Source organism: Rhea americana, unplaced genomic scaffold (genome assembly GCF_003343005.1).
Source record: "Rhea americana isolate MKP2758 unplaced genomic scaffold, rheAme1 scaffold_2, whole genome shotgun sequence".
NCBI classification, from domain to species: domain Eukaryota; kingdom Metazoa; phylum Chordata; class Aves; order Rheiformes; family Rheidae; genus Rhea; species Rhea americana.
In genome coordinates, this window is record NW_028186149.1 from 10,541,863 (window position 1) to 10,681,666 (window position 139,804).

At 37.7% G+C, this 139,804-nt stretch overlaps 1 long non-coding RNA gene across 2 annotated transcripts; it reads left to right on the plus strand.

The window, feature by feature from the left end:
- Positions 1 to 42,401: 42,401 nt before the first annotated feature.
- LOC146596726 (uncharacterized) lies at positions 42,402 to 100,896 on the plus strand. 2 transcript variants are annotated; one of them, XR_014895695.1, is made up of 6 exons: positions 42,402 to 42,523; positions 96,942 to 97,095; positions 99,308 to 99,574; positions 99,864 to 99,912; positions 100,594 to 100,662; positions 100,771 to 100,896. It is a non-coding gene; the product is annotated as an uncharacterized LOC146596726 (long non-coding RNA). The 2 variants fall into 2 exon arrangements; XR_014895696.1 differs by lacking the exon at positions 42,402 to 42,523 and adding an exon at positions 85,528 to 85,644.
- The last annotated feature ends 38,908 nt before the right edge of the window (positions 100,897 to 139,804 follow it).

Sequence of the window (139,804 nt, forward strand, 5' to 3'; positions counted from 1 at the left end):
ACATCTCCATGTGTTATTGTTAGTGCTTAGTAGCAAGCAAGAACTATCTCCATCTAGTAGGTGTAACATGGCATCTGTCGAGTCCACTGCCCTCAAAGAGAAGCTAGCATGGGGAGTCTCATAGCCAGAAAATTTGTAATTAAGTAAGGCAGGGCACTAATTTTCTCCTAAATCTATGCACATGCTTTTTGTGGAAATGAACAAAATGTGTGGAGAGACAGGTTTTCTCAATTACCAGGGTTAATATTCATGTGCAAATACAGACTTAGCTAAACCCCACACATATGTCGTAATGTCTACATTCGTCATCCTTTCTTCAACGGGGTATACAATATTCCTCAAAAATACCCATAAAAGATTGACTGCAAAAATCACATTTTATAGCCTGCCCCAGGAATGTTTGCATTAAATTGCTTTAGACTAAGAAAGTCTCATTGTGATCAGGACCCAAGAGATATAAAAGGACCATAAAGTACGGGTCATAGTGCGAGTTTATAAGCTAGGCTTCTACTTAATTTAAATTACATTGCTAGTGTAAGAAGTTGTGGTTTACCAATAGTACTGTTATGCCTCGTGTTAAATGCCTTCTTTTCATTTGCAGCTTCAAGTACCTGCATCTCATGGAAGAGTTAAATGCCTTATGTGTATGTGTCCTGTAATTCATCATTTGAGAAAAATTAAACTTCATTATCAGGCCTAAGAACAAGTGCTGCTGACATCTCATCTGAAGAAGCWGTGCGTGCATTTCAGTAGCAGCTCCACTTCAAGTTCTTCTTTGTTCCTGGATCAGCGTCAGTGCTCAAATCTCTGCCTGAAGCTGGCACATGCTGTTTCTAAAAGGAGCAAGAGTTTAATGTCTCTATTGAAAATTAAAGTGTGGCTTGTGATTGGATCAGATTGGCTAAGTATACTGCTATGATTTATAATTTCTTTAGTTTGACATCACAAATCACAATTAAAAATACCATACTGAGATGTATCTGCTCAACTTTTGAAGCATAAGGATATCTTAACAAAAGAGGATAGACTATATCAGATAAACTAGGCTCCATAATCTTTTGCCATATCTGTTTGGTGGTGTTTTTAAAAGATTAAAATGACAGAAAAAGCCTTGATCAAATCCAGTAAGCTCTAGAGTTTAACCCAGATGTCTAATACCACAGTACACTACCCTGGCAGGAATATCAAGGGAAAAAACAAAGCAAAAGCATTTTATTTTCCCATTTGTATGTCAAACTCAAGTAGTAGATTTTACTGATGCTTACAATATTTGCTTTCTTGTGTTTTCTTTAGCTTTGAGTATTGATTTACACGGTGTCTCAATCTACATTTCTCTCTCAGTCGATTAGACATTTTCAAATAAAGCAGCTATCAAAGAAGTATGTTGAATTTGGCAGGGGATAATTTTGAAAAAGAAGAAAAAGGTGAAGTACATTCTAATAAAGCTGAAATTTTCTGACTGGGACTTTCTAGAAAGAATATTTTTATTTTCTAATTTCAGCCTGTTGTGTCAGGAAATAAAAAAGTCAAAGCCTGAACGAAAAGTTTTGAATTAATTAAATCAAATCACTTTTTCATAGGATATTTTGATTTTCCTTTTTATTGTATTTTGCAATGCAAAATTCTTGAATAGTCTGTGAAAGAGAAAATTCAGTTCCAGTCTATTTTGAATTCCTGTAAAAGCTAAAATAATTTTACAAACAATGTTACTTTCTAGTATGATGTGCTACATTTTTCTAGCTAAAAACTCTCTTCTGTTCAAATGCACAAGTTAGGTGGCAGTCTCAGCTGATCAAAATGCATACAGAAGCTAAGTGTGACAGTTAATTTACTCAAATTATAGCTCTGTATTGCCCTCTGTAGAGGCTGCAAACATGAACCATATAGGATGGAGGAACCAGGACTGACGCCATGTCTCTGTATTATTGATTTAGAGCTGGACCATGGTTCTGTTAGAGTTTTTGCAGTAGGATACATTTAAACTATTGTTGTGCAAATGAACTGCAGATATGCCACTTATTCTATACCATACATCAGTATTTAAATCTAAACATTACGCAGATCAGCTTTTCATAATAGATTAACTGTCCTTAAGTATTTTCTCCAGAGCCTTTTCATAAAAGACTTTTTATAAAGTCTTTACATTTAGGTAATACCTCTATAATTGTCTTTTCCTCCACACTGCTTTTTCATTTGTGGAAATCAGCTGAATTTAGAGTGATAATCTTTATTTGTGTCACAGTTAAACATCTCTTAACTTTTTCAACACTAATTGCTCAGAATCAGGCTGATGTGATAGGRTATGTTCAACCTCCTCTTGCTGATAACATCGTTCCTTTCCTTCTCTTTCCCTCTTGCCCTCCTCCTTGAAAAAAAGTTGCAGGGGAAGGCGATCCTCGCATAATAGGTTTTACAGATTTAGGAATATTTTTAAAAGCTGCTGCCCATTTACAGAGGTAAAGTAGAAGGTGAAGATTCTTGCATTATAGCTTGTCCTACACTAGCATTAACGTGTGCTTTCTGAAACACATATTGCAGCATTCCGACATTCTTGGCATTGTACATAATTTGACACTGCACTTTTGTACTTCATGGAAGAGAGAAGTTATAGAAAATAAAGACATGTCACAAACCAAACGCACAGCTCACTGTTTCTCGAATGAGTGAATTTTGTAGTTGTTCCCCAGCTGTAGCAGGTTTTCCTGTCTGTGAGATCACATTAGAGATAAACCTGGAAATGAAATTTCATGCCTAACTGCCTAGACACATTGAAGATAAAGGCTCTACATTTGTCCCCAGTCAATCTAGGTACAGTCACACTGAATACTTCATCAGGATTGTTATTCTGCCCTATCCTTTGCAGGTGCTCAATAAAATATTTCTAGCATTGTCCTCACTTGACGGCACCATCAACACACAATGATCTCACCACATCTTGCTAAAGAGAGTGTTGCCTGACTTTTTCTTATTATCCTCTGTGTTTGTAGCAAAAGGAGACTGACTTCATCAAGAGGCCTGGCTTCTGAGCTATGGCCTTTACCCATAATTTCCCCAGGGTCTCTAAACCAATACTTGGAAGCCCAGAAATGGCACAAAGAAACTGCTTGTGTTTTAGACCCAGCCTACCTGAATGCCTGAACAGAACAAGACAGTCCCTTCTCCTCTAAGTTTAAGGCATATTTGTGTAGTTTGTGGGCTCCATCCAGGTGATTGCTGTCTCAATAGCACTTTTCCCAGCAGAGGCCTACAAACCTGGCCATGATTCAGAGCTCACGTGTGCCTGACAGCTCAATCCATGCCACCTAAGAATGTGGGAAAACCTTTCATGGGTTTGCATACAAGTTGATGTGAGAAGGGAAGTGATTTTTAAACACAAAGGCATCTATGATCATTTCTGGAGACAAGTTTCATGGCATTAAGTGACACACAATTGTTGCTGGTTGGTATTTTCAAGCTGCCCTGCAGCAGCGCCGTCCCAGAACAATCCTCACCTCTTTGAAGTGGGCTTTTGAGACACTCATAGACCAGGCTATTTAGCACCTGACATGGGAAAAACACCATGCCTCTCTTCTGCACGCTGGCCTTGTAATTTTAAGCTAGACAGCTGGGAGTAGGAAGTAATACAGGTGAAACAGGATGAAGAGGGAAGGAGCGAGGAGGATCCAAGTAGCTCTGAGGTTTGCATTCACTTTAAGATCCATTTCCCTATTTGGGTGGGTTTTTGCATATTACTTGTGGGCAATATGGTTATCTTCTCAAACCAGTACAGCTGGCTGTGATGGCTGGTGGTAGAGGGAAGGAAAGGCAAGCCAAGGCAGCTGCATAGCATTGTGTAATAGCTGCTAGGAGGCTAGGTATAAGAGCAGTCTTAGATAACCTAGAACCTCTCAGWATCATCTCTCTGAGATGAGAAGTATCAGACACCTAACTGCTGAGCAAAGTACTCCGCACTCAGCTTTCCAACATAAAGACACTTGAAGCCACACCAAGGGGCTACATGGAACAGTGTTCCCTTTGCGCACATCCCTACGATCAAAGGGAAAGTCTTTCAAAAAATAAGATGCAGTGAATAACGGAGAAAAGGAAACCCCTTTGACTATAAAGTGTTCAGGCTTCAGGGATCACTATAATCTTCAGAAATTGGGTATCTTTATGTATTAAGGAATTATTTTTCCAATTCACGCCACTGCTGTGTTAGCTATTAYTATTATTTTTTTAAGTCTTCAACATACGATGATGCAATCACCTTGATGTAGAAAGATTTATTAAAAGCATTTCTGAAGTCAGAGCTATGACATTTTTAAACATATGAAATGACTAATATAGAGGTTGGTTCTCAGAGTCTGATGTATTTTTAGAATTCTAAAAATTTGAGGTTCAGAAATTGCTTCTTCCAACACCCTGCTGTGTCATGGCCTTTTCTCTGTAACTGCAAATCTTGAAAAACATTTTTTTTTCTCTGATTTATTCTTCCTGATATTTCTGTTGAAAAAATAGTGGAGAGAGGAAGCAGATAAAAACAAAATATGTTCACATATTCATAAATACACAAAAAAATGCATATATGKTTTTCACCAGGGATTCACTTGAATAAAACTTCTTTCTGAATTTCTGCTAACACTTCTAATTGAAACTATGACTTTCTGTGACCTGCAATGCTACTAAAGCTGCAGATCACTTCAAGCTATGATCTGCATTTAAATTCAGTAATATTTATATTTATATATGATTGTTGTGTAGTTGAAATTTCCAAATGAAAATTGTTACATGAATTTGTGTTGTATATAAACTCAGAACACACTTCTTGTCCTAACACAATTTAAATATTTCAATTTTAAAATAGCTGTATCTCCTATATATAGCAAGCATCAAAAAAACACAAATTCTTAGAATTTTAGAGATTAATGTATTTTTAAAGTTTTAGAATATTATTTGCAGTAAGAATTTTCAGGTAATTTGCATTCACTTTTAATAGCAAGCTAGAAGAGGGACTCTAAACGAGCCTTTATTAAGCATGTTTTTGTTTGTAGGATGATTTCTTTTGTTTTAATATTGCAACTGAAATTGCTTGACACTCTTCAGTGTCTATGAATGAACACAATTTTGAAGACAGGCTTTCATATCTGTGTTAAAAGAAAGGAGGGACACCAGTGAGAGTCAGGGGCGGTGTTCTGGAGAGTGCAGAGGAAAGAAGGAAATGGGGAGGGAGCTGAGGGGAGGTTTTATCTTCAGAATTTATTTTCAGTGTTGGAGGCATGGTTAGTTTGATTTTTCGTCTTGTGTTCCAAACCACAGGTGTTTCCCATTAAGACAAMTGAACTGACTTGAACGGCATCCTGCAGAGCTGTGGGCACAGAATGCCTTCTGTGAACTGCCAATAATTATTTGTCCTGGCTTTGTTTCTGGAGATTCTACTTAAATTGGTTCAAAAGCTGGTAATCTGTTTCATCCCTGAAGATTAACCCCCTTGAAAAAAGAAAAGAAAAAAAGGTTAGTGTGCTTCCACATAATTGAACAGAATAAAAGAGCTCTCGTAGTATCGTTGTTAAATTAGGGAATGATTTTTAAAGTGTGCTAAAAAGAGACTTTGGAAGAGCACTCAATATGTAGCACCACTAATAAAATAGCTCTACCAATTCCCCCAACAGTCTATGCAGCAGACAATGGAATTGGTAATAAATCCAAACCTGATAGGACCTAAAACATTTATTATTTGCAAATGCTTTTATTATAAAACATGCTGACTGCAATATCATCTCCAAGTAGCTACTTAAACTATGATTAGATTTACAAACTTGAAGCAGCCTCCCAGCTCTCAGGCAAGGCCATGTGCACAGATGTCTGTTGATTTCAGGGGTCTTTGGATTATACCTTTTATGAACTCCAAAAGCCAACGGATGAAAATCTTTGCAGTTGTTTTTTGCAGTTGCAAATTTTTGTATCCAGGGTAAAAAAATGAAAAATCTTTCTTATTTGCACCACTATCCAACCACAGTCCTAATAGTCTAAAATTTCTTCTAAAAGATTCATAGAAGAACCTTTTCAGAATGCTCCAGGATAATTGTCAGAAGACCAGAAACTGATTGCCTTTATAAAATGCACATTTATGTCTCTATAAATACCTAAATCTTTTAATTTAACTGCATTTAATATTTGTCTATGATGTCTCAAATCACTATACAACTGAGCTTGAAAGATGAAGCCACATTTATGAGCTAACCATTTAAAAATCCTATTTATAATGTTCTCAGTTATACCTTCACTTTGAGTTTGGCATGATCTCGCACAGATAATGCATCTAACCAGTACCCAACAATCATTCAGTCTTCTGCTRTAACCCATGCTACGGTGCATGGACATGCAAATTCCATTGTCGTGARTATGATTTGCAATGAACAGACTAAAGAGGCAAATTCAGCCAAATCCTGATCCCATTGACATTGCATTCAATAGGAAAATGGGCTAGAGAAAAATGCTATTAGCTGATATCTATTGATATGTAAAAACTAATTCCATCCATCCCTGCTTTGATGTTTTTGCTAATAACCTTGAGTGCACTTTCTATGGGCAGTTAAAAAATAGAGTATATTTTGTCTCAGAATTAACTGTTACACAGTCACTTAGTGCATGTATTTTACACTTACATTTGAGACTTTTAAGAAGTTCCACAATAGAATAACTTCAGACAGCACAACAGAAGCTACAAGTGGTATTACCTTGTCAGTCTCCAGATAACATTTTAAATGAGTAGTTGACAAGCACTTTGAGTTTTAAAAAGCAAAACTAGTAATGACACATCTTTTGATAATAATGGGTTGAAAATATAAAATGATATAAGAAGTGTGGCTGATCTCCTTTTTTCCACAGTCAGAGACCCAGGTTACAGACACTGCAGTCAGTTCTGAAGAACTGACCATGGGCTTCAACCACGGGCTCAGGCATGGTGACAAGTCTCACATGCCCAAGCACAAGGCTGTCTTCATGCTGTCATCATGGCAAATACACTGAGGTAAGACGCAGACAGAAGGCAGATTGCATCATGCTCGTGGCCATTCAGAACAGTATAGACACAGCCCAGGTGGGGACAGACCACGYTGGAGTGCCTCAGCTATCTTTAACCAAACTAATTAAGACATTGCTAGTAACACAGGTGCTAGTTTTGCTAGTACTACCAGCCACAGCAGTGTCAAGCTTATTATGAACCCTCAAACTCACTGACGCAGCTGGATAAATGCTCAATTTGCCCAGAATACCTGTGTCATCACTCTTCTCCAAATCAGCATCTTAAAAGATACTCAAAATACATTTACATAATCCCCAGCCACTCCTATGGGTTGTATTTAATCATACTAATACATTCTGCAGCTAAGATCCTCTTCCTAGAGGTGGTAGTCATACTTGAAGAACATACTGTGTGCAGTACCTGCTTCACAGAAAAGGAAAGATTTTTAAACTAATTATCAGACCTTTCTTACAAGGACCTGAAACACAAATTAGCGAAGCTATAACGACATGACTATATATTATGTTCAGTTATTAAATCCTCTCTCTGCCAGGTTGAGTGCGCTTTCAGTGAATAGTTTCACTCATTCATCCATTTCAATCTATCTGTCCATAATTTCATCATATCTGAAGTAGATTACAGTTAACACATTTTTAAATGTTACAGCAAAGACAACTAGCATTTCTGTAAAGTAACAGAAAAAGATTATGTCAAGCCACAAACATACTGAAATGAGTACCTTTAGCAAATAATCTTTATGTGTAGGACTAAGTTCCTTTAAAAGTAAATTCAGCTTCCACTTATTTCAGTGTGAATGCTGCAATTCTAAGAAGAATGGGTCAAGTCCCTGATGGGATCAACCATCTTTTTGAATAGTGTTTTATTAAATCATGATGATAAAACAAAGTTAAGGGGAAGATAAGGGCAGATGAACCAAATAATGACCAAGATTTTAGAGGTAGCCTACGCTGGCTTTTTAGTTTGGCTCATGCAAGAGCTTATGAAGCATACTTTCCCATCAGGAACGCAGCAAATGTGATCCAAGTGCTAACAGGCATTGAGTTCACAGGATCAGACTAGACCTAGTTCAAAACAAAGCTTCCTGAAATGTGTTCAGTGTGGACATTGTTTACTCAGCACTGGCCATCTTGTTCTGCCAATCCACTCCTGTTGGGCTGCACTACAGGTTACCACTGTTGACATAGCCTTATGCACCTCTCTAACACCTCCTGTGAAGAAGTCAGTAAATTGCTCTGTAAGTTTCCTGATTTTCCTGGTCATGAATACAAGCCCATTCAGTCCAACAAAAAGTGTTTCTGAAACCAAAGAAGATAAAATATAATAATACACCAATGGGTTAGTTGGCAGAAAGCAATGGGGTACCTACAGCAAGCTGGGTCTTCTGCTGCTGTAAATTAGCTTCCCTTGGTTGACTTTAGTGGAGTTATACCGATTTACAGTATCTGAGGATATAATGCAGCATATTCCAGTAATTCAGATGCTGATTTTAGCTAGAAGTATGCATATCATAAACACATGTTGGGGCCCTGAGGGTACTTCTGGTAACATTATTGATTCTTTCAGAAAAGCATACTGGGGTCACTACAGTTTGCACACACGTGCATTTGCATTATTGGAATTTAAGATAGTTCATCTGGAGCTGAATGCCTTTTTATATACTGACAAGTGTCAATCAAAGGTAACATACTTCCAAGTAGTATTTAGCAGCTTAGAATAACAACTTAAAAACACACATAAATATAAATACACAGAAATTAAGTTCAAATCTTTACTACTATGCATACTATTTTTTATTACAGCAGGAACATATCAAGCACCTACTATCATATTTTGTTTCTGATTCTATATTCATGTATAACCCAAACACAGTTTTCACCAATTCTTCTGCCAAGTATTTATATAGGTATCACAGTATTAGAGCTTCAACTTCTCTACAATAATCCACGGAAGTCACTAAGCTTTCAACTTCTCTGGGCTTTGAATGAATCCTCCATTAGTCTACCACTTTTAAAACACAGCTGAAGACTGATCAGGAGACCTCATCTTACTAGTATAAGTATTCTGATATAGTATTTTTTTTAATAATAGACATATGCCAAAAAAAAAGGATATCAGTGCAGTTATAGTGTGTGAAAGATTATGCCAATATAATTATTTATCTTCTCATATAAAGTAGGATGGTATTAAATATCTTTATGTGGCTATGATTATTCCTGCAATGATGGTAAGCCATACTGCTCCCTGTTCTTCCCTGTCCCTTACTGCCAGCACCCTGGGGACACGGCCATGACATGGCCCTGACCACTGGGTGCTGTGCAGTACCATGCCACTACTCAGAGATGCCCTGGGAATGAAGAACACATGCCAAAGGGATTTTTTTAAGATGAAGGCTGAATAGGGTAAGAATGAATACTTCATCTGAGTCCATAGATTAAAGCAATATATTTGAAGGATTTTTGGAGATTTGGTTACTGTGGTAGAAGAGCTATTTAACACAACTTTTTCACTACTCCCTTATCAAAAGACCATGGGTGTGATGAAATAAGTTGGTATGATTTAAACCCTGACTAGGAAATCTGATATAAAATGAACAGAAATAACCATTACAACTTTGCTAGCATGCAAAGTTTCTGTCACTTAAGTGACAGATTTCCCAGGGCTTTCTGCTCTTAAATTTAGTAGAGACACTATAGTTTCATTCATTTAACTGTCCATCAGCAGTTGGCAGATTTCAAAGTGACACTTATTTTGGCTCCTATTGATCACATTCTTTTCACAGCTGTTACTTGAATTTCCTTTACAGATTTTATTAAATTTATATGAACACTGAATCTGTGTCAAATGTGACCTGGGAATGACCCTAAACATAATGAAAATCAAAACCATTTTCCTGTTTTCATTACTAGATTTTAACCAATTATTTCAAAATGAGCTCCCTCCCAACATGTTTTTTTTCAGAGGAAAAAAAAAATTCTGTGTCATAAATGATGAAATGGACATATAGTGGAAATGAAAAGGGCACACAGTGCCAATAGTAAACAGAAAGCAGCCAGCATATTAATTTTGTCCCCAATATTATTTTTCAAGTACTTTCTTATCGATTTTTTATCTTAAAGGGCAAATTCTTACTTGTTATATATGAAGATCATTATATACACTAAGTATGTGGCTTGTAGATTTTAAGTATGCTAGCGGGGAGGACGGGCAAGGAAAAAACAGGGGAGAGGGAAAGGGAGACCTGCAGAAACACGTTTTTCTAGAGTTAAACATTTTAAGGAGTGATTTTTATAGTTCAGCTGGGACAATATGGGTCTGTACACTTCCTTTTTTTTTTTTTTTTATCTTCAAGATTTACATTCTTAAACAAAATATTTATAAATGGAGTCCCACTTGCCTGGTTTGAAAAAGAAATGTGCTAAGAGCTCAGTTACCCGAGAACAGTGGAATGAGTTCAGAAAGCATATGCTTGAAATTTACTTTAGGTTTGCAAATTTTACAGATATTTTTATACTATGAGAGTAATGCAAGTACTCTCATAATAACCCACTGCATTAAAAGGAGAAAAAGGTTGCAGATTTAAACTGTACAATCCAATAAAAAACTATGCTCTTATGGAGGCATCTCATAAGATGTCTTGGAATCATGAACACAGTCGTAGACATCAAAACAATTGATTAACATTAAAAGCTTTTAACTCCAACACAAAATATGCTTTTTTAAATCATCCACAATTCCAGTTTTCTACTCAGATGATGTTCACAATAAAATTTCCATAAAATGGAACAAGACCAGCAAAAACAGTTACTCTTCTATCTCTGGCTCTTTAAGTGGGATTATCATGTATAATCATTGACCAGCACAGATGATTGAGAGTAGAAGAAGGGTACAATGTATTCAACATCTTGTATGTTTAGAGTAGCGTAAGGTGGTCACCTATTATAATAGGTGTATTATAATAGCACAGACAAGTAAATTAATCTGTGTTACTTGTTTTAGCTTTCCTGGTAGAGCCCTCAACCTGGTCACTCTAACCCAGAGCAAAACCACATGTATCCTATACAGTTGCTTTCAGAATGGCCACGTGGAGAAATGTACTCACCCAATTATAGTGGTAGAATTATTTTGTCATGTCTTTGCTAGCTAATTTCCCTATGTAGAACAGTAAACAAGGGTGACAGTAACAAAAATGAGGAAACTCCTGTAATAAGAACTTGTGTAATTTTTCCAAGGTTATACAGGAATCAGATGGCAGTCTCCAAGTCTGCAGCTAAAACCTTTACAAGACAGATACCCTATTTTCTTTCCCAATTTAGCAAAGCATCCTAAGCTTCCACTTAAGCACAGAAGGCGCAAAAGCACTCGCTCAAGGGCCTGTCCAGACCACCACACTTCCTCCAAGCAGAGGCCATGAAGGCATATTGTAGCTGGCTTTAAACCAGCTGGATCAACTGCCCAGCAGTCAGTTACCATCAGTGCAGAGCTCAGACTATGATACAGCCTCTCCTCCTGTCCTGCCAAGAGTGGAAAGCACCATCACATGATAAGCCCATGCTCAGCTCAGCTGCAAATACTCCACTGGCATCTCCCAAGATAACTAATTTAAAGCGTGTTCAGATATAATGCACAACTAGCAGCCTCTACCATTGCTGCACTATGCAAATATTCAATAAAACTTCATTTTGCTTACGTATATGCTTACAAGTAAATGTATGTACAGTAATTGTAATGAATTCAGGTTCAAAGATCTTAGTTTGTATCCCTCGCTCAGTAACAGCAATGATGTGGTGTTTGCCTTTTGCTTTAGGGTAGGAGGAAGCTCCTAGAARGACAGCAATTAGAAACAATTAAAAAGCTTCTACAATTGTAATTATGATGATTGATCAATCTACTTTTACATGTTCCAAAGAATGCTGAGTGGATTTCAAGTCCAAAGATTGGGCATTATCATCAAAAGGTTTGCAATCTATTTTATATCTTTGATGAGTTGCAAATGGAAAGCCTGGAAGAGTCAAACATAAGAAAATATCTACAAGAGTACAACTAGTCTGAGGATAAAATGGAATATTCCCAATGCAGGGTCAGCTATCTATTTGGGGAGTAGACCTCAGGCATATGCTAGTAAAAATTTGTTTGCAAATTATGGACTTTGAAAAAAACAGAGCAGATTAAATGCACAAGTGATAATTTCTAGTGTGACTCTCTGTGTGAAAAAAAAGGCAGAATTTTGCACAACTAGTAGGTGTTGTATTTGCCCATGGGGAGACCAGCAGTTGAGAGAGAATTACAGTATTCTAGCTTGAAAAGAATTCCAACTGAGCTGTTTGCTGCTTTTGGCATTTTATGTTCATTGGAAATGTTTCATACATCATCACCAGTAATGACAGCAAAGAAAACAAGTTCATATTATAAGCCTTGCTAATGACTTTGTTGTTTTTGAAAAATAAGGGAAAACTTATTTTCATAAACTGGTACAGACAAAGCTGGACAGAGCAAAAGAAAAATTGACAAACGAATAAATTAAAAAATGCTAAGAGTTTATAGCGCTGCATATATTCTATTTTCAATTCATGTTAAGCAAACAATATATTCAGAAAGTGTCTGAATATTAGAAAACGAGATCCTAAGGTCAACTGTCAATGTTTCTCCAATCATCCTTGTAAGCATATCTGTCCCTTTAAGGCTTTGGCTGAAATGAAATACCCCTGAAGCCTTCTGACAAACATTTTGCCAATCAGCTGGATATGTGTTAATCAGCCRCGGTGAAAGCATGGCTTCACTCTCTCACACAGCCTCTTTTCTCTGATGTTTGTTAGCTAACCTGTTGTTTAATTAAGGACTTGTCGTAGTTATAAGCTCAGACACTGACTTCCCATTAATCACTAGCTAACATAATACAAATCTCTAATCATCCAGTCTTGATTCTTTGTCATCAAAGGATCTAGCTCTGTTATGATAATGAGTTTTTAAATAACCTGGAACTCTTAACACCAAGGCTAGGCTGAAGACCACCCGAATGGTCTCACAGCTGTCAAACGATAGGTCTCGTCAGTAATTGCCATTAATGTTTTTATTTGTATTTTTAGTTTTGTCCATTCAGAATAGTACATTTTTTTCAACAGAGCAACCAACATTTTAAGCCGGCTACAAAATAGTAATTTACTGTATTTCCAGATGAGAGACTTGGGCTTCATTTCCAAGCCTGGGCTGAAATCAGCTATATGGGTCCAGGATTTCAGCTCAGATATTTTGCTTCTGATTCTCCTGAGGTGCCTGATTTTCCAAAAATTAGTGTTTCCTAAATAACTAGGAGAATCCCTACCTTAAGGACTGTCCTCTAAAGGCAATCTATTTGAAATAATACAAACATGCTCCACCTCTTTCATATACAGACTTGTAAAACACAGAGGCTTTTAATGTTCTTTCACAATATTTCTGGTATTTTGATTTCAGTAATTCACTTATTTCAAACCTTAAAGTGAATTCAGCAGATTAAGCATTTACTGAGGCCAAAAAGAATAATTAAAAAAAGCAGAGAAATAAGAGTAAGAATAAGATAAAGAGTTGTCTAGTAGAGCAAAAATCAAGCCTGCATTACTACATAGTAAAACTTAAGAATTATTCTGCTGGTGTTAGCCATACGCTATTAAATCTAGAAGGCGACTATTAATATCACAGGGGCTGTTACATAATATAGACCAAAAAGAGACTGCATTACAAGATAATGTGAAAACGTATCATTTGGAAGGCTAGCACTGTAGTTATGGACTACACCTGGTATGGTCCTGCAGCACCAACAGATTGCTGAGAACGAGCACTCTTTTTTGACACTGTGATCATTCAGATCAAGGCATATTTAATCCTTACCATTATCTCTAAATTTCTCTTTAAATAAAGGAGCTATTTTTGTGGCCTGGTGCATGTGACTAGATTTGAAAATGCTGTTGAAGAAATTCTCCACACTTTCGGGGTTGGGTCAGAACAGAAGCTTTATTTACTWTAGCGCTACAGGAGAGAGGACGTGGCAGCAGAGGCGACGAAAAGCCTCACCAGTACGGTCGCCACGTACCTACAGGAACAAGGTAATTGCTGATGTAKTTCCTTACTCATTCTAGAAGCTTCTTACACAGTCACAGGTCGCAGCCTAAACCCGCCTCGGGGCCGGCTGGATCCGGTYTGAACCGGCCACTCTGCTGAGAGCCTCTCCATGAAGGAAAGTGCTGGAACACGGAAGGAACTTTCCAATACAGGCCTCAGTCRAAGTTCTTCTCCCTAAATAAAGCTTAAAATACATTACATAGCCTGTATATTTACACAAACTACTGCCATGTGAAATTATATTATTTTGCTRGTTTGATTCGTACAAGTAAGGTTAGATGTCAAGGAGAGGCCTCTGCGGGATGTAGGACAATGCCAGCTCTAGCCTATACCTAGGGTGTTAGGAAATGATACATTTTCATGTTATCTTGTGAGACAATACAGATAAATGATGAATATTACATGTTTCTTAGCACTACAGATTTGTAAGGTCAGAAGTGAAGGTCAATTCCTCTTTCTGTTATAAAACTCATAATTCCAGAATTTATAATAGCTACATTTTAATTTGTCTGGAACTGCAATTTTGCATCAGCCTCTCTGAGAGGTTGCAGTATTTGGGAGTTTTGTAAATCTTCATGCTATTTTTTGTAAAAATGAAACAATTAGAACCCGAGGCTGATCATTTGGAAGCACTTTTCTGAAGTACTTCAGTATCACAGTTAAAGCCCATGAAATATAACTATGCAAGCATGGGATTAGCTGGCTCTGTTTCCAGTTTGAGGGGGGGGGAGGCAAAAACCTCAATATGAAGGAAGCAGAATAACGTCTAAATGAAGCACCTGCCTCTGTCCAACAGATGCTTTTCCCTACAAGTTAATCTAACAGATGAATGGGAAGAGTGCATCACACAGAGTAATGATTGCGTTCAGTGAACAGAGGTAGATGTCCATAACCATTTGAATCAGGAAAGAAAAACTGGAAATATTGACTGCAGAATGTCGTATTATTTCTTTCACAGTAAAGATGGATAGCAGTGARCAAATCCCTTTTCTTGGCAGAGCCTTGAAGCGACTGTGGGATCCCCTCCGGGAGGCAGCTGCTGGGGGGCCACAGCAGGCAGGGTATGTGGTCTGGGCACATAGGCACTGCCAAGGGGAGGCTGTTTCTGTGGAGCAGAACTTGGGGCTTGAAGTCCATAGGCGCTTTTCCTCCAAATGACTGCAAAATTTGATCTTTAGCTATTGAAATGAAGGTAATGTGTAGTACAGGGTAACAATTAACTCACATTCAACAATGTCCTTTGGTGAGAGTAAAAATGGAGCTAAACATTGAATCCTGCTTGTACTAAAAAGGTTTGAGTGCCTTTAACATCACTTACAAACGAAGCATCGTTTTTAAGCCTTCAAACAGCTCTGTAGACAGACAGACCATACATACATCTCTTAATGTTAAAATTTTTCAAATGTTGATATATTCTACTGGATTAGGTGCCCTATTCCTATGTGAACACAAAGGCTGCATGTACCTTTAATGAATGACTTTATTCACTCTGATAGCCATTGCCATCTTCTCTTCCTGTAGKAAAAATAGAATAGAAATGGAAAAAGGGGCTTGAACTGAAAAATAAAWTGCACTTTTTGCATAAGATGTTTTGTTGGCTTCGGTTTTATCTCTGTATACTCTGATGTTTGTGAAATTTGATTCATATTATTGCAAAGAGTATTTGTTCCCCTTCATTTGAGTTCAGATAGAGTTTGTATATTCTCTTAAGTATAATAAATGTCATGATACTCTTGGGTGGTTTTCCATTGTATGTGGTCCTGTCCACCTCTTGCCAAGTTTTGACTGTAGACTCAAGATTTTTGGACAGGGTTACTGGGAGGAGACTGACTGGATCACTTTCTTTTGCTGTGTGTTTCAGGAAATCAGTTTTAACTTGCTCAGTTTAGTAAAGACAGCAGAAGAGTAATCTCTGTAGTACATTTTGTAGCTGGAAAACATAGTATCAGATTGCAAAGTGTAATTTACTTTGCACTCTACAGTTCTAGTTCTTTCACCTACCTCAAAAAATCTCAATAAAAAACTGCATGTCATGGTTCAAGATCGACCTATTTCATTATTAGCAAGAAGATTGTATTAGAAATGTGCAATATATGTATTATTTGTGACTACTACTGAGAGTAGACTGAAAATGAGTTTGGTTGTCTATCTATATTCTGTACTTATACAAATTGATGTCAATTTTTTATACAAAGCAATATTGTTCATTCTGGAGCATAACAATACTTTTCTCTCTTAACTTGTATATGAGAAGTGGCTATTCTCCTTATCAATGTATGAGTATACATGGACCTACTGACTTCATACTCTCATCATAAACAACATAAATAACTGATTTATCTTCACTTCAGAATTTAGTCTGTAGTAAAAGATATGGTTATGTGTGGTTCTGATCACACACAATATTAATTATGTCTAAATACCCACGCTTGAGATTTTAATGAAAAAGTTTTCTTAATCTGTTCGAAGATTGTGCTAAGATATTTCCCTAATGATTGTAGTATATGCAGCATACTGTATAGATACACATGTATCCAATCGCTTAATCATAACTGATGTAAATAGATGGTAGTATTTATAAAATGTGATGCAGGAAATTTATTTACTCCAGACTAAACAGAAGCAAAGAATCCTAGCTTACTCTTGTACATACAAATATGCACATATGCAGAGTATTTTGAGAGAGAGTACATGCTAAAGAAAGGGCCTTTGCTATGACGTTTTACATATGGTATTAGGACTGAGCTATAAAACTATGTATTAATGGTCTATGCCTCATGAAATTAAATTCACACTTAAATTCAGTGTTCACTATATCCATCAAAAAGCACACAGAACATGGGAGCATACATTTAAAATACAAAAACACAATGCAAAAAAATAAAAACACACAAAAATACTGAAAATACTTAGAACACTAGCAAGCAGGGAAATATGTCACCCCTGCCTCAACATATTTAATGGAGACTTTTTGCTTAGTATTTGAAGATCCATACAGATCTGTTTGCAGCATTCTGTGCAGAATCTACTGCTGAAATGTTCAGGAAAAGTTTTGAGTAGGTGTATCTTTACACCTGTATGAAAAACATCAGAGCCTCATTACATTATACCACATGAAATTAGGCTATAATTATGTACTGTAGGTTTTCACAATAAGATACATCTCTAGAATGATCATATCTCTCTTTGGAAAAAATCTCTCCATTCAGAAAGTCCAGATAAAAGGAAATCCCATATAGGTGATAGTTTAGTTAAGTTCTGATGTCCCAGGTGAGTTTCTTTTGTTTCCTAACTTCCCTGTCCCATTTTATCCTGCTATCCTTTCCCTAAATTCATTTGGCTTTCAGTATTCTGCCTCCAAGCTCTGCCCTCAGACCATTGCTTAGATTCCCACTGCTTCCTTTGTGCTCTCTCTCTGGTCTATGTGCATTCTTCAAGAACAGTAAAATCAAATAGCTTTTAGCTCGGTAGACTCAGAAAACAGTGAGTAGCCAAAGGCTTTTCTTGTAGTGAATGTTGCTGAAAAGGTCTGTACATTTTTACCTTTTATGTATTTTGACTAAGATTTTCTAAGCCACCACGTGGCTACACAATACTAGCAATGAGAGGAAGGATTTATTAGGTTCTAGCCATGATCTCAGTTTCAGGTAATCAGAAAACAGTGCAGTCATAGTTCTCTTGCTATTAAAATCCTGGTCCTAGCAAATGAGTGGTGGAAGGAAGGGCAGCAATTTAGGTAAGGGGGGGGAGGGTGAAAGAAAAAGGTATAAAGCAGAAACAAGGACCTAAATTGCAGATTCCAGCTGGAAATTCATTGCAAAAATCCTGCTACACAAACACTGATGCTTTCTAATACTTGTAAGTCACAGAGCACTTCTTTAAAAAGGAGTGATTTTCTTTCTCTATTTGCTTATCTGAAGTAATATTTACTTTAATTATTGTAATACCAATAGTTAATCATTGGTTATATTTTAAAAGTGGTGATTTTAATGCATCTTATTTAMCTTTTATTTATCTGTACTTTAAAACATATTTCTAAATATTTTTAATTTAAACCACCATTTCCCAGTTATCTAAAAGACAAAGAAAGTCATGCTACCATGATCATATTCTCATGTAGGGCTTGCCTACATACAGGCACTGAGGAAGTTAATATGAAATTATCTTTGTATAAATTCAGATTGAATAGTAATAATTCCTTATTTGGACCTTATTATTCCACAGAAAAGGTGTCTTTCTGCAAACTAGAGTAACCCACTTCTAAAATCCACAGGAAGAGGTAGAGAATAGCTTTCGCTGAGCAACTCTTCCACACTAGYTATGCTGTACTTCTTCCTCACACTGGTAAGCCCTCAGAAATTTGATCCATGCTTTTGTAATAAATGATATTAGTAAAATGATATTCACCAGAAATCCAGCCTGACAACATCAAAATATTGATTAAAATGTGTTCAGAAAGGAATTAATTATGAATAAAAGATTTGACAGTATTCTTGGATGGTGCTTGTAGTCCCATAGATCCTTCTTTTCTATGTTGTCAGCTCTGGATGAAAGTTTTTGACCATGGTCCGAGCTGGAATCTGTGTGTCTGTCTATCTAAGGATACAGTGGTATCCAACTGCAGCTGCATCTGTTCTGTTCTAGCTGTTGCTGAACTTGCAGGAAGACACTGGTCTTGTCTTGAAATATTTCAAGTGTATTTGACAAAAAGGTTTTATGTCTATGGGATTCAAGGTTTACTAGCAATCTCAATCTTATCAAGGCAGATTGACAGTGATGCCGATCAGTGCTTGTATCAAAGCTTTTCCTGTAAAGTAGACTATTTAAAAGATTTTTCCTCTGTGTATATCTTCCAGTGTGGCATCATACTTTCCACTCAGTCAAAATGCTTAGGGAACCTTTATCCCCCTCTCAGTTTATTTTTTTCATATAAGTTGTAATAACTTTTTTTATTCATATTTCTCTCTTTAATGTGCTTGATATTGGCTAGTGGATTACAAAGTTATTAAGTGATATACACCAAGTGGTTGTGCATTCGTAGGGAATAAAGCTAAAAGCAAAGAAAGATAAAGAAGGCCTACAATATGTGGATGTACAGAATGGCATAGTGGCAATCAAGAAACATGTTCTGCCTTCCTATATGAAGAATTTGAATTTCCCTCTTGAAACAAAGAGCAAGTAATTATCTCTAAAGAAGAAACAGATCTTGTCTTGAATGAGATGCGAGTWACGTTTGGAGAAGAATGAATGTGTTTCATTTGGCCATATTTATGTTAAGCTGAAAATGTTTTTAGACAACACAGGAACTGAATGACCSTAGGACTGTTTTCTGGTAGTAGCAAAGGGAGCAAGCAATTGGGTTTAAAGTGGAGTTTAATATTTATCAAGCAATTTTACAACGTGACAGGCTGAAATTTCACTTGATAACTTAGAAGATGCTGCCTTCCCTTTCTCTGCATTCGTACAGTGTAATGTATAATCGTAGAAAGACTATCATATGCTCGAAGAGTTAACTGTAAGAACTATGAGAAAAATAGTATTAATGAAAATGCTATTAGGCAAAATCAATAGGAGGGAGAGGAACAAAATTAAGAGAGGGAAGGAAGTCACTTGGAAAGTCTCAAGTTTTACTTCATGGAATCAAAGGAGAACAGAGAAAAAAGGGTTGAGAGTAACAGAAGAGTCACGATATTGTAGAGCATGAATAATTTATCTGTAGAGATGTAAGAAAGTGAGTGATATTATACAGGCTATGGAAAGGAAAGTCTTCAGAAGGATAAGGCTAGGAGTATGGAGAGTTGTTATCTACAAAAACTGGGCCAGTACTGAATGGAGAAATAATGGAAGGGAATCTGTGAGATTTCTGGGTGAGGACTGATATGGAAAAGACCAGATTTTCAGTTGCTATAAATCCAGTATATATATATTTTTAGGTCAGCTCACACCAGCTAAAGCTGTTACAGCACTGCTTGGGTTTGCAGAAAACAATCTGTGAGAAGTCCTGTTGCCATCCTGTTAGCTTCTCTCTGGCTTCACTGCCAGGCAAAGACTGGAAAAAGATGTGCTGCAAAGAGATTCCCCTGCGGATCCTCAGTTACCATCTGGAGTGGCAGATARTCGAATATATGAGAATAGCCTTAGCCCAGGGAGAATACAGCAGGTGGCTAGGTGCAGGTAAATTTTTGTTCCACACTGAGTTCCATCAACCACATTTTGTCTGCACCTGGTAATYGAGGCCACTATTTTTAATTGCCTATAATGTAGAATTTAGTAAGTTATCACCTACCAAAATTCATACCCCAAAGTTCAAGATAGAAATATACTTGACTTACTAAATCTTTAAAGAAAGCTTTTGAAAAATTAAGCTTGTTTTTATTTACATGGTATCAAAATTGCAGTCTAGATTTTACTGCAATAAAATATACTAAACATAAAGTGAAATCCCTGCCCAGAAGAACTTACCGTATAAATAACAAATACAGTAATTGGTGAAACATACCTGTTTTTATGCTTAGATATTTCAGAAAAACAACCAAATGTAATTTTATAAACTTTCTGAAATAAWTCACCTCTGGGATTAAGAACAAGCGTGAGAAATTTCAGCTCTAAGAATAATTGTTTCCAAAAGTTAGTGGCAGCTGAAAATAGAAACCAATAATAGAAGTGCCTTGTCGACCATAACTGTTATAATAGTAGCACAATACTATAATGAGAAAACAGTTAATTGTTTCTTTGTTTCTTAAGAGCTCTCTAAAAAGATAGATGAAAAGCAGGAATCCAGCATCTCATCTGGTATAAACCGAAATAGCTCCATTTAAATAAGGCTATTTGAAAAGCGTATTACAAAATACACCTGAGATTTATTTCAACCACTCAGCATTAGTACTCATAAGAAATATTTCATGTCTCACTTTACATAGCCTAAGCCTTCAAATCAACATCTTGTATTTAAAACAATTTTTAGCTTGTTTTCTATGACTTTGTAAATTAAGTAAGCACTTGGTAATGAAGAAGGCCAAGGTGATGGAGTCATAGGACCCAGAGTCATAATAACATTCTCAATGTTTCCCAGATCTGGATTTCTTAAATTCTCTTGGTGACTAAGGTTATCCACATATCTTAACTAGTTTCAAGAATCTGCATGCAAAAGATCATTTGTAAGCAGAATCATATATTGGAATTCATTTGTGAACTGAATTACTTATTTCCTGATTTTGCCAAGGTTTATTCTCCAAATTTAAGATTGCCTTAAATGTTTTATTTTTGCATAAAATGTACAATTATAGAGTGTTATCAGTCTGTGTATATTCTCTTCCATACTGGCTAAGAACAGCCTCATTCTATCTTATTGTTAACTTTCCTGCTTTACTTTTGCCATCAATTTAAGCCAAGACATACAGTCGTGGAATTTCCATATCAGACTGGCTCTAAATGTTTACCTTGTGTCCTTAATACTTGAAATATGATCACTTCAAAATGTTGCAAATGTTATAGCACTATGGCATTTCCCTGGCCTGGAGCCCAGCACCCACTGTGAGAGAACAACTGGTTCATCAGTTTGCGTGCCAGGGCTGGGCTCTGGAGCTGTGCCGCAGCCAGGGCACTGGCTCAGACCAACTGTCCAGGAATCGCATGGACTGTGGGACCACAGTTCTCTGTATTCATCCAAGTAGTGATGGACCTTCACGGACAATCTCACTCTGTAGTAATGTGTTATTGAAACTTGCTAACCAAACCACATTCCAGAAGAAGTCTTCATACAGGGAAATATTTCTTAATTTGGACAAAGACATGGATTTCTTGGAAATTTTACAAAAATATATTAACTAGGATGGAGAACCTTGTGAAGGTACCTCCTTTTGTACAGTTCTAAGTTTAAAGTAATTGCTAGATACTTCTTAAAATATCTACAGAAAAAAAAAAAAACTGATTGAATCCTAGAATCAGTAAGGTCGGAAGGGACCTCTGGAGATCATCTAGTCCAACCCCCTTGCTCGGCAAGGTCACCTAGAGCATGTTAGACAGGGCTGCATCCAGGCAGGCCTTGAATATCTCCAGAGAAGGAGACTCCACAACCTCTCTGGGCAACCTGTGCCAGTGCTCTGTCACTCTCACAGTGAAGAAATTCCCCCTCACRTTCAGGCGGAACATCCTGTGGTTCAGTTTTTGCCCATTGCCTCTTGTCCTGTCACATGGGACAACTGAAAAGAGTTTGGCCCCATCCTCTTGACACCCTCCCTAGTAGATATTGAGAACCTACAGTACTCATAATTTTCCATGGAAGTTGCAAAAGCCAACAAATTTCAAGACTAAAACTTGGCTAGCTGTAATATTTTAATAGAAAAAAAAATCTGAAAGCATATCTATATTCAAATGTTGATTAAATTTCAATTTTCATTGCATATAATATTCTTGAACCAAAGAAATCTCTGAAGCTTTATAGCAAAATTGTTATCAGGGTGAAATGGTTCCGCCTTATACAGTAAATGATCATTTTCTTTGACCAATCAGATTGTATTGGATTTATTTACCGCTYCTAAAATAAAAAGGTTGAAAGGAGGACTGAATCACCTACTAGGCTGTCAACAATAATTTCAATATTAACAGAAATTAAACTAGAAGCTCTTTACCAAAGGAACATATTACCCCTTAGAAAAAACTATACATCCACTGAGGTGTTTTAAATCCAGTATCCAAATTCCTCAGTCTATTTTTTAAACTTCATGCTATTCTAAATCACTCTAAGATTCTTTAGGCTGTGAGGTCTTGAGACAGAGACTTCCATTTACACAAAATCTAACTCAACATGATTTTCTGTTGCCTTTAGGGCCTTATAGAATAATAATAATAACAACAACAAAAATAGTAACAACATTGACAATCAGTCTGAAATCCAGGGTAGGAAATATAAAGCTTAATTCTGAARTGGTTCTGACACCTGGCTGTAAGTAACATTGTTTTCAAGAACATTATTGTACATCAGCTGATGCATCTATTTGTACCTATATGCTATTTCTCTACTGCAGTGGACAGTCACAACCATTTGCTCTCATCATCATTCCAGCTGAAATAAAATTTGATAGAAAACATTTCTTCAGGGAAAGAATTAGARACACAACACTGTGTACAATTGCATAAAGTTCACAGGGAATTTGATGTGCTACTGTGTTACTTAAAGAATGGAGGGTCATTTTTTTGTAAATTTAGCCTTTTGTAGAGTCCAACCAGCATATTTTATAAAAAAAAGGTGTGAAAAACTGCGTATGTGTGCACAAGGTCAAAGTGAGGACAGGTTCTTAATACTACATTAGTAATAGCTGCTTCTTACTGGCAAATTACATCTGCCTAGCAACAGCAGTGAATTGTAAACATAAAATATAGCACATTAATGTGATGAAGTTTGTTTCCACCATATCGAACATCTTCATTAACACTCTTTTTCACTGTGTGTATCTGAAGGAAGAAGGCAATTAGAAGACTTCAGATTTTATGTTAGAGCTGGGAGTATTTGATCAATGGTGTTATTCATTGAATAATGGACATTTATGCTAGCCCAAACTATTTATGAAATTTATGTCAAATTCAGTTAATAGTTTCAACTAAAAATAGTAATTAGTGAAATATTTAATTTTTGTTTCAAAAGAGTATTTCCTGAGAAGATAAACTTTTTACTAAAAATGCAAATTTAAGCAAGTTATTACATTCAAGCCATTTTCTTTACTCTTCATTTCAAAGAGAAATCTGGAAAAAAAATGTTTTGTTTTAAATGTTCAGCAGCCAGCAAAGTGAAAAAATCAATTATTCACACAACTCTATTTACTAATACTCTGTGGAGGAGTAGCTTGGATGACTAATCTTGTTTGTTCCCATATGCCGCCTCCACTTGCTTATATGTCTGCTGAGAAATAGCAACCTTGAGCTTCCAAAGACTCATGGGTTTTGACTTGACTGTCTTACAGTAGCAGTATGGACTTTGTAGGGAATAAGGCTGTGCTAAAATGAATTTGTACTTTTTCACATGCTGCAGATAGTATTAGAAAGGAGGGTTTCCATAGTAATGAAGATAAGCATTTGGAAAGACACATCACCATTTACAACGAAAAACCATTGAGTTTGGCTTGTGTAAGTCTCTTTAGTTATGTTGAAAGTGAGTTTTCTCCACAAATATTTCTTATAATTAAATACTATGAAATCATATGAAATTTAATGATTTTTGAGGGGAGATTCTTATTTGTGTGCTTTCTACATGACTTCACTCAGACATAAACATTGTATATTAAGAAAAAAAAAGATGAAAAAAAATCCAGTGGTAGCGTAGTAGTGCAGACACATATTTGAGCTAAATAGCTGGGACATAATATAATCTATTCAGTAAGAAGTTGAAAAGAGAGTGTAACTAGATAGTTGCACAAGTACAAGTATCTATAAGGAGGACAAATTAGCCTGTTGGGGGGCAGATAGCCTATGACAGATTGTCTAACTCTTCCTTACTCTGCTTCTGCTCTTGGCCCATGCTATATTCTGGATGACATAGTTCTTGGATTGGATCCTATACTCCTATTTTACTCCTATCATACAAACCATGTTTCATGAAGTGAAACTAGAAAATAGAATTGACTGCTCAGTGTGGTGTCATAAAGCCTACATAGCCACAAGCCCTAACAAAGATCTCAAGACGTCATAACTTTAGTTGTTTACCTAAAGATAGTCCCTTTGAGGGCACATTTAATTTTTATACCTTATTTTTCCTCTGTCATGAAAAGGCTTTTAAAGGATCTAAACCTAGGGAAATGGTGTGAACATCCACATACACCCCAGCAGAAATGACTTTCTAAAGTGACGTTGTAGGAGTTCAGAGCAGCAGGACATTTTCTACTCATTTTTTATGTAAGTGCTTGTAAAATTGCTTGATATCCACTGGCAAGTGCACAATACATGCACAACTACACAGAATACTGTTCAATAGGTATCACTGTCTATTGGGTTGGAAGGTATTTAAAAGCTGGACCATTGGCACCTAATTAAGGYACAGTTAATTTGCAAACCAAAATAAATCCATCACATTTCATAACAGCCAGTGCGTAGAATATGTGTAAATACACAGATGTAGGCTTAGTGATCCTGGTCACTAAAGACTGCCTGCCTATATTACCATTATTTGAACTTTGTTAAAGAGTGTTTTCAACTTTAATAAGTTATTGTAGCTCCATGTACAGAACCTAAAATGCATTTTCAGACACTCTCTTTTCTTCTTCATTCTTCAGACTGCAGTGTGTGTTAAACTCCAAACACTGCTTTTTCATCAACTTTTCTACTGAATAGACATGTATGATACAAATTTTTCCTGGAAAAGTCATTCCTAGTTTTTTTACAGACTTTCTGAAAGGCCCAAAGATAGGACAGATGAGATTATATGCATGCAGGTCCCTGCATGCTTTCTACTCAGTTGTATTTTTATACGTGAACAGATATTTAAAATACATCAAGAAACACATCAAGAAACAAAATACTGGTCTGGCAAATTAGATCAGTAGGGAAGACATAAGGAAGGAGGAATCAGAGAGAGAGAGTAGTGAAGTGATTTCTCCTAGATCAGGTAGCAGGTCTTTGTCCAAGCAAGGAATAATGAGTTCTAACTACTGAACTGTACTAACTCTCACACTTACTATTCAACTTTCAAGCTATTAGTGTGAAAAATGTGTCCTGTAGTTATCAGATGAGTCTCCACTCATCTTCTGTTCTAGTTTTCCAATCTCAGGAATACTTYTGGAGAGCTACAGGATTTCAAAAAATTATCCTTTGCTACACTAGAGTAATAACATTTTCACCTTGACCCTGGCTGCACCTCTATCTTTTAACCTTGAGTATCTTAGGTCAGGCACAGATTTTTTCCATGTGATATCAAAGCTCATAGTTTCATGAACCACAGATTTTCAAATGATACCTTATACCATTGAAAAAATTTAATTTCCAGCATTCACTTTCAGCGCTGGAATGTCCCAAAATAACAGGCTTTAAAACCATGACAAGTTTATGCCAAAAGAAGTATGGATTAGCATGTCATTTTTTATGGCTCCCTCTGAGCCCTGCTCTGGTGGGCTCATGTTAACTAAGGCACCTGGTCTCCCAACAAGAGGAAATGAAAAATAAGCCTCTGTAAAAAATCAAAAAAATATATTCCTAAAATAGCGTTTTTTCTTCCTGGACTGCAAGTGCAGTATCTAGAATATATGACGGCATGCTCTTATACAAAAGGCTTTTACAAACATGTATTAGTGAAAAGCAACATAAATCTATATGCCTTCATTGCAGAGAGAAAAATTCCCTGGGTTGTCTCGTATTCCTCATTTGCAATATTTGGCATTTACTTAAAACTTTTAATCTTGAGATGTACTTTGGGTAGTAATATGTTTGCATTTAGATCTTAATTCCCATTGAAATAATTCAACCACTTCTGGAACTTATGAACGTTAAAAAAAACATTGCACCTATTTTGTAAATAGAGACCTAGGCAATATTTCTCTGGGACCAGTGAAAATGGTTGACACCAAAGAGATTGTTAGGGACAGTGTGCAGCACTAGTATGAAAGGTGGGATAGACACAGAAGATAAGCAAACAAGTGAAGAGGAAAACACTAGAACTGGAAGAGAACTTATAGAAGAACAAAACCTAGAAAATTAAGGTTACATGAGAAAACTGCAGAACAGTGGAAAAGGAAAGGATGATGTTGGTGCGCTTGTTCATGAAAGTATCCGTCTCAAGAGTTTTAGAGATGAACAACAAACCAGTAGCCTACAGACTCCTATGCAACACAACATTTTCACAACAGTACATTTCAGGATGCAGTAGGAATTAGTGTTCAGCTCTGCTTAAAAATATAAAATTGGGGGTTGAACTGAATGCCATTGGACCCAACCAGCTATTCCTTTACTGCCTTTGGTATTCAGATGACATTTACTCTTGCCCTTTTTTAAAATCCTGGGGGAATCGCTGAATTATATATGCACATATATATCCAGTACAGAGCACTGAAAAGTACAGTTTGCCTTCAGGGCCTGCAATTAGGGRTTTGCTAAGTCAGCTATATGCTGCCGGGGAATCAAGGAAATCTCCATTAGAATGCCATTAGGACCTGCAGAAAAGCTCTGCATTTCGCAGCCCCCTCGTTCTACCTACATTCTATTGTATTCAGGAAAATTTYCATATTTTGTACAGAAACATTCCTTCTTAATGAATTGCAGATTCTAATAAGTGTTTTTAGATCAGTGTAATGCCCTTCATTTGTCCTACCTGAGGTGGCCAAAACTGGGCAGTCCTGATGGGTCTGGCAGACTTCCCTAATGGCTTATTGAGCCTTTGGCAAGACTGAGTTGAGCACAGTTCATGCAGAACTGCTGAAATAACCATTTGATAACAAAGTAATTTTTTTAAAGTTACCAGTGAACATTCAGTTCAACATTAATGCTCATGCTAGGTGTCCTGTCTGGTTTGCTCTCTGAGCTTCAAATAGTAAGCGCACGTACAGGATCAATGTTTGCGCATAAACAGCTGGTTCTTTTAAATTCCACATCTCTGTTGTGTGAAAATTTATACCAAAGGTATAACAGGAGCAATATAGCAGGAGGGAAAGTACAAAATTTGATAATTTCTTAAGAAGTTTTACAGTGATATTCTTGGTAATCGTAATCTGTGCTTGGTTTTATTTGACACCAAGGTCTAGGAACGAAGAAAAGATTGAAATTGCTATCATAAACTATAGGAGTTTTTCATTAACTTCTAAAATATATTTTCAAAATGTTTCGTGCAGATTTTTACTCATTCAGAAATTCTGGCAGTATATATAGATAGAGTACATATGAATTTCTATAAACCGCAAATGTATGCAAAACCACAACTACGTGTTTTCACAGGTAGATGAAAATTCCTCGATGTTCAGAAATGGTTTGATTCACTGAAACACATATGGATACTGACTGGTCTGAGCTCTCAGTTCTCTTTTCCAATAGGGTTTTGTAGGATAAACTACAAGGTCCTGTCAGAGGAATCTCCTGTTGGAGGAAGTGTCCTGACATACCAAATTTGGTATTAGTTTGATATGAATAGGTGTTTTTCCATAGCATTATTTCAATTCATCTACTAGATATTGTCATACAACATATTTCTATTGTGTTTAGTGTTACTGTATATAACACAGTGCAACGGATAGGGACATCTAGCCACTCCTGCAGAGAATTTTGGAGCAGCAGTGTGTACCACTATTCTGGCTGCTTTAGGATGCATGCCACTAGTTAGGAATAAAATACATGAGAAGCACTGGGCATAATCTGGAAGGAAATTACATCTTCTACCAAGACTGCAAGATTATCAGGGTGTGGAGAACATTGCCTCCAATCCCTGTCACTTGAGCAAGTTTTAGGAAAATTTACTGAATAAAGGAGTCAGCATTTCCTGTCTACCTACTGAATGCTTCCCTTTCAGGGTCAATCTAAACCTTAATATATAACATATATAGTGCAGTCTGCTGAGTTTTTTCATGACACAGTTTTTAACCATTCCCTCCAGTACTCATTCACCTGCCAAGATCTTTAAGATATGTAAGGTTTGTGGAAAGGCAGGCAATACTTTTCATGTAAATTGTGTAACAGACTCAGTCCATTCATGTGAATCATGCAAAATGGATGAAATGGAGAGCTGTCTTACCTACCCRATGGCAGAGCAAGGTCCTGCATCCTGAAGAAAGTTGAGTTGAAAGAATGGCATGTACCCAGAGAATAAACATTTTCATAAAGAGGTCAGAAGTCAAGCATTTTTACATTTCTTTTTCCAAGTTTCCCAAATGCACTAATCCACGTTTCAGACTAGCCACTTGTAAAATTTCCCTTAAAAAAACAAAGGAATTTTGAGTTGTAGAAACATAAAATAGTGTCTGAAACCAATACATTCCATTTTTATAATTGCATAACTTAGAGACAAATTAAACTGACTTTTTTCCTCATACCTAATAAAAAAACCYTCCAGTCTCAGTTTAAGATTGCCAAGATGCAAATCAGAGATTTTTTTAAGGATTGAATTATGAATCCATGAAAATAGAACATATAATAGAAACCCTCAGAGCTATAACTACAGAAGTTCCAAAGGGGCACTGTTTGGAATAGAACATCATCAGTTAACTTACCTCTTCATTCACGTTTCTTGGTAAGCATTTGGTTACTGTAAATGCTTTAGATTTTGCATAATTTATGTAAATTATAAAGCACCTGTTCTCTTCCCAGAGAAGAAACTGTGGTAGTAGCTTCAATTAATGTACATAAGATAGTAAGAATGCATTAAACACTTAATTATTAAATATAATAAATGTAAATGTAAATATTGTACAATTGGATAAGGTTTGAGATTCAATATCTCCTATGTAATAATTAACATAGCACATAGGATATGAATAAAACATTCAAAAAAACAAAGGCAGTAAGTCCACAAATGTAATCCCTATGTTGTAAAAATGAAGTAAATAAGTAAAATTAAGAATGATTCAGTTTGGTGCAAGTTTTACCTCCACCCTTGGAAAAAAAATCTTTGTCTTCAATAAATGACTGCTATTTTTCTGTGTGGTTCTTCATTGCTGACCTTTGCTTAGAGTAGGAAGAGGAGGGAGGTTAAAAAAGGCCCTTGCTGGTGTTCGCAGGGTACAAAAATTGCTCCTGGCTAGTGGCCCCTAGCACTAATCTGTACCTGCCAAAACAACATTTTTTCTACTGATTAGCAGAGGAGGTGACCCAAAAATAATAATAAAAAAAAATGTGCTAAACAAAATTACAGTGCTTAATATACTACAGATTATATTCTTGTGATACCCTAGATGGAATAGAGGATGTTATCTCTTGGTAGGCAGAAATGTTTCCTACTTTTTCAAAAGAATGCCCTTAGTTTGAGAGCATAGAGGCATAGAGGACATGCTCCAGACAAATATGTATGAATCACTTTGCTTTGCACTGAAGCATCTCAGTTGAGACAAAGCAACAGTTTAATGGAGCACAGCAATATCAGTATGTTTTCTGACTAAGGGATTTTTATTGAGTTCTCTCTGTGGTGTAATAGTGCAGCTGTGTGTATGCGTGTGTTTGTGCATGTGCATGTGTGTATGCATATTGACAGCTCTGCAAGTATTCTTAACGGGATTCTTTTTAACACAATCAGACTTTGAACAAGAACCTCTCTGGTTCTCTCAGCTACAGTAAGAGTATACAAAGAGCTAGCAATTTAGCACAGTATGCCTTGTAATTAGTTTAATCATTGTCAGCATGTAACTACAAACCAAATACCAATTAGTCGTCTTAGTATATCGGTGTTTCTTAGTTGTCTTTTGAGTTAAGTTTTCTACTGAAGTAAGTTGAAGTCCCCTGTGAGAGGAGAGAAGACAACTTTCTACATTTGTTCAGATGCGCAAATACAGGGAACTAGTTAAGTGCATATTATCAAAATGCAGGTTTGGTGTCATTTAAAAATCAACAAAGATGGAAGGATTAAGACATTTAGAAAAGCAGTTCTGTAAATGATTGACAGCACTGAATTAGAGATAAGGCTGATCCAGGTTTGGATTCTGAAACTCTCCCGAACCCTGGGCTCTTCTGATCAAAGAATATGGTTCAGACCCCTCTGTATTTTTAAGTGACTCAAAGTGATTTGAATATTGTTAGGATTTTATGTGTAGAATAGCAAGTACTTGAAAAGGTGAGAAAGAATTTGAATCTTCTTCTTATAGTAGTGTAATGTATTATTGGAAATACTTAACCATTATTTTTTCAGCTGAGACTKTATCTTCAGTTACTCTGTCACAACTTTCTTTTCTCCGGGTAAAACAAGATTATCACAGGAGAATCTGACCTAGCATAGTGGCATCCATGGTGGCACTGGCAACACTAACCAAGTACAACTCTTCAGCTATGAGAATGCATCCCAAGTGCAATAGCCCACAGAGTAGTCTTRGGAGGGGAAACAGCCCCTGACACCTTGGGGAAGCTCAGCCATGCAATGGAACCSGTGTCAGTGCTTGAAAAGCCACACAGCCGTCTTTCAAGGGACAAGGCAGCTAGAGGAAAAGCTGAAAATAGAATAACTCTTCAGAGGCAGTTTGATGGGGAGTGAAGGTCACTGAATGGTTATTAAGAATGGAAGTGGCAACAGTGGCAGCAGAAGCAATTTTACCTGACCAGAACGGACCCARAATTGGCTTTTATTTGTACCCACCCAAGAAATTCTCATTTGATGAGCAGAAGTTAGGAAAGAGAAATGGAAGGGATTTCCCCAGAGAGTATTTTTCCTTCTCCTCCTTCTCCAGCAAAGGGAAAGGAGTTTGTTTGATTCTGTAGTGGTGAAATAATGCTTAAAAGGTCCAGTTAGAGGGGGGAAAAAAAGTCACTTCCAGTCATTTATGATTTATGCAGAGACAGCACAGTGCCAGCATTTCCAGATGTTCAGAAGCCTTTGGAAAACAAAACATATTTCAAAAAATTCCTGGGGCTAGAAGTGCAAATCTSATTCACACTCATGAGATCTTGCATAAACAATGCCTTGGTACTACGACAGGGCTACTCATAAGCACCCGCCAAAATAAGGAGACTGTGCAGTGTAAACCTAGATGTTTGATAAAGTTCTCAGAGTTTTATCGACCAAATATACAGCCCGTGTAAATGAGCTATCGTGTCAACATTGCTGTAAGTCTCCATGGCTCCGATTAATCTCCAATTCAGCTATTCCCCAATTTGACAATTCCCACTTATATGCACTAAGGATCTGCCCTTTTTCATCAATGAGCAGAAGTTCCTTGGTCTCATCTGTCCTGCAAGTTTTATATTCAGCCTCCCATGTGTGTCCTCTTTTCCATCTGTATGGAATTTTGCCTGCTAAAATRACTATGCCATACTTTATTCCAAGCAAATTGCACATTGATGCCTATTTTTTTCATGTAAAATCAGCCTGCAACAACAGATTTGGGACTTGAGATGACATTTTAGCCCTGCATTGATTTAAAACCACTACTCCRTAAATTTAGATTTCTCAGTGGGCATATTTGCTGTGCAGAGATATTTCTCCTAGTATGCATACATGTSCACTCACACATACACATATATGCCCATATAAAAACCTATACTTTACGTCACAATAAGGAACGCAGACCACCTACCAAAACCACAAAGTGAAATCAAGCTTAAGGTAGTGCTTATAACCTTTTGAATTCAGGGCATTTATCTATGTCCACATAATATTTTGCCTTAATACTATCATCTTTATTCCAAAATATTTACATGCATATTTCAGCTTCATTGGCCATAGAGAGAATAGGAATAATTAGGTGCTTTGGAGGTTATTAGAAGCACTGTTAGAAGCTAGAGAAATGACAGGACTATTCATAATAATCTCCTTGCCTGAACCCTTTTGATTTTGTGGTACAAAACCTACAGATAGTGTTTGTGAACACGATATCCTCAAATTTGGCACAAGAATATGTTCATTATTGCTTAGAAGTAAGACTCCATTATGAGTGATGATGTGTCAAAAGTCACAAAAATGTTGAAATTYCACTTCAACTGAAAAAAGGTAGTGCACAATGAATCTGTGTGAAATGTATTAAATCCCAGACTAGAATAGTATTTCTGTCTCCATTAGCAACAAGCACCCATGAGGATGCGGTGACTGACTTAAAGAAAAAATTGTTTGTGATATGAATGACAATTTCCCAGAGATACACCAAAGTGGTGACACAAATACTCAGTTGGATTCTCCTCCCAAATTCCCATTTCAAGGTCAGCACTGCCAGCCAATCAATTTTGTATTATTTATTACTCTGTTTTCACATACAGAGCCTTTGAGTTAGCTATTAACAGTGACTCAGTAGCACTGTGGGCTATAAATGTACAAGGGAAAGTTTACCCTCGAGTGCTCTCTTTACTTGTGGTTCCCCTATATTATTTTCTCCTCTCAAGTAGCTGTCCCACCTATGATCCTCTTCACTATATTTGTCTACTTAATGAAATTTTACATAGTTGTGGGATAATTCAGATTATCCAAGGATTTCTTTTAAATGAAGAGTCATTTGAAGGTGTAGGTTGTCTGATGAAAGTAGGGTTCTCTTGAGGAAAAGAAAAGGCATACAGGTGAAGTTTCAAGGCATGATAGTGCTATCACTTAGAAAAACAGCATRAGAAATCAAAAGTTTCACTGTTCATAAAGACCATTGATTCCCTCTGTGTATATATGCACATATGTATGCATATATACATATAAATACACACACATGTGAATTACGTTTTGTAGTACTGAAGTTCACTAACATGGATATAGGTCTCTTGGATAACCTATAAACAATCCTTCTAATAACTCTCTTGAGGGATTAAAACTTCTGCTTTWTTTAGGACCAAGCAGCTTTCAGGTACCTTTTTAAAGCCAGTTTTAAATACGTTTGTCTGCATGTATTGGGAAGCAGTTACATTATTAAAAAAGGATGTTTACAACATAAACTTATTTGTTCATTCATGTTATATGCATACATGTTAAATAACTTCATTGATTTCCRTTTCTCATTTCTGTTTCCTCATTTCAGTTTAGTTTTATGGCCATAACAAATTACATTTGAGGTTCAAAGTTAGAGTTTCTTTTTCTTTTTTCCCCTGTGATTCTTTTCCCTTAGGTTTCCAAAGTTTGCTTGTGATTTTACAGATAAGCATTCCTAACACGTAAGACTCTAATAAYGTAAGTTGAGAACCAGAATATAAAAGGTTTTTGTGGAAAGGTACCCTGCAAATATGAACAGAAGTTTGGCATTTTCTTCTCTAGAAAAAAAAATCCCAAATAGCTACCACCTAATATTCTGGATGCATAACTGTGTTAATGACTATGCCTGTTTCTATAAATTGGAGGCAAATGATGGTAATTTCCATTTTCATATGATCAATCTTTCAAATTTGAAAGTCCAAGTAAGATAACGGCTTCAGTTCTCTAGAATGAGTAAAGTAAATTATAAGAGATGACTCCAAAACTGAGCTTAGAAACAACTCTATAGTCACAGAGTAGCACTAAGGGATGTCCTCCAAGGTACTTAACTTTTGGCAGAGATGTGTGTAGAGCAAAGGAATAGGGCTTTTGTTTAATCCACGGCATATATATTATTTGCAGCTGATCCTTTTACTCCCTGTAATAGGAACTAAATCTTCACACCTGACAGACCCTGACAGAGGCCTAGGGACTGAGCAGTGTTTACGCTTAGTCTCTTCCATCATGTTCTAAAAAGCCCTGGCAATTCAGCATTTCATATTAAACAGTTCACAGGGGAAACTGCTCCAAAAAACACAATTTTTTTTTTTAGTTTCCTTTGCCCTATCTACTTAGATAGGGTTAGACCAAGAATTGCCATTGCCCAGCACTCTACTTCTTGAGGAATCCTTCACAGCTTCTTTATATCAAATATGGTAGAAATGGGCCCCCTTRCATGGAACGTGAGCCAGACAAAAACGGCAGTTAGTTATTAGCAAGTTCTTCCAAGGCAGCCTAAAGGGGATTGTCCACCCGTGTTTGAATATCTAGCTATCAATTCACAGCAGTTCTAGCAAGAAGGGGGTTGGGGAACCCTAGTAAATGACTAACATATGTGCGTAGAGCAGGACCTTAGCTCTAGATGTACTAATAACTAACTTTTGTAACTTTTTTTTTTTGGAAGAGGTCAGAGGAATTTAACAAACAAGGTACTACCAGGCTTCCTGTTACTTGTAATTACAAGAATGGGCAATCTTTCATTTTAATAGGTCACATACTTTTTTTTTTTTTCCCTTGCTAGTATTTCTTGTAAGCAGACAATGGTGTGTTAAGTTGGAAAAAAAAAAGAAAAAAAAAAGAGAAAAAGAAAAAGAAAAATGAAACAATTGCCATTTAAAACTTTTAGACTAAACATTAACTCTGCTGGTATGCTAGCAGAAACTGGGACAAATCCTGCCCTAGCTCCAAGAGTGCAAAGGCCCAACTGGCAGAAGAGTGGTGTATAATAAATGAGCTGTCTGGAAAAGGTCAGAAAAGGATAGTGGGAGAAGAGAAGGCATTGCAGAGATAGGGAACAGTCCCTGAAAAGTATGAAATTCAAAAAGTGTCATTGTACGTGGGTGTTTGTAGCTACATAGCTATTACTGCTTTTGCCYAGCACAGTTAGAGGCAAGAGGAGTATAGAAAAATTTGCTGTCAGTCAGTTGGTATGGTCTCTTTTGGGCAGCTTTATTATGGCATACCAGGCGTCAGGATTGATCCTACTCATCTTCCTCCGTAGAGGATCTTCTGGCTAAACAATGAGGTGAGATTTGGTGCTTTAATGGTGTGCATCTCTAGAAGTCAATTGTATGTGTATTTTCAGATGTAGATTGAGACATGGAAAAAGACATCAACTTTCCTAGAAGAAGAATACAAACAACTGATACTTGGTTTTCTTGAAAGGATGATGCATTCAACAGAAAAGGGAATTCTAAAATGATAACTGGTGATCAATACAGTATTTCCTTGGTAATTACAATGGAAATCCTGGGTACGGATGCTTCAAATCACACTAAAGAATTTTAAGTTTTTCCTGTCTTTGATAAGACACGCTGATTTGCTGTTATTACTAAGTACATACAAATAGCTTTGTTTGTCATTCTTCACCACAAATCAGTGCTYCCCAACAGATTACGCTGAAAAGCAGGGAGAAAATAAAACTATGATTGTAGCAATTATTATACATTAAACCAGAGTCTTGTTATTGTAATGTTCTATACTTACAGTACAACGTAGTAGTGAAAATCTCTTGCAAACACTTGTACTTCTGAAAATTATCATTGTTTAGTACAGCTACTGAAATAATGAGAAGAAAGCATGTTACTGCTGTAGACAGTTTTAGAATATCAACACTTTTAATTAAAATCTTTAACAGAACAATTTTAAGAAGTTAACATTTAGCACTTCMTCTTAGGAGGAGTGAATAGCTCATGGGGTTATTAGAGGACTCTAGGCAGAAGCCTTCATTCTTCTATAGCTACTTTGAATCTGCAACCGCTTAGCRCTGACAGTATCTGCCACCTGACAGCCCATGCAGCAGCATCCCATTAGGCACAAGCACTTACCACAAGTAAGACAAAACAGCACCCTTGTTGTCTGCATAAGCAGGACATTTAAAGACCAAACATTTATTCAGTCAACCCTCACTACAGAAAAAAAAAAACCCTCTTTCCTGCAGGCTCTCAGCTCCAACCTCCTTGCAGCTAGCACAAAGTTACCCTGTCCCAGCTGCTTTGCAGTTACCCTGCTGACACCAATGACCTGGCTTTGGCCCTGCAGGGAAGCTGCAGCTCCCTCAGGTTTTCCAAATCATGCAATCAGACTCTGGTATACATTGGTCACTTGACCTAGGCTAACTTACATATTAGACCTGCACCAGCCTGATTGTGGGTAGTTTAGTAGTGGAGTTTAGGGATATAGTGCTTGGGTCACTCTGCAGTCTGCTATGATGGTGGATTATTATACAGCAGACAGTTAATTTAGAAGGGGTCACAGACCAAGCCTGCATTAGCAACTGGCCTGAATGGTGAGCTGTGAAAGAGTGTGGGGTGCTTGGGGTTGGGCTGAGAGGGCAAATCTCTGTACCTGACTGGCYTGTGTCCCTGGCATTTTAGTTGTTATTCCATGGCTAGCAAATATGCCAYTGACAGAATGAGACCAATGTGTCTACGGGTCTGCTGGACAGCCTCTTAAGTGGCTCAGTCTTTCTGTGATTACTGTGTATGTATGAGGGGCTAAGAACAGTAACTAACTGTTATGCTGGAACAAATTGTTTCTGCTCAGTTTATCACCACTTTTCTCTAAATGAAGGCTGCCACTGTCATTTCATTTCTATTTGTTCTCTATTTCTTTCTTTTTCAGTGCTAGACTTTTAGACTAGAAAGAGAGGCAAGTAACTCCTGTGCCCTAAAGAGTATAGGGCTCTCTTCATGCAAGCGTGAGGACCCCACTTAATCCACTGAGCATTTTATGACTTGGCCCCTTGCAATTATGGCTGACAGGAGCATCAGTGACAGCTGGTTTGGTGTTTATAGCATTAGTGATCATTGCTTCAAACCAAAGATGAGGCTTATGGATCGGGCTAGGCAGGAATGTTGCGCTGTCTCTGCCTGCACAAGATGCACTGTCAGTAAACTGGGATTTACTAGCATTTAGGGCCTGATCCTATAAGGTGCTGAGTGCCATATGGTGCACACGCAGAGCAACCTCTTTCTGTACACCCCCAAAGAAGTCAGCAGTTTTTTAAGTTTTACTTTTCAATGAAAAATACTGCTGGTATAATAGACTAAATTTTGTAATAAAAAGTGAAAGGTAGCAGCTAACGCAGCACCATTTAAACCTGCATCTGGAATACAATTGCTGTTTAAAACCAATGGGGAAAAGCAAGATATGGAGCATCAGAAGAGGGCCTAGAATGGAGACCTTTAAAAAAGAAGGATGTGTTATAAATAATAAACACCTATACAGTTGTACATGATATAAAACAAATTCTATTTCAGTGCCTTGGTGGCGTTAATAAACCTCTCAGCTTTATTCTACTGGTTTATGGGATCACCAGCACCCCTCTATGGAATTATATGCTTTTCCACTGCAATGTAAAAAATCATTAAGACAGTTTTTCAATATTTTGTTATTGTTTGACCTACAGATTAATATGCCTCTCTAGAATTTGCATCTCCCCTATTGTCTTAGAACAAATTACAGCACAATAAATGCTGTCTGAGTGGAGACTGTTGTGTAGTTTTTTGCCACTTGCAGTATAGTTATGACTGGCTCCTGCATCAGCAAAAATGATTAGAATAAAAAAGTTAGATTTTAGGAGCTTTGAGATTGCAATGAGGTTATAGATCAGAAGATATTTTCTTGCACTAGTGCCCTTGGGCTCAGGGAAACAATCTGGCTGTTAAATGTTAATTGCTAAATTAGTGAAGCCTAAGCCAAACAGAGGTAGGTTCTTTAGGCAGCAATGACTAGGTTCGTGAAAAGAAAATAATCAAGGAAAGCACTATAAAATATTTGCTGCAAAATCTAAAGGAACATAAAATTACAAAAGTTTAGTATCTGCTCAAATTGAATTCAGAGAAAGGTTTGCTTCATTTCACTACACTCACTCTGGGGAAAATTTTAAGGATTCTTTGTACTTCTGCAGTGAAATCGGGAACAATTTGCTACTTCAGCTTCGTTTCATGTGAAACCCAGTAACCTTGAGCCCCTCTGATTTGGCCATTGCTTAGAAAATGAGATCCTGTGTATGTCAAAATCATTTTCAGCCTGAGGATTGTCAAATAACAGCTAGGAATTCTAGGAAGGGGAGACAAGTAAGTGAGAGCCTGGGAAGTATGATGAATAGCGGGGATTGTTCAGGGGAAGAAGCAGGGCAGGAAGGAAGCCCAGCGTGTTTATGTGAGCGGTGGAATGGGAACAAAAGCAAAGGGAGCCAGTGGAGGCTCGGCAGTGGAGCAGCAGGAGAAAAAGAGACAAATATTAGAGATTCAGAGAAAGGTGAACGTAGCAGAGCCTATGTAAAAAAAAAGAAACTGCAACTTGCACTTAGGTCTCAGAGAGCCATCAGGGAGTTTGTGCGGAGCGTGCACAGAGCATGATGCAGAGGCAGTAGTAGTGGGACAAGACTATTGTCACTAAGGGCCACAKGCCTGGGGAAAGTGATGAGGAAGAAGCAGCTTTTCTGGGTATTGAGTGAAGAAACTATTGTCTATATAAGTCTATATAAAATAATCCCCAAACCTGAAACCGAACAGGATGGTGTTAAGCTGTTTGCTATTTCTGGATCTCCCTTTTGTGCTAAAGCTGAGATATAGAAATAATAAGGAGAGCTGCTGAAAAATTAAATACTAAGCAAGAAAATGAAACATGTATGGATGCACAACAGTCCTTAACTACACGTGTTTAATGATCGTAAGAATTTATGTATACTACACACAGCTACAGTCATGCTCATGGGATGAATGATTTTCACAAAATAAAAACAGCTGTGGGGAAATTTTTTCAAACTGTAACAGTAACAATAAAAGCAGTAAAATTAAAAGATGTACCTTAAAATATTATTCAAGTTGACAGTCCATATGCAACTATCTTTTTATACCAGATACAGCTCAATTAAAATGCAATTATAAGTACAATATTTGCTCCATATTTTGTGAATGCTCTGAGAATAGCATAGAACACTCTAATATAAGTTTATCTTTTTAATGAGCTTTGGGTTATTCCGTGAACATGTGTATCTTAATAAGGACTGTGCATTATACCCTCTATGGGACATTGAATAATGGTTCAACGTAGAGATGGCAAAATAACTTGGATAGAGTGGTAGGAAAAAAAGTGGAATAAGAATGTTGGAAATTTGCATATAATAAAATTTCCCAGCAATATAATGATGGGAAGTAATGTGACTTTTGAAGTCTTCAAGGAGGAGTGTTCCATTCCCGGGGTCCTCGGAGGTGAAAAAACAGTCTGATTCCTTTCTACATAGACTTGGCAAGAAATGATTTTTCTGCCTGCCAAAATCATCAAGATTTCTAAAATTCCCCGTCCCTCACTGAGATGACACTAAGCCAGCTGGGTGTGGTGTGGTGAGGGGAAATTCAAAACTCTTCTTACAGCAAGGACATGAATGTCACTTTGTTGCTGAAGTGATCAACCAAGTCTCTGGCCTGTCAGTAATCTGGGCTTTAGCACTTTCCTATTAGAGTTATTCAGTCTTGTATACTTTGTACATATATCTGGGCCGATAAGAAAGAGCATACAACAGCAGGCAGGGTMCCCTAGGGAGCAGGTCACCAAGGTCCAGTTCCTTGCTTTGTCAAATCCTGACTTGAACCTTAAATCCTACCTCTCTGATCTTCCCTAACAAACTCTTAGTTAACTGTGAGGTAGTTCATTTTCCTCTTATTCCCTCTCTTTCCTTATATCTCCCTCTCCCACTTCTATCAAATCTGGTAGATTTATTCTCAGTAAGATGGTAACTTTGACCAAAAAAAAATGGTTTTGCCTGAAAAATCAACAATCTCAAAAAGAGATTATGATCATTATAAGGAAAGTCATCAGTAGCAACCACAAGAGATATCACTGTGATATATCACAATTATTTCTCTTTTTTTCTCTTATGTTTTTGGCAAGTACATAGGGAACAAGAAATCTTGGATACCTCTCTCTTTCAGCAGCTATCAGCAGAAGTTAACCTTTTAAGGACAATCATTGCCTGTACATCATGAATTTTTCAATATCCTCTCTTTTTGTAGTAGTTCTGATCCTTCCTTTGTCTTTGTTTCCATCATTATGCCATTATTATAATCCCACTGAGGCCTTCTCAAGTAGAATTAGAACAGCACTTAATTACTGGAATTAGAAATGACAAATATCACAGTTTTTATCCGGTTGATCTTATCTAAGCTCTTCTGTATATGAACTTGAATAATCTTGAATCAATGACTTTTAACATTTTCCAAAGACTTGAAGAGGGTTGTTTTTTTTCTCCTTTATGCCTGCTTTCTGCTTCTTTGCTCAAAGTAGGACTTTTCTRACAATATATACACTAGTTTGCAGCTTTGCCTAACTCTGCAGTGACTACTTGCTCTCCTTATTTTTCTTGCCTTTCCACCACTAATTCCTCATTTTCAACTTGCAGTTAACAGTAGGTTCTTTCAGCTACAATAAAATCACTGCAAACCTTTGCTGTGCTATCTACAAATTGTGCTTTTCAAGTGTATGCATATTTTCAATCACTCTTTTTGTATAAGTGTTTATATATAAATTTATATAGATTTATAAACAATTCGACCTCCCAAAAGGAGTAGGAAATAGAAATGATAAAATACTCAAGCATAAAAAAAACTCATCAACAATATGAATGTGCCACTCTTCCAACTCCCTTTTCAGATCTAGAACCAAATTCAGCCATAATCCTAATCTAAGAAAAAGTAGAAAGGGTCATATCTTACATCTTGGTCTTGCTTCTGGACTCAGAAAGTATAACTTGCATCTCAGATTCTCTCATATTTCTGCCCATTTAACTCATGCCTGTCTGGAACTTTTCCTTTGGCTCTGAAGTTGGCTTCCTGGGTCTGAACAGTTACAAAGTTGCATAAGCAAGTACAGGCAGATTAATTTTCATCATTGCTGCATTTGGTGCTTGGTTAAATATCACTTAAGGATTGAAACATCTGAGTGATTATCTGAACCAGCCTCTCTCCACATTATTCTTTGATACTTGAAATTGTGTGGGAGAGAAAAAAGACAGCACTGCCCTAACTGGTTTATTCATATTAGACATTTTCTCACCTTACTGATTTTCATTCTTAAATTGTTCATCCAGTATCTCTGACATTAGCATACAATGATGCTATCTATTATTATAATGAGAATAACAGCAAATTATTCTAAGTCTCTTCAAAGGGGAGAAATACAAAATATATATATATGTATATATAACTGCAGTAAGGCTAAGTATAATATGGAGTTAAACCCAAAATCTCTAAGGCTGAAGCAGACTTCCCGGTTTTAGATACCAGGGGGCCTGTTCAAATGACTCCAAGCACAACAGTAGGTCATAATTTAGAGTGTCTGAATTGCTTTAACATGCTGAAAAGCAGAAATGTCTGAGCAGATGTGTTGCATCTGTACTGTGTATTATTTCTGCTATTTTAAAACATTGTATTACAAACACAACTATGAAAATAGTCTGATTTTTTTTCCCTAAATGCTTCCAGTCATGCCTGTGTTTATATCTTCTCAAAAGATTCTCTGAACAATAACATAATTAGCTCTGTACTGAAATACTGCCTATGTAACCCATTGTTTAGGAATACAGAATAATTTGAAGATGCTCTTACTCAAAAGCTCTGTTGTCCTTTTGTTCTGGTCAGTATGCACACATCCAGAGTTTGCCTCCCTTCTCTTTTGGCACCAAGTAAACTTCATTTAGAGTTAATTTAGCAACTTATTAAAATCATCAAGCGATTGCTGAGAGTGAGGAGGTGTATGAAGAACTGTGAGTTGTGCTGGAATGTTTTCATAGTCATTTCTCTTCCATCCAGTTTCTCAAATATCTATGTTATTTCATTTCTTGCATCTTTTTTTTTTCTAGTTTTAGGAATACACTCCTCCCTTGCTTCTCGACTTTAAATGTCTCCTCCCTCCAAAGAGTAACTAAAAGTAGCAGTCTCTTTGGTGGGACTCTAGATTTTCCACAGCCACTTTTCCCATTGTTTTAGTTTAGTTTATCACTTTGTGCAGCAGAAATTTTAGTCCAAGGCACAGAAGATATGGAAAAGAAGTTATTGTGGTTCAGAAGAGATTCATGTATGTATGGGAGACAGGTGAGAATCACCCTCATTTGTTTATGGATGATGGGCAAATATAAAAGGGGGGCAGGAAGTACCTAGTCTAAAGAATGAATGGCATAAGGAAGGATGTTTTGATGAGTAGGTCATTAGCTGAAGATCATGTTCTTACTCTCGCTCCACTGCAGTCATAGTTCTTTTCAGGTATCTAACTCTCATTGTTTTCAAAGGGAATTAGGTACCTAAATACCATTGCAGATCTGGGTCTGAGTCTCTCTCTCTCCTCTTTTTTTTTTTTCCCAATTATTGAGCTATAAAATCGGGATAATAGTACTTCTCTTCCTTCTCACAGTTACACTTGGGTATTGTAAGGATGAGTACAGTGGAGGATATGAGCTACTCAGATGCTACAGTAATGGGAGCTATAAAGAAAAGCCTAAAATAGAAAGAAAATGATAAGAGCAGGTCATGAAAGTCTGGTGAAATAGAAAAAGGCAGTGAGGGACTGCTATGGACCTGGGAAAGAGGTCTGGAAAGACTAATGGAAATGAATTAAAGAAGGTCTTGTGGTACGGAAAAAAAAGTTTTAAGGCTAGGGAATGCATCTGAACTTCTGGCTGCTTATCCAAAATGACTCCCAGCCTCTGGAATTTTTTCTATACCTATTGCTAGTTTTAGTGAATAGTCTCTAGAATATTGATTTTTAATTTACATCAACATATTCAAGTATAGAATCATATTACGATGAGAAATTCCTATTAAAGGGTCACATTCTAAACTGAAAACATTATTATTTTCATTTCTTTCTATCTCAGAATCTTTTGTCTGTGAATGTATTCTAATAAATGTGTATATTTGTGCATGAAAGAGACATCTGAGAGAGAGACAGAGAACATTTCCCTTGCATTTTGTGCAAAAAGGGGAATTCATTCTTTAGCTATAATGTATTTCCATTCTTACTTGTAATTGGCAATTTGTGCACATATTTGAAATTAATTTTTAAAAGCATACACCTCWTCTTGTAGCATAAAGTAGCAGGAACAGAATTTGCATTTCTATATCAAAATTAAAATGTATTTAATTGTTGGAAAACATTTTCATCAAATTTAGGTGAAGGAACTTTCCCATGAATATTCACAGTGACTGACTGATGTGTTCGTAGTGTATAAATGTAATGCATAAAAATAACAAGATTGGGATGATGTGTTTCATTTATATGATATGCAATTTGAAAGTGAGCATTCATTCTGGTCAAACAAGTATGGAAGAGGCTGAAAGTGTTTTCCTTTTGCCAGGTGTTCATCTCCCTAGGAAGTCTTTTCAGGCAGGCTTTTACCTAAGCAGGCCTTTCTAAGTTTCTACTACAGCTTGCTGTTGGAGGAAGATTTTTAGCTGTAAGTTATTTCTTCCTCCTCCTGAAGAAAGAAATTTAGAAACAGAGATGTTTCTGCAAGAAGGCTCAGGGTGAATTTTAAAATGAATTCAGGTCTCACAGAAGGAGTGAATTTGGGCTTTATACGTGATTTTGGGAGGGCAGTACAGGGGTCTATAACTTAATACCTTGTACTAAGATGTGATGATACATACTGAAAGCTGCTATCTTTGTCATTCCTAGAGGGGATCCAACATATCTGCCAGCCGTAGCTCCCTTCCGATGCGATCAGAAAGGGAAGACAGAGAAAGATTTGGCTATGCTTGCCTTGTGCCTCTCCAGTCCTCCCTCTGCCTTGGGCCTTCTCCTTTGTACTGTGGAAAATACAGTGCCAGAAACAACTTGGCCTTAAAATACTTGCCTTTACTTCATATTACTCCAGTAACCAGACAACAATATTTTTGGTCTGCTATTACCAACACAAATTTCTTTAGGTAAATCAGACCAAAACTGCATTGTATATTCTCTTCCTAATTCTCTGATGTTGAGTCATTTACAGGTTGTCAGCACTATGGCTATCTGTTTTTAAGGGACTTCATAAGGTGTTGTGGATTTAACAAGAGAGATATTTACATCTAAAGAACAGAGAAGTGTTATCAAACGTCTCCAAGTCCTTTGGTGATTTTCATGAGATCATGCATGGCAATTTGTCGTTGCTGTATGTCAGTCATCAAGCAATGCTCTTGTATGTTTTTGGCTATTAAAATAACAGCTTCCAGAGCCAATTTACAATCTAAAATAATTCACAAAGCTGCAGTGCTTTGTACCATAAAAATAGATGCCAGAGATAATTGGGCAAGGTGGTGTCATGTCACATGTGTGCAGTTCATTAATTAACTGCTTGAAACTGCTATAAAATAATAGCCATGTCATCAAGATGAAACTACAAAAGTGCAAATAAAATAAAACTGCGCTAAGAAAGAAAACAGAGCAGCTGTTATTAAATATCCTCAAGTTACTGTTCATTTTTACTGCCCGCTTCTCTGGTCTTTTTGGTGCCAAACCTGAACCTGGTACCCCAAAGACCTTTAGTTTATACTGCTTCTCGTGAGGCCCCTCTCTTTCATGCACAATGCAGAGTCAATTTGGATTTACACTAGTGTGTTTTTAATGCACTGTGGTCCTAATCCCCAGCTGTGCCAAGTTTACACTTGCAGATAATGAGAAGTGTGCCTGAAAGCTGACGGGCAGTTTTCACTAAAAATTGCAGGGAAGTAAAGTCTGGGAGATTACTCTTTTAAGCTCCTTTCTTCAAGGTCAGTTTTAGTTTTTGCAGAGCAATCACATAGCAAAAATAAAACTCAGCTAAGGAACACAGAGCTGTAAATCCCAGCCCTTTTGCCTTCAGATCTTTTTTGTTTCACCCTCCTCTCTCTTTTACATGCCAAAAGCAAGAAAATCAGAGACCTCTACAGCCTGCTTTTGTACCCCTGATTATAGACCAGCTGAGTGGTGAAAGAATTGCTGCTAAATATATGGTAGCCCAAAGGCTGCTCCAAGCAGCACGGGTAGCAAAACCCCGCCAGGGCTCGGGCCTGGGTCCCTCGTGTCTCGATATCCCACTCACAGATCCTGACATAATCTCTCTCTCTGTTAGCAGGTTAAGTGTTGATACTGAACTTTGTCTGCTGGAGCTACAACCCCCCTCAAGAGTCCATGTTTCTCAGGGTTAATCTTTGACGGACTATTTATGGAATTTTACCAGCTGCTTTAAATAGAACAGCTGGAGCTGGGGCCAAAGGAGAAGACCTAATTTTAATTAGTTTTTCCTTCACAGTATAAACTATTAGAAATATTATAAATAGACATTAAACACAGAATAAAGTCAAATCTGAAGAATTTAACACAGACAGGAATTCGAGGCTGGCACGGAGATTATTTCTCCTTTTACCGCATAACCAGTGCTTTGGCTCTGTTTGGGAGCAATAGAATTTCGTAGTTACCCAGAACACTGAAGAATTTGGGTACAGGCAGAGAACTTGGTTTGTGCAGAGCATGCTCTGGCCCAGCACTTCCCTGTAGCCTGATGTTTCTAATCCCCAGAACTTCTTGGAATCTGTTATGAAGGGCAAGTCCTTTGAAGTCAATGGACTTTGCCAGGAGAAAACAGTACACTAAAACTGGCAAAGAAGAATCAAACYGCTCAGTGTCCACAGTGACGATATTAGACATAGTATTTTTCTTATTAGCAAATTCTTATGAGATGCAGTGTCTATCTAACCAAAGGTTTGTAGCATGTATGAGGCTTTGAGTACAAAGCGCTCCATTTTTCTAATTCACTGTTAACTTGAATTATTTGGATTAGCAGAAGGGGAAGGAATCTGCAGTGACACATGATGATCTGAAAGTGATTATGCTGTACATGTTAAAGAAAAGATAAGTGGGTTGTTAGAATTATTAAATGTATTACTAAATGAGACCTGGCACTATGTGATGAAAATGAGAATATCTGGGTAACTAACAATGATGAATTTCTCTGAATTATAGCACACTTTAGCCTGTTTGATCTCTTTTTAGCTTCAGATTTAACTTAGTAGGGTAATGCTGCAAGAGGCAACCCATCATACCTATTATTGAATATTTGGAAAAAAAGAAGTGTAGCCTTAATAGGAGCCAATGTTTGTCAGTGATTGTTCATAGCTTAAAGAGATGAAATATTTCCCTGTCAGTGCTTATTCCACACCTGACATTTCTCATATTTGATCAGTTAATGGTTATTGCCCACTATGCTACTTTAAAAGGTCAGATGAAAAAGGCTTGTTAAGTCCTTTTCAATACTGGAAAAACCTGTTCATATCTATATATCTCTCTTTTGAGAGGCGTAGATATCAATATTAGCACTTATCAAGAACATACTTAGGGTAATACTAGCAACACATCTGGATGCTCTCCAACCACAGATCTATGATGTAAGATTACCACAGATAATATTTTGTTCTAACTCATTCAGGTTAGTTTAAGGTACTGAATTGAACCATTTACTCACCACATAGAAGCTATTTTGGCCAAACTATTTCTAACAAGAAGATAGGGAAGGGCTTCACCAAAATTTTAGAAATTTTCTTGAGAAATGTTTTCCAGTTGTAAAGAAACCTACAGAGATTACCTGAATGAAAATTCAAGAGTCTTAATGAGGAAGTAAATACGTTATTTTTTCAAAACTGTTCTGACCATCTTAAAGAAAGGAATAGATGGATGACTTGTCTTACAAAATAAATATAGCTTTAAAGTAGCTGTAGGATTTTTTCAGTTCCTTTATGGTGTTAATTTTCTTCTCTATGCTATATTTTGTTTTATAATGACAGCAGTAAATATCTTTTAAATAATTACTATGGCCCGCATGCAAGGATGCTAAGTACTTTAGAGTTCTCAAATCTGTACAAGTGCTTCTCTATTAGAATCATTTTCTCCCAATAGCTTCTTCCCAAGCCTCAAGGACAGAAAATAAACAAAAATCATGGAACCAAGTGAGCAAGTGTGTTAATTCTTACAATTGTTTTTTGTGAAAGTCATCTCTCATATTCATCTATAATCTATGAGTCTCCATTCAGAGGATATATTCATATATATATATATATTTGTAAAGGAAATTTTCACTCGTGTCATGGATTTGTCAGAAAGAGATTTTACTCGCTGCCAGCCTTTTCACAGTTTTGAGAGTAACCCTACCTAGCTAGGTTTCTTTTGGCTTGGCAGCAGAGCTGCGCTGGTCTGGATCTAAAGACTCAGTATTGTTGCTTAACTGTAGAGCCTCATCAAAAGAGGAAAAATCATTAGTGAAATAAGAAGTTAAGTAATTAGGGAAATAAATAAACAGCAAAAGTGAGTATTGGCTGTCTAAAACAGAAATCCCAGCATTTATTGGTCAGTCAGATGAAGAAGCAAGGCTGTTGTCAGGACTCTGCAGGTCCCTATCTGATATCTGTGAAGCATTTTTCAGCAAATCATTGTCTTCAATGGATTCTTCCACATCCAGCTTGTGTTGATATCTGTCCCTGATGCCCTTTACAAAAAGAAAGTTTTATTTACATAGCTTCTCTGAGGCTCACTTCAGCAGTAGGATTCACTGCTAAATGTCAGCATCCTATGAAGAACACCCCGTTGTTCACCTGTAACAGTGGTGATGGTGTTATTCCCGTGAGTACCTTAAGAACTTTGTTTTAGTCAATTCTGCAGTGCTACTCCACTGCAAGTTAGACTGGCAAGGTACAAACCTCCTCAGATTTCTTATGTTTTGACCCAGGTAAGATTTTAATCTGTATCTCCCCCCTGAAATAGTATAAAGAAAGTGGGAAAACTAAGAAATGTGCAGTGAATGTAGAAGTAGTGAAAAATATTTTGTAAGTTCTGCAAAGCATACTACGGCACTGTGGTTCCCCAGCTAAGCTAGCAAATCCTTTAAACTGCAGACAAAACTTTAATCTCTAGTATATAAATAAAATGGTTAATTCTGCATTAAAACTTTTCTTGTCTATGCTCTGTTGCACATACAGGGGTGAATCCACTCACCACTAACATCCAGGTCCTTCTGGAGAGAGAAAATGGCTATCACTTTGCATTAATAGCATTAAAATTGTTGCTTTTTAAAATCAAAATTAGAGAAAAAAGGCCAAGAATCCAATTTGTAATGCTAGCACATTTTTATTGCACTTCATTATTTTATATCTCTCCATGATGTCTCCTCTCATCCATCTCCTTTCTAACTAAACAGGTATAATTGTTGTAATCTCTTGTAAGAAATCCTTTCTCTTTGCGGTTCTTTTCTAGTACTTCTCTTGCTGTATCCATTTTTAAGATAGGATAACCAAAAGTGAACTTAACACTGAAGGTAAATACCTTCAGTTTATTTACTGGCATATATAACGATTTTAAGGTCCATACAAGATGCAAGTGGCATGTTTCACCTTGTTCATCTTTTCAAAATTATATCACTTCAGGACTTTAGATGTTCAAAAAAGTGTAAAAGCAATAGCTTATTCTCTGCTCTACCAAAGGGCTTACTGAAAGATAGATAAATCATGAACAACAGAAATAGACCTGGCCTACCTGGCTATTTTTTTTCCCTATGAATCGGAATACAACAGTATTGTGTACGTATTTTAGTATTTACTAAAAGCAAAACACAAGTACTGTGAAATTACCAATATCATGCCTTATCTTGTGCTTAATTATCAGTTTATTTGAAATATATTCAGGAGAAATCTTTCTTGCAGCTCATGTTCAAAAATAGCTTTGGCATATTACTGCTTAAGTTATGAAGTCCTTCTGGTTAGGTCTTATGGGCCCACTTGTGTAACACTGACAAATTTTTCTGATTCTGGCACTTACTCAGACATGCATCAGGCATTTCTGACTTAAATGCACTCCACTGCAGAGTCCTGAGCCTGGACCACAGACAAAACTATGAATAACTTTTGCTTTACTGTAGCAACTGAGCTTTGAAAATTGATGGCCTTCTAACTTTCTCCATCTTCATCTGAATTCTTCTCTAAAGCTTTGTACTATATCATAGTGCAAAGTCATAGTACATAGTTCCCTGAGTGACTGCGTTTGAGCTGACATCTCCTGCATTACCTGGAAGCCCAATAGAAGAGTATTGCACTTCTGTGTAGCATTAGTAGAGTATTGCTTTCTGAGCATGGGATGAGAGGCAGCTGTTACGGACATCAGTTTCCACTTAGTCCTTTTTCTGATCATATTTATCGCTCTGAATTAGGCCTTGGTACCTTTGAGCAAGCACCTTACATGTGTATTTGTAAATCTCTGAACATATGTGTCATTTTGTAAACGATTAATGATCATCTAAGGCTGAACCTCAGCCTCTCTGTGTCACTGGATTTGTTTACATTAATCCACATTGCTGTACTGTTTCCATTTCAAATTCCCTGTATTTTGTCATTTTTTTCTTTACAGTTTGAGCCCATACATCCCACTGGAACTATCCTTCATGATATACATGGAATGATAATCTCAGCCTCTCATTCATGTCCAGTTCTTTGTCTCCAAAGCAAAACAACGCCTAGTCAAACCAACACAAAAATCTCTTATTTCTATTATGATTGTGACAAGTAATACAATAGTCGGAACTGTATTTTCTTTCTGGCACACATCAAGAAGTTGGGAGGTTGTCAGAGCCTAAAACAAGTTGTCTGTCACGCCTTCAATAAGAYGTCTGATTTCCAGAAATGAGGGAATGCCTCTTATTTTTGAGTGAGGGACACTAAGAAATCCATTGGATAACTAACCAACACAAATCAAATAGAGGGATGATAGCTGGCAGAAATCTTGTGACGCTTAAAGAAGAAAGTAAGAAGCTGGCTCTAGTAGTTCATGATCTAGTTCAGAACAAATTCAGTCTTCTGTCTGGTTCAGATGAAAGGAGTATGCTCTGTGTTCATTATCTCATCCCCACTCATAGTTGAGCACATCATCTGGAAAAGATGCCACAAGTAAGCATATCACACTCTAGTTTATACAAACACTGTACCCAGGGCTGTTTGACATTAATTGGATCCACCCAATCCTCACATGGAGGCCAATTTGGCACAAAGAAAATTTGTGCACTTTTCACATCCAAGATCTAGTTGATACAAACAACATTCACTAATTAGCAGCCTCTGCATTGTCACCTCCAAGATAAAAGTTGCCAAGTGCCCACCCTCTTGTCTCAAATTACTCTTTGGCAGACAGTGTTACAGGCAACATAAAAACAAACAAAAAAAAATGCTCCAAATTGCTCTGAGGTGACTTGTATCTAGAGCTCAGCAAAACTGCCAGTTTAGACTACAGGGATTCTCCACCTATGATGCCCTCATYGTTTTTACCCTGCAGAATTCACTTTAAATTAAAATAGAAAGTGAAAAGACATGTGCATATGAACTAAAGCTTAACTAGCTAGTTTTATTTTAAGTAGCACAAAATAATGGCTCTGTAAAGGACAGAACTGCTGTAAAAGTTTCAGATTATTACACTTTACATTAAAAAAAACCAAAGCTGAAAGAACAAAGCTAATTAGTGTGCAGAGACAGAGGCATGTTGGTTGCTCAATAAACATTCCCTGAAATAACATTCACACATACCTTTTGACATACCATATCAAGCAAAATGCAAGAAATAATACAATAATTAGTACAATTCAAATATAGTGATATTTTGTGTGCTGTTAGTCCATCATTTTGTATCCATTCTCTCAATTATATTCAAAACTTTCTCCTTCAATGGAAGAATTACGAGACCTGAACACTTCCCTGGAAAAAGCATGCACACAGAAAAGACAAAAAATGGGAGCATTTAAAGGTCAATTCTTGTTCTACACTCTAACTATAATCTACTTGTAGGGGAAGGGGAGATGCTATCTTTTTGTAATGAGTTTGTGTAGGAGGTGTGCAATGGTATCTGTGTCTGTGGCTAGCATTTCTGTGTGTGATAGCCATCGTTATTAAGTCAGACAGAGTTGCTACCACCAACTCAGAAACTATGGAAACAAGAAGAATACTGTACTCGCACACTTGTTTTTTGTGTACACTGGTATCAGCTACATTCCTTCCCCAATAATCAAAAAAAAAAAAAAAAGCAAAAAGGGGTCTCAGGGAATATACTCTTCTGGCAGACTGTGGGCAGAAGCAGTTATGGAATAGAAGGTTCAAACACATGAAGGTACTTCAAAGGAAATTACAATTTCAGGAATCAATATCATATGCAGACATCTTTATCAGACATTTTTATGATAAATAGACTGTTCTGACAAAGCTGTGGAAGTTCTGTATGTCTTCTGTATGTGTTTTATGTATCCCATCTTCAAAAGATAGCTGAAGTGTGCTAGCAAATATAGCAATTTAGCTATCTTTTGGAAAAGGAGAAAAAAAAGTAAACAAAAAACTAGTCATGGTGAAAATGAGATTATATGGATGCACTGAAGTGTTGTTTTTGCCCTATGCAGAGGTATTTCTAAGAGATCAGAAATGAGMTGAGGATGAACCATAAAGGGAAATGAGGTTATATGAAATAGAAGAAAAGTCTAACTCTTATTTATAAAAAAATGGATATTTTGCAGCCTCTTTCAGCAAGTGCTTCTGCACAGGGAATATGCCAAAATACTATATAAAAATCATTTGCAACAATTAAAAATAACTGATTTCCACCTTTCTCTTTCTTTCTATAAATAAATATATATTTTTTCCATTTCTCAGGATTCAAAAAGTAATAAAACTGTTAGCTTTCCCCCAAAATGGCTTTAACAAGACATTTAATAATTTGATGATATTTTAAAATGACTATATTCACAATGACAATAAAAAAAAGTTTGCAAATTTGTTTATTTTTAAAAAGTTTAAAATACTTATGATTCCAAAAGTATTATTTGCACTAAAAATATATCTCAAAAGAAAAACTATGCAGGAGTGTCTTGGCATTCTTTTCATAAGAAAAGGCTAGACTGAAATTATTTTACTCAATGCATTTTCTTAAAATATATAGGCAATAATCATGGGAAAAATCTTTGATCATTTTCAATCCACATTTACTCCAAGGGCAATACTGAAGACTCATAAGCTTTAGATAGTTCACTTACTTACAGATATGCTTTTCCTAAGTAAGGTAAAATTATCTGTATTCAAGGCTTTAACTGAAAAAGTATTCCTTGTTAGTCTTACTCAAAGTTAACYGTATTGAATTTCAACAAGGTAAGCAAATGAGGCCATGGGGCTCTTTTGCAGCTACTGGGAAAGGGAGATGCTCCCAGGGAGGGTCAGAGATGCTCAACAGACCCACCTGGGCAACYGGACTATGTAGGTGCTATTAGCCGTGACCCACAGAGGCAGCGTCTTTGATAACAGTGCCTCCCTTAACACTATCGGGCCATGTTATGTGTTTCCTAAGTCTAGAAAAGAGTTATGACTAATAAATGTCTAGATATTGTTATCTATATACGCCTTTGTAATTCTCTAGATGTTAACCATGTGCATAACATGTAGTTACATACATAACTATATTTCCATACTATTGATTTAATTATTCAGAGATGGAACAGAATTGACTAAATAATTTCTATTCTTATCTAGTATGTAGATAAGTGGCCTGAGGAATGAATGGATGGGTGGATGGGTGGATTCATGTGTGGATGGATCACACTATGTGCATTTTTATGCATAAGTAAAATAAATACTGAATTGGCTTCTTAAGGAAAAATTCAGAAGGCATGCATTGAATGCCAGTTATTTTCAATGAATATTCAAAATCTTAAGTGAAGTCCTTTGTGAAAATGTAGTGGAAACAAAAAAGTTTACCCTCAACATCTCAGTGAGCTCAAGTGATGAGAAGCTTAGCAGACCTCAATTAAGCTCCAAGTTATACTTCTTTGTCCCACTGCACTTTTATTCCCTACTGTTGTATGAAGAAACAAGTTTGATTTTGAGCACTAGAGCCAACAAACTTTTCCCAGATAGAAAGCCATTCCATCAATATGGAAGAAATACAATAAAGCCGTGAAGGAAGATGGATGATCTGTCAGGCGATGAGAGTCTTTTCTCCACTGGGACAGTGTACCACTTCTACAGCTCTCTCCATCCTCTCCAGATCAGGCAGTCAGTATCTAGGTCATTCATGTGATTAATGCATATGCAATCTCACATCATATTTATTAGGAGTGCAAATCATGAATTTCTAGCCTAATAAGAAAGATTAATTGAATCAAGTGTTTAATTTCCTCTCTTCAAATCATCTTGATGATTCATGAATTCCATGGCAAAGTCATTTACATTATCATATCATCAGGAAACATACTTAGTTGTTAGAAAGATAAGATTGGGAATTTAAATCCTTAAATTTCAAAAGACTATATTTWGTTCAGATGCAGTGAACGTGTGAGCTGACCAAAACGAAACGTTTGATTCTATCAGAAAAGCAATATCACTGTTGTATTTTCCTTAACGTGAAAGTATGACTTTTTCAAACCACTCTGACAATGCATTGAAGTCTCCTTGTTATGTACTGTGCACACCAGGAAGTTTAAAATGTTAAATAATCTCTGAAACTGCCCTAGAAACTCAAGTTAGCTTATTAAAGTTTTTTCTCCCTCATGTTTGAAAACTTCTTTGTTTCACTAAGGGGAAATCTCTTGTGTTTTGTAACATTGTTATTGAACAAGTTTAATGATTTGCTGAGGACCTCATCTAGCGGCATTACCAAGCAACATGAGATTAGAAACGTATGGTGATGTAGGCTCTCCTAGAATAAATGAAAATATTTTATTCAGCTACCAAGAAGGGTCTCCTGAGATCAAATTAGAAGCTAGCTGTGAAGGGAGATGTTTAGGCATGCTCTGGAATTATTTATCAGCATTTTCTGCTTGTGTGAGAGTAAGCAGACATTAAGATTAAATTAAACAAAGGAGAAAGAAAACAAGCTTTTTTAAGTAATTTGACTGCTAATGATATTTCTGAATTATTCTCAGTTTAATAGTTTAAGTAATTTGCAATGATAATAATTGTTCCTGCTCAAGCTCCAATAGTGTCAGTTCTTTCCTTGCTGAAATGAACTTTCTTCAAGACCTTTAATGGACAAGTAATTGCAAATTTATGGTGGGCTTTGTTAATTTTAAATTTGTTTTCTTCTTGACATTTCTTTTAATTTAATTTAATTTTATTACATTCATCAACAACTAGAGAAACTGACCTAAAAGTCCATTAAAAAAGAATAAATGTTTGGGGGGTTTATATTGCACTTGTTTATCTTTATTTATAATGAGTCTGTGCTTCTAGATAGAAAGGAGGCAGTTTAATTATTAGTTTTTAACAGTAATGTATGCTTTCCACACACTCATTCAAGATAAATATGTTTTAAATTCTTCTCACCCAGCTAGAAACTGTTATTGTGATTTTATTACTCAGGTGTTATAATTTCCATTGCAAAATATTTGGAAAACTATGAATGTATTTAAATGAAATTCTCAGGGGGCTACATTTAAGGATTGTTAAGCCTGTAAGACAAACCAGTGGAGAGGACAGTTGGTCCCAAAAGGAAAATAATGCTGTATTATATATCACAGATACTCATCATAAGTGAAATGCACCTGTATGAAAATCCTGTTCTAGCTAATTGCTACAAAAATTTCACCCTACACTTGTCCACAGAGGATGCAGATATCTCAAAGTTGTAGTTTGCTGGTGCTGGCAAGCCTGACACCAATAAAATTTTATATATTTSAGCTTGCCAGGGAGATTTTAACTAAATTGGTACTGAAAATCAGGACTTGCTGATTTGTCCAGTCAGGATGTTCCTTAGGACCGTGTCATCTCCAGTGGGGCTGCTGCAGCATGGAGACATGTCCCTGGCAGGCCGAGCCAGCGGGGAACCTGGCGGCTCCTGACAAGGGTTCCCTTGAGGCAGCTGAAGTGCTTCCAACTGGAGGAATATCGAAGAATTCAAACACTGCTTTCCTTGCCCTCAGGAGCCACAGGGTAACACGCGTTCATGCCATGTGCCATTTTTTTACAGAGAAAATGAAAGAAGCAGCTATCCTAACCACACAGATGTCTAAAGGTGGTCATGTATTTGCAAATGGAGGGAGAGGAAAGATCATTGATACATAGAGTTCCTAAATGGTACAGCAAACGATTTGTCATATGGCTTTTCAGCTTACTGTTACTTTGCTGCAGTGTCTTTTGCTCTCTGGCCTCGGATGAGGATGCCACTTCTGGGCTGGGTGCTCCGAGTGAACACAGAGACCGTCCTTGCTCCAGATAACTTGCAATCTAATGCAGACGGAGTTATCATAAAGACACTGATCTAGTCCACAAAACTATGTGCTATTAGAAGCTGCATTGTATCTGCCTGTTCTTAGTGCCTGATTTCAGCCCTGATCAAATGTCCACAGCTAAGATGAAACCATCTGAAAATGAAGGTTTGTTCTGAAAAAACTGACAGTCTCTCACACACTAATATAACAGAATGAACAGATTCCCACTTGTTCTGGAGCTCTCCATTTTATGAGGGAGAAAAGGAGAAACATTTCTTGGCTCACCATCTCCTCTGCATTTCTGCCAAATTAAATGCTTGACAAGTGCAATTTTACAGCACGTGCTTGATGTGAACATAATGTCACCATGTTTGGCATTAACAAAAAAAAGTTACTGAAGAAAGGTAACAAAAATGTTTTGATTTTTAGTATGTCTTTGCCATTTTATTCCTGCTTTCATTTCCTCTTCAGCTTTTGGCAAAATAACTGTCACATATTTCATAAAAGGAAAGATGCTTTGAGACTTCTGCCAAAGATGCTGCAAGTCGGTAACATTTTGGAGGCAGTGGCACAGGCGGCTGCAGCACGAGGTGCCTCCGTGGCAGCCRTCCGGTGCTATCGCTTTGACAGCCCAGCAGGGAGGCCAGAAGCTGTCRTGAGAACGTTATTCTGACCTCTGCAGATTGTCCTTGAAGGCACCAGTCTAGGTCCACGCTGAACTGGGACATACTAGCAAGGCAGAGGAAGCTTTCGCTGCTGCTTCCCAAGTTGTTCTTCCTTCTGTAAAGAATGGACTGGTTTCACCATGCAGAACTGCCATTCTAGCACTTTTCACTAGTGCCAGAGATATGTCTCTGGGTTACACAAGTGYATATTTTCAACAGAGGAAAAGGAAAATCATCTCCATGACCTAAAAATTAGAGGTGAAGTCATAAGCTTTAAAACTACAAGCTCTGTAAGGCTGTGCACTGTGGATATGAGTCATAAGACCTAACTCAAACTTTCTATTTCCTATATTTCCCTGTAATTTTGAAAGAAAATATGCATTATAAAATAATGTACTTTTAAGTTCTCCCTTCACTGAATGCACAACCATTATAGCTTGCTTCTGAGTATAAGTGGCTCAAATGAATACCAAGGACAGAAAGAACTTAGCTCAAAAGGTGACATTCCTGACTCAAAGAAGTGTGTACTTATTTTCTTTCCTACTCCCTCTGAAAAAAAAAAAAAARAAAGAAAAAGAAAGAAAGAAAGAAAACATGGCAGATTAAGTCTCCTACAACATTTGCCTCTGTGCTATCCACTAAATTCTTTCTCAAGGGAAGGACTGCTCTGATGCTATGTATATTCCTACAAAGCCTTTTTAAGAAACATACTGTTTTCATTACCTGTGCAGATACTGGTGAATGTATTTAATGAACTCTCTTCCTCAGATAGTTTAATAGTGATTAAAGAAAAAGCTTAGATCTTGTGGAAACTGGAATAAATCTAGCTGGAATGATTTTGACCATTTTGTGTTGTCTAGTACGAGCTATCTTCATTCTCATCTCAGAATGCCAGCTGCTAAATGCTTGGTTCTCTCATCCTATGTTCTCTCGTCTTGACTGATATAACTTAATTAAACCTTCTCCATCAGCCTCCTCTGTTCTCCTGCCTCCCTGTTCCTGAGAGTGTCTGTGCAGCACAACACTGATAAAATTATCTCTAGCTGTTCTACTTCAAACGTATCAAATCACTCCTTGAATCTCTTTATCAATTTCCTTTTATTTTTTTAACAACATTAAATTCAAGATCATTTCCTGTTTGAGGCCCCACAAACTTCATTATAAATCACGTAATAAAACTGTCTCTTCAGTTTTATTTCTTTTTTTTATTCTTCCTTCATTCCACTTTTCGTTATAACACTCTTTATTACATTCTCTAACACTCTTTTTTGAAGCTACAATGAACCAATTCATGTTCCCCCCCACACCCACCTTTTATCACCTTCTAATCCCCTCATAAAACCTATTTTCTGAGAGAAATTCCTATCTTGTTTTCCTTGAAAAATAATCTTGGCATACCTTTCATTATCAGCACCTGTCTTTGTGAGGCTTGACTCTAGGGCATGTGAGGCTTTCTCTATGCTCCGTATATTTGCCATCATATGTAAGTGATTGACAATAACGATAGTAATTTTAGCATACCTTACTTAACTGCTTTTTTGGTGATGCTCTTAATTTGGTAACAATATAAATAAGATATGTCCTTCTCTGTAGATTCATTACTGCAGTACTCATTAAGAGTTTAACTCATCTGTGAGAAGCAGAGAGCTGTTTACAAGTTTTGTCACTGTACAAAACAAATTGTATGAAATTTTGCTTAAAAAGTTCTAGCACATGGACAGACATGAGATACTTCCAGTATTATCATTCATCATAGGGAATGTATAGCCCACTGTTTCCAGAGGGGTGGTCATCCTAAAAGAGGCCACGTATGGGGCTTGGGGTAGTTTTCAAAAGGAACCAGGCTCCTACAAGTAAGAATTCAGATACCCGTAGCACCAACAGTGCTTGTTACCTGCAATGTTCCTTACATCACTTGTGTAAATATGGTTAGGATATTTAATTTTTTCCTGATACCCTCAATCTGAGTGAAGGAAGCTTGTGCTAGAAGTTCTCAATTCAATCTGTGTTAATGGGCTGGAAGTATAATGGCATGTTGAACTTTGTAGTATTTCTCATCCATACTTGTTATTTTTTCTTTCCACAAATCACACTAACCTATTAAAAGAAACTGCCTTTTCTTTCAATACCACATGAAGGAATCTTAAAGAAAATAATAGGAGGTAGTGCTGGGAACACAGACTCTGTATTGATGATTTTAAATACAGTTATATTTACTAGCTGATTGGTTCCTTCTTCTACTGTATTTTTTATTTATCCCTCTCCATTCCTCTTTCCCCATCCCCTTACATAAGGCCACAAGATTTTCCCACTAGGATGCTTGATGATCAAATAGAAGATTTCTATACAGAAAATCAGAACAAAGGTAGAAGGAAATGTTCCTTTTYAGTAACCTACACCCAGCCAAGATGCAGCCTGAAGAACTGGTGACTTAAGCGTTAAGTTCCCAGTGGAAGGTCTCTACTTTATCCCCTGTCTGTGGGGGACAAGGGAAAGCATAGTAATTGGACACACTAGAAACTTCAGGGGTGTGGAAAAGGAACAGGTAAAAATGTAACTGTTCATTATTTTCAGCCAGTAACTGGCAACCAGATGCTCCTGAAATACATCAAAAGAGTTACTCAGCAACACAGGGTTTCCTGCTCAGAGGCAGTAGCAGATTGTCTTAGGCCAGAAGAGAGTGATATACAATTATGTTTAACTCTATTTTCACTCCAAGAAATTTATAAACTTTTACTTGTCAGGCAGGACAAGACCTAGTAAATGGTCCTTTTTCTTATGCTCTTGCATAGATTTTTTTGAAAAGCTGAATTAACTAAGCTCAGTCTACAACTGAGATAGTWGGATCTCAGTTATTGCTCTGTATACTTCCATATCTGATATTGCAGACTAACGTAAAATGAAGGTCTCAAACTTTGCTTTATGCAAGCATACGTCCTCGGTATTGCAATTTAGAAGACAGTGGATCTAGTCTTTTCATTTTCCTACTTGGCTACTTGATTTTTCTCTCGCTCCTCCCAAACTTCTAACTAATTCTTTGAAAAGGATTAGCATTTATATCATTTTGCTTTCAGAYTAGAAACACAGTTGGTCTATACAGTTGCTGCACAACACATGCTGTCAGGAAAAAAAAACAAATGAAAGATGATAGCAATTAACAAGAATTATCAATGTCGGATTCCTTTGCCAGAATGAAAGAATAGATTTCTGTCTGATTACCTGAGAAGAACAATATCCAATTTGTGACCATTACCCACCCTTTGAAAGCTCTGAAACTGTAGGGCTTTTTCCTCTGAGTTCATTCCAAAGCAAAGACTGACATTTTCATAAAACTACATTCATGAATTTTCATGTGGGCTTTTTAAAAAACAAACAGATTTGTCCTCACGTGCTGTCACTGCAGTGAGTGAAAATGGGCAGATTTCCCAAGAACTCACCTGAAGTCTGCTGGTTTGCTCAGTGTTGACAGTGGGATGATTCGAGAAGAGTAGTAAAGAGAGAAAACCTTGGCAGGATGACTTAGCACAGACGCCCGTGACCCTTTTTACTGAACAAGGCCCTGATTTTAATAGCAATGTTGTCACCATTGTTTGAAGGACTGATCTAACATTCCAGTTCAAATAAGAACTGGACAAGCTGAGTAACTAATTGTTATTCTTGGCTGGCACTCTAGTACACTGAGTCCAAGATGAAAAACAACATTGCAGAACTGTAAAACATCTCGAAAAGAAACTACRCTCAATTAATGGTTCTGACTCATACGAACAAAAGCAAGAAAGCGTAGTGTGAAAAAACTCTCCCTAGTCTGATTTTTCCATGTTGTGTCTGGGTACTGCAAGGTTTTCTAATACGATCAAATGTTCACTGAAGAGCCGTGATGTATCTTTGCCTCTAGGGGGGTGAACTAAGGGAAACTCATATATTAAGTTTCCACTTTGAATAGTGCCAGAATTTAAGTACTGATGAACCTGTCACTGCACTGTGAAGGAGAAGTACAGGTTTAAGCAAAATATACTTGGCTTTCTTTGGCTGGGTTTCAATGAATACTGCAGGCAAATTTGCTACATGGTGTTTCCCAGTTCAACATCCACACAGAGATTTGACTTAAAAAGGCATGTCAACCCAACTAAGGCCAATCAGTCTAGTTATGTGCCCATACCTATGCCCAACTCTTCCAGTCTTCCAGTCATATCTTAATGTAGACAACCTGAACTGGACCTACCTGTCTCTCTAGAACTTTTTTGTGATGTCTGAGGGATGTTCGTCTTTCATTTGCTTTTGAAAAAGGTCCAGTAAAATAGGGCAGCTGTCTCCCAGGTTATTAACTGTCACTGATTATTCATGCACACTTTTGGCAGCTGCTTTAATTGCATGCTGTCAATAAATTCCAATGTCATTGATAAATTCTCATATAATATCAAGAAATATTATTGAATAGCTCAAACRTAACCAAGTCTTTGTGTACATGTCTGAGACTAATTCACCCAGAAACCTATGGAAACATATTAAACGTTGGGGAAAGGAAAGCTTAGAAACTCCTTGCAGTTTTAGCACAGATATGATTTGAATTTCCTATTTTCATCAGCCCAATTTGAGCATGAAATACTCAGGCGCCAGTGGTGTTTTCAAGAATCAGAAAGAGCAATTAAATTAATGGGTTTGTCAGAGCAATAATAATTATATTATTACTATATAGCATAGCAGTATCTAAAAGCTTACACCAAGAATAAGGCCTCATTTTGTTAAGCCTTGGAAACAAAGAAATGAAAGACACCTCACATCTCCCCCCTACACTCCAAAACATGAATGGATAGAGCAAGCTTTTTCAGAAAGTAAGGTCTTAACAATATTTTATAAATAAAAGAATGAACCATAGACAGACAAAATGAGTTACCCAAAGTCATAGGAAACCTGTGGCCAAGTGACTAAATATGCTTCCCCTAAGCCGTATGTCCTAGCTACAAAGCTATTCTTCTTTTTCAGGCAGCAAGAGTTTCAAATCATGCTGCTCCTGATAAAAAATAGCAGACTGTCTGAAAGGGCATGATTTTCAATTTACTGATATATTAGTAAACAAAAGAATCCTTCTGTGGGCAATTTGTAACGTATTTTTAGAAATAACTAACATTGAAAATAATCAATTACTCATTGTAGATGTTATCTATATAGTATTTGAATATGTTTTTATTATCTAAAATTATACAATCAGTAAAATTAAAATACATTTAAATATTATTTAGTGCATCTGTAGTTTATAGAGCTGTAAATGCAGATTTATAGCTAGTATGTCATGTTCTGGTGAAATGTCTGCATAAAAATGCATGAACATTTGTGCTGTAACAACTCTGTCAAAAGAACATCATGGTGATCATTTGGCAACACGTATATGTTGTCTGATGAACTTTGCTATAATTAATTATTACTGCTAATGAACATTTGATTAAATTAATTTCCTAAAATATACAAATGATTAAGTGAGAATATAGGGAGATTTTCTGCATATGTTGGTAACAGTAAATTCTTTGTAACGTTTTCCTGTATTTAATACCATGAAATAATAAAATTATATCCCTTTAAAAGAGGAATTTCAAGAGAACCTTTTGGAAAGTTCAGTCCTCATATTCATATACCCAGGAGTTATTTGAATGAGCTCAAGCTAACCACAGTGCTGACCCCTGTGATACGTTCCTGTCACTCTAAAATGCTGCTGAGCAATATTAGCAGAACAGAAATAACACCAGAGCAATGTATAGTAACAGGAGTTGTTGCTTTCAGTTTAAATTCAGGGCTTTACATAAGAGAGCTTCATCCCTCTGGAAACACAGGTTGAAATATGGAATACTTGTCACATGTCCTGCTTTTTAACTTGTTTACCTTGATCCTTGACCCATTGAACATTGCACCACAGGTCTTGTATCAGCAATAAATGATAAAACAGTGTATTTTTCACTGAAACTAGAACAYGTAGAAATATACAACTTGAAGCAACTCTGTTATTTATCTCTTACTTTACAATCATTAAAATATTGAAAAGGTTCCGGAAGTCAATTTGCTTTTGTTTCATAATATTGATCCTAAGTTTGTACTAAGTGGATTTTCTTTGTTTGTAGTTCCACGGAGAAAAATARTTTGTTTATTTTATACAATACATAATGCACAAATGCTTATTTGCTCCCTGAGACCRCTCGAGGAAATTGAAGTCTCCTTCACGCTAGCCATGACAACACAGTATCTGCTAAATGATGATGATGATTATTGGAAAGTGGTAAAATACAAACTCTGGAAGACATAAAATCTTCACTACATGAGTTTATGTCAGCAAGGATCCAACTCAATTTAATGCTGTATCTTGTCTCCAGGATATTTCAAATGTTAACATCTTAGATATTTATTAACTTCCCATATTATTCTTACAGTACTGGAAAATGTCATAGAACCAGAGCAGTCAAGACATCAGCATCTACAAGGGAGAGACTGAACAAAATATGGCAAAGAATGGCTTGAGCACCAGAGTTGGTACAGATTCATTTCTTCTTGATGTGGGTCTTCTGGTGGGTTAAGCTACGACAAATGGGTGATCTCTGTCCTGTGGGGAGGCTCCAGTGTCTAACACTGTGCGAGATCCACACTGCCCTGGTCAGAGCAGTCACCAGACACATTTGGCAGCTCTCATTTGCTCTGTTTTTCCCAGCCACCTGACCTTCAAACCCTTTGTTAAATTTGCTTGAAATAGGGCAAGTGTCTCAAGAGGTTTTGAGTGGAACAGGAAAAAGTAGAGGCAGAAAGACAGTCTGATCACATAAACAACTTTTCTTTAGGAAATCCAGATAAAGTGACTCCTTTCTGCAGTGTCTGGACTACATGTCAGGTTTAATATATGAATATTGCTCCCTGTGTAAGACTAGTTGAAACTTAGCTTGCGTGGTTGCTTAAGATAATAAGTGGACATAATCCTACATTTGGCTTTCAGTAATGCAAATAGCATCCTGTTATCTTGTTGATGCTAGCTGTAATGTGAAATATACTGAATTTCAGAAATAAATCAATACTCATTTTGACAATAAATGAAAATTATTAATAACTTCATTTCAAAAAAAAATGTACAAACGCAATACTCGAGAGAATGCAGAGAAGTAGTAGTATTATCATAGCATCCAGCATACCACTTTTAATATGCAATCATGTGTTTTACTTAATTTTGAATATTTTTATGTCAATAACGATGCTGAACTTTCTGCATAAAGATAATCTATTTTAGATAAGATGGAAAATAAGTGCAAATTGTTTCGTATAATAGGCCTATAACTCATTCTTCTCATGAGCCTAAACATCGCAAAAAAAAGAGTTGGTGAGAGTTTAATCATTAGCAATTTTGCTACTTCACTAGCAGTGTAAGACCCTCCTTGATTTTTTCACATAGCTACACCAATACTTTGTACTTTTGTAAGGGCTCCTTATTGAACTTTCCAAATCTTTTACAAGTATCAGGAATTTAATTTACCCTACTTCACTGCATCTTGTGCCTTATAATCTTCATGTCAGAGATTAGAACAGAGAGTTACAAATAGTTAAATTGCTTGCTTTAAGTTGCACAAGACTGGTCATGGACAGAAATAGAATTCAGATTTTCTGACTTCTTGTCACATGCTTTAATTGCCAGTCTTTTCTAAAATTTTGATTTGGGAGGAATTTGAACTTAATCAGCATTTAAGCATGGATGCTTCTAATGCATTTACCTTTAGTCTCCATCTCTTCCATGGAACAACCCCTCTATCGGCATGTGCTGACTGCTACTAGTTTTAAGATCAAATTCTGGCTATCAGTGTCTAAATACAAGCTCTTACTCATATGAATAAAGCATTTTCCTTTCCCATACAAGCGTCCTAATGTTTCTGTGATATTGTTTGAATAAGACTCACAGTATTTCACCATCCGTATGGAGAATCCTCCTACTTAGGAAAATGGTGTGTGCGTGCATGTGTGTGTGTATGATAAATATTACCGCCTTCCCATCTGTCACATCTTTAAAGATTTATATAAACTCCATTATTATGGGAAAAAGAACCCAATAATTACTGAAGTACTTTAATTTTCTGTACAACATTTCTTCTACTAATTTAGGTAAAGGATGCAACAACTATTGACATACTAACGGTGGATCAAGAGGGTTCTTGTAGTTATATCTCAAATTCTGTCCTCTCAAGCCTAGCAGGAGATTTGGATTAATCATACTGGCATCAATGATATAAACAGGCAATTCATCTTGAAGCATTCAATAATCTTCAGTAAATGATTAATACACTTTTAATCACAGAATACCTGGTACCCTTCCAGTCAATACTTCTTATGAGGGTAAAAAGATACATTACTGCAAGCTACAGGTCTTATTCTGTTTTGTTAGATCCAGCTGAAAATGTCTTGGTTTTATTTATGGAAGGAAATGTAATCTCTGAATTTTTTAAATCCAAGGAGAAATGATTGTATAATATTTTGCTGATTTTTTTCTAGCTAGATCTAATGTGAGTATAGAAAATATATTGGTATTTTTATTAGTGGAAACTTTATTAGATTTATTGTATCCAAATGAAGTGAACTTTCTGTGGGTTTCCTGCGAGTATAGTATTGTTCTTTCTTTAGGGCATAGCAACATTCTTTCAGGGAAGTTTGGCAGTCATCCATCATCAATACTCTCCTCGGAGGTTATCATGAAGCATGGAAAAAGGACCTGCCCTCTCTCCCTACCAATGATATTTGCCTTGAAAGGGGAAAATGCCCCCTCTCCACAGCTCTAGCTCTCTTCCTCTGACTAATCCAYGGTCCAGCAGGAAGTGGCAAGGTGCCTATTGCTGCCCTTTTTGAATATCAGACCTCTGGGCATTTCATCTTGCCACTATACCATGAGAAATGTCGGATGAAACAGGAGACAATGCAACTGAAATGTCAAAGGTTTGAGTTCAATTTGGTTTGAAGGATGGCCAAAGGCTGAGATCACTTCTTATTGTAGCTGAGCTATTTGTAATATACATTGTCACTTTGTTGGTTATACGGCATATTGCATTTGGTTAGTCCACACGGAAATATTACCTACCCTAGGTGAAGAGACATACCCTCTTTACTGGAAAGTAAGGTGAGTTTTTTTTTTTTTTTTTTTTTTTAATAATTACATCTGTATTTGGGCCCTGTTGGACCACGGATATGAAAATACACATTGTATTTCTATCCTCACTTTTTAGTGTTAGCTTTCTTTCTTAGAAACCTTTAACAGAGAAACATATACATATTCTGCCTTCTCCTCAAGACTTTACTTTTGTTCTTCATGGTTCGTCTCTTCTTTAATCTCAAGTAAATGTCACTTTACATCCCTAACACAGTGGGTTCCCTGAGTCAAGCTTCTCAATGCTATCACAATACTGAAATAAATGTGCATATTTTGCTCTCTGCTCAGGGAAATTTAGTGTACTTGTCATGACATTCAGTCCTTTTTTTTGTTTGAATAGGTGATGTGAAACAAAACACCTTTTAAATAAGACATATTCTATTAGATAGAATTTATTAAACTATACAACTGATTAGTGAAACTGTTTGTTTGATCCAAAATTCTATTTTTCTTTCCTGAACTAAAAGAAAAGACAGCTAATAAATTCCCTTTCTATTCACAATGTTTATTACTATGCACTTTTATCCCTAATATGTAACTGGCTTCCGGTGGTTGGGATGGTTTCATTCGCTGACTTAGAGGAAGTATTTCCACTTGGAACAGTTAATACATTGCCAAGAAAGATATCTGGGTCACTTAATTGAACCTAATATTTTCTCTAAAATCCATCCCATCTTGAAAATATATTTCAAAGTATTATCATTATGCAGTGACACTATTTGGAACTGGAATATGCTCAGTTGTTATACCGTTCATAAGCAGTATATTTTTATTGCAAACATTTTACTGACGGACAATAAAAGTGCAAGAAAAGAATCCATTTCAGTTCTCTGGCCTAACTTTCAAATAATGCAGAAATGCTCATATTACAGAGTATTAAATGCTACTCTGGTATATAATTACACCCAATAATGAAGCTAAGATTATGTAGGGTAACACCCATAGTTATTCCCACAAAATAACCTCTTCGAATTAKCTCCTCCAGCTCAGATATTATAGTACTGTAATTGATTCCACCCTCCTTGAAWCTTAATCCTTAATCAGATATTTTATCTTATATTTGATAAACTGCATTGAATTCACCATCAACAAAATCTACATTAAATGTCATAGGTATTGAGACTTTCAGGTTGAAGGTAACACTTCTCAATATATTTAATTTGGCAGTATCACTAATAAGTTATCCTGCTGCCTGGACGCAATTGGAGATAATGGTGCACATCAAGCACAGGCGGCCCTCAATTCTTCCTGCCACCTGAAGGGCTCAGGTGAAACTCAGGCTGACATCGGAGAAGCCATGACTTCTTCCACGCTCCTTCAGCTGACGATGGCGAGCGGAGAAGAGGACAAATATGATATTGCTGATGGGAATGTGAAACTCGAGCCCATTAAGTTAAATTTAGTGACAGTAATAGGCAAATCCAGAATTACAGTTTCTTTTAGACCAGCTGCTGTGTATTAAAAGGGAGTCCGATAAACCCAGGGAAACTATTGCTGAAYGCGAGGGGTTGGTGCAGGCTTTGCTGGACATAGTTTGCTGTGCTGTGCAGGCTGGTAATAGTTAATCCTGGGAGACTTAGCTTTTGTTTGTCTCCCTCTAAATCATATCCAAATGATTAAGAAGAAACTTTCCTGTGCCTTCATTCTTATATGACTACTTTCTGAAAACTATTTCATTGGATTTAAACAAAAAATGCAAGCCTGGATTTCTAATGATTTGCCTGGATTTCTAATGATTTTGTGTTCAACATGTATCTCTTCCCAGAATACTGTGGCATATTCTCCCCATCAGCATTTCTCTCTCCTTGTGGGACCAGCGCTACTTTATATTATGGGAGATTCACCTAGAGATTCCAGAGACTTTTCCAAATCTTGCCTGATTTATCACTGTCTCATGTACTCCAACAGTGCTGAATACAAATGTTCATCGCAAAATCTGCAGCAGATTCATATTCTACTTTGCTAAACTCTTTTGCAGTCTTAGCTCTTAATATTTTTATTAGCTTCAACAATTCCACTCTGAACTGCCAAACTCTTCCCATAAGCACTTTGAACACCCTTACTACCTTTCCTCTCTTTCAAACAAAGTGATGTTATCTAAAACATTTTTTTCTTTTTTTCTGCAAGTTGTCTTTCATTCCATCCATCAGAATAGATTATTCACTTTCTAAATTCCTGTGTTGTGTCATTGTTCATTTTTAACATCTTGAATTTTAGTATATAACCTAGAATAAATAAGTTTTATGATTATAGATTGTCATTTATCAATGATTATTGTAAGCAATCTCTCAAAAATCATTGCCTAGTTCTGTTTTTTATCTATTCTGTGTCCTGTACATACTTTTAGTAGTCATAGGATTATTCACTTTGTATAAACAGAAGTATATGTTTAATTGTGGTCTTCAAGAAAATTAGCTCAGACAGGGTCACATATTCCAGCCTCATATGAAATATCTTATGTCATTTTTACTTCACCAATTTTCTTAATATTTCTAAAAAWTTTCTAAATGGTCGTGGTATTCCATTTACTCTGTTCTCAGTCTCATATTTCACATTTTTTTAGCTAAGGGTTTTGAATTCACTTTCAGTAATATAATACATATAATCAACTTACATTTTATTGTAACCTTTCCTGTGATATCCCATTCCTTCTGAGCTCTCTTTTGTTTGCTTACATGTTAATTAGCTAAAGTGCTGTCAGATCCCCGATTCATTGAAACGGATATAAATCTACACATAATGTGATGCCACCCATGTGCTGTCATTGTCTAAGCATCATTTCTATGTTTTACCATACTCTGAGATTTCAATTTGTGCTAAAATGCAGAGGTGGGCAATTTGGTATTCTGGGTAATTTGGTAGTCTTGATTTGATGTGTGCTGCACTCCATTTATAATCTCTTCAGCTCATCACCTACACCTTTTTTTTAAAAATCAATTAAAGGCCATTTGTGATAAGTAGTCTTGAATTCAAACTAAACTGGAGGAATAAAGCATTAGTGGTCCACACAAGTGCTGGACCTGGTCATCTGCATTCTATTCAAACTACTGACACTTTAATATTCATGCTGCTTCCCATCTCATCTTGCAATATATATGGAGAAAGAGTGATTTTGTGCTTAAAGTGTCTAGCTCAGATGTCACTGAAGCAAAAAGACACTTTTCTATTCCTTTATATGGGTGGAATACATGGAAAGTATTTTGATTATATGCTGCATTTTCCAAATGCAAAAAATGCCAAAGCTGTGGCAGAGAAGAAGTAAAAAGACACCAAAAGCGAGCAAATGCGCCCGAGGCCTGTTAGCTCTCCTAAGCCCTCTTGTCACTGCCCAGGAGGACTCTCAGGTCCAGCAGACCTGGAAGGAGCTTGAAGCGAAAGGAGCACGGGCTGCAGAGGCTGGGGAAGGGGCCTGGGCTCTGGACATAGCAAACTGACCTCGAAACTTGCCTGCGTCACTGGAAGCAGGAGTTTCCTTTCTGATCTTTGCCTCATCGTAATTATGAGGCAAATCTTTCCAGAAAGCAAAAAGAAGTTCAATCTAGTAAGATTTTATAAGCAGTAAATTATTTTCAGAAAAATTTATCCGTTCTATCTAAAGCCAAAGTCCCTGTATTCCATTCTGGGAGTCAATTTCTTTAAGGTGTTTCTTTTTGTTTGGTTAGTTTTTGTTGTTTTTCACATCTCAGTCCCTTTTTTGCCACCTATTGGTAAGCTCACATGCATGTTTACATTGGCTGCAGCAATATTATCCTGTCTGAGGAGGGAAACCATAGAAAATATTTGTGTATGAAATGCCTGTGGCACTTAAAGAAGGCCCATTCTATCAGCCACCCAAAGAGCCTATAGCTGTACACATCCATCTTTGAGCATATGCATGAAAGGGTGATTTTACAATAATATTTGGAGTAATGACATTCTGCCAAACTCAGAGCTGGTATAAGCARGTGTAGTTCCACTAACTTTATTTGTATCCACGTAACCACTTATGAATTTGGGCTTATTATGCTTAGTTTTAAGATTTAGTAACACTGGCAAATCCTGGCACCAAAATAGGGCTCTGAGTTGTGAAGAAGATTGTCAAGTGCCACCTCAGGGTGCCGGCATGCTGCACCCTGTCTCCCCGCGAGCTGCCCCATGGCTGTTGGCCCCGCTGGATGGTTGCAATGATCTTGCATGGATGAGCTGAAACAGCATCTGTGAAACCTGTCCTGGGACTTCCCCCCATGGCTCAAGAAATGCAGAGGTGTACCTCAAGAAATGCAGAAGTATACCCAACATACTGTATAACACAGGCAATACTGGGAGGGAAATTTTCACTCCCATTTTCGGCATTGCTCAGTGGGTGAACTCCAGTCATTAGGAGCGTTCCCGCTTCATGAAGTAGGGGCAAAACGAAAACAATGGCCAAATTTAAGCACTTGATTTAGTGCTTTAGTGATTTAGCAATTGCTTCCTTCATGATCAGGCTGCTATGAAATACTCTTCACATATACTGATCAAGGAAGACAATCTGTCAACAAGTATGTCTACCTGTCCACTTTTTAAAATGACATTAATAACATACTAGAAATAATCTGACCTAGTTCTATGTAAATACAAGCAAACAGTAAGTAATTACACAGTGATTAAGAAATTGCTAGTAATCACTATCATACAAAAAAGTAATGCATTAAGATGTTTACAATAATTTTAAAAGGTGTGACTTCTCCCTGTCTTGTTCCAGTGCTTTAAGTTCAATAATATGCCAAAGTGCTGAGAGCAAGTCCCACTTTTTCAATGGGTTTCAGTGCTGTCTGGTGTTCCTGTCTTCTTGTGACCACGCACATGAAATGCGTGGTCCTGTGAGCCTGCACATAGTGATTCACATGTGTTTTAATTGCCCAGTTAAGAGTTACTTCTCAGTAAAAGACTTACTTTTCAGACTTTGGTTCAAACGCATCTCAGCAAATCCTCCTTGCTGTTGACTTCACAGTGCATGTCTATTTAGTGTGTTTTTTTCCTGATTCTGCAGCTAGCTTTCTTTGCATCATCTAGTTTAAAGCTAGTCATGTAGAAAAGCAAAGGGCAGACGAAAGATGATTTCATATCTAATGCCTATATAAAGTGTATACCTCTGATATAAAGAGCTGGGTTCTAATTTACTAGAAAGCAGAGGCTTGATTTTGGTGCTATGCTGGGCACTGTGCCAACCCACAATTTACTGCTGGCCTATATTCATGATCTGTGAGGTAACAAAGTACACCAGTTCACAATTTCATGAGAATTATAAGGACCTTGCAGGACAAAAGATTTCTGTAATTCTAAGTCATCATCCTTTCATGGTTACATCCAAAATCAATATTGTTTTTCTCATTATTAAGAGCAGAAAAAAAATGAAATAACAAAATAATACCAGGTTTAAGCTATAGTGCCATGTTTTCATTGGCAGTATATCATCCTGAAAACTATTTCTAAAATTCTGGGCAATTTGTAAAGTGCATTATAACAGGCAACATGATACTGCATATATATCAATATATCTACTGCACATTATGTCTGCATAGATATAATTTCACTCTGATGAGATAAACAGACCTTTCCACAAGGATTCTTTATATGCTGCACTTATAACAACTTCTACTGTATAAGTGGTACTTGCTACACAGAGCATTAATAAGAAGTGTTGTTTTAATGACAGCAATTTACTTTAAACTACTCAGGACCAAAGTTCAAAATGTGATGGGCAAARACATATAGATGACAATGGATTTTCAGCTAGTTGGTAGCATTTCATTTGTAGTAAAGAAGAGCACTTTGACCTAGTTCTTCATCCAATTTTCATAAAAACAGACACAAGTTCACCATGCACAATCTTATATACTTATCCTGGCAAAAACATAAGGATAAGTGCATGCAATAAAGTGTGATAAATTAGAGCTTTTTTTCCCTTCAGTGTCAACAAGCCAGGAGCTATTTATTCAGCTGTCTGAACCTGGCAGAAATTGCCTTCTAGATTAGTTTGGAAGAAAACCTGCTAGTACTATTTTGGGGTGTAGGTTTGATTTTACATCCTCTCCACCCTTTCTAGCTTTGGGTCCATACAGCTCAGGCTGACTGGGGATGCTGTGGAAATGCAGGCTGCTTCTCGTGTTATGGACCACAAATCAGTGTACTATCACTCATATACATTTAAGAATCCAGTGCCAGATAACCATACTTTGTTCCACCTACTCCTTAAACTGACCAGGAACAATATACCCATGGCAGTACATCTGGGCTGTGAGTCTTGCCTCTCAGCATAGCTAACCCAAGTGGAGCTTCCTCTGAGACCTTCTGCTTCCTCCCATTGCAGACAGACCAAGGCAATTCACCTAACTCGGTTCTCATCTAGCATCTCCACTTAGGCGTGCATGTAGTCCCCAGAACAATGACACAAAAAGCCTTTTTGAAAAGGATTGCTACTATACAATACTTATTTTAAGTAAGAGGTTAAAAGTTTATTGAGTTGTAATTAACTAGGTAAAGTGTAACACATTATAAATATGTTATTATAAATTTTATTATGAAAAGTAAATTAAATTGAAGTATATTAACTTTAAACATATTAAGCAAAGATTGAAAAAGAATTAAAATTTATCCATGTCCTTTAAAAAAAAAAAAAGGCTGGCAAAGGCAGAAGAAATGAAATTTATGATACCTGGGAAAAGACATGGTCTCATTTGTGTGGTGGTTTGGTGGCTTATAATGGGGGTGGATTCAAAATGTAGCAGACCTGACGGGTCTAGTATAAATCAAGAGTTAGTGTTTTAAAGCCACAGTTTGTGAGATCAGAATGAGGTGCTGGTGATGTGAAACTGCTTTTTTCAGTGATGCAGTGTATCAGCTTATTTAAACTCTATCTGTGCTCAAGGCTAATTTCTGCAGTCTGAGCCTGGAGGAACCTTTACTGAGGAGGAGAAGGATCTGTCTTGCCACATTGTGTAACTGTGTGGGTCAATAGCCCAAGGAAATTGGACATCTCCTTCTTGATGGAAATTCTAAATGCAGAGAGAATTTAAACCTGATCTTACGAAGAAAATAGTCTAAGGAGAAAGAAAATCCTCAGAAACTTTGAAGAAATGTTTTAGTCCCTCAAAAGGTCATGAAACAAACCACTGCAGTGATTCTTTAGTTCGTCTGGACCTATGATACTTTTGTAATTCACACATTACTCAGAAACAAGCTGGGTATGACAAGAAATTAAAGAGGAAAAACAACTTTGTACTCTTTACAAATATGTTCCAAGTACAAAAACATAAAAACAGATTGCAAAACACATTTAAGTTCAGAAGATATAGACTTTCAGAAAGGCATCCATGTAGAGCCTTGCAAAATAAAAGTGCTTTTGGTGGATAATTATCTTAATTGGCTGCTTTTTTTTTTAAGATCAACTTGTCTTCATTTTTTATGATTTTTTTTCTATTTACTCTCTAGTGTAGTCTTGGAAAACGACTGTTTAGACCACAATGCTTTTCTATTTAATGCAATTTTCTGGATTTGCATTTCCAGGCCAATATATGCTATGTACCATTTTTTATCTAGTTTATCAATTTCCTGAAAAAATCTATTGTGTCATAGCCATCCCATGAAGAATAAAAGATTCAGGAGTTACCAATGGACGAAGACAGATAAGAAGTTTGGAGTTCAGCCACCTCAGCTTTTCCTAAGCTTATAAGGCTGAACTTTGTTGGATGAATGAAGATGCCATCTTTTTAATGGGACAGTAAACCACCAACTTGAAGTTATTAAATTTGTACTTGTCACAAGAATATAGCTCATTTCCTCATCAGTTTGTGCAATCTTGGCTATTCACTATATATTTAAAGGAACGCAGAGCCTACTGGAAAATGCTTTGGTTTGTTTCTTTGTGTTTAATTTTTAGTTTCTCACTTTAGTTCACCAAAATTCAAACTTTCTAGCAAAGCTGTGTTTCAAATTCTAGTTGAATGGGGCATACTCCAACAATGTGGTTGGCTGTGTGGTGTATTTTTTACCACAGACTATCTTAGAAATGTATACACTTCAGTGTGAGCAAAAGTTTAATAAGTTTCTGTTCAGAAAGTATTTTTACATTGATTAAATTTAAATCCATTAGGGATTCTAGAGGCAGGCACAATATAAATATGGTACATTTTATTTCTTTTTATATTTTGACCAAGATTATTCTCCTCTTACAAAAGAGACAACTTTATGCAAGCGAATCGTATTTTGCAATGATTGTTGTAATTTTTATCCAGTCATTCTCAAACAGTGGCCTATAAATCACAGAGGTCAGCAGGCTCTTCTAGCTCACCTTTTAGTGGCATCTTTGGATGCTACTCTGACTTCCATCACTCACTGCAACATCTGTAAATCTTCACTAGCTTTTAAATAAATGTAGATTAGTTTCACAGGACTCACTTTGGTAAGAGGAAATTTTCCATAGTCCCATATTAATAGCCACAATAACTGATGACAAGAGTATTTCTGTTCACAGGAAATTTCTGTAAAAAAGTAGCATATCATACAGACTGTTTTTTTAGAAAGCTGTAAGAAAAAATAGATAATATAAATGAAATGTTAAACATTTTTAGTCTTTCAAAAGACTATTATAAACAATACTGTTTCCTAAAATATACTTATTGTCATGATATCTACTGAAGAACATTATTCATGACCTAACAATGATATTTTTCTTCTTACAAGTATTGCTTAAATGTCTCTGGGAATACGTGTTTCATTCCAAGTGTGACCACAGATTTTATTTTACTAAAAGGGACTTAGTTTTGTCTATATAACTTCCTCATCATGTAAATTTTCCTTTATTTACATCTATTTAACTATTCCATGTTTTCAAATCTTAAAGTATGTTTTCTTTATTCTGTTTATAAAGCTCTATGCCTTAGACTAGAAAAGTGTAATGGAAATCAAACCTCCCATTTACATTTAATATCAGCGCTATTTTCCAGACCAAGAATGGATTATTTACCCACCATTATGAGAGCCCTGACCTAATGAAATATGTATATGTATATATAGAAGATGGAAAGTTAGCCAGATGTACATCTTCAAGCTGAAAAGCAAAAGTTCTGGCTGCAGCGGAGAACATTGTGTAAGGAATAGGATTATGGATGAGAAGACAGGATAAATCCTTCAAGTAAATTAGTAGTACTAGTGATTCAAGTGGTAACTTGCAGGGATGGTCCCTGTTGAACAGAGCCCTTGGTCTCACTCTGGTTGTATTAATTATATTTCTATGGTTATTGAAATATCAGCTTCCCTTTATACTGGTTTGAAAATGGGTATGATTTTAATTATAATTTTGTTGTTGCAAGACTTACTTAATTACAGCCAGATTCCAGTGATGTATTGAGTAGCCCCAATGAGTTTATTGAGTAGTTCCAGTGACCCTTTGTAGGAAAAGGTGCTATTAGTGTTAGAAAAAGCAGCTCAATTCCTCAGTGTTTAGGAGATCATTTGAAATCCCCAGGTGCTAGGTAAATGCAAAGTGTGGCTGTTATATATAATCCATATGGACTATGAGAAAATAATTATCAGGCAAAGGGGTTCACTAGCATGCACCCCACCTCCCATTGACTTCATTAAGTCCCTGGGTGGGAGCAAGAGGCTGTAATTTGCAGATCCCTCTGAAGAACTGGGTCTTTACAAGGTAATCTCAGCATACATCATGTTTTCACCAATGAGTTTGATGGAACATAAAACAAAATTGTGGTGACAAGCAAATCCATCAATGGCACACCCAGTAGATTCCAATTACGTTAATTAGAGTAGACTTTCTAATGAGTGGAATGTCAAACACTGGATCTATGCCCAGTGCTAATCATTCATTCATTTTGCTGCTGGTTCTAATTCTCATTATGCCAAGGAGGTTTCATGCATTCTGACACCAAACTACGAGCTAAGTGCTTCTGCTTTAGAAATAGATATAGAAATGGAAGTACACAAGTTTGACATACTAATTAAATGTGCCAGGGTGCAAGATATATTGCTAAATGTCATTCTGTCCCTGTAAATGCTGGCATCAGCCAAAGCACAGAAAGGGCGTAAAGCAGTATTTACAATTATTCCACAGCATAAGCAAGACAGTGACAGTAACTACCCTGTTATTCTGAGGAGTCTACTGATGTGGCATCCAAATAATAAAGAAAAATCTAGGAGACAATAGACCTATTATATTAAAAGGGTGCTGAAGTATGGGGGGGGTATCTGAATATACAAAAGCCACGGAGTGGTAACTTGATGAATACTAACAACCTGAAAATCAGTTAACTGCTTTAAAAATGATCTAAGGAAGAGTTCTAGAAAAATCCACTCCAGAAATATAGATTCAGAGAAATCTATATTCTCTCATTCAGAGAAAATATTCACTTGCAGCCAGKAGTTTTAAGACTTAGAATGTTAGCTGCTGCCTGCTGATAATTAAGCAGGCTTGAGCTTATTTTTATATTAGCTTCAACCACTGATGAAGATGGATTTGCACTACAGTGCCCAGCTGTGAGCTGGAGAGGCGGAAGCACAGACACACATCCCTTCTGATGATTTGGCTTCCCCAAAACGAGCGGTGGGTACATGCCRGTAAAATCTCAACCCACGGCAGATACATTCTCCAGTGACTTATCTTAGATCTCCTTGAGATCAGCTTCCAAATTTGCCACCTACTTGTTCCACAATAACTAAACTAACCAYATTTGCAAGCACTGGTACATAAGATTATGCCTTCAAATCTGTGCTCTGGATACAGGAAAACAGAGGCAATGAGAAGCTGGATGGATATGATGCAAATGGAGAGTGTCAACATCTCTGCCAACTTGCATTGACTGGGTATCAGTTGCCAACTGGAGTATCAGTTTGGTTCCTGTATGAAACTTCAGGTACCAAGTCTGAAGAGGCCAGTCTGTTAACACTGCGTGAGAGATGCAGTTTTAACTGAAGCAGTATTTAGTATGTGATCTATATTTTGTCGGCCTGGAAGGAAGCCGAAACTAGATTTTGCTCAAGATTAAACCCATAGTCTCTGCTATTCTGTAGTTGCTCCTGCAGTTAACTGGACAGTCGTTTTGCTGRAGCCTGGGCGCGTCACCTTCCACCCCCTCGAGTGCAAGTTGACAGCACCAGCCCAGATGGAAAGTGAAGCAGGGGCTGCTGTGAGTAAGGTGATATCCCAAGGTAGTGTGACTGTGGGTAATGTCTAAATATTTATTAGACACAAGACCTAAAAGGATAAATTCCAGGAATCAGCTGTATAATATTTTTTAATAAAAAAATAAAAAATATAAAAATCAAACCTTTTAAAAGGTATTTAAGATCCCTGGAGGTGCTAAGAAATAAACTTCARACTGTAATGGCTTTTCAAACTCATGCCTATTATGTAAATCATTATGCAGTGAACAAGAGTAACTCCATTCTGTCTAAATTTATGGATGGATTAACTGATTTGTATTAAAAAAAAAGAACTGCCTGAACTACAAGTCATGCCTTTCTAAGGTTTATCTAATTTGCTGTTTAGCTTTGACAATGTATCACACATGCACAAAAATACCCTTAACTTCTTGACTTCATAATCAAAAGGACAGATGCTTAAAAAAGATCTCTCACTAGAAATCCGCGTGGAAATATTTGAAGGGCATTAGAGGAATAACAGAAATGATACACAGAGTTTACAGTGTTTTTAAATAGGAAATACAGAGTGAAAACATTTCTAAAAGTTTTTTTTTTAATTTTACTATTTTCAGCCATATTTTATTTTCTTTTTGCTTTTTAGAATTTCTTTTGAATATAATTTTCATACTGGAAAAATGACAGACAAAGTGAAAGGAGGAAAAAAAAGCAAAAAGTAGACCTCTTCTGTCCGATAAGAATGCAGAATTTTAAAAAGTCTTGATCTAAAATGATATATGATAGCAAAGGAATATCATGAATATAATGGATATCAGGGATATCAGGAATATCATGGCTGCATGCCGGGAAGCTTGGAGTCTGCACAGCGAGAGCATCTCAACATAGCACAGAAAAGAAATGGGGAGAAGCCTGGCAGTTTCATATTTTGCTTCTCACCTGTGGTATGTCCTGGCTCCTCCTTACACAAGTCCCTGAGGTTAGGTTTGCTGGCAGTGATAAGGGTCTGAATTACAGGAATCATTCTAGAGGGAAAAATGCCATATGTAATTTATTTTATATAGCTAATAATAAGAAACATAGATTATGCTTGCCTTTCCTTTCTAAATTATTAGTTCTTTTTGCTTGTGTTCTATTGCTTTCAAACTCCACCCATTTTTGTCTTCCTTTTTTTTTTCCACGTTGCACAGCCACGATTTTCTCTCCTCCTCCTTTTAGATATCTTCACATTTTTTTTCTCCTGTACAGCTGAACTCCTGCTGTGTGTCCAAAAGGAAAATGGAACCCACTAAATAACATTCCGGAGTCAAGTTTCCTGAAAAGGGCTGTGAAACTTCTAGGAGCTGCGATAGATTTTCTCTGAATTTGAACTGATATAAAAGCAAAATCTGATTACAACAAGAGTCATTGGTTCAAATTAAGCAGGTTTTCCGCTCCTCTTTGAGGGAATCCATTGACAAATGAGGCTAGAAATCAAATTGAAGATATTCATGAAAATAGCCAGCAAAATTTGTACTATTACAAAGTAGTGTATTTTTACTGGGTCAGTGGAGGGATGATAAAATCTATCACTTGAGAATCTTACTAGCCATTTTAAAATGATCAATTAAGAAAATCATTGTTATCATCAATCAACAACTATCAACCATTAAGAAAAAATTTTTAGTTGGTGCCTACAGTAAAGTTAATTTGAAGGGTATGACTATAACATCATGCTGTAATTCTTATGTCATAAAAGTGCTTTACATTTTCAATTTACTATTATTCATTCTATTATACAATTCATGCTGTTTATAAAATTGTATTAATAATATCTAAGCAAATTGCATTCACTTGTATTTTGCAAAGCTTTAAAGATGAAAATGTCACAAAAAATTAGTTTCAGATGTTTTGGTAAATGAAGGATTAACTCAGTGATTCCTCAGGTGCTCCATTTCTTGCATTCAATTTATACTTACAGACTTCAACATGTCATATAGTGGACTATATTTAGATTTTGAATGACCATTATTTTGGCATGAAAAGTTCATCTTTTTATCATGATGTCTTCATTGCATAGCAGCTAACATCTTGGTCAACATWTCAGGGCTTGGGTCAGCAGTCTGCCCAGAAAAATTCAGAAGCTGATATACTCTGTACTAAAAAGTCGTGCTTCCTCAATAGCTGCTTATAATAGACTCACATCAAATACATTGGATGATTTGTAATATATGAAAGGATCAGTGGGTCACATTAAATAGAAGTAGATTTAGTAAAATTCTGTAGTCTACACTGTATCATAAATTATTAAAATTAATGAACCCGATCCCCTCTGCAGATTACTCCATGGCTGACACCAGTGTAATTTCATTGATATTAATGATTCACTTTCAGTTTCACCATGATGTAAAACTGGAATAATAGCATGATGATTCAGGTCTAATACTATTAAATTAGCTGCACCATTTACATTAACAGATGGCAGGCAAATAGGTCTTGCTTCATACATTCAACCCAGGTGATTAGGTAGTTCTTTTTTCTGACCAGAATTATATGGCACATTAATCTATATGTTTCATACGCACCTATGTAACAGCTTTTGGATTCTGATCTTCAGAAATGTGATTTTAGTAGAGTGGGAAGGACTAGAGAAYGAAGGCTGGGATGGAGGTTGGGTTAGAAATGGAAGGAAGGACGTAACCTGAGCCGTGGTGCAAACACCTCTGCCCCCTCAGGGAGATTTTCCTATAGCGCTGCTTGTCTGCGGACTCAAATATCACTAATGAACTGACCAGGCCTTGAATGGGCCGTTGCACTGCACGAGGTCGGCTTAAGGCTCTACCACTGGATGGCACAAGCTTGTCTGACTGCACCTTATGGTGATTCTCCTCTGGACTGAATGGAATAAGCAGATCAAGCTTTAGCTCCACTTTCTGCTTTGAAATTCAGAGAGCGAAAGAATGACGGTGTCTTATGTGCATTGATAAGTCCAATTAACTCACTGCAATGTCTTGAATGTGGCTTTTATTCCCTTCTGTATAGACAAGCCATGTGTCTGGCATTCAAAATTTAAATAAGAAAGAAATATGATGTTTATGCCTCTGTTACTTGACCAGATCATAGCTGCTCTTCATGCCTAAAAATGCATTTTATAAGTAAAAAACCCTGTGGCTGAATATGACTGTTACTGTGAGTGCTGTTGGCACATTGCTTTGCTTTTGACAATCTCTAGTTCTTAAAAGTTGCAATATTTTAATTGGAGAAAGCAGCTTTAAATCAATAAATTAATTATATTATCTAAAACTATCTCATACTTATCCTTGTTATTTCATTAACATACAATAAAAAAGGAATGGAGTAAAGCCTTTATATTGTGAATATTAAAAAAGTAATACAGCCTATATTAACATCTTTTAAATAATATATTTCCTCCAAACATGACTAGTCTTAAATCTGTTTCTCAGCATATAAGTAATGAAAAAGATACTTTTTTCTGCAAAACCTGGTACAAATATGTACACAAATACTTATATTTAAATCTGATGATGGGAACTGCAGCTACAGATAAGTTAGGTTTATAAGCATTTTATGAGTATCAATATTAAGCACCTATTTCATAGAACAGGAAATGTTTGCACAACACATTTTCTTTTTTGTACTTCTGGGTGTACAAATACACTCCAGGCATCCAAAGCTGAGGCTTACAAAGGAACTAATTTATGTTCTCTAAATTAAGCAGCTCTAGAGCACATAAACTCTTGAACGACTACCAAAAAATAGTGGACTTTCACTGAAACCAAGTGGAAAGTTTACATTTGAATTTATTTTTTTTTAGGTAAGAGTTGAAGAGTTGCAGTTAAGTTTCAATGTTTCATGAGACTATGAAAGCAGATTACACTATTCAGAGCAACTGCTTAAAATCATTTTCATTATAAAAAATTCTAGAAGTTCTGCAGAAGTGCTGAATTAAAACTTTTTCCTTTCTTCCCTGCTATTTGGCTAAATTTTTAGTTATAGATACTACTCTTGAGTTTTCATTATTGTTTATTATTTGAATATTTATGTTCATTTKTACACAACAAATATAAATATGATATTTGCTGGACATCAGAAAAGCATACCGCAGTTACGTTTTCGTTTTAATATGAGCATTAAATGGATTTGCTGGTACGTAAAATTTTAGTTAAGTTCTCTTTATAGTCTAGCAAGAGAAGGACACTTCAGGTACAATTCTTCCATCTTCTTTGCGCTCATTRTATTCTCAAATTTATTCCAAGCAAAAGCAAGTTAACTTTTGTTTAAAAAGAACTTTTATATAGCTTTTGTTAGTAGCTTTAGTAATGTCAGGAAAATTAATTCTTTTCATTTATGGAACAACTATGCACCTTTTTATTTTCTTTGAATCACATAAGGACCAGGTATAACTCTAAATATCAGCAGAGACAGCAAGTGAAAGGCTATGGGTTTAAACTGACAGTGAAATAACTGACACTGGAACAAATAACTATGATGACATGATGATAGATGTCATGGTATTAAACAGGCATCTGATTACACATGGTTGAAATATGAAAGAGGATTTTTATGTGGGAAAATCATTATCCAAAAGCAAGAGAGTGGTTTATTATGTCCAGACTAGAATAGCTCTTGACCAAGAACGATGCTGCAGATATGTTTCTGGCATGGTCCAACACAAATTCCTCTCTTTGCTAGTAAAGAGCCTTCATGCTTCTGTTTGAACTGCTGTTAGCAGCGTGCAAAAGGAGTGATGACTGTGTTTTAGACTTGCTTTTCCTCATAGTATGGTCACAATTTTTTCCATTTAAACAATGCAGTATCTTAATTTGTATATATATGGAATAACTTCACGCTAAATTATCATTAAAATCACTTAATGAAAACAAGAATAATAAAAGTTTCCAAATAGAAAAAGAAAACACACATTCCTGCAATTTAAGCTATGATCCTATTTCTCCTTGAAAAAGAAGAAAAAAAGACTTTGTAACACTCCCTAGGCTCTGTCAGAGCAAGGAAGGAAGCAGAGATCCCAAAGATAAGGAAATAGCAGGGGCATGCCGGAAAAGGGTTCCCACTGCAATGCCTTGTCGTCACCCTTTCATTAGGAAAAAATGGCATTAAGACATAACATTGTTTGTAAATTCAGCTTAACCATGACATACTTTTCTTTTGCCTTCAGAATAACTTTTAAAAATTTCTTCCCTTTTGATTAGCAGTATTTCTTTAAATTTAGAAGATCATGAAATATCTTCAATTAGATACTTGTTATTTTATCTGACTGGTCTCACATGATGTCATGTAACCTGAAGCACATGTTGTGTTGTGTCTCATTAAAAAATCCCTCTTCTTCTAAAAGCATGTAGCAGCTGGTATTGATAGCAAAACATCTGGACTCCACCCAGGAGCCAATGGATATGCCACTCTCTGAATTAGATTGTTAAGCACATTCCCAGTTCCTGTTATGGATTAAGTAGATAAATTTATAAAATATTAACTTCACAAATATGAATCAAACTATCAAAAAACCCTGAGTCTTATACTTTTGATTTGGAATGTACTCAAAAAGTCAAATGACATTGAATAAAGAATTTTATACAGCTTCTTTCAAAGAAGAACTATTTTCATTAGGATTTGATCTGCTACTGGAGATGTGTTGTCCTGTTTAAATAGATACATCTAATTAAAAAYGAACTTGGGATATTTGCAGTGTCTTAACTCATTTTTCACGAATGGCAGATAGAGACAAGAAGGCCTGTGGTGATATTTTGGTCCACAGCTCATGGAAGTTTTGAATCCTGTTTTATCCTCAAGTTTTTTTACGTACTTTTTCTCAGCACACCTGTACACTTAACCAAAAGCCTTCCTTTCTTGGAGCTTCTTGATAGACTCTCCAGGATGTTACATCATTTCATGGAGCACAGAATACATACTTTAAGGGTGCCCAGAAACCTCCTTGGTAAACTCCATGCAAAAGACAAACTAGTTTCGTTAGCCATTAGGACTGCATTGTCTATGACTATCCTTTCAGAGATATTCCATTGCAGTCTGTATACATCTATGGCATCTGAAGTAATAAATTCTGTGAGTATACAACAGATATATTTTTCTTACTATAAATCAAAATAAATCAAAATTATGCCATAACTGAGAGCTGTGCTTCTTTAGGCAGTTCCTTTCAATAACAGCATTTTAATTAGGGTTACATATATCCCTACRCTTCTCAAGGTGGCATCTTACTAAAGAATGAATAATGTGACTGCTCTCCTGAAAGCAAAAACCTTGTAAGCTGCTGTTGACATTACTATGCCATTCTGTCTTTTAGGTTCTAGCAATGATTAAAGTCCAATCAGAGATAATACTCCAGTTTCCACAGTAAAGTCTTTTTGCAMAAGAATTAATAATTTGGATATGATTCACTAACACTCATCCCAAAGCAGTTGTGCACTGTGGAGAATCTGGAGAGGAAGAGTTAGACAGAGACTCAAAGGCAGTTTCTTTGAGCGTTCTCTTCGTAACAGAGAACAACCAGCCGGTATAAATCCTTCATTATTTCCCTGTGTCTGACGAGTGGGAGTTACCTGAGTATAGTGTGTTTGAAAGGGAATAGCTCATCCTTCTCTGAAATGATGATAGAAATAGAGTCAACTGCGGACCAATTATGATATTCAAGTATTTCGGAGTCTGTTGAATAGGAAACATTGAGCCGCACTTGTATGATGGTTAGCTTCATTGAGTTCTACCAGCAAATGTAGTACTTAACTTCAATCAATGTAGAGGTTAGGAAAAGGAAGTTTACCGTATTGATGGATTTCATAAGGGATATATGGAGCCAGCTGGAAAGGGGTCACTCTTTGAACCTGCTGAAAGAGCTGTGTGTGTCTGAGGATCTCAGAGAAACTAGCCACAGACTTCATCAGATTATTACACCTGAATCAGGAGACAGCTGCATACTCTCAATCTTASCTTACTTACAGACTGCAGTGTGCAATTACTTGCAAACAACTATTGATTCTGTTAAAAATAAATAGGAATCTATTACAGGGAGACTGCCGTTTCTAGTCTTCAGAAATGTTTTATTGCCTTTCTGTTGAAGTAGTGATGTCTTGCTCCAGGAAAATTTTAAGCCTAGGGAAAAAATATAGCCTACATCTTTGGRGAAAGAGATATGGGGGTTTCATCACTGTTAGAGAGGTTCAAGACCAAAATTATGGGCTTATCTGAAAATGAGAACACCAGGCGTTTGGGAATCTAGGAGAAACAGGAGAGCAGTTTAAATGTTTTAAGTGCTTAAAAGTTGCATACATACGCTGGTCAGTCTCAGCTGCTAGGAGCTATGGAAGAGTGTGTCTTTGTAAAACAAAGACAGGGAAAAGGAGAAAGCTATGCTAAAGTTATCATTTTTATTAATCATTCATATTATGACTYTTTCTTTAGATTGCTTCTTCATTTTGTACTGAGTAGTTCATAGTGTTGTCTCTAGTTTACATACACCTGAAATAACCTTTAATAAATCCCACAGCCAAGTCTCTCTGCAGATTTTGTCTTACATAGACACTCACATGCACTGCTCTTTTTCACCTCCCAAACACATATTATTTTGCATCTGTTACAATTTTCAAATGATATCCTGTTCATGGTCAGATTAGGTCAGGATTTAGATGAGAATGGGATAAGGACCCACTAGACAGACAGTGATCTAGAAAGCCTTATTTTATTATCTATTCCTGCCACCAGCACTGCAACGCTTTCCCAGCACACTGTGCAGGAGATGCAGTGTTTTCTTCTTGAAACCCTTGTCTTCTCCATAAGGCATGTCCCAAGCCAGGTTCTAGGCCCCTCCACTATGTTTTGGGGTCGAGCTAAGATTTCTCAGTGACAATTAAAGCAGGCCAACACTCACAAAAGCTGGCTCTTTCAAACTAGAAATTGCAGTCAAATGTTGCATATCCTGCTTTGCAACACAAGGGAGGGAAGCGCTCAGGTACTAGGAAAGAAGACCAGAGGCTCTTCTGGGTTATCTGGCACGCCTCACAGGTCAGGCACAGAACAAAGCTCCTCATCTAGAAACGTCCTTCTCTTTTTAATCTCTCTCTYTTTTTTTTAATTTATGATTATGAAAAGAGCTGAGGAAATCTCCTAAAGCCTATATGCTAGATAGAAAGTATTAAATTAATAACATGATAAACATTTGATTGAGTGCAACCTGAGGGACACTATTCAAATATTCATAAGGTCCAATAAAATGAGAGACAGGAAGGCAAAAAGGCAGTACACATTTAAAGATAGCCTTCAAATTGTTCAGCTAAGTTCAAGAGCAATTACAACATGAAAGCAGGTATTGTAACCAAAAATAAAAGTTTTATAAACCTCTGTTAACACTTTAAATTGTGTTAGGAACAGAGACCAGGGACAAAAATATTTACACACTTCTCTTGAGGAACACCACTGCTTTCCTAAAAAGTAAGCACACAAGTAACTTTACTCTTCTGCTTAAAGCCAATTTTTATTCATATAAGCTGCATGTATCCATGATTATTATATATAATTTCAAATACAGCTTTTTTGAAAGTTRTAGGTCCATTGGAGCAGTAAGAACTGCAAACAAAGCGAGAAACTGAAATCAGAAACTGATAAAAATACAGATATTGCTAGATCAGCGAGCAGATCTAGTGCTGGCAATTTTGACAAATCAAAAGAGTCATCTTTGTATCTGAAAGCCTAAATGTAAATGTTTTGATGTAATTATATGCAATGCCTATCAGCACAGTGCAGCCTTGGATTGTTTTTGAAAATGATAAAATAGAACTTGGCACTATTCATTAATAGTGCATTTTCTAAATAAAATATAAAAATGCAATGAAACTGTGAAACTGTCAGTTTATTCTCCAAAATGTGAATTTTTCATCTGAGTCAATTAGTTCTAAATTAGAATTTTATGTTTCAAATAGGTTCATCGTTACATGAGGATTCGACAGTTTCAGATACAATGGGAAATTTCTATGGCACAAGACTGAGGAAAAATTTTCACTTTCTGTGCAAGTGAGTTAAGTCCTTTTGTCTAACCTACTTCACATGCTACAAAATTTGCTGCCATAGTTTCAGCAGAACTAAAAATATAGCACATTTTAGAGAAAAAAAAAAAAGCTGGAGATGTGTGACACTGTGAGAAGAGACATTTTTATTTTTTAAGCATGAGCTTGCCTGCAACCAGAAAGCCTGCAACCACTAGCAGCTAGCACAAGAGGAAAGCCTGCAGCCTGCCTATAATGTGCAGGCTTCAAAAATCAGAAGAGCATCTTAATTACTTGCAATATAACTATTTTCTTTTAAAAGCAGAACAGATGATGTGAAAAGGTGCTGCTACATTATTATTTCAATCTCAAAATAGAGACTTTATCTAGTCATTTCATTAGCCCATAATGCAAGGCTGAACTCTGTGTTAATCAGCTTCTTCAAAGGCTCCATTTTTAGGTAAATGAAATTCCTTGTCCATTGGCTGAGGCAGAAAGGGTTTGTGTAGGGCAATGCTTTGAAAGTTCCCTGCAAAACCAGGTCCTTTTAAATTCCAGATTTCTAACTTTTTATTTCAGTTCTTAGGCCTGCAGCATTSTAGCTTTAATTTATGTTAATGAATGATTGGATTATGCTACTGTTGCCAGAGCATCTGATCTGCCTGCATCGCTCCTCTGTTCTGTGACAATGCCTACAGTGATTAGCTGGGCACATTTAAACATTGTTTGCACTGATGTATAACGTTCAGTGCAGCTTTTAAGCAAGCAGATAGCGGCAAAAACTTTGAGTGTGCAGCAGACGGAGAGCCAAGTGCGGAGCATCAGTGGCGGATTAGTCGGCACTGCTACACAGTGGAGAGAGAAAAGATTAAACGTTCTTCATTTGCTAGTTATGTTGGAGACTGTTTACAAGGAGTAATAACCTTCAGGTCTCCCTTTGCATTTTAACTCATTAATTAGTAGTCACATCTGTTTAATCTATTTAYGTTCTTAGGTTCTACATTATATTGATTTGCAGCAATTTCTCCAGCCCTGCCCCATGTTCCATTCTATAAACATTTTTCAGAATTCCATGGAACTCCCCATTCTAAGCTGGGGGGTAAAAATCAGGATAATTAAAAAAATCTGGAATAGAGAATTTAGTTCAAGTAAACAAAACGTCTCACTTTTCCCTCTATCTACTCCTATTTATCAATTAATGTTAATTACAAACAACCTAGGATGAATCCCATTTATTGTATTTTCACAGTGTTTTATACTACACATTTAAATAGAAACCAACAAAAGCTGTTATCCAGTCTAGCAGTTAGTGGTTGATGTAAGACAGAAATTCAGTTTGCCTGAGAAAGGAAGAAAGTGAACCTGGATGTCCTACTTCTTCCATTGCAACCACTAATAGAATAAACTTCAAAAAACAAAACCCCCCTCTGCCAGTATTACATGTGCTTGACAGCCTTCATTTTATTTGAGATGAATTAATTAATTTGTGTTGCAATAAGCAAGAACTTAGCTGCAGCCCGTGAATGTCTCTGAAATGCAAGGCTTGGTGTTTTCCCCTATAATCCCATCCCACACCACTCAATGAAATCCAAAAATTATGGAGAGTTTTGCCAGAGGTGTCATTTGGACTGAGATTTCATCCCTGCTCCATGTAACCCAAGACGCCGCAGCTGAGTGCCTCTGGGAACCCCCATCCTGCGAATCTCTTTGGCAGCACCGGCACTCTGCGTCAGCAGTAGTATGAACGGGCGTAAAACCTTGCAAGAATCACATTTTCCAAAGAGTCTAAGTAACTTAGGAGCCCGAGTTTCATTTTCAAGCATGACTTAAGCACTACGGAGTTTTTGATTCACCGTTAATGGTCCCCAAGCCATTTAGGAGAAAATATATGAAAAAGTCTTGGACATGGCAACCATTCCTCTCCAGGCCCAATATCCTCAACRTTAGGAGCTCGTCTAAGAGGGAAGCATCAGGGTTGAACCTCTGTTTTACCAATTATTTACCTATTTGTGCCAAATAAAAAAGTTTGGCATGAGATGTTTAGAAACTCCCACTTGAGAGAGACCTGGGCTCAACACCAGGGAGCGTGGGGCTTGGGAAATAGCCCTCTCCCCCGAGCCCCCCGGCAGCGCGTTAACTGCGTGGGCAGTCGAATCTCAGGCGTCACAAGCACAGACACGCATGCACGCAGCCAGGCACACAAAGCCCATCAGTCCGGTAAACCTGGCCGATTCCAGCATTTTGCAGAGTTCTCTTTCTTATGTTTGGAATCTTTATTTAATATATCCAGTAGATGTTGGCTAAACATCTTTGAGAGGAAACAAATGTATTTTAGGAACAGTTAAATGTACYGTCTTGTAGTCTTGCTGTACTTAGAGATTTCTGGATTCTTATCTCTTTGTTTAGGTAAAGTAAAAYGCTTCTGCTGAAGTTTGTATAAAAACTCCGCTTTATGGCAGCTAAGACAATGGCTGACGCTGTGGATCGTGCCCTCCAAATTTTTGCTTGTCTTAAAACTCTCTAATTTTTCCGTCGGACAATTCATGGCTTCATCTTCAGTAAATGAAACAAGAACTGCTTACTGATACTACTGACAATATTTGTTTGAGAAACCTAATTTAATAATGTAAATGAAGTGGAAGTAGCTCTTAGCAAATATATCCCTTAAAGGCTTTAGAATGAGAACCAGCCTATAGAAATAATATTTCTCTGTAGAATGACAGTTTTAAAATGACTGCAATGATTTGTAGGATAGGCTATTAAATTGTACTGTTTGTGTACAATGGCTGCCCTTAACAGCCTCACAGCTTCTATTTGCAAGCAATTACCGCCATYGTGGTATTTGCTGTATTCCATCAGCTTAGCTTACTGTTACCTCCACTAGTAACACAACTAGTGAACTCTTAGGTAACAGGCAGATGTTGAAAGGTTTCATTGTGGACCACCATGTGCAAAACAACTGAGAGCAGAAACAGATAATACTGATGAGGTGTTTTAAGGCTCCACTGACCTTATACCACATTTCTTAATAATTTGCCAGTGATGTAAATAACGGTGGTCTGTACTTCCTCTTCAATAYATACTACTCTGTTGGCATAGTTGTTGAATATTAAGAACACATGGCTCACAGGCTCGGGGACAACCTTGCCTGAGGTACGTTTCAGGCAAACAGCATGGCTGTTGCTGGCAGTCCAGAAGGATATTCCAACTGCTTGCAAACTGTGAGTCCACCTACCTGCAGCAACAGAAACCTGAGCTTCAGCCATTTGCTTTATGGCTCGTATTACTATTCTGAGCACAGGCTCACAGAGCGATGGAACAGGCTTTTTCTAGAAGGACATTATAATGTGAGTCAGCTACAGCCATGAATTTTATTAACTTTTTTTGTTAGAAACTGCATTAAATGGCAACACTAATGCACAGATGAGCTCTGCAATGTTCCTATTCCAAGGCTGAGCAGATGGCTGTTTCGATGTGTGCTTGCTTTCATGTTCTCCATTTCATGCAGTGTCCCTTATCTTAGGCAATCCACTCACATTTATGCTGCCAGAGAGCCTTTAAACTTGCTGGAAGTTTATGGAGTAAAGAGACGGTTTGGKGGAAAAGCCAGAGGGAAAACTCAGATAAGACTCTGGTTGTGCTCTCTCCTCTACTTGATTAACTCAGGAAGCTTCTAAGATTTCCAGTCTCTTTGTGGAGATGGAGGAACTAATTTGGTAGGGAAAACCCAACCAAACACTATTTCAAAACCTGAACAAACCAAGGGTCTAAAACTCTCTCTATCTCCCAGCATGGTATTTTATTGCATTTTTCCTTCTCCATTTTTTTTTTCTTAGCTCTGTACAAAGACCTACATTTATATCTAACTCATTTTTGGAAGGAATAAACAATTCAAACAGCAGAGAACAATAAGAACTACAGGTGCACAGATCCTTTGAAAAATAAGTCACTGATGTTACAAGAGAGGTATTCAAACTGAACCACTGAACCTTCAGAGGCCACTGCTCTGTTCCCATTGCAGCTGGTATTTTCCTTCTCATTTGCATTTAAATGCAGGAAGATCCAGATACTCACTCTTCCTCCCTTGACAGGCTTCTATTGCAGGTGGTGTAAAATGCCCAGCTTTTTTTATTTTTATTTTTATTTTTTTGGATCAGTCTCCCACCAGCACTCTGACATGTTCCTGTCCTCAATGATACAAGGAGTTATGCAGCTTTCCTGTCTTCCATGTGCTCCAGTCCACTCCCCACCACCTGCTTATTTCACAGCGGGAATCCCATGGATGAGGAGTGGTCAGTTTGTGCTATTACCTGAGCAACCTCACTGGTTGCTGTGACAGGGGGGGATCTAGTGTGACTTGTAAATGCTGCCGGCTCGTTAGTGCAAACCGAGGATCTGACAAGCGCTAGGGAAGGGGAGCGCTATGCAGCTCCCCACAGTCTGACTTCAGTCAAAATGGGGAAATCTGCACAGGCTGCAGATTACTGGCAGTTTCTGGTTAAACTGTCTCCTGTTAGTATTTGATAATAGCTGCAATCAAGGAACTTCAGCTATGAGGAAATGAGATGCAAAAACTGGCATTAAAGTGAGTTAGTTAAAAAGTGTCTACCATGCATAAATGGTAGACACTAATGCTTTGCCTTCCACCTGTGGTCATGGTGCCTTCTAAATATCGTAGTTTAATTCCTTGTTACCCATTAATTTTTGAGATATTCTCCTAGTTTAAGAAGTAGCACCAGAATGTGATTAATATGAGATTCAACAGCCAATAAAGAGCTAATAAAGGAATCAGTTACTGCCTCTGGCTCCTGTTATGTTTCAGTTTAACTCTAAAGGGATCCTAGAAAGTTGTACATCTTGCACTGGAAGGCCAGCACAGAAGAGAGGCACAGTTCCCACCAGCTTCCTTGTGCCATTAAGACTTTATATGTGAGAAGGAGATATTCAGAGATTCAGAAGTGAATGTGGAGCACAGCAGCAGTAAACAATGCCTAACTCCACTCTGCTTGAAACACCTCTTCATCTTGAACTCCAGTCAACTGTCAGGAGTTCATTGGCATTTGGCTTTTATTTTTCTTTAAGTATCAAACTCCTAATTTCTCTTTATCTCTCTTGACATTCTTGAGCCCCTCAGTCACACCTCTCATCTTCCCTTTGCTCCACTTCCTGCTGTTTTATACAAATAATAAAGAAAAAGATTCACAACCCCTTGTGGAGGCTTGGGAAGGTTAAACAACTTGCCCAAGTTATGAAGAGAAWCAGACAGAAAAACTGAGTCATGAGCCTAGGTCTTGGGCCATAATCYCCATTCCATTTGCTCATATGTCATCAATACGCATAAATATGTGGTTCTATTTTAACTTGGAAATATTAAGTCACTGTTTTAGCATGACAAGTTTTCAAATGATGTTTTACTGGCTGAACATCATGGATGTGAACATCAGTTGCACAGTAAGAACAGACTGAAAAGGCTAAAGACAGTGCCAGGGAATCAAAACTAACACCCATTATGACCCATATTCCTTTCTATAGAAACAGGAGAGTCTTTTATATGMGCTAAACTCCTCAAGGTCTTGTTCAGACATGAAACCTAATCAGCCAAATGTAGCAGGGGGAGTAATGCCATGTATTTCCAAAACTCCCTACAGCTGGTTGCCTACCCTTCATATCACACATACCAAGCTTTCACAGCCTAATTTAGCCTCTTTTTCATTTTAATATTTTAAATCCAACTAGAAAAATTGTATCATCTATGCACAGCAGGATGTCCCATTATACGTGAAATAAGCTTTACTGGTATTACAGAAATGACAAGTTCATTCTTGATGCTATGTACAAAGCATAATTCCATTCCGTAAAGCTTATTGAATTTAGACAACCCAATAGCATATGTGAGCCTTATGTTATTCTGCCCTTTCACAACATTTACAAACTGATACATATCTCTTCAAGAGGATAAATGTTTTCCTAAGTCAAAAAATGTCAGCTTTAGCTTGGACTGTATTAGCTCTGTTGAGTTCTTCAAATACACACCAGGTTAATGAAGACTAAACCATGGTGGGCTACGTTTTTTGATAAATATTGAAGTGCTCTTTGATCCTGATAACCCACAAATGTTCAGCRTGAGTGAGTTTTCACAGTCAGCATGCAATGATTTTGATATTTGACTTAATCTGTAGCCCAGTGTGGTTTATTTTCCTTATCTGGATGGTATGCTTAGAACAAGAAAAGATAGAGAAATTAAAAGCAGCAAAACAGTACTCAGAAGCCTTTTTTCTTTCTTCCTATTTTGCTAGAATTCTGAGCCAACTTGACCCATGCCTTAAAGACATCTCATACACAAGTCTTTGCAAACAGCGATGCACCAAGATGCCCCTCCTTGTGGCCTACAAACCATCTGCACTTTTGCACTACAGTTAAGCTCTCCATTCACTCGGTAGCTTTATATCAGACTGGGAATTAAAAATAACAATATTTTCTACTTGTATCAATGCTTATATAGCACCTTTTTATCCCAGGCTCTCCAGGCACTTTACAAACATTAATTAATTAAGTCTCACAACAGCCCTGTGAGGCAAGGAGCTATTAGGTGAAATAATTCCTTTCAGTTTCTTGCCTTTGCCATGGGGAAAAGAACTGGCATAAAAAGCTTYGTCTGTGCCAAAAAAATATAGCCCAGAAATAATGCTGGCAGGGCTGTATGTCTCATCACTGCAGGAAGCAAGTGCTCAAAATCCTTATGCATTAGCAGAACTAGGGAGCTAGTTGTCCTCACGAGCTGAGCATGGTATTGTTATCGGCATAAAGGTTATTTTTTTAATCATAAGAAATAAAAAGTGAGAGCTTGCCTGCTAAGCTTTCCAATGCCCTCGTGGATCCTTAGTAACAATGTACGACCCACAAATGGCAGCTAAGGCCAACTGGTGCCTAACTGAAAGTACTAGATGAAAGTAGCCACATCTGTAGGCATGAAGAATTACTAACTCAAGCTGAAGTTGTTTCCTGGATCTGATAAAATTAGGAGTAACCAGGTTGTTATACAGGCAATMCAAACATGAAAGAATACAAAGATAAAGCACGAAGGATAAACACATGGCAAAGCATTGAACAAAATGAACGGTAATGTTTCAGACACTTCAGATGCTGAAGCACAATACTTCAAAAATAATGCTGTAAATTGTGATGTCTCATTTACGGGTATGTTTTKGGGTTTTGGTGCTTTTTTGCCTTTTTAAAGGGGCAGACAGGAGAAAGACTTAAAGCTTACAAAGGGGAAAACACACTTACAGCTTGCAAAACAGAATTAGACTTACAGCTTGTAAAGGAAAATAGTGCCATCTGAATTCAATGTTTAGCCAAGCACTGTTTATCAGGGTTTCATTCTGTGCACTAAGAATATAAATGGTTTCTTTTTTCCCGGGGCCAGATTTGGATCACTAACTTGAGTTGGGCCTGAGGGAGAAGCACAGCATGTATGATGAGCTGATTAATTACCAGAAATCAAATGCCTTGCAGTCAGGAGCAACGTGCTTGAAAGAAAGCACTAGTACCATAAAAGTGGTGCATATCTACATGCATGCATGGCCAGGCAAGAACACCATGGGGATTAGGTTTCACTGTAGCCTGAAACAAAGGATTTAGGAATGATTGTTTATCCTTGACAGTGTGACCTGTGCCAGTCTTTATTAACAAGGGCTTTTGGTATGTGACATTTAAAGTAATAGAACCCTCTTAAATAAACCTCAGGATTTTACATTCTTAAAACATCACTAGGATTTCAGCTGCTTCTCAGAAACTGTGGCAGTGATTCATAATTAAAGGTTAGGATATGTCTTATTTCAAGCCTTATGTGCATAAATATAATCCTTTTGAGTCTGTCTTTTAGGAAGAGCTCATTTAAAGTGGAGTACAAATCTACCAGGAAGCCGTAAACGAAGGCAGAATTATAGTAAATATTACGAACATTATATTGGCAAGATTGGAAAGTTGTTGAAAATTAACAGGAGATGGGTCAGATCACTTTAGTAGATTTTCCCTACCTCTCAAAATCATGTGTATATATATATATGCAGATGCCTAGTAGTAGATTTTGTTTTCTATACAGGATTATTTTAGAATTGCTTTCTCAGTGATAAAGCTCAGGGATATCATAAAACTCATCYGAGATTCTAATACATCATTTCATGCAGTCCTCCAGTACAGAAAGTCATCTTGTCTGGATGAATGTTTTAATGGATGATTTAATGCAAAACACTGTTAGACTGTTTTAAAGTGTTCTGTTTACAGTTGTCTATTCTGGTATTTAATTGTTCCTTCCACCTCTTGCTCGCTAGACAATAAATAGTACATTGTCATCTCACTAGAAGTATTTCTGCTGTTTGAACATATTTTTCTATACCTATAAACTACCCTTTGAACCAGTAAATGCTTCAAAATAATATGGGTGCTGTAAGTAAGGCTATGGCAAGGATATGACAGGCTAAATGGGAAACAGCAAAAGACCAAGCCAGGTGATGGTTTTCTAGTTACAGAGAGTAGATATACATCTCTGAAAGAAATATTTGCCCAAAGGGTGACTGACATGATATGTCACTGAAAAATAAGCTAACTTTTCATATTATTTTCTCTTTTTTGTTTTCCCGTATGTCTTTGTACTGGGAGAAATAACACTTAAGAAAGGGCATTTTATCCAAACCTTCACATTTCTCTCAGCTATATTGTCTAAAGTTAGGTAGCTGACACAGCTCCCTGTCTCTCTTGCTACCTTTTAATGCAATAAACATTTACAGATGAAATTTACAGGATTTTCTGTCCTGATAACATTTTAAATGGTTGTTTCTGAAAAAAAGTAATACCATRCTGCAACCAGGCCACAGCTGAGGACATTGCCCATCATTTCAGTATTGCGTGCATGTATTTTGCTTTCGACCACAATGACCAACATGCTCTTTGACCTGAGATGAGAATCAGCACTTTCTTTGAACTTCTTTCCCCACCTGGGAGTAAAGAAGTGTCCAGCAGAATTAATTTGGCAACTTTGTCCACTAAGCATTCACAGAAAAAAAACAGATAGCAGGAAGATCCTTTGGATCACATTGTCATGGCTCCCTGACTTCAAATACCACTAGAAAAATTGAGGAAATCTTGACTTTCATTGACACAAACCAGGTGAAGTTTTCCTGGAAAAACAGCCTGTTATACTTCACTAGTACATGTGCCTTGTTCAAAGGAAAGCAGTCCTGTACGGCATGGTGTAGCAAAGCTAAAAAAAATTTTGCTCTGATCCTGGAGTAGCCACGGACATCGTATGTAGTCCTGGACCAGCTGCTGAGTTCAATTTATCTTCTCAACTGCACAGCCCGGTAAATCATTTGCCCATTCTGCCTTAGCTTCCACTTAAATAAGCATAAGGATAATAATACTGCAATATCATTCAGCAAAGTTGTGACATAACCGGAGGGAAGGTCTTGAAAAAACACTGAACAACATGCAGCAGAGAGAGAGAGAGAGATATCCTTGCCACCCTCAGTACATAGTGTTGGTGTACAGAGCTCAAAATTTTCAGAGTAGAAGAAATATCTAAAGACATATTTTTCTTCCCTCAGAACTGTAATGCTAATCCTATTARCATTTTAGTGGGTGATCATGGTGCAAGAGCTTCACACAACATTTATATAAAATCTGAACATCCCGTGAAAGCAGCTGTGAGGGCTTGATGAGCTCAAGATAAAAAAGGAGGCACCCGTGAACCATCCAAAGCCCTTCAGCACTTGGTGCGGGCATGCTGGAGACCCTTCCTTCTGCTGTAGCTGCTGTGCAATGCCGGCTCCGAGCCCCTTGCAAAACCGGGCCGCAGCTGCAAGGCCACTAAGCCAGGAAGAAGACCTGAAGCTGGGCACAGAGATGGGAAGGCACATTCAGCCCCGTGTCGCAACGTCGTGCCGGGCCGAAACGCGCCGCGACGCCAGGCAGATGCAGAGCTGAGACGGACAGACATGCAGCGGGGTGGAGAGGGCGCGGTGCGTAGCCAACACTGGTCTGCGACTATCCCTACAGAAGCAATTTTAAAATTTAAAGAAATTGAGTTGTTTGGAGTTCTGAAAAAGAGTATGGAATCATCATAATTCATACTTTGTTCTTTTTTCCACTTGTTATTTAAATTTCAATAATTAAAACTCCTAAATACCCATCTCAGCTGTCTGGTATGGATTTKGGATTTTTTTTTTCCTTAGTACCTAAGCAGCTGTAGTGATGATGCTTCTCCATGGGAGTTTGATGATGGAGTGAGTCTTTGACTCATACCATTAATTACCGCCAATGTGGGGATTGCCTACAGCTCAGACGTCACCTCCCAGCCGCCACCCTCTTCCGGCTCCTCACCACCATCGCTAGCACTCATATTTTTTTGGCAAGCAGCCCGTTTCACGAAGCACTACCTAAGTCCGAGCGTGAAGCCGTGGTGCTCATCTTGAGTCTCTTCCACTGTCACTGCTGCCGCTCATCTCCTGAGGGAGTCTTTGACATTAGCTAAGCCAAACAATACTTGCTACTCTTTTTTCATATTTATTTGTTATTTAAAAGTGGAAATACTTACTTTAAAGCAAAACGTGACTTTAACTTGTATTATTGTGCTTATTGTTGTAGCATTAACATGCTGAATCTAGCCGGTAGCTCATTTACTCCCACAGCCTTTGTCTGGCAGTGGCAAGTATCCGTTATTTCAGAAAAAGAAGAAAGAAGGAATTTTCAGGATGCCTAACCCAAAAAGAAGAGTTTTTCTTCTGCTCTCTCCCTTCCAACRCAGTGAGTTGCAATGTGACTTATACCTGATTTACACCTCAGCGTTATCACTCTGGATACTCTCACCGGCCACGTGATTTTTTTATTTGTTTTTAATCCCACTAAAACCAACATTGCCTTTTGGCAACGAGTTTCACAGTATAATTCTTCTTCGTTGTGGAGACAAATATTCCCATTCTTCAGCTTTAAATTTCATCTTTTAACTGAATATCCCTTTGTCTGTGTAATATGAGAAAGCCGGAGTCAACTATTCCGCTCTGTACTCTCGCTGCCATATATTATTTTATAAAGCTTTATCTGGCCTCTTTGTATTTATCTTTTCTCTAAAATAAACAGTTCTATTCCTTTCACTATCTTCAAAGATTTTTTTTTCAAGCCTTCAGTTATCCTCCGAGATCATTGCCAACCGCTTTCTATTTCTTTTTCCCCCAGTTTTTTCAGCAAAGGTGACCAAAAGTTTTTAGCATTGAGCTTGTCAGTGGTTTATAAAATGACATGAAATATTTGCCATTTTATTTTCTACAGTTCCTAGATGGCATTCCTTCAGGCGCAGCCAGATTAACCAACGTTGCAAAGAGCGCGATTCCCTGCACGAAGCCCCTCGCAGTCTCCGTTTAATTTACTTTGTCACGGTAACAGACCTGCGCTCTTCCTCACATCTGTTACGTTTCGACTTTACGTATGTGTTTATATGATCCTACCAATTGCCTGTAGCTCTTTCGGGAACCTGCTAATTTTAGATAAGTCGGAAGCCTACTCTGTATTGACGCAAAAACGGAATTGCATTTAGAGTATTAATTTCTACAGATGCAGCCTGCCCGCGCTGCGTAGCTGCACGGGGCGCTAAGACTGGCGGGGGCAGACCGACGTCTCGCAGCCCAGCCGAGGGGTGCGCGGGCTCGCTGCCCACGAGCAGCCCAGGGCGCGCGGGGCCAGCGCACACACGTATTCCTGTGTGTATATATATATGCATATGCACAGATACACCCATACAAACGCATATGCACATGCTGACATGCACACACTCACTGCTGATTCTGCCACCTCAGGGTTTGTTTATACAAAAAGAAGGAAAAATTGGTGAGACAGAAATCTGATTTTTGGAAGAATTGTTCTCCCTTATGTTTTGCAGGATATTTCTAAACGACATTCTGCATGTTATCTGTTGCAGCTAGTTAGGCAGATATGTTATTCCAGGCTGTTATCTGACTGAAAAAATAAATTCATCTACACAATATATTTTCTTTGTCATTGTTATAGAATCAGAGAAGCCTAATCAATATGAAACACCTGTTCATATTGCACACTATTTGTATCATTACTTCAGTTCCTCTGCATTTGCGTCATTGAAAAACTGGTACKCACTGGCCACTGGTTTTCTTTTTAATAATTTACTGCCTAACTGCGCTCAGTTTTAAACTTCTCCAGATATGTCATTAACACTAAGGCCCCCAGCTTTGGAAAACCCARAGATTTTCAYGTTCTCAGTGAAAATAAATCGCCTTTTTCAAKAAATAGGCCTGCAGTTTTTCTACCATCTTCAAGAAAGATCAAAAGGCTAAAGAAAAATGTTTCACATAAATTTCTGAATGTTTTTCTGAATTCTTTCACTATGTTTAGCTTTTTTTTCATGAAACCAAACTTTGATCTAGCAGTGGTGGACATATGCCCCTTGAGATAACTCGGCCAAATATAGTTCTCTTTTCTAGCATTCCCTTTTGCACATGTAACTAGTGATTTGAACTCCACACCACCTTGGCTGGACACAGTTTAGAGAGCAGACACTAATTCCAAATTAGGTCAAGTTTGCATTAAAAAATGTGATTTATTCGAAGTAAAATATTTGCTATTCCCTGGGAACAGACTGTAAAGCCCTTAGGGAGAAGTTATTCATCCCAGCAAACCTATTTACTTCAGTGAAACTATTTGTTTAAGAAAGTTCTGAACAGAGAAATCCGTCACCACGGCTCACGGTGATGATAACCGTTTTATGATATTATCAGAATTTCAGGTATCAGGAGAGGGGAGGGCTGAGATTTTAGGAGACCACTGGTGTTCTTCCTCATTGCTGTAAAGTGTGCTGCTACCTGTGAAAGCAAAACAATCTCCAGAGCCGCCTTGTGAATATCCTCCTTTCTTAAGGGACAAGACAGGTTAAAAACTCCCGGCGTTACCAGCTGCTGCGATGCGCTCGGCTCCCAGAACACGCCGCTTGCAAATGAAGCTGTCCACTGGCCGTTTTCTAATGGATCCACTTTGCAGCGGAGGGATTAAATGGAATAAATAAGTGTTTGTCTGGGAGACAAAATGCACACGCACAAACACATTCACTCATGTGTGGAAAAGTCGTTTCGCCATGAGGAGGAGCAGGGACACAACCAGCTCCAGTTTTCCAGGGACAGCCCATCTGGTTAAGGCTGAGAGGATTTGCCCTTCCTTGGAGAACTTATTGATAAAGTGTAACTTACTCTGTTGATTAGGAAAATATTTTTTCTGAAGAGCAAGCATATCTCAGCGCCCTCACTTTTCCTTGCCAAGTGTTTTCCTTGCCAAGAAAGACTTCTGAGACTTTTTCTAAGGAAAAAGAAAAGCATACTCTATTATGAGATAAGGAAACAAAAAGATTTTCTTCTGTAGATAAGAAAATGTATTTCTCAGAAGAAGGACAAATCTATTTTTCTCTTGAGGCATGTGTACATAAGCCTTTATATATATGCATATATATATATATGTATGTATATATATACACATATACACATATATATGTATATAAGATTAGCATAAATTGTGTGTTTATGYGTAAACTGTATGTACATGGTAATGTTTTCATGTCTAAACAGGTATTAGTAAAAGAGACCTAGAGTATGAATCCTCATATCATATGTTTAAAGTATTTTACAGATACTAACCAGTCTTCAAAACAGTTTGGAAACTGAGGCTGAAGTTTCAAGTCTGTGTCAGAGCCTGGATTAAGTCTGAAGAGTTAATGAGAACCTTTAGACCAGAGGAATTAAGAAAGTGCTTTAGTGTCCTTGCTCTGTAGGAATGGATTTAGTTGAAGTAAAGCCTGAGTGGAGATGTCTGTCCACCCTCCGGGAAGCTTGAGGACCTCTTCCCTTATCCACCCCTCTATCCACTCGAAAAGACGTACTAGTTYCGTAAGTATTTTAAAACAGGTAAAAATTAATACCAGGTTGAAAACTGCCAYATTGATTAAAACTTCACTTTTACATTTAAAAATATTCAGAGTAGAATTAAAATTTATACCTGTCTCAGTAATGCTCATTTACTTACCACACACACAACTTCCAGCAATTTCCCTGCTGCCCTGAATAGTTGTTCCCTGCGTGCGGTTGAGCATGTCACTGTGTGTTGTTCCTCTTCTTGATCTTGCCACGAGTTGCCTCATCACATACAGTGATTTTCCTTGCTGCTTTTTGTCTAGAGTGAAAAGATTTGAATTCTCCCTCAGTCGCCTACTGACCGCTTGAGCCCAGTACGTACCAGTCAGGTCTCCATGATGTGCTGCAAGCGCTTTCGCATTTTGCACGAAAGTCTCCCCTGACGRTGACAAGCCCACCTAACTAGGGAGGCATCCGCCTGTGTGATTACGAAACCTATCAATTCTTTATTACTGTTTGAAGGGAAAATGATATCTAAAATCTGCATAAGCAAGGAAGGAGCCTCTTTATGCCGGGCGCTGCACAAGCGCCGTCCCAGAGGAGGAGGATGCCCGCGGGCAGGGGAGCAGCCCGGGGTAGTGGGGACCGGGTGGGGGCGAGAGGCTCGGCCGGGGCGCGCGGCTGCCGGGACCGAGGGGCCTGGGGGAAAAGCAGGAACRAGACTGCTCCCTCGGACCCCAGGCTAACGGCCTGGCCGTCCGAGCCTCCTCCCGCGCGTTTTTCTGCTATCTTGCCCTGCTTACCTTCACTTTCCCTGGTAGCTCTGGAGTCAGAATTTCTTTTAATGTGAATGAAAACAGTTTAATTTCAATTGCCAAAATACAACATTAAAAATGAATTCCTGCCTTCCYCAACTAACATTCACCTCCCAAGTGCCTTATAATTACATTGACAGTGAATCCTGGGAAAAGATGAAATTTAATGATATGAAGGGTGTGGGGGAATAAGCATCAATTTGTTAAATATTGCATTTTCTCTCTGGATTTTAACCTTAGGAGAGTACAACACATGTGTGAAATGCGATTGCAAAGAGAAAAGTGAACAGAAAAGCCTATTTAGCCRAGGTATAATATCATAGCTGTATTTAAAATTCCTGAAGCACTCCAGAGTTCTGGCTGCAGGATGTTTTCCCCAAAGTACCTAATGTAAACATAAGCCTGTTTATATTCCAGTAGGTGTGAATAAACTCAGCCAACTCTCAGTGCCAAGAAAACGAAGCATTTTTTTCCCCCCATCACAGCAATTGATGTCAGTAATCGACTTGCTGGGTGCTGCGAACGAGGCCTTCGCTCTGCTGCCTCCGGTAAGCAGCGTCGATGCCTAAGTGTTTAAGAAGCTCAGAGCAGATAATTTAGTGCATTTCTCTGCGTGTTTTGGGGGGAGAAAAAAAAAAACCCTCACGTCTCGCAGGAGCGACTGCCCAGCGTGGTGCAGCCGGGTTACCTCGGCGCTCCTCGGCGGAGCCAGCGCCGCGGGGCAAAGGYGGGAGAGGCGGGGGCGCGCGGAGGCCAACGACCCGGGCGCGACAGGCCTCACCGGGCCGCGACGTCCCTGGGGTTTTTTTTTATTTTTTTTTTTTAATGAGATGTTTCTGGGGAACTGAAACACGTAATCTGCAGCCAAGAGCACAGAAGGGAGGTGGCTTTGTATTTTGTAAAAATAATGAAGCCATTGATCCGCGGCCAGATTTTGAAGAGGATCRTGAATGTTGTTTGGGGGGAAAGATTACGGGAAGAATTACCCGTAGCACTGTCACCTCCCAAAGCACCRCTGCCAAAAGGAGGTACTGAATAGCTTTTCTAATCTTTTCTCTCATCCCTTTCTTTTGGATGAAGTCAAGCAGAATATAGTTAAAGGCTTTACTTCCACTGAAATCTTCTGTGTTAAATTAGACCTTCTGAATCCAGCCTTTCCCAGCTGACACTCTTTTTTCTTTCTTTTTTTTTTTTTACAGTARGTAATCAGTGTTTAATTACTTGACTTCTACAGGGTCCAACCTTTGAGGCCCTCCTGGCTTGCTGAGCACTCGGAGCGCAGTGTTGGGAGCGTTCGGCGGCTCCGGCGCCTCGTTAACGCTCGCGGCGCAGGGAGGCAGAGGGAGAAGGTTCGGCAGCTGCGACTTAAACGCCTCTGCTGCACGTCCGGGAGCGGGGGACTGTGCCGAGGTGGGTCAGGAGCCCACGAGGGCCTTCTCGAGCGTGGCTCTGATCCGGCCGCGCGTGTGCGTCAGGAGCGTGCGCGAGGGTCCGGGCGCAGGGCTGGGTCCCAACCGGTGCGGGCGCGCGCCCGCCTCCACCCTCAGATTTGCCTGCGAGGTTTTGAGTTCAAGCAGAACTTAAAATCGCGAACAAAATGCAGTCAAAACCAACGGGTTTTTCTGGCTGGGTGTCAAAAGTGGGAGAAACTGCACGTTTTGCATGCTTTCAGAGTATGGCTCCATGGGAACATTTCAAAAGCATTAATCTTCCTTTCAGGAGACTTCAGGTCTCACATTTTACATTTGCTAACATACATAAATCACAAATCTGGGACACCAGTACTGATCTGAATTACATTTGACACAATTCTCTTGTCATCGGTTGGGTTAAACGTGTTTTACACCAGGTCCTAGTCCTATGAACAATACAGCTTTAAAATTAAGCGTATGAATATACGCTTGCAAGACTGGAGCCTTAGTTTCAGACTACGAGACTTCAGTTTTCAGCAAGTGGGGGGAAAATTTTGTTTTATGTGACCGTTTTGCTGATGCTATTTGCAGTTCTCTTCTATTCTTAGTTTCTCCTTATAGTTCTCCCTGTGCTTATTTTCTGAGAATTTTAAGTACTAAACTGCTGCTGAAGCTTGAACCATTGCATTGTTTGACTAATTAAGACTAAAAAGTTTCTCTTGAACAAAATGTCATATCCCTCAATTAAACCTAATGAGGAAAAACATAATTCTTACAGACCTCTTGTAAATTAAATACTGCCTTTTGAAAATCTGCAGGTGTTAATTATTTCATAGAAATATGAGCTAAAATCCTATTGAAATCCATATATTAATAAAGGACAGCTAAGGAAAACTGTAATTGTCTAGTAACTGTTAAAAAAAAAAGAAGAAGAAGAAGAAGAAAGGAAAGGTTGCTTCAGATCAAACAATCTATAATACTTTTCTGTGTTTCCTGGCATATTAAGAGAGACTATCTTAGCACTTTTCTTAACCATAAAAAGAAATTAAGTTATTGTGTTCCTACTGCTCCCCAGAAGATCACTTACAAAACAATGCTAAGCATGCCATGGTTATTGTAAACATGTGGAAGAACCGAAAAGCAAGTTTTTTAAATACACGAGTGAGCAAATTCACATCCAAAAATTTATTGAAGTTAACCAAAGACAGTTTGGCTTAGATGTGACAGTTAGTTCCTATTTCACTGGCATCAGTGGAAACAACCAATGCACTGAACAGAAAAAGTATTAAATCATTGTGAATTTTCATATCAAATTTGAATTTAACACTAACCATGTTCTCTTTCACCTAAACTGTTTCAGTTCATAGTGGTTGTGTGAAAACATAGCGATAATACTAATATTTTGAACGTATACCATGACACTTTTTTGACTGCATTTGCACACAACATCTCTGAAATACAGTCTCTAAGCTGGAAGCCTGAATGTCAGACTACAGCATCCGTGTAATAAACTGAACCAAATTTTCAAGAATTTCTTCATCCACTGAAGAAATTACCTACTTCTCCTCCTGCTTCCCACCCAGCAGCAGCATCTTCCAGGTTACTTTGCTATCTGCTCAAAGTGGATAAGAGCAGGAGCAATTTAGCTACTCAGACAAGTCTGATTTGTAGTCTGAAAGTAGAAGTCATTAGCAAAATGCTRTTTGGCTAGTGGCAGCTTAAACAGTGATATATGATTTTCATTCATTTCAAGTCATTTCTACACAATTCTTAGCTCTTATTTAAGTGAATCTAGAAAATCTCTGTGAAATGGAAAGATTTGTGTGTTTTAAATGAGAGATTATAAAACATTGTTTTTGCAGCTGTCTGATCTCTTGTTAGTTAACACATTTTTTATTTACTTTCTCTTCTATGACTTCTGGTGCACTTCAGACACACAACTGAAAAAGACTAATGTAGTTTCTCAGTTTAGTCTGGTTTAGATCTTGAAATAACTTTTAGAAGTAAACAGCTGACCTAATTACATATACAGTGAAGGCATTAAAATGCAATATGGTCTGCAAAATGCAGTAGAGTTTCCAAAATAATACAATATGCAAACGCACTTGTAAAATTTGCTTTAGAACAGGCAGACACAGCCAGGTTAGTAATAACAATGAGGTCTTAAAAACTAAGCTTTTCTATGTTTCAGCTATGTTTCAATTTAGCATCTGGAGAAAAAGAGAATGTCAGAGGGGAACCCCTGAAAAATTTACCAGCCCATGAGAARCAACTTTTTTTTCTGAAGGGAAATTAGTTATAATACCCTTGATGCTCTAGCAAAATGCTTACTAAATAGGAATGAATACTGTACATTAAAAACAAATCTAACAAACAATCAGCATATCTTTTGCAGACGTCCTTTCATAGTCTCCCTGAGAGATTTACAGTCTCTGTAGCTGTAAATGGTGTGACTGAGCGATCGCTCCGTGTGAAGTGCCATGGTACTGTTGCTTCCCAGCAGGCAGTCCAGTCAGATGATGCAGAGGAGGTGCAGGGAGACAGATCCCATTTGAATGCATGAAAAAAACATGATGCAGTAATTTCATAGCTGTTGTGGAGTATATTCTAGAGGCCTGATCCTCATTTTTTGCATGCTTCGAGCTTCCATTCAGACATAATACTGGATTTGTGCAGAACTGCACTCTGCCACTTGTCCGAATTTACCAGCATTTAATTTACGCCAGCTCTGAATGCACAGCAGGGCAATGCAGAAGTCACGAGAGGCACACGTGGCTGATGGCTGTGCTTCTGTCATTTCTTTATCTGCTGGCTCTGTAAAGTTTTGCACTCTGGCCTTTGGGAAAGGCAGAGYTAGCAGAAGAAGCCCTCCTCAAATTTCTTACCGCAGATTCCCCATCTATAAATCGGGACTAATAGCACTTCACTATTCTGAGCAGTCCTTAACGCAGAGTTCAGACCTCGTTAATAGATTCCACTTGGAGCCTCAAGAGGTTTCTCCTGTGTCCAACAACCTGTTTCTGCAGAAGTTGCTGACCAGCTTGATAAGGAGCTGGATTAAGCTATTTGTTATCTGCCTGTATTGTACCCTAGATACTTATCTATCTAAGGTACTTATATCAGCACCTTTACACCTAAGCACTTCCCCATCTATAATGGAAAGTATTTTCTTTATCATAGTCCTGGAAATAGTATTCTTTTCAATTTATAGTTGGGGAACTGAAGCAGAAAGAGTAAATGACTTTCCTGTCATTTTAACAAGAGCTCTGTAGCAGAGGAAAGAGCTGCCCTGGCTTCTCTGTGTGCCAGGTGGAGTGAAAGCTGCTGGATTTGGTAGCTGCGGGCAACCTGGAGGAGCAGGAGGAAGAGATGTTCCAGCTATGGTTTACTTTGGCCATTTATCAACCATACATCCAATTACATAAATTTCTCTTACCAAAATGGACGAGGGCAGCTCATTAAATCCAAACTATTATTTTTGTATACCTCTTGAATCATATCCATAACTTACAAACTTAGAAATCCATACAAAGTATGTGAACATCTTTTAGGAAAAGTTCTTGTTGCAATGAATTATGAATTACTTATGAATCTTCACTGAATTACTTTAAGTTCACAACATACTCTTCAATATTTTTTAAGACAGAAGAAATATGCCCAGACTAAGGAGATTAAGATGGCAGTTGCAAAAAAAAAAAAACAAAAAAAAAACTATGTCTTTCTAACAAAGTCAATCATATTTGAGGAGATGAGCATTGCTGTTTCATAACGTCTCTGATAGAAGAGAGTTCTGAATTATACTGAGAAGAAAACCAACTATTTCTACAGACTTGGTCACAAGCAATTAACAATAAACCAAACATTAATGCCTTTTGCTTTAGGTGATAATTAGTAATTAGCCACTGTTTAGGACCATATGTTACTTATCTGCTRTGGAAATTAAAGAGACTGATAAAGGAAATCAGAGTAAGGGGGCTCAGTGGCTGTACTGAGTCAAGTCRGTTCTGGCTGGGTTAACATACATGTATTGCATTTTACATTTTGCTGCAAATGTGCTTGGAGCCTGGGGAGAAAGTCCCTGTTAAAGGTGAGTGAAGGCTCCTTCACTGAGAACAGCTGTGTGAGTGCAGCGGGGCATCTTCTCCAGCCAGCAGAAGCTCCTGGGTGAGCAGCAGGGACAAGGTATGTGGCCAAGCCTGCAAGGCAGAGGTTTTTCTAGGGACTTAGAGAATACCATGGAGAGTTTGGGCAAACTTTAAAGCCACTAAAAGAGTGAAAGATTGGTCCTGTGAGGAGAGGCTGACAAGGAAAAGATTGCATTCCCTCCCCTTAACTCATTTAGTTTTTCCCCTGTGGCAGAGCTGAGCTTTCTTTGTCTGAAGAGCTCCCTAGCTTATGGTTTTGTTGACTTCTTTTCAGTGGCTTTTTGCTTTACAGTCTGGGAGCTATTTAGGTGTTTATGTGCTTATTTTAAGGGAAAAAAAAGAACAGGCAGCTCTGTACAAGGCTTGGGCAGATATGTGATCCCACCAATCAATTTCTTTGCACTGGCCTCATCTGACAGCAAAGCAGTTAGATAACATCCTGTGCAAGATAAGGCTCTAAAGAACCACAAAGGCAAAAGTTTTTTGTTTGTTTGTTTTGGCTGGGGTCAGGTAATATTGCTCCTTTTTCTGAGAGGTGATACCATAAATGCTAGGAAAGTTTATCCTGTTGTAGGGCAAGATGGCTGAGTTCAAGCAGGTGACTTAGGAGTGGAAATGTTTCTTCTTTTGCTTGTTTGGTGTTTTTTTTTCCYTTTAAAAACATTCAGCAGAAATTTTACTTTGATTCCAGTCAAAATCATGTTTAAATATAGAGAAGTGTCAAGGTATCCCCTACACTTTGCTGTGGTTTTTACACTGTGTTTTCTATATATATCATACTTATTTTGCAACTACTTAATTTATGGAAATAAATTGAGTACCACACACTTGTTTTCTGAGTTAACAGCAACTTATCTAATAAAAGAGTGGTTTCACTTTTATGTCATTTCTATTGTATCGTATTAAATCTCCTCTATCCTTACATTGTGAGGAAGAGCACTTGATTGTTTTATATTGCAAAATAGTCTAGGTGACACTATGCAACATGATGGTTACAACTTAAAGAAAAATGAGTTTATAAAAATCGTTGGTATGATGGGAACGATATGTTTGTGACAGGTCTGTTAAAATATCACTCTGGAATAACCCTGGGGTGAGCACGGCATTTGTTTTCATGTTTAGAAACGTTTGCTTGCTGTTTCTGGGACAGAGGGGTCAGCAAAACCTCTGTAAATGTCCTCAGTGACTGCAGAGAAGAAGTGGTGAGAAAAACGAATGCAAGGGCAAAGGGAAGGCTTGCTTTCAGGTCTTTTATGTCTCGTATAGAGAACTGAGAGAGGGGCTGGAGTGTTACTTACATTCCCCTAAAAGAGTGATGGACTATAGACTKGGGATGTGTGTTGCTAAGAGAAGAGGAGGAGGAGGAGAAGCTGTGCGGAGCCTCACAGAGGTGAGGAAACCGAAACGCAAAGCAAGTGGGACCACTGGGCCTGCACCAGTGGTGGAGAGGAGGAGATCTGACGGCCTGTCTACCTACTGAGCTGTGACCCAGAAACTGCTGCACCCAAAGCCTGCCCATCTCGCAACCTGCTTAGCAGTTTAACCTCCTCAGATCCCGTGAGCTGCACACGAGCCGAATTGGAGACGGGAGGCTGTATCACYTGACATACCAGCATCTCTGTCCTGATGGAATAGCCTGGGGCAAGTAGTTTTACTACTCTTAATTATTCAGGTTTCCCAAAATAGTGTTTTCTTGTATCCCCCTCTCATTTGTTCACCCTTCTGTTAAATTATGTTTGGTAATCCCTTGGGTTTTATGCAGTGTGTGTGTTTAATTCACAGTCGGAAAATTAAGAAGGATTGCTCATTCTTGTGCACAAAAATAGTTTAATCTCACTTGCGTTCCTGGGTGGTGTTTTTTTCTGCTGTTCAGGTTTTCTTAGGAATACAAAATAAGCCCCTTCCTTTGCATTGTTTGACAGAGGATACAAACAGATAGTACATTCTTCTGCTAGAAAAACAGTCTTGGGGCCTATGATTTCTAATAAAATATGAAGTTGCTCATGTAAATGTCCTGCCTTAATTATTGATGGGATTTCCATCCTCCCAGTATTATACCTAAGGTATTTTTTCCTGGTCCTCTTTTATTTATCACTCTATTATATGTATAGAGAATATACATATTTTTCACTGTCATTTTCTTATCTGTATAAAGTAACACATCAAGTGCTGGTCAGTAAGAGAATAGAGACAAAAAGCAGTGGCACCTGTGTCGACAACTTTTTGCCTTCCTAGCAGGAACCCTTGCTTAATGCATGCTTTATTTTGGTTAATTGAGCAGCCACATAAACCAAATATTAGTTAAACATTGAGTGTGAGTCCTCAATTTTAGCTTTAAAAAGTGAAATATTGTCAGTGATTTTCATAAGAGTAGGCAAGCACAGAAATAATTTTATATATTAGTACTAGGTAAGCTTGCAGTTTGCTAACATTGGTAGGAAACTTTACTAGAATTACAACATAAGACTCTTTTTTTTTTCTTCTTTCCCTCATCAGCTAGGTGAATTTCTTTAGCAATTCAAACCTCTAAGAACTTTTTCAGATAAGGTACCTAAATTCTTATGCTGAGACTTCTTAACATAATTCTGCTCTCCCCTCTTGTATGAGTAACTGTGATGCAGACTACGCTTTTGTATATGTAATGTTGCATTATTGCATTAGRACAAGAGTGCTTGGTACCAAATTAGGAAGTTCAGACTCACTGAATTATGCAAAGCTGGTTTTACAGCTTAGTTTAGGCTGTAAAAGTAGGGTTGAGTAACCATGTTTGTCCACTAYCTGAGTAGCTGGGCTTTTGTTTTAAAGCAAACGAATTGCCGGCTCCACATCACATCAGATATTCTCAGGATATTCTTGAGAAACAGGCATTCCTTGCTTCCTGGGGGAACCTGGGAGACAAGTTCCTACTGTAGGGCAGACCTCTACCTGCTGGATGCCTGGGTTGGTCCCTGCACCTGGGCAGAGGTTGTTCATCCAAGCTCTGTTCTCAGTTGTTCTGCTGACCACAGCTGGGAACTGTCCTACCTCAGAAACACCCTGTCTCAATTAGATCTTTCTTCTCAGGTCATACTTTATTTATATGACTGTCTATTTGCTACATTCCTGTACAACTACTCTGGGAATCTGTCCTGCAAGTTGAAAGCACGACAGTATTTTTATATCAATGCATCTCTACTACGAGGTAATTTGATAATGTCTGTCTCTATCTTTCAGCAATACAGCAAGCAGGCCTGGGTTTAGCAGATCAAGAAAAACTTGTAACTTGCTACTACCCTGTATCTTGAAATATTTAAATAGCACATCACTACTTGTGATAGGTTTATCTCCAAGTACAGTACTAGACAGCTTCTAATATAGTTCCGTAATCTCATCTTTTTTTCTTCTGAAAAGATAAAGTAAAATCTTTTGCTTTCTGCCTTTCATTGTAAATTAGAGTTCTAAGTGGTGTGACTGTCATTTGAATGTTAATTATGCCATATTGTTTTACAGACTGTTAGACACGCCTATAAAAATGAGTCTTAAGTTTGGAGCCTTTTGATTAACTTGTTCAGACTCAGTATTCCCCTGGACTTGCTTAAGACTGGTAATTGGCATTCAGAGAGGTAGCAGAATGCACCTGCCATTCGACCACTGGTGACCTTCACTATGAATTAACTGCAAAATCCATGTCAGGCAGTTAATTGAATGAAGCTGTGAACTTGTAAGTGGTAATGGTTATGATTAGTGTATAACATGCCATAACAGCAATGATGTAATCTTGGTCTTGAGAGACTTAGGGCTGAAGTCTTGGGGGGTTTATATGCCAAATTAAAGAGGGGATAAATGACAAGTAGGAAGCTCAAAAGGGGGAGAGAGGAAAAGGAATCCCTCTTCTCCTCTTTCCAAAGACTCTAAAGATAAAAATATTTAATTGGATTTGAGAGGTTGGTGAACTTTTTATTCCCGTCAATGTGCTTTATCTGGCTTTAAGGTAGAAAGAACTGTCAGCAGCCCTTTCATCTGGGTGAGAGGAGGTATTTGTCACTCTCAGTTGGATGTGAGGAGCAGCATTAAAATGACTTGTTTTCATCATTGTTTCAGGGAGCATCCATGGGCACATGCTGTGCATAGCATGTATGCGTGGACTGGCTTATAAGCAACTTTTTTGTTGGATACTTTCATAGCCATTACAGTAACGAGATTAGTGATGCACAAGCTGCTCATGCTTTCTTTAGACTCTACATTTTGTATACTGGTGACAAATATGAACTGAGCAGCCAGAAAAAGACATTTGGTAAGGATGATGTGGGTATATTTAAGCGCACGCTGCATGCAAGAGGGAGCAGCTTTTGTAAACTGGATGGATCCTGCTGGGCTCTTAGCACTGGAGCCCACAGATAAAAAGGAACTTGTCTTTTGTGAAATTTGCTTCTGATGCCCTGTTTACATGCTTGTTAGAATATGACATCTTGCAAATATACTCTACAAGGCATGTTGCTCAACAAATAAATGGGAGAAATGAAGCCTTTCATGGCTGCTGTATCGGGCTGCTAACCTGCCTGCTCGTGAGCTGGAGTGCATGTCCAGAAATGTAAAGTTTTACAAAGTGCTGTCGGTCTAGTTGAAGCATAACCTTGTTAGCCTAACACTAGCTGTACCAGTGAACCACAAATAATAGTAGTATCTAGCTGTACCAGTGAACCACAAATATTAATAGTAGTATCTGTCAGGAGGATTTTGGAAATGCACTTAACTATGTAAATTATATCTAATATGAATTATTAACAGAGGACAACTTAAAGAATTAAAGAGGAGTAATAATCCAGCTATTGAAGTGGTCAAAGATCTGCATCACATCTGCTAAATTAACCTTATTAGTACTTTAGTGCATCACAATGCCCTGAATCATGGGTGGCTTTCTCTTGTCAGTGAGTTTGCAGCCTGCTGCATAGAACCAATGTTACAGCAAGGGGTAACCAAGAAACTAGTGTTTGCCTGCTTTGTGTAGTCCATATGAAAGCTCCACTGTGCCTGTGCAAATGTGTGCTAGGTTACAAGAACAGACTGTGTACACCTGGATGTTCATGTAAAAAAGAAAGGGCATTCTCTAACATGATGGATCCATCATTAGAACTCTCATGCATTATAAGAATAATGTAGTTTATTTGTATTCCTATTCTTGTTTATCTCCAGAGTGAGGAGTGAACTATGCTTTTCCAAAGATGTAACATGGTTAGATTTTACATTCTGCAGCATGCAAATCATTACCTTTGCCCTTTCGGGCAAATCTTCTGGGTTGCCTGCCTTCGTTAGCAGATAGCATACAACTGATTAACACAGAGTTGCTGACTTTTCTAATATTTGAGTTTTAAAATGTTTAAGCATCTATTTCATAAGAAAGAAAACGGGCAAACCAGTGTAACTGTTAAACGCAGCAAACTGACCTCTGGAGAACCTCGATGTCAATATGGATTGCGCTACTGAGGACAGACTTTAGTGCCGTTTTCTTTGTCCTTAGGACAAAGGTCGGTATTTGACTAAGTTCGCTTTGTCTTGGATTAAATTTCTAGCTCTGCATAGAGTTGCAGGAGCCTGATTCTGCCAGGCACTGTGTCTGCTGTGTGACACCCCCCTCCGCTGTCACTGCCGCGCACGGAGGGCACTCAGCACCTGGCAGGAACTGGCACTTTGATAGCGAGCGGGGATATTGCAAGGCAGGATTAAAGTGCACTTGCTGACAGAGCTGTTTGAAGAAGCTTTCAGAGCACCTGCCCACGCTGTGCCTGACTCTAGACTTCGCTATCAGCCCCTCAACCTCATTAGCACCAAATTCATTCTCAAAATTAAATAAATAAGAAGCTATGACAGCACTGTTTATTACCTGCAGCAAGTCTAAGACATTCCCAAGCAATAAAATACAATGTCTTACTGTTCTTTCTCCCATAGGGCAACTTGAGGAATATAGCTATTCTAGACGCCTGCAAAGATGTCTTCAGAATGTCCTGGAATAAAAAGAGAAAGGAAAGAACATTAAAATTGCCCAAAGTTTTAGTTTTCACTGAAACAGTTTGTTTTCCATTTCCCCCMCCACCACCACCTCCAGATAAAGAAGGCACTCTGGAAACAAGAAAAAAAATCATAGGTTGGTGTTTTTGCTTGCTCTGGGGCTTCTGGGTTTTCATATATTTTGGTGGTAGCCGTTGTTATATTAAATCAGAAGGGGTAAGAGGGGAAAACACATCCTGTATAGTTAGTTTCTCCCCTCCTTTTGGACTTATTTGGATAAGAAATTATTTCTTTGAGATGACTGGTGAATTCAAATTTCTAAAGGCAAAGAACAATGACAATGTAATTGGCTTTCTATTAAAAAAAATCCATTCATTTTTGATGAAAATCTTGTATGTAGCCTTTTCGGTAAAAGGCTACTGGAAGATTTTCCTTTATTAATAGAAAAGGAAGAATATTGCACTCATATAGGAAAAAAAATCAGCAATTTATTTTAGTGGTCATCACTGACCTCAGGTACCAATGTGAGTTGCTTTCTGTAATATTCACTAGCGTCCGTTCCACCACAGCAAGAACGGCACTCTGTCCACCCTAGCGCATCCCACGGGAACGGAGTCCCAACACACCTCCCAGGAAACTGTCCCAGCTGAGACTCTTACCCTCAAGTAAAGGCAAATCCAAAACAACTTGCTACTGATACCTGAACGCTTTCCGTGCAGTTTATTCTGTTGTCATTGTTACAGGATCAAAACTAGGCAGAATATAGGAGAATGCATGAGGAAGCTTCCAAATTCTACTTATGTGAGGAAACTTAAGTGATTTAAYTGGTAGTATCTTTTTTATAGCACTATGAAGCTCTATGTAAAAACAGTGATTGCTTCAGCTTTGAATTGTTTGGGAAGTTGCTAGTGCATGTGTGTCCACTGACTCACCCCATGTCTTCTGCAACATCACTGGATAACCACTAGAATCAATTTAAATCAAATTACATGCATGAATCTAATTACTTGCTATTGTTTATAGAAGCAAGTCTTTAGGGATTTAACGGAGGGGAAAGCAAAGCATGAAGTAAAGCTTTGAAGTGGGTGGTTCTCTTCTACCGTCCTTCTGTTCTCAGGTATTCAAAAGTACAGATTTTTTTTTTAATCATATAATAAATCATGACATCAGGCTTTTGATTGGTTCATATCATTTATGTTTCCTGCTACTATTCTACTCAGACTAACCATTACTTATTCTTCAGGAATAAGTTTTCTTATTTTCTTATTAAGTATCTGAATTAGAAAAATACCATAGTTTCAGATGTCCATCTGTTTCTGTCCCTAAAAATTTTAGGAAATAGAAAATGAAGTTTTAACTTTTACTGTTTTGATAGTTTGTCTGTTTTCAGCCTTTCGCAATGTTACTCTTTTAATTGGCTTTTTCTCATTCTCAGTTTTTTCACTGATGTATATAACTTCAAACTCTTCAATAATTTGGGAACATGTTGGGGATTGTCTTTTAGTAGTGCAAATCATGAGTAATTCAGCTGAAGCTAATATAAAATAGATGCAACAGGCATTAAAATCAAATGTCTTTCCTATACTATCTTGCGTTTTTTTWAAAMYTTTTTTTTTAACCCGAGTATTTTGTTTGCTCTGCCTTGATTAAATCTCTTTGAACGGCTAAAACATGTCTCCTCAAGTTATGACAGGAGGTGTGCCTGTGAATTCAACTGATAAGAAATGTTTTCTAGCCTTGCTGATGATGGCAAGTGACTCTTACCACGGCATTGTCTACTGCAAAGCAGTAGACAGTAGCATTTCTAATTGATAATATCCAATTTATAAACTTGGACATTAGAGTATAGAAACTCTTGCAGTATACACACTCTCCTCTTCTTTTGCTCTGAACTTTTGTTTGCCGTGCCACTGTACCATGAACGTTTTCCTAAACTTCCTGTAAATTACACTGCTTACTATTCAGGGATTGCTTTGTTCCTTAACCACCTTTGAACTTTTTTCTTCCTCAGTAGATTGGTATGTAGTGCTATAAATTATAGCCCTTTTTTTWAAAAAAAATAGATAAATAAATAAGATGAATAGCACAGTTTAAGAGAAGAATACTTGGCCTATAACTCTAACAGATGAATCTTAAAAGAAGTACTTTATCTGCATTGCTTTCTYGCTTGCTGCTAAGAGCAATAGCTGTGAAATGAAAGCGGGGAAGACGGCAACTAGGTGGCCAGCTGCCCGGGACAGCGTTTCCACTTCTGAGAGCTCTCTGAACTTCACCAGTCGYTTCTGCATGCTGTAAACAAACTTCTATTGTTCTTAAGTACTTAGGTGCCTGTTAACAAAAATGAAATAAGTCGTTGCTCAAAAATGTCTGTAAGGCTTCTAGCAAGGCTTTATCTTTATGACACTAACGATAATCCCTTGTGTAATTAACTGTAGAGYGGTTATGCATGCAGTATGCCGTCCATGACAAGCCTCATAGAAAATACATCAGTATTAGCCACAGGTGAATTCATTTAGAAAGATTAATGACTGAACCTGAATTTTAATGTCTGAAAAGGGATGGAACACTGAATCCTTAATTAAAAAGTTGAATGACTGGTATGGTTTGTTTAACATCGCAAATTTCAACGGGAGATTTTTATATTCAAATGAAGTCTGCAAAGGAAAACTTTCGTTAGAAGGTGGTGAAGTAAGGGTGAAAAGCAAAAATGTTTTATGTGCTTTACTTTATGTAAATCGATACATGGATCAGTTGCTTTGATATGGATCAAATGAAGTATAATTATGGCTCCTCTCTGTTTACAGTGAATGTGGGGCAAAGAATTCTTAAGAAATGCAAGGCATCGCTATGCGCCTACTGGTAAAAAGTTAGATGAGAAGAGCAGTAAAATTGACGAGTGATCTTATTCTTTCCTTAATGAGACGGTTTCCTCTTCATTATTATTTTACAAAGTTTTTAATGAAGGGAAAGTAACCTTGAAAAACACTGTTACAATCCCATTCCCAGAAGATGCTTAACTCACTTTTTTCAAACTCTGCTTTCAATTAGTAAGTTAGTTAAAAGTAATTCAGCAAACCACCATTATCAATGCAAACAGTGTCTTTCAAAAAAATTCTTACATTTTAATATTTAATAAAAAGAGAAGCTAGATTTTGAGAAGAATAAATAATTGAAGTAGAATTCTCTTACCTGTTCAGAAATGCTAACGTAAGGGACATCTGAATGTACTGTTTCTATGCTGCCTAAAATACATCTTTAAAAACCTTCTGATTACTTTCAGTTAGCCTTAATCATGGAAGATGTATTCTGAAGAGTGGAGCCCTGGTAAAGCTTATTTGAACAGCAAAATGTATGTGTTTTCAAAAGCAAGACTGTGACGTTTATCTTCTGACCTGAATAGATACTGAAGATGAATTGTTTTGCTGCCTTATTTCTAACAAATGAGTCACCCAAACTTTGTTTTTAATTGTTTATTTCGATTTCTTTAACTGCAGTGTAGGGTTTTAGGAAAACAAGTTTTCAAGCAAAATCAACAAAACTAGTTCAATTGAGGACTGTCTTTCTAATAACCTAATTACATTTCCCATTACTCCACTTTTATCCACTTAGTAAAGGAACATACAGCAAACTTTGAAATGAGAGAGAAGACAGAAATGGAAAATCAGAAGTCAAGGAAGGAGTGCCAGTGATTTATCCTGGGAAGCATCTGTGATTACTGCTCGCAGCCGTGGTAAAGCAGATTGTGATGCTCTTTAGCTGCAGCACCGTGCCTGCTGTACTGCTCTCCCTGCCAAGCAGAAACATGGCTTTATTCTTGACCACTTTCCAAAGTGGTGTATTTTTAATGAAATGTCATTGAAAGAATACGTATCTTCTTGTAAAGCTTCAAGGAAGAGAGGAGGCATTTAGAAAGCTAGGTATATGTTGTGTGTGTGTGTGTATATGTATATATGTATATATGTGTATATATATATATATAAAAAATATAAAAGCACTCTATCAGTTACTCTTATAAATTACCTGTAACGTTTGCCAGGACACTGAATGCTGGAATATTTATATATATTCAGCCTCTAATTTCAGGTATATCTGCTGTTTGAATGCTTGACTGGAGAGAAATACGTATAATGAACTTCTAACATCTTCAGCTACAATGTTCAGCTTGTTTATTGCTTCGTATTTCCATAGTCCGTACCGCAAGACAACTACTGGCCCATGGCTTGTAAATATTTTTGATGCTCAAAGTTCAATTCTCTGGAATTAAACACTGACATCAAAGGATAAAAATAACTGAAAAGTGATGTTAATACTTCAGAACTCTTGCCTTGATGAACTCTGTTAATCCACTCAGCAAAAGTCAATTGCAAGTTATACCTCCAAGTGGGTTAAAGTAATGATTTTGTTAATACCAGCTAAAATCAGTTGCCAAAGGGGCTATTAAACTTGTGACAAGGAAATGCTGATTGACAGAAGCGGGTTAAGTCCTTTGCTCTCTAGAATATTTTGCATAAAATGCCAGGTGATTTTGGCAAATGTCAAAAAGTGCTGCACTTGTATTCAGCTTGGATGCTTAACTAAATAATCATATCTAATATGATTGAGACTTTCTCCAAACTCAGTGGATTCCTTCTGTTGACTTCAGTGGAATTTGGACCAGTATAGTCTAGATAAGGTTAATAACATCTTTGTGAAGTAGGTAACTTTCTCTTAGTAGATCCCTAATGTTAGTTTCTCCTTTTTAAACAAGATGGTCACTGTAGAAGTTGCAACTAGGTTAAGAGTTTGTCTCTTGGTGTGAATTGTAGATCATATCACTTTAACTTTCTGGGCAGGAAACTACTCTGAATGTCAAAAATTAGGCTGGAGAACAGGTTGAGCAAAATGAGATCTGATAGGATAGCAAGAAATAACAGAACATGAAAACTTAAAAAAAAATCTCAAAGCTGTTAAATTTTATCTTGGTCTTGATTTGGAGACTTATTCAAATACTTTTTTTTATCATTACTATTCTGGGGATTCCATATGCTCAGGAGAAAACAAACCATTGGTAAGCGCTTACTATACATGTATCAAAGATCCCATATGGTCATTAAGATTTTCATGTACAGAGATGCACTTACGGGCACACAGACACACACACRCACACAYGAGCCATTTTGCAAAAACAAATGTCTGTCTCCTCAAGTTCTTGCGCKGTGGAGGAGGTGAGGGACACGTGCAAAATGGGCTTTTTCCTCCCCCTGAACCAAGAATTCCGCTCAGGCTTTTCCAGTGAGTCTCCAAGGTTCATAGTGTCCAAAAGGTGAACATCACTGCATCCATTAAGTGTGCAGGATGAGTTTAATCTCTTTCCTGGAAACCACAGGGGAAAWCTTCCTAGTTTCTATGGTGGGCTTTCCGTTGACTCTAATGACATTCTGGGCCCATTTGGATTTCTCTGTGTAGGTTTTYGTTCATGGGAATGAGCTTTCCTGATGTCACAGGAAAATACCCTCTTAATTCAGCACATCATGTTTTTAAACCAGAAATGCTATTAACTTACCATTAGTGTTCAGTTTAATAGCTGGATAATTTCAGATTGCCACTAATCACTTTGTCCGGTAAAATAATTTCTTGTACGGATGCTGCATGAATATAACCCAAGCAGTCCTTCAGGAGAGGAGGAGGAGCCGTTTTACACAGCTTGTCAAGTCTCTGGAGCCTCGGGCAGTTGGTGCCCACGGAGCGGTGGGTAACCCCGTAGGGGTGGCCTGCAGCTCCCGAGATGCGTGCTGTAAATCCCTGCGTCTGCAGCGCTCGTGCCAGATGCACGCGGGGCACTGGCACGTCCGCTCTGTGCCACTTCCCTTGCTGAAAGAAGGAAGGTAATGCTTTCTGCTAGAAACCGATCTGAGCACGTTTTGGTGGTGTCGAGGACAATATGAACAGTTTTTAATAGAATTTGGAGTTGAGGCTGTAGCAGTAGTATCGAAGGGACATATCTGAAACAGCTGTATTTCTTCAGGTAATCGCTCGAACAACGTGTGATGTTACAAAAGCTGTTTGAGAACAGTGTAGCCCACGGGGCACCCGAGACAGGCGGATTCTCCTTGCCTTAAACCATGCTTTAAACCTTGCCTTAACCATGCCTTAAAGGCTACGCGCTGTGCTCTGCCCCCGCCTACGCCCCCGTCCCGGGGTTCGGGCCGCCTTGACAGAAGGCGCTCCCCAAACCAGCCGCTCGGACGGCAGCGGGACGTCCGCCTTCGAGAGCCCGGGCAGAGAGAAACGTGAAACAGCGGGAAGCAAGGGCGTACTCGGCAAAGCAGGGGCTCGTGTAGRCCCCTTACGTACAACTTAAAATGCTTGGTAGGCTTGGGGGGGGGAGGGGAATGGGCCACACGAGGATCCCGTATCCACGTGGAAAAATGCTCCTCGGCAATTTCACCGTGAGTAGGGATAAACCCTCTGCCTCAGTGTGTGGAATATGCGGTTCGCGTCTAGCGTTTTCTCTCAGCCTCCRCTTTCCACCTCTCTTTGGACAGTGATGGCTTCTCCTCCGCTTCTCCTGCTGTGTGCTATGTAAGTAAGTTTTCAAGAGATCAGTTTATTCAGGAGAGAGAACTGACGGTGAATAATATCCAAGGGAGAGCAAGCTTATGTTACCCCAATTAGTCATGAAGAAGTATGCAGGAAAATATGAAATGCTAGGGGCGTAACTAAAMCTGGAAAAAATCCTTTAGGTTAGACTAAACTGTACAGAAAATAGTATTATCTATTGTATATTGTTCTCCACTCAGCAGTTGTTCAAGAGAACCAGTATGACAGACACACAACTTTTTTTTTTAAGCATCTCTCATTACACTTGCATTTTAAATCAGAATCTAAGCTTAAATTCAAATTTTTATTTCTTTATTGTGAAGAAGTGTGAAAAAATCTTTGTGTCTGTATAAAAATAATATAAGCTGACTTATATTAAGGATAAGTAGCTGTGACTAGCATACTGACTTTATAGTAAAGAACATCTCAGTATCATTCTTGTGCCAGACTGTTTGTATACTCTGTATCAGAAAGGCACATGACTAGGTATTACTGAAAAATAAATTATTCTTATAAATAGTGAGATTGAAGTAAGCACTGCTGGAATGAAAATGCAATTCTTCRAAGATAAGTTATTCTTTAAGATCATATACTTTCAGAAGTATTTAAGGGTTTTCTTTTTAAAGAGCAGTTGCAGATTTAATATTTTCTCTATAATAGAATCTGTGCAAACCTCAAGTAGAGCACTTACTGCTAAGCCATTTGTCACACAATTTCAATGTCTATTCTTTATCTTTTGTGTACCACTAAAACTTATTCCCATTTTAGCAAAAATTGGGGTTTTAGGGAAAATAAGGATGGCATTAAGGCACAAAAAAACTTAAAGCACTRTGTGTGTATTCTGCATGTTTTTGTCCTGATTTCAAATGGCTAAGTAGTTTTTGGACCAAAACAGGCATCAAATGCTGCACAGTCATATGTTTTATGTTTCACACAAAGTTGGAGGTTTATGGTTTGCACATTTATCATTAATGCTGTGGGATTATGGAGCTGAAGAGTTGGACTGATTAACAAGACTGCTTTTGTTTATATGGTGTTAAGGTGAAACAGTCCAGTGACAACTGTATTATTTCTTGCCTTTTCAGCTGTCCACACTTGTGCCATAAGCTCAACATCCTGTCAGGTTTCATCATGTATCCTCCTTATTATCACATTGTGTGAACTGGTATAGCTGTAAATTAGAAAGACTTTTTTTATGTTGAATTACTTATCACTGTGGAGATGCCATGGTTACCGTGCCAATCAGGTATGGATAATCAAGTCCATAATAAGGGATCTCAGGTATGTATGGTATCTGGCTGGAAAATTAAAGTGCTAGAAGTTCATGCCACCAGGATAGTTGAGGAAAACAGCTGCAGTGTAGGACCTGATAAGAGCCTGTTATTTTTTCCGTGTGTGTGTGTTTCCCCACYACCACCAAAGGGGAATGCAGAGGGCTAACATCTGTTACTTCAGCGCTGGTCTACTTGTTTCTCTTATGCACACACATTTCTCTTTTTTAGAAAATTCCGTYTGAGAACATGACACAGGAGTCTGTCGCGATTGATCAGGACAATCTAAACACCCCACGGGGTCTCGTGTTTGTATGCTGGGTTTGTCCCCGTGGTGATATTTGACCGCTGGTACTTGCGATCTTCATAGCCTAAGCTTTCTTTGAAAAGTAGTTAGCAGTGCAATGCGATCCCTGAGCTTGTCCTATGTTTGTTTTCATTGGTATGCAGTAATACATCTTCATCGGATACCTGCGTGAGCCAGCAAAAGCAAAAATGCCATTCTTACCTATTTTCTCAAACTAGCTGTTTCTCCTTTGAAAGAGCAATGAATCTGCTAGTTGTCAGTAATTTGAGATTTAGATTCTAGCTTTTCCCCTTGTGTTGCTGTGTATTGATCTCCTTTATCCTAATTTCTGTTTGTTTGTTGTTCAGTTCACCCTCYCTGAGTAAGCTAATCTGTTTAGGCTTTTATGTATACACATGGCTCTGCTTTAGGTTTTTGTTTGCTTTAGGAAGGTGGAAGTTCAAGAGTAATCTAGGTGTCTATTCCATGTGGGCAACCTCCCCATTACGCACGCATCCCTGGGGAGCCTGGAAACCTTTAACTGGAGCAACAATGTTTGGGTGTTTTGGTTTTTCTTCTCCTTGAAATTTGAATTTGACAAAGTGCAATTACTTTCAGAARACAAAACTAAAAAATGGGTGATTTGGGCACTGTTGTCACAGCTGAGCTGTACTTTTTGTAGGATGCTAAATCATCTAACTTTCCTGTGTCCTTCCTGGCAAATCAATACGTGGCTCCTACCTGCTCTGCTTCTTTCCTTTGGCAAGTGCCATCCTCACTGCTGTTTCTAGATCTGCTAAGGTCGATGGGATGTTTCTTTCTCTGCTCTCRCTTCACGCTAATTATCCCAGAGGCACAAAATAAAAACAAAGAGCAGAAAGCAAGTAAATAAACAGGCTAGATTGAATCCCTCAATCCAATAGAAACGAAATTTGCTAATAATTGCTAGTAAATTGCTGGTAATTGCTAAAAGTCATAGCAATTTGTTTGCTTTCATATAAACAAATTACTAAAATATGTTGCTGTGACTTACATGTCCCCATTTCATCTCGCTCATATGAAATGGTTATTGCTCCACATTTTAAAACACTGTTTATATATAACTGCAACAATCTAGTTGTATGACAAACTCACGTTATCGTCTCTAACTTGGTGTCTGGAGCATTTGCACTCACAGAAGGGCTGYCTGGAAGGCCTCTAAGATCAATGAGAATTTTTCTATTACTTTCAATATGCTTAGCGTGAATCCCAAAGTGAAAAGTAGCTTGCAGGGAGCCTAGATATTGAGCCTGCTGGTACACGTGAGTAGGAAGTGCCAGACTGCAAATCRCTGGGAAATGTTTTTGCTTCCTAGCCAGACTGCTGGGTCCACATGAAGCTGACTGTGATCTCTCATACASTTGGGACTACCAAACATTTAGCAACACTGACAACTAGGGCCTGACCTCCTCTCTGTAGGGATTTGGCTGCCATAATATCCCTATTGCTTTGCCCCATGAGTGAATTTTAAATTTAAAAATAAAAATGCTAATGGTTCTTTTATGTGCTTTTTTCAGTAAACAATTTTCTTTTTAAATGTGTAACACATGTTATGTCATGTATTTGCTTCTCTTCAACCCCCTACCCCCCCCCCCCCCCCCCCCCCCCCCGGTTCTCTAAGAGATGGGAATTTTTAACAATTTTTGTTCTGCTTTACGTCAGAACCCCATTTGAACCTGTGCTGTGTCAGTCAAAGTTCATCATTCCACAGTCAGGCATATCAGCTTAATCCTGCCACAAAGTTTTGACTTTCTCAAAATCTGAGAACTGAGTTTGTCAGCCAACAAATAGCATGAGATTCCTTGCTCCGCATGTTGAATGATGAGACAAGTATGCTTCATCTTCTCTAGCTTCTAAATTCTCAGCAGTTCGTATGCTTCTGTGATGGGAATTTCAAAAACTTCCATTAATTATTATTAGTTCTGGAATCATATTCCTCTGGAATATGCAGTTCTGTCAACACATTACTAAGYCAGTTCTAATTTTTGTCAGAATTTATTTTCTGGAAAAGAAATTGAATATATTTTTGACAATGTTAAAGCACTCTATCTTTTATTTGTTATTGTAAATAGAACRTTTTGAAATAAAAACAATTCAGATCAAAGTAACCGATTTTTTTCCAAATTTTGGAACACTCAGGATTCACTTCTAAACTGAAAATTCTTACAAGGCAAAATGTGATCCAGGAAATGTCAATGTAACATTAAGCAGAGTTGTATGTAACATGTACCTGGATGAAATCCTGTGTTCGAGGGTCTGCCGTACATGTGTCCAATGTTTCCTATGTGAGCTAATGCAAAGGTAGCAATATTCTGGAAATAATGAGCTTGACAAAGCATTTGTAGTTGATATTTTGTTTAATGTAAGAGGTATGGTGTACTGTAGACCATAAAAGGAATGCAAATCAAATTAAACTAGATTAGGCAGGAGGAGTTTGGTTACAATCTCAAGAGCTCCTAGCTAAATAAAGAGTGAAGTCACTTGCCTTTTGCTACAAAAGCCAGGTAGCCACAAAGTGTGCTTAAAGATCCTAAAGCTTCTCAAAGCTTTGAGCATTTCTCGAATTTATGCATTTTTTGCAGTGCAAACAGTTAAATAGTTATATATTTTGGTACAAAAATATACACATGTCTAAGCATACATTCACATACTACAGATATACTAAATCTCACATTAATTTAGTTAAGATGGCAACTAGATCTTAAGAGTTCATATTCATTATTACAAATGGAAAAAAAAAATCCCCTAAAATACAAGTGAAAAATGCCTATTGAATGTAAGTAGGGAAAATTAAGTGATAGCAGTCCATTTCTTTTGAGTGTACAGGTAACTACTGAATTGCCTTGCTCAGCTCGCTTTTCTAGTATCGTGTGCTGCTCTACGTCATTTGCTGCAGAACTGCTTTTAACCACTAGCATTAATAATGATCAGGATTTCCACATCTTTGCAATGCTGCTTCTATAACTGAAAAATCCTGCATGTGCTAACTATTAATTCAAGAAACACAGGCCAGGAAACAATGCAACTTTTAACTCTAATTTCCTTCACATTGATTCTTCTGTTGGAACAAACAGCATTCGGTTAATCCTACTCACTGCTCCAGGTTAAAATCTTGAGCCATTACCCCTTCAGCAATTTTAATGGGGCCCAGCCCAAAATGTAGSTTTTGTCTTTCTGTTAACTTCAGCAAACTTGAATGAGCCTTCTCAAAGGTTTGCACTGTCCTCTGCTAAGCATCCTTTGGCACACTAGAAGTAAATGGTGAGAAAGGAAGATAAAATCTGTCTGCACTTTTTTCTTTTTTCTTTTTTCTTTTTTCTTTTTTTCTTTTTAATGGAGGTAATTATAGCTGTTTAATTCCACCGAGAGGATCGAAATCTGCTCCCTAAAGGCAGTGCAAGTCCACTGAAGCCATTCAGATTACTCTGAATTCAATGCAGGTAAAGGCCAAAAGGATTTTTTTCCCCCTTGGGTTACAATGGCATAATGTTAAATACATTAAACAGGAAATCAGAACTCTGAAAGACAAAGAGTTAATTAGTACACAGCTGAATATATAAACCTAATAAATTATCCAGGACACACTGTGCCCGTAGAAGTGGTGCCAAGTGTAACTATTTTGAAAAGCTGTCAGATGGAGGCGTTCAGTGGTTTGCACAGCAGATATAGACTGCCGAATGCCTCCCTTGAGCCTAACGCTGTTGATGCCGTATAACCTTAATTGAGATCTGATCCCCAGCTCTTCTCCCTYTTTTGCTGCTGGCAGACACTTCTACCTGCGAGTGGACAGAAATCCAGATGTAGTAGCTCAGGGCTCGACCCTGCCCTCCCCACACCGTTGTGTGACAGGAATGTTTAACGCTGCAGCTCGCTGGAAAGATTAAAACAGCGCTTGTCATCTCTTCTCAGACAAGGAAAATAAACCTTATTTTCTAAACTGAACAAGACCTGGTATAATTGTGTGACGAAGCAAATACCAGACACGCAGCGCCAAAGCAAAGCATCTGAAACATAAAAGCCAAATAAAACATCCAAGTCTGTCTATTTTTCTCCTCATTGCCATTGAAATAGTTGACAGGTAAGCATAACCAACTGTACGTAGCACGTCTGCATTCGGGTGCTGACGGGGTCTCTAAAAATAATTGTAATACTAACTGTAAGAATTAGGAAGCCTGCTAAGATGCACATACCAATGATGTGAATCAGCAAAAACTACATCCAGCTGCTGGGCTGCTCAGTCCCTGAAAGTGCCCCCCCTCCCCCTTTCTTTAAACATGGGTCATAATTTCACTTCGTCCTTCTGATCATTAACTCCAAGGGATAATAAGAGTGATTTTACCAGAACCTCTCAAAAGAYTTAGTCTTGTGCTACAGTTTAATGACTCTTGCTATTTGTGCCTCTCCAAACTCTGAACAAAACKTTTTTTCATCATCTTGGTATTGCCATGTCTTCTCCCCGATCTGCTGTCTTTTCTTCCACCTCCTGCCCTTCTGCCAATRCTTTTTGCATTACCCAGCTTGCAATATCTAGACTCTTTGGTGATTCTTTAGGATGTATTTAGCATTTTTCTTTTCTTTAAAGCGTATGTCAGCAGAAAGAGGAAGACATCAGAGTTCAGTCAGCTACCTTGGACATTCAAAACGTACTCCTGAAAATCTCCTTTTCTGAGTTTATTTTGGCTTTGATTTAACTTTGTTAGTCAAAGGTACAAAATGAAAAGCTGCTGTCATTCCCTGTACTACAAAAATAGCTTTGGTAGTAATGTTTTCATTTAAAYTTTTAATTTATACTTAGAAAAAAAGTTAATTATGTTAGTGTTTTGTGATGACTTTTAAATGTTTTTTAAAAGTCATAGCTGGCAGGTTTTTTTGCTAACTCCAAACCAATTTATAGTGCAGTACCTCCTTGAGTAAATTGGTCTTTTAATCATATTACGATGATAAGCTCCAGCATTTATGGAAAGCAAAGTACCGCCCTACATTTCTTATTTAATCCTGATCACACAACATATCCCACTGCTAAACTATACACTTAAGCATTGTAAGTTGAAATAATTCTCCTGAAGCAGCAGAGCATCTGAATGATTCACCTACTTTAACAAGTATATAATTAATTTATTTGTTCTCCTGTTCATGGTCAGTTGGGTACTTCTGTTTTCTCAGACTTATGATATCATATGTAGAAAGAAGGATACAGAAAGTGCATATGCAATGTGTTTCTTTGTGTACAGAGAGTATCATTTCTTTAAGAACATGGCTTTTCTAAAGTTCACAGGGGTGGAACAGGCATTTTTATACTGTTACCAAAATCAGAGGACTCCAGAATGAGCAAATGGCTTTTTTCATGCTAAAGACCTGACAGAGAAAATTGTTGGYTTTCTATAAATGAGCTGCTTGAATGAAGTCTGAGAGTTACTTAGGTCTCATTACGTGTGGTTAGTTTGACTAAGAATAGACACGTTCAAAACCAGACATCAATGTCTTAAAAGCCACTCCTGGGATAAACAGCTTCTTTTTAAGCCACTTAATTTTTTGCCRTCAGATTAATATTTTATTATTCCTCAGAGTCCCTGACATGGTCTTTATGGTTTTAAGATGTGCTACACACCATATATACAAATACTAAATAAAGTCTTGCAAGTCCATTGAGAAAAGGTGATGGAGCTAAATGCTTTAGTTTCCAATAGCAGTAATTAACTGCGTATAATGTTATAACAGTTTATTTTAAGTGAGAATGAGCAAAAGAACCAAAATATAAATAAATTCAGTTTCTGAATTGCCTGTCTATAATATTGGCTTCCACTTTCATTTGTAAATACTATGTTAAAATTTTGATTGAAACTCCTGCTGATAAATTTCATACCTTGAACCATGCCATATTTCACACCCAGAGGCTTCATAAAGGGGATGGATTTATAATTTTCTTTCATTGATCTCAAAATTATCAACTATTTCTTTGTAGAAATTCTTGCATCACATACCAGAGTGTATAGACTCTTTTTCATTAGTCATTCAGAAGTAAAAGATTTATAAAGTCAAACATTTTTTTTATCATTCTGTGGTTCATGGAAGCATGTTTGTTAAAATTTGTGAACAATTATTTTGACTGGAGCATCACAGAAATGCACAAAACCATCATTAATAGAACCTATACTTTTTAATAATGCAGTACAAGTGAATTAAGCTGGCATAAATACATAGACAAGGGCTAGTTTAACAGGTTTGAAAAGAATGTCTACAAATTGATTGCAATTTCTAGATTTTTCTTTAAATACTGTTGGATATTTTTCCAGATTATTGTAATTGCTAGAGAAACCTATCACATTTTGAGCAGTGATTACATCAAAAAATGGAAGGATAATAAATTGTTTGTCAACAATGAATATATGACAGTTGTGGTTAGAAGACATCAATAGCAACATACAAAACTATTTTTGAGATCTGTTTAAAAATCTTTCATATTTTATACAAATCCAAGGCCAAACAATTAAGGAACTTTTAAACATTTTTGGATTAGTCTTGCTTTGCAAGACTGCAAATGCAGGATTTGAGAAATTTTGAGCTCAGCTCCTCAGGCTGGTGCAGTGATATCGATACACTTGGAGAAGGACTTAGCCTGATAGTTTTTAATAACAYCAATGAGATAAATCCCATTATGCCTCTGTGACAGGTGCTGCTGTAATAACAAACCTTTAAGTAGAATTTACATGGGTCCAGTTTTGTCCGACTCCCAAGGAATATGTACAAGGACTGTTTGCAGCATTGTATCGATAGGCTGTCAAGAAGATCCTTTTCTAGTAACATAGAAGTGCATGTTTTTTACAGAATATGTGACAGATGCATAGTGTAGCTTTCCTATTAAAAATATGCCAGGAAAAAGCAGCTACCATAGTCTTAGCGCTCATTAGAAAATACCTGGATTAAATTCCGTGCGGAGGGAGTGTGATTAGCAAGCCAGCCTTCCACAAATGATGAGCAGACTGGTTACCGCGAAGTGCAGAGGGTTACGGTGGAGTGACCTGATCAGAGCACGAGGAGAGCAGAGGTGGAGGGCTTAACCTGAGCCRAGCGGAGCAGGGCAGGTGGAGCCAAGCAGGGTAGGACGTCTCCACCCAAGCGTGGCAAAGTAGGCCAATACTGCTGGCAGAGGGAAGAGGAGTGCGAGCCAACTCTTTCAGGAGAAAAAGAAGGGTTCAGAGGAACAGCTCCACCGATGGTGAGTGGAACGAGCCACCCGCTGTAGAGAGGGAAGCGACAGTCGGGCCGTGCTCGACAGAGAACTGCTGCCGCACTGAAGTCTGAAATCAATATTACTTGATCAGGAAGAAATGTAAGTATTATGCCAGAAAAGGTGGTTTTAGGTTGGCAACAGGAGTGGAAAACCATGAAGTACTCAATACAAAATAGCTTGACACACTGTAGAGAGAGAGACTGCTAAGAGAAATCGAGTGAAGCGGTGGTTGTGTAGAGCTCTTAGAAATTTGTGTTGATCAATGCTTCCAACAGCAAGATCAGTGATTCAACAAGTGCCTCTCAAGTATGTTTACTTTTCATCAGTATTTCTATCCTCTTTCCCAATGATATATTGAAAAGAGGAGACAGGTAATCACAGAACTTTTCAGGRATGATTTTGAGAGAAATAAAATGTAATAAAGCTTTTTCATTGCAAAATATGATGTAAAAGCAAAAGGAGATGATTGGAGTAACTGTTTAGTCACAGACAAATGGAACCAAACAGTAAAGGTTTTAAAGTAATTTTTGATGTATGTTTAAGCAAATATTTTCCTTTTTATGCCTGAGAAATTTGTATTAAAGTAGGAGGTAAACTCTTGAATGATGAATTGCAAATCTGAGGCAAGCAGATATATCTGAGTATGAGTTGGGGAAATACATCTTGCTTTCTGTGAAAGAAAAAGAATTCATGAAACCACAGAAGAATAGACATCACTGTAGTTTAGCTTAAATATTCTTTATGATTTTATATCAATTTTGTCATTACCATAATGACTTTCTGCACATTAGAACGGCTGGCAAGCATCTCTTGGATGCTAGTGGCATCCCCCAGGGCTCGGTACTGGGTCCCATCCTGTTCAACTTATTCATCAATGACCTGCCTGAGGGGACAGAGTGTCGCCTCAGCAAGTTTGCTGATGATGCCAGGCTGGGAGGAGTGGCTGATACACCTGAGGGCTGTGCTGGAGACAGGCTGGAGAGTTGGGTGGAGAGGAACCTCATGAGGTTCAGCAAGGGCAAGCGCAGAGTCCTGCACCTAGGGAAAAATAACCCCTGGCAGCAGTACAAGCTGGGGGCTGACCTTCTGGAGAGTAGCGCTGCAGAGAAGGACCTGGGAGTGCTGGTGGATGACAAGTTCACCACGAGCCAGGAGATGGCACCACAGTGTGCCCTTGTGGCCAAGAAGGCCAATGGTCTCCTGAGGTGCATTAGGAAGAGTGTTGCCAGCAGGTGGAGGGAAATGATCCTGCCCGTGGGCTCTACTCAGCCCTGGTGAGCCCTCATCTTGAATACTGTGTCCAGTCCTGGGCTCCCCAGGACAAGAGAGACGTGGAGCTACTGGAGAGAGTCCAGCGCAGGGCTACGAAGACAATCAGAGGGCTGGAGCAYCTGCCCTATGAGGAACGGCTGCGAGAGCTGGGCCTGTTCAGCCTGGGGAAGAGAAGACTGAGGGGGGATCTTATCAATGTGTACAAGTACCTGAAGGGAGGATGTCAAGGGGACGGGGACAAACTCTTTTCAGTTGTCCCGTGTGACAGGACAAGAGGCAATGGGCAGAAAYTGAAGCACAGGMAGTTCYGYCTGACCGTGAGGGGGAATTTCTTCCCTGTGAGAGTGACGGAGCCCTGGCACAGGTTGCCCAGAGAGGTTGTGGAGTCTCCTTCTCTGGAGATCTTCAAGGCCTGCCTGGATGCARCCCTGTCTAACATGCTCTAGGTGACCCTGCTGAGCAGGGGGGTTGGACTAGATGATCTCCAGAGGTCCCTTCCAACCTGATTCTACAATTCAATGGTCTCCTAAGGATAGGACAAGCTACAGCAAAGAGCTCTTACAAACATTTACTTTCCATGATGCATGTTTGTTGGTTGTATTGGCTGGAAGTTCACTGTAGTGTCCTTATTGTAGGCAAATCAGGTGCTGGGAAATTTAGAAACTATTTTTTTTAAAACAATAACAACCTGGTTTTACTCCCATCAGGGTTTTGTTTGTTTATGCTTCATTCTGGGTAAAGGGTTGTGTTCCTCTGGAACGATAAATGGTTGATGTTTTCCTGCTTCTTTTACTTCCAGAGCTTGATTCATGGTTATAATGATTAATTCCCAAGTATTCTGCATAATTCCTGAGTTAAAAATGACAGTGAGGAGGGTTTCAATATTCAATAGAATGATATAATACTCCAGGAAATAAGTTTGAGTCCTAGTACAATAATTTTATGTTATAGGGAGATAATTACAACAAGTCTATAAAAGTCTACCAGTTATGGAATCAGTGTGCTCTACGTCTACCTGTCCATGTCCAACCTTAATAATTATTTGCATCATGACACTAGACAGGTCAGACTGAGTTTGGGGTTATTCCAGCAGCTTCAGACCAAAACTGCAAGTTCAGGTTGGGTCTGATCAGCTCATTTTAAAAAAAATAAATAAATAAAATAAAAATAAATAAATAAAGGTATTCAGTACATCCTCACCTTATTCTTCAGGACAAGAAAACAAACTATTTTCAAAAAATGAGGGGTGATTTGTGATAAATTAATATTCCTGAGAGCAAGCGGACTCTGGATCTCTGCTAGAGAATGGAACTGCCCTGGAGACTTGTATATGAGGCTAAACTTGACCAGACACTCAAGTTTTGTTTTGATCCATGTCTAAAGAATAGTGAAGTCATGACCAAAAAAAAAAAAAAAAAAAAAAAAAAATTTTTTTTTTAAAAAAAAAAAAAAAAAAAAAAAAAAAAAAAAAAAAAAAAAAAAAAAAAAAAAAAAAGTTGTGGAAAAAATATTGTATGCAAAGGAATTAGCAACAAAAAGCACATAGAACAATGAAAAAATTACTTAGTATACTGTTTAATGGAAAATAAGTACAGAACATAAGGAGTAAAGAAAGGAACATGTTAATATGTAGAATGCCCTTATGCTATCTCAATTTAAATCTAGCCTGAAAACTTTTCTATTTGCACGGACTATTCAGGCTTAGCTTCCTCCTTCTCCACTTTTTATAAAGGACTTTGAACTGAGTGCTTGATGTTAAAAGCAGTATATAAACTGAAACTGCATTATACTTCAGAGCAGATAAAGATATTGCAAATGCAAAGAAAAACTTTTAAATGAGACACACTACAGCTGGAAATGCAAACCACATTAATCCAAGAATTTTTGGGTTTTAGTTCTGCCAAAAGAAGAGAGAGGTCAAGGGGGAAGTTTTAAAGAATATAGAAAAGGATATGAAACAAAAGCATAGAGGATAGTAAAACAACTGAATAACAAATGAAAGCGCGCACTGTCAGATGAGTCCAAGAGACCAGGCAGGAAGCCAGCAAATATGGTTGCAATATTAAAACAAGGGATGAAAATCATCAAGAAAATTATAGGCACATTAAATAAGTGTACGTGGTGGGTGGGGGGAAGCGAACAAAAGAAAGCGACACAGCAGGAGTCATTGGAGAGGTGCCTGAGGTCATGTTTCATGGGCCTGCAGAACAACGRGCTTGTCAGAGTTTGCACAGGGCAGCCATAAGGGCACCCGGCATATTAGAGAAAAAGCTGGCTATATTGGAGTCAATGTGAGTTTTGACATTGACTCTGACAGAGCCAAGATTTCATTCATTAAGGGAAGACTTTAATACGCACCTCAGTGAGGTAGGAAAGACTATTATTTCATTTTGCAGAGGGAAAACTTAGACTCCAATAGATTAAGGGTCATATTCTGTACAGAACTGGTGCCTCTGTAAGATCTAGAAAACTGCAAGTTTTAACAGCCAGGTGCTGGCATGTAATATAAGATCTCAAAGTAAGACTTAAGTTTTTAGATTCTCACTTAAATATTCAGGAAGAATTAGTTGGGTAATTTAAGAAATATGCATCTTAAGTAGAAAGCTGCCTTGAGCTAAGCCAACAGAAGTAAGCTTACACTAGATATTGAAAAAGTGTTGGGCTCCCCCAGCAATACTCAGCCAAAAATTCTGCTTGGGGCTTTGTTCAGTAAAATCTCCTGTACTAACGGGGAAATGTGACTAATTAGCTCAGGCTTGGCATGACACTAACACAGCCACACAGCCTTGTTTTGGATCAAGAGGTGCTCATATTTCATTAGAAGAAATGCCAGAGGGAGCATTCATCAGGCCTCCAGTATTTGAACTAAGAACACCTTAGGAAATGCTAAGAAGTCTGAAACCCAACCCTTCAAATCCAAGGTAAGAGTGAAACAGCTCCTAGGAATTAGCATTTATTTGTATTCCTTCAGTGAACCGAGCACGGCTCTTTTCTCTTTAAAGAGTTGCTGGAGAACTTGTTGAATACATTTCGTATTAAATAATTATTGGTTTCTTTTTTTTAAGAAAAACCTTCTGAAATAAAATATTAGGAGTACAACCCAGAACACTTCTCCTTGTTCACAGTTGAATGCCCTCTTAAAATTAAAAGCTGTGTTCTCTCTTTTATTTTTCCTGCTGATGAAACTAGTCTTGCTTTATTTGCTGCTTGCATTATTTGTTATGACATAGTTTTATCAAGATAGAAGATGTATATTCATTCCAGACAACCTGATGACTCACTCATTCTGGAGGATATGGCTTATAAACTCCCTGATGTGTGGAAATGATCATTTCCCAGGGACTTAAGGAAAATCTAAACCTGGATTTTGGGTTCTGATGGTGCTTATAGAAGAGACTTCTCACGCACTACAGCAGCCCAAAGCATGTGCACAATGCAGAGCTGTATATACCTGAAGACATCCTAGTTTTTTGTTTGTTTTGTTTTGTTTTTAAAAAGGTGACTTTAGGCTTATGGAGCCACAGATCAGAAGAGGTTTTGATCGTTACCAGACCCTATCCCTTGCTGAAGTCTCATTGTCAGTACATAAGGCATAGATAGACATTCACTGTGGTTGAACATCAAAGTGCCACAAGACTGTCTTCAGGAGGCTGGTGGCTCACTTCCCCCTGCCCCAAAACAGGGGAAGCAAACACTCTACCTCATTCAAATCATCATAGCTTCCACTGCTGAAACCTTAGCTAAAGACTGTGCGAGCTTAGTTCAGGTAGGCTGAAGATGAAGGCACGGTAACTTCGTCTGTCCCATTAGCTGAGCTGCAGCTGTGGGAGCAGCTGGTTCAGGGAGAACGTCTGTCTGTCTGTCTGTGCCCCCAGCTGGGCTTGGACCCATTTTGAAGCGAAGTGCTTAATRTACTAACCCCTGAGCCCTCCACCCTCCCTGCTGTGGGGATTTTTCTCGTGATGGTTTGTTCTGGAGTCTGGCAATCTCTCCCTAGTCAGCTTGTGCATGAGTAATTACAGTGTTCCTATTGCAGGGATCAACAAAACACCTTGCCTTATTAAAAACATGATTTTCAAACTTATTCTTTATGTATAGAATTACTAGTAATATATATATTTTCTTTAAGTCATGGCTTTTGTTATACTTCATATGCTCTGTATTCTGTTACTGTATCAGCCAGGGACCACTCTTTTGGAATGGCAGATCCTTTGTAAGAAAGAAATTAAACTGGCAAGCAAAACTATTTATTCTAAATCATTTTTCAGTTCTTGACCAGCAACAGGCTTAAGGTTCTATATCCATAAAACATTGAGCCTGACCAGAGTATTGTATATCACTCCAGAGCCAAAAATGACTTCTTTTCTTCCTCACTGAGAATGAGCACTTTTTTCCATTCTTGGCCTAAGTCCGTGACTTTGATTTATGTAAAATTGTTAGGCACATTTTTCTACATTTCTAATTGTTTCTTCACCTTTAATTAATTAGAGCTATATTACAGATGACGGAGACAAAAAGGTTAAGTACCAATATATTAAAAAAAAAAAAAAAAAAACAAACTTCAAAGCACTTCTCAAATATGTAGAATACAAGTTATGTGAGTATATAATTGGTATAAAAGTTTTATTTGTGCTAACATTGGCTGGGTTGTATAATTTGCTTAAGCCCTAGTGATGAGACAGAGTCCATGGTACTTTGCGTATAAAATATATTCTAACATTTTATATATGGAATGGGAAACAAATGTCAAAGAATTCCAAAAAAGTTACAAACAATGTAGGAGAAATGTGTGTTAAAAACACGGGTGGTAACATTTTATAAACGTAGAATTATAGGTGGGTTATTGCATGCTGAATGGTTCCTGCCAGCAATGCTGTTTTTCTTTATACTTAAATCTCAGTTGTGCATAAATATATCCATGYCATTATTCTTGTGCATATACTTAACCCTCCTACTGTGAAAAGCTCTGTGTATCTGAATGGTGGTAAAGGTTAAGAACTTGCAAAGTTTAGTTTAGTTGAGGAACAGATCACTTGCAGCATCCAGTTAAAATTTACTTACTAGTTTCTTTATGTTTTATTGGTTTGTTTCTTTTCTTTAATGAATGGTTCACAAATATTTGCTATAATAGATGACAATCATGAGGCCTAAACCACTTGCTAAAAGCCACATCTTTTATTGTAACCCCTGAAATTTAATAASGTTTGTTCAGAGATTGTCTCAGGCCTACCTATTTTTGCAAGGCCTGTATTTTAGGAAAATGCATACAAGTATGTAAATAATTTAAATACTGAGTATTTGGGTAAGTAACTTGTCCTTCCAAGATTAGGCTATAAATTTGCACACTTAAGAATTTTCCAGTATATCAAAAACAATAGCATTCTGCAGTCTAACACAAAAAGTACTCTTTCACTGCTGTCTGTAGTTTAGGCTGAAAAGAATATTTTTAATAAAATCATGTATTTGATTAAGAAGATATTAAAATTAGAATATTTCATTGTAAAAATCTTATTATAAAAAAAAATGGTAATTCAGAAGCAAGTTTCCAAATTTCCTCTGAAAACCTAAAAAAAAAAAAAAAAAAAAAAATCTACAGTGAGTTTGGGACCTGATACGTAATGAGAAATGTACATCTTCCAGGGAGTGAAAATAGGTTTTGTGTACTACATGGAGTAAACAGCTGCCTTTGACTTTCAGCCTGCCCATTCTTTGCACAGGGTCAGGCTTTCTAGTGCGGCTCTAGCATGTAGTTATCCCCAAACCCATCAAAATTTCTTCTATTTTGCCTCCCAATTCTTCCACAACTGTTTCCTGAAAGGAAGCAATGTAGGACACACAACCRACTTTACCTAAGGAAAATAATTAAAATATCAGCATTTGTACTCCTTTATCAGTATTCCAAAATGAGATAAGTAAATAAGTCACAGCCTAATTAAACCATATTCATTTTATCTTATCTATTTTTCCCAAGTGTCCCGGACCAGTAGCATACAAAAGCATTATCAGAGTTGTGTGAGAGTAAACTCTCATTCGGGAGGTGCTATTAGACTTCCCTGTSTTTTTTAGGCCATATCCACCTGCAAAAGATAGTTTTACAACTCCTTTTGTACCAAAGTGAAGGTACAGGAAGTAAAATAGGATAAAGACACATCTCCTGCTCATTGCTGGAATGAGATATTTCTCCRGTGAGCGAAGAGCAAGGCTCTCCAGCATGGAACACTATTATTTCTGTGTTATCACCTCACAGAGATACCACAGGCCCAGAATATTTGGTATTTTCCTCATCGTCCCTGCTGTAGTGGACATATGCCTCTGTGAGAATCATAGTTTTCACTCTTCTGAGAGAGAGAGAGAGAGAGAGAGAAGGAGAGAAATAAAAAGTAAACTCTTGCTTTCCCTCATTTTGGGTTGGTGGTACAGTTTGCAACTTAATAACATTCAGTAATAGCAACAAGCAGGAACTCTGATAGCAGAAGCAACATCTCACAAGGCTAACTGCTTTCCCCACAGAAATTTAGAAGAAAGAGCTGTATTTCAAACACTTTCCATGGCTGCTGTTTCAAAATTTAGCATCACATTTTCATCCCTGAACATGTCATTTTTGACCCGTTCATCAAACATACTTACTACAGTCCCAGCCAGCTGCAAAACCATTTGAGGTTATCTTGCCAGAGAAGGAGCCTTCATATCCTGCTCCACTTGAAAAGCACCTTTGCTCTTTACATACAGGAAGGTAAATACATTATAAAAATGCCAAGGACTACCACAGTTCAGATATTTGAGAATCTTATGAAGAAAAGGCACACAGGGAACTTGAACAGATGCTACCCATGAACTCTTTAAAGAATGCAACATAATTCTTGCCTCGTCAAGGTGAGCAAGTCACCAGCACACTCCTAATTCATTCGCTCTCTTAACAAGCTTAGAGCAAAGCACTACAGAGACAAGAGGGCTCTAAAAAGGGATCAGCAGTAACCTCACTCCCTCTCTGGGCTCTGAATCTCCTCARGATGCAGAGATCTATGCATGGCCTTCCTTGGGGTGCAGTGTAGCATTTAATATTAAAAAATAAGTGGCAGCAACAATCTTATTAAAATTTCCTTTCACTTTTGCAAAGCAAAGATGAAGGCTTTTGAACAATATTTCTAAGAAGAACAAAGGAAATTAACTGGGCTTTCGAGATGGCACCTTCGTAGTAAATGTTATGTCCACGTTGAGATCTCCCTGCTCCTGAAAATAGGGGTTTCTCCTAGAAATGATAACAGATGCTTATATTTGCCAGCCTTAACAGATGACACTTTATTAAAGACAGCATCAGAATGAACCCCCTCAGTTTGAATTTCATGAAGTTTGTTAAGGAAATATTTTCGAAAAGAGAGGGATAAATTATGTTTTAATGATGTTCACATGTTTCTCTGAAGACCGAAAGCTGATATATGCAGGCGTCGAAAGCATTACATACTAATTTCATTAAAGTGGGGGATGGTACTCAGGAAAAGCACAAACGTAAATGCTATCGACCTCACTGGCAAGACGCCGAAAAGAACCTGCTCTAGGAAGCTGAGACTTCGTCTAACAACTAGGTAGGTGATAGCTGTCTTGAAAATTTATGGTATCATTTTATTTATAGCAGATGTTCCCTTAAAGCAAACATTTTTGCTTTATGCTAAGCAAATCTTATGGATAATTACAAAACATAACGTGGAGGTTCAGTAATGCTGCAGACATCAAGAGTATTTTTTAGAATGGACTACGAAAGAAGAGAGGCAAAAATGCCCTGATATTGATCTAACGCTGAAAGATAAAGGGCTAATCAAAACAAGACTTTTGCAGATSCTTTCTAGAAACTTGTTGTTTTAAAGGGAAAAGATAAAAGTTGAAACTGTGCATGGAGGCCACTAATTAAATCATCATTTATCCCAAACGAGTCTTACAGTTCCGATAAAGATGACTAGATGCCAAAACAAGCCTGAAGCAGTATGACTAGTCATTGCCAGAGAYCTATCGCTTGAGAGTTTAGTTTGGATATGTACTTATTTCTGTCTAAGGAAACACTGTTATTTGCAGTTCTTGCTCTAAGTAAACCAGATTCAAATCATCAATTCCATTTGTTCAGTCAAAACTGTATGATAGAGCTCCTGTTCATTTAAACTATGGTTTAAACTATGCTTTTTGTGCCTCCTGAGCAGGCACTGGCAAGCTGCATCTTGCAGAAATTTCACCATCTCACACGTACTAAAGGAACTGAGAACAAGTGAACCAGAAATTGCAATCTGATTTTTTTTTTTTTTTTAAGGGGGGGGAATGTTTTGCTAATAGCAATGGTTGATTAAAGAAAGAGTGTCGCTTTTCTCTACTAAAGCTAATGTCCCCTGTTAAACTCTTTCCAGTTTCAAACATACAACCTGGGCCTTCAAGTCTCTGAAGGTGAACAAAGTTGCTGCCAATGGGGTGTTTGCTTCCCTAATTTTTCCCCTAATTAGTGAAGTTCAATGTGGAAGTATATGAATTTTTGGAAAATAGAATACAAATGGATAGAAACAATACATCTGTGAATTTGCTGTTCATTATTCATGGTTTGTAAGAATGCATATTTCAAAAGAAAGTCATTAAAGTAATACTGCTATTCTGTTTTTACCAGTCTTCGTGACAGTTTAAGCAATAAAATGGTTTAATCTCTCTGGATTGCAATAACACAAACTCCTGACAAGGACAGGAGATTGACAGAATTTGTAATAATATATTTTTACTTATGTCACATATTTGTAATTTCAAGGACATGATTCACAGTGACCCTACTGCAATGTTGTGTAGGCATTGTTCTATACTGATTTGCATTAATGTCTACAGAAGAGTTTTCATCTCTTAGTACTGCTTCAGAGGATATGCTTGTCATTAAAATTCTGGTCACAGATGTGGGTTAAAATATCTCTAACCTTTACAAATGTATTATGTGGCACTACTGACATAGCTTTTATTGCAGATAAAATCTATAACAAATTCTGTGTGTGACAGGAGAGGAACATGATTCTGTATTAAATTCAGATGATAGAGATGCATTCCTTGCTTGTATTTTTAAAATGTTTTGGATATAGTATCAATGAGTTAGGCTTTCTATTCCATTGCRGTTAGATATCCATTAAATCCATTCAGTTTGTTTTAGTTTGATACTTTAATAAGTTTTTCTTAAACTGGCATTCAAAAGAGGACATAAAATGGCAGTAAGAATTCAGCTCATTTCCAGGCTTTGGTTGAACTCAGAAGAAGAAAACAAGAAATCAGTTTATTAGAACAGACTACCTAAGATTTATCATTGGAAATATTAGGCTACATTTAATGTAGTTCACCGATGATCATCTGCTTCTGTTTCTTAACTTCCATTGCTACTCGCATGCCTAAAAGGCATATTAATCTTCCAAGGCTTTTTACACATCTGTGTGTATGAACAGCATCCTGGACATCATCTCAACTTGCTCCTCCATGCTATAGGGAGGTAATAGTTTCCTCCTCGGTTACAGAAACTGTGTTATCATCCTCGATACGTTCTAGGCAGCACTTGGGAACAGAGACAGTTTTCCGGCTGAAGATTTCTCTTCAAAATCTGTCTGAGGTTCTTTGTACGGTCTACATGGCATAAGGCAGCTGAGGTGGAGAAACTGCGGTTACATCTCTCCCAAAGGATGGGGGCTGCATCCAATCTGAGCCTGTTTACACAAGAAAGTCGCACCAATTCACAATCTGAAGTCGTGCATTTAGACTAGTRCTGCCTAACAGATATGTTTTTCCTCTGCAAGGAGAATACCCTTTTCGTTTATACCACCTGGGGTTGATTCCAACCTTACGGCAAAATTTCCACTGGAATTGGATTTTCCAGTAGATAAGGTAAGATTTTGGTTATTATATTGGCGTAACTGAACTATTATAACTACTATTATATCTGTAACTCTCACTAGGAATGGTAAGGCCTCCGTTGTGTAGCTGGGGAGGAGGACTGGCCTGCTCTAGCCTGTCCAGATGGGGGTATGTTTAGTGTTTAGCATCCTAGCCTTGCGCGRCAGGACGGGAGACACAAGGGGCCCGTGACCTCAGACACTTGTTCTGTGATGAGCCTGCCCTAACTTGCACACTCCTGCAGTCTTCCATTTCTCCCTGCTTTCATAAAATGGTAGATGTCTATATCAGAGCCTGTGACCATATTTGTGCGTTATGCATGCGATCGTATTAATGCCTAAGCTTACCACGGTTTTCTTTGTAAAGAAAAGCAAGTGGCACCGAATGACTGTTGCTGCTTCAGCTGCCTGGGTGGAGTTGAATATGGCATGGTGATACGTATGATTGATAATGTTTATCCTGCATGTCTCTCAAAATATAATTGAATCTTATGCTTACTAGTAGAGAGAGGTGTAAAGGGAGTTTCTTTATCAGTGGATGATCTCTARGCATAGTGTGCTTTATTTCGGAAAAAGAAATGGAAAACTGGAGAATTGAACCTTACCCAAAGGATAAAATTAAATTAACCAGTAGTAGTTATAACATCTGCAGTTTCTGCACTAGGAAGCAGAATACATTGTATCAGAAAAGGTATAGGAAGTTCTTTCTCATCCTAGTCACAGAGATGGACTGCAAGGAGATYGGGGCAAAAGAAGTAGTTCTGCTGTAAAAGCCAGGGAGGTCATCCGGGCTCTTCAGGATCAGTCTGAATGGGCGCTTTTGAGGGCCCRGGAGGAGTTCATTCAGATGCCACCAGGTCTCTGGATCCTTGATTTATGACCAGTTTTCTCTCTTTGCACAGTTCCTGCCACCTTGAATGTTCAGGAATGGTCTAGGGTTGTGGAGTAATTCATGGCACATCACACTCAGGAAGGAATAAGATCTGTCAGAAGTTGACACAATTGTCTATGGTATTGCAGCCATTGGAGAAGCAGTCTATTATTGTATTAACAGTAATATATATAGAGAGAAATTGCACAAGGTTTGGTTATTTAGCAATAGTTAGCAAGGAAGGATTGCGGGGAACAAAACCAAACACAAAGCAATGAAGCAATGGCCAGAGAAGTTATAGAGTTACTGAGTTTTGGAAGGGACAAGGAGCAGGATTTGGCTAATTAACACCATACGGAGTTGGTTTTGAAGCTGCCAATGCTTTTTTTCATTGAGAAAGGAGATATTCTGAAAACGAGTTCTCAGTCTGTGGCATATCAGTATAGAAGGAGCATTGAGTGTGCGCTATT